General features: G+C 62.7%; 15 protein-coding genes and 1 long non-coding RNA gene across 27 annotated transcripts in view; 8 read left to right on the top strand and 8 right to left on the bottom strand.

The window, feature by feature from the left end:
* CUNH11orf24 (chromosome unknown C11orf24 homolog) overlaps positions 1-3,096 on the top strand; it is a 9,632-nt gene extending 6,536 nt beyond the window's left edge. The window contains exons 3-5 of one of the 2 annotated variants that reach the window (XM_036426277.2): positions 510-675; positions 1,619-2,069; positions 2,250-3,096. In XM_036426277.2, coding sequence (XP_036282170.1) covers positions 600-675; positions 1,619-2,069; positions 2,250-2,910 — 1,188 coding nt within the window. In that variant the 5' untranslated portion in view covers positions 510-599 and the 3' untranslated portion in view covers positions 2,911-3,096. Of the gene's footprint in view, positions 1-509; positions 676-1,618; positions 2,084-2,249 lie in introns of both variants that reach the window. The other variant, XM_036426278.2, reaches the window with a different exon arrangement.
* A 10,945-nt stretch (positions 3,097-14,041) lies between these two features.
* LOC118713032 (tumor necrosis factor receptor superfamily member 10B) lies at positions 14,042-27,300 on the bottom strand. Its single transcript, XM_045577542.1, has 8 exons — positions 26,781-27,300; positions 24,997-25,078; positions 23,500-23,625; positions 19,967-20,081; positions 17,881-17,945; positions 16,628-16,735; positions 14,596-14,636; positions 14,042-14,299 (listed from the first exon to the last, which is right to left on the bottom strand). The coding sequence occupies exons 1-8, from the start codon at positions 27,006-27,008 to the stop codon at positions 14,042-14,044; spliced, it is 1,023 nt and encodes a 340-aa protein (XP_045433498.1). The 5' UTR covers positions 27,009-27,300.
* A 10,499-nt stretch (positions 27,301-37,799) lies between these two features.
* On the top strand, positions 37,800-39,050 carry LOC118713203 (interferon-induced transmembrane protein 1-like). The gene is made up of 2 exons (XM_036427603.2): positions 37,800-38,117; positions 38,722-39,050. The coding sequence occupies exons 1-2, from the start codon at positions 37,815-37,817 to the stop codon at positions 38,911-38,913; spliced, it is 495 nt and encodes a 164-aa protein (XP_036283496.2). The 5' UTR covers positions 37,800-37,814; the 3' UTR covers positions 38,914-39,050.
* Positions 39,051-41,268: 2,218 nt separating this feature from the next.
* LOC118713204 (interferon-induced transmembrane protein 3-like) lies at positions 41,269-42,574 on the bottom strand. The gene is made up of 2 exons (XM_036427604.1): positions 42,284-42,574; positions 41,269-41,433 (listed from the first exon to the last, which is right to left on the bottom strand). Exons 1-2 carry the CDS (start codon positions 42,473-42,475, stop codon positions 41,269-41,271), a joined length of 357 nt encoding a protein of 118 aa, XP_036283497.1. The 5' UTR covers positions 42,476-42,574.
* A 10,171-nt stretch (positions 42,575-52,745) lies between these two features.
* LOC123651893 (interferon-induced transmembrane protein 1-like) lies at positions 52,746-53,881 on the top strand. The gene is made up of 2 exons (XM_045577839.1): positions 52,746-52,946; positions 53,552-53,881. Exons 1-2 carry the CDS (start codon positions 52,746-52,748, stop codon positions 53,738-53,740), a joined length of 390 nt encoding a protein of 129 aa, XP_045433795.1. The 3' UTR covers positions 53,741-53,881.
* A 1,986-nt stretch (positions 53,882-55,867) lies between these two features.
* Positions 55,868-57,211, top strand: IFITM5 (interferon induced transmembrane protein 5). Its single transcript, XM_036427358.2, has 2 exons — positions 55,868-56,133; positions 56,752-57,211. The coding sequence occupies exons 1-2, from the start codon at positions 55,942-55,944 to the stop codon at positions 56,962-56,964; spliced, it is 405 nt and encodes a 134-aa protein (XP_036283251.1). The 5' UTR covers positions 55,868-55,941; the 3' UTR covers positions 56,965-57,211.
* A 126-nt stretch (positions 57,212-57,337) lies between these two features.
* PGGHG (protein-glucosylgalactosylhydroxylysine glucosidase) lies at positions 57,338-65,472 on the bottom strand. 2 transcript variants are annotated; one of them, XM_045577709.1, is made up of 14 exons: positions 65,227-65,468; positions 64,716-64,999; positions 64,180-64,390; positions 63,674-64,109; positions 62,934-63,053; positions 62,412-62,543; positions 61,879-61,990; positions 61,589-61,661; positions 61,359-61,495; positions 61,120-61,253; positions 60,910-61,005; positions 60,620-60,717; positions 60,337-60,548; positions 57,338-60,235 (listed from the first exon to the last, which is right to left on the bottom strand). In XM_045577709.1, the coding sequence occupies exons 2-14, from the start codon at positions 64,972-64,974 to the stop codon at positions 60,129-60,131; spliced, it is 2,127 nt and encodes a 708-aa protein (XP_045433665.1). In that variant the 5' UTR covers positions 64,975-64,999; positions 65,227-65,468; the 3' UTR covers positions 57,338-60,128. The 2 variants fall into 2 exon arrangements, with proteins under 2 accessions (XP_045433665.1, XP_045433664.1); XM_045577708.1 differs by having other exon boundaries at positions 61,359-61,661; positions 65,227-65,472.
* A 2,392-nt stretch (positions 65,473-67,864) lies between these two features.
* Positions 67,865-74,114, bottom strand: NLRP6 (NLR family pyrin domain containing 6). 2 transcript variants are annotated; one of them, XM_036427355.2, is made up of 8 exons: positions 73,978-74,114; positions 73,185-73,465; positions 72,873-72,911; positions 70,872-72,675; positions 69,994-70,086; positions 69,111-69,281; positions 68,871-69,038; positions 67,865-68,583 (listed from the first exon to the last, which is right to left on the bottom strand). In XM_036427355.2, the coding sequence occupies exons 1-8, from the start codon at positions 74,004-74,006 to the stop codon at positions 68,445-68,447; spliced, it is 2,724 nt and encodes a 907-aa protein (XP_036283248.1). In that variant the 5' UTR covers positions 74,007-74,114; the 3' UTR covers positions 67,865-68,444. The 2 variants fall into 2 exon arrangements, with proteins under 2 accessions (XP_036283248.1, XP_045433680.1); XM_045577724.1 differs by lacking the exon at positions 68,871-69,038.
* An 833-nt stretch (positions 74,115-74,947) lies between these two features.
* On the bottom strand, positions 74,948-92,306 carry PSMD13 (proteasome 26S subunit, non-ATPase 13). Of its 2 annotated transcripts, XM_045578080.1 has the most exons (14): positions 92,062-92,306; positions 90,892-90,970; positions 89,608-89,642; positions 89,478-89,533; positions 89,197-89,240; positions 88,951-89,037; positions 87,894-88,065; positions 87,039-87,118; positions 86,840-86,965; positions 86,321-86,383; positions 85,442-85,522; positions 85,190-85,306; positions 84,702-84,806; positions 74,948-74,980 (listed from the first exon to the last, which is right to left on the bottom strand). In XM_045578080.1, exons 1-13 carry the CDS (start codon positions 92,154-92,156, stop codon positions 84,711-84,713), a joined length of 1,131 nt encoding a protein of 376 aa, XP_045434036.1. In that variant the 5' UTR covers positions 92,157-92,306; the 3' UTR covers positions 74,948-74,980; positions 84,702-84,710. The 2 variants fall into 2 exon arrangements, with proteins under 2 accessions (XP_045434036.1, XP_036284380.1); XM_036428487.2 differs by lacking the exon at positions 74,948-74,980 and having other exon boundaries at positions 84,470-84,806; positions 92,062-92,304.
* Positions 82,817-84,206, top strand: LOC123651921. The gene is made up of 2 exons (XR_006740923.1): positions 82,817-83,132; positions 83,991-84,206. It is a non-coding gene; the product is annotated as an uncharacterized LOC123651921 (long non-coding RNA).
* Positions 92,272-100,508, top strand: SIRT3 (sirtuin 3). Of its 4 annotated transcripts, none has more exons than XM_036428493.2 (7): positions 92,272-92,332; positions 95,615-95,806; positions 96,039-96,271; positions 97,092-97,192; positions 97,992-98,153; positions 98,933-99,142; positions 100,021-100,508. In XM_036428493.2, the coding sequence occupies exons 2-7, from the start codon at positions 95,760-95,762 to the stop codon at positions 100,039-100,041; spliced, it is 774 nt and encodes a 257-aa protein (XP_036284386.1). In that variant the 5' UTR covers positions 92,272-92,332; positions 95,615-95,759; the 3' UTR covers positions 100,042-100,508. The 4 variants fall into 4 exon arrangements, with proteins under 4 accessions (XP_036284386.1, XP_045434038.1, XP_036284385.1 ...); XM_045578082.1 differs by lacking the exon at positions 92,272-92,332 and adding an exon at positions 92,667-92,790; XM_036428492.2 differs by lacking the exon at positions 92,272-92,332 and adding an exon at positions 92,675-92,818.
* A 753-nt stretch (positions 100,509-101,261) lies between these two features.
* On the bottom strand, positions 101,262-106,068 carry RIC8A (RIC8 guanine nucleotide exchange factor A). The gene is made up of 10 exons (XM_036428482.2): positions 105,867-106,068; positions 105,604-105,651; positions 104,919-105,503; positions 104,486-104,574; positions 103,929-104,079; positions 103,130-103,225; positions 102,918-103,062; positions 102,691-102,835; positions 102,337-102,456; positions 101,262-101,780 (listed from the first exon to the last, which is right to left on the bottom strand). Exons 1-10 carry the CDS (start codon positions 105,948-105,950, stop codon positions 101,660-101,662), a joined length of 1,584 nt encoding a protein of 527 aa, XP_036284375.1. The 5' UTR covers positions 105,951-106,068; the 3' UTR covers positions 101,262-101,659.
* Positions 106,069-106,682: 614 nt separating this feature from the next.
* BET1L (Bet1 golgi vesicular membrane trafficking protein like) lies at positions 106,683-110,081 on the top strand. 3 transcript variants are annotated; one of them, XM_036428498.2, is made up of 5 exons: positions 106,683-106,770; positions 106,801-106,833; positions 107,763-107,854; positions 108,017-108,073; positions 108,158-110,081. In XM_036428498.2, the coding sequence occupies exons 2-5, from the start codon at positions 106,815-106,817 to the stop codon at positions 108,323-108,325; spliced, it is 336 nt and encodes a 111-aa protein (XP_036284391.1). In that variant the 5' UTR covers positions 106,683-106,770; positions 106,801-106,814; the 3' UTR covers positions 108,326-110,081. The 3 variants fall into 3 exon arrangements, with proteins under 3 accessions (XP_036284391.1, XP_045434040.1, XP_045434039.1); XM_045578084.1 differs by having other exon boundaries at positions 106,687-106,765; positions 106,802-106,833; XM_045578083.1 differs by having other exon boundaries at positions 106,706-106,833.
* A 1,254-nt stretch (positions 110,082-111,335) lies between these two features.
* On the bottom strand, positions 111,336-114,156 carry ODF3 (outer dense fiber of sperm tails 3). Of its 2 annotated transcripts, XM_036428494.2 has the most exons (7): positions 113,891-114,156; positions 113,447-113,566; positions 113,051-113,251; positions 112,607-112,708; positions 112,390-112,511; positions 111,686-111,826; positions 111,336-111,556 (listed from the first exon to the last, which is right to left on the bottom strand). In XM_036428494.2, exons 2-7 carry the CDS (start codon positions 113,556-113,558, stop codon positions 111,467-111,469), a joined length of 768 nt encoding a protein of 255 aa, XP_036284387.1. In that variant the 5' UTR covers positions 113,559-113,566; positions 113,891-114,156; the 3' UTR covers positions 111,336-111,466. The 2 variants fall into 2 exon arrangements, with proteins under 2 accessions (XP_036284387.1, XP_045433838.1); XM_045577882.1 differs by lacking the exon at positions 113,891-114,156 and having other exon boundaries at positions 113,447-113,593.
* An 836-nt stretch (positions 114,157-114,992) lies between these two features.
* SCGB1C1 (secretoglobin family 1C member 1) lies at positions 114,993-116,134 on the bottom strand. The gene is made up of 3 exons (XM_036428500.2): positions 115,848-116,134; positions 115,334-115,533; positions 114,993-115,140 (listed from the first exon to the last, which is right to left on the bottom strand). Exons 1-3 carry the CDS (start codon positions 115,900-115,902, stop codon positions 115,123-115,125), a joined length of 273 nt encoding a protein of 90 aa, XP_036284393.1. The 5' UTR covers positions 115,903-116,134; the 3' UTR covers positions 114,993-115,122.
* Positions 116,135-121,591: 5,457 nt separating this feature from the next.
* Positions 121,592-128,240, top strand: MS4A10 (membrane spanning 4-domains A10). Of its 2 annotated transcripts, XM_045577507.1 has the most exons (7): positions 121,592-121,712; positions 121,934-122,063; positions 122,975-123,094; positions 124,065-124,121; positions 125,080-125,217; positions 125,644-125,751; positions 126,965-128,240. In XM_045577507.1, the coding sequence occupies exons 2-7, from the start codon at positions 121,953-121,955 to the stop codon at positions 127,253-127,255; spliced, it is 825 nt and encodes a 274-aa protein (XP_045433463.1). In that variant the 5' UTR covers positions 121,592-121,712; positions 121,934-121,952; the 3' UTR covers positions 127,256-128,240. The 2 variants fall into 2 exon arrangements, with proteins under 2 accessions (XP_045433463.1, XP_045433464.1); XM_045577508.1 differs by lacking the exon at positions 121,592-121,712 and having other exon boundaries at positions 121,875-122,063.
* Positions 128,241-130,436: the final 2,196 nt, after the last annotated feature.

The raw sequence follows: 130,436 nt of genomic DNA, 5'->3' as shown, positions 1-130,436 counted from the left end.
GGAGCTTAGGTGTCGTCTGGGGAGGGAGGGATTTGAGCCATGGAGGCAGGGTCCACTTTGTGGGTTGCCAGGATCTTTGGGGCAGCTGTGGGCTGGGGGCGGGGAAGTGGACCAGGGCAGCGGGGATTCATTTGTGCCGATGGGGGGGACATCGCCTTGCTGTCACTGAGCGGCCTGGCTGCAGGGCCGTCGGGATGCTCATTCCGTGCCCTCGGCTCCCTCCTGGGACTCGGCTCCATGGAACTCAGGACCCGCACGGTGAGGGCCCCGTGGGGAGACCGAAGGCCTAGGGAACGGGGACAGGAAGTGCTTTAAGCCATCACACAGGGGCCCTGGTGAGATCACTAACCACCGTGGCGGAGACGCGGCGTGCTCTTCCTGGGTGCCAGCCTGGTCCAGGCACGTGGCTTGTTGGCACGCCAGACCGAGGCAGAGCCCTGCACACGGCGCAGCACTGTACCCAGGCCAGGCTGCGCGTTACTGACCGGACGCCTTTCTCTCGATCGCAGATCCCTCGGCCACGTCGCCGGCATCGCTAGCAGCCTGAGAGCAGGCTGGGAGCCTCCGGACGCCAGCCCTGCTCCCGGCTCGCCCACAAGATGTGGACAGCCCTGGTGCTCGCCTGCATTTCCTCCCTGTCCTTCTCCGAGAGCCGGGTGGCACCCCGGGGTCCAGGTGGGTGAGGACGCTGGGAGATTGCTGCCCAGGCCCAGCGCACCCTGAGCCCGAGGGGTGTCTGCGCGCCCCGGCGGAGAGCGGGGAGCCCCAGCTCCACGGGGCCAGGCTGGGCGAGACTGTTGGACGGAGCTTCTCCAGGCCCTGCGAGGGGAGGAGCCCCCGGGGGGCCGGGCCTCGGCGCCCTGAGCCGGTCTCTGGCTTGACCCTGCCAAACCTCCTTACTTCAAGCCTGGCTTTGCTGAGAGTTTGTCCACTCAGACCTCAGACACTTGGTTGCTGCCGCTCTGACAGCCCTCCCCCCGCCCCCCGGCATCCAGCTGCAGAGCCTTCAGGAAGCCAAGAGGTCCCTGGTGGGAATACCCGGGCGGCGGGTTATCTGCTCTGTAAGCCACGTTGTTTGAGAGTTCAATGAGGAGTCACACCAGTGCCGGGAGACGCTCCCTGTCTGCTGTTTTGGGGATTGGATCCAAGAGTGCAGCTCTTAAATCTTCCATGGGCTTGGGGTTCAGAGAGGGCAGAGCAGGTTTTTTTGTTGTTGTTGGGTTTTTAAAAATATTTTATTGATTTTTACAGAGAGGAAGGGAGAGGGATAGAGTTAGAAACATCGATGAGAGAGGAACATCAATCAGCTGTTTCCTGCACACCCCCTACCAGGGATGTGCCCGCAACCAAGGTACATGCGCTTGACCGGAATCGAACCTGGGACCTTTCAGTCCGCAGGCCGATGCTCTATCCACTGAGCCAAACCGGTTAGGACTGCAGAGCAGTTTTAAGACCAACGTGCCAGCTGCCCCTGGGGTGGGCCGCGGGCCAGGTGTGGCAGCGAGGTGCTGGGGGAGCTGTGCACACTCCTCCCCGGTCTCTCTGGGCCCAGGACACAGGCCAGCGAGGCCGCCAGCCGCCCCTGACCGTGCCTTTCTCTCTCCTTTCTGACCTGAAGTGCCCGTGGCCTTCAACCAGACGCAGGCTGACTTGGTCACAAAAAACACATCCAGGGAAACGACTGGCAGCATCTTGAACAAAACCTCCGAGGCCATGACGACGCCCTCTCCTGTCACGGCGGCCAGAGAGACTTCGGGAGCCAACCACAGCTCCCCTGCAGCCACAGCAGGGAGGACCCCCGGGACCAATGTGGGCACCTCAGCAGCTGCCGCGGGTCCCGCCAACCTCACGGACTCCAGGGTGCCCACGCCGACGTCCACACGGCCACCCCCGGCGTCCACGGCCGCTCCCAGCACGCCCCACACCCAGGCACCCAGCAACGGTACATTGCCAACCGCAGCGCCTCGGACCACGCTGGCCACCAGCACGCAGACTGCTGCCGCCTCCACAACAAGTGCAGGCGGCGCCCGGGGCTCACAGAGACCCACTGAGCACACCCCCCGCCACTCCGCAACCGGCCCCACCGCCGGCCCCACGCTCCCCACAGCCAGCTCCGTGCTCCCCACAGCCAGCTCCGTGCTCCCCACAGCCAGTCCCACGCTCCCCACCGCCGGCCCCACACTCCCCACAGCCAGCCCCGTGCTCCCCACAGCCAGCCCCACGCTCCCCACAGCCAGCCCAGAGCTCCGCACAGCCAGCCCCACCAGTCCCCACGCGCTCCCCACCAGTCCCCACTCACTTAACACATCCACACAAGGTCCCACCACCCAGCCGTCGACTGCCCGACCCGTGGCAGACACAGCAAGTAGCCCCACCCCGCCCCTGGAGAACACAACCCCAGAGCCCACCCCTTCCATGGCTTCCATGTCCACCACTGCGGTGACCACCGAGGGGCCAGCTGCCAGCACGGTGCCAGCTCCTGTGCCGCATGCCAGCCCCACACCTGGGGTGGAGGCCACGTCCCCCACAACACTGCCAAGCACTGTTTCATCCACATGGGGGCCCACGGGGGCCACCACGCCCTCCACACCGGAGCAGGTGCGGCCTGAGGCCACAGGGGGCACTGCTTCCACCGGGCCCACCCCCGGGAGCTCAGGGGACCCTAAGGTGCCAACCACGGACTCGTGCCAGCTCAGCACCCAGGGCCAGTACGTGGCGGTCACCACCAGGGTCCTGCCCCTGTCCCCGGTGAACAGAGGGGCGCTGCTGGCCATGCTCCTGCTGGGGGTGGCCCTGCTCTTTGCAGTCATGGTCCAGTTTGCGCTGCAGGCCTACGAGAACTACAAGAAGAAGGACTACACGCAGGTGGACTACCTGATCAACGGGATGTACGCGGACTCGGAAATGTGAGCGGCCGAGGCCGGCCTTCGGCTCCAGCTGGACCCTCGGGGGCTGGGCCCTCCCCTCCTTCCCTGTTCCCTCTGAGACCAAACCAAGTGCTTCCAAACCCTTTGGTGCAATTCAGGAGATCCGCCAGACGTTCAAACACATTCACTTACGGTCACGTCACTAAAAGGCTGCTGCTTTCTTTTCATATTTATTTTTGTAAATGATCGATCCTGTCGATGGAACAGGCAGTGATTGGGGTGGTGACATGAGGCGGGATGGGGCGGGAAGGGAGTGCTGGTAATCAGCTTCTCATTCAGATGGTGTCTCCCCATTGATGTGGCCCGCCCACTCGCCAAGGGGAGCTTCGCAGGTACAGGAGGCCCCGGACTCTGCTGTGCCCAGGCCGCTTCCTTGGGCTTCGCTCTTGTGCCCAGTCCCGCCCACACTCAGCGGAGGGGTCTCTGGTGCCATGTGGAGTCTGCCCTTTTAATCCCTCTCCCCCTGGACCATCAGGCGGTGAGCCGGGTGGAGTTTGATTTGGGCATGAAAGTGCACCACCGTGTGGCCCGCCCCTGAGCCACACGCTGTAGCCAGGTCAGCCGGGACTGCTGAGCCCCCAGGCGCAGTGGCCCTGCACTGTGCCCACTCCCCTCAGGTGGTCATTAGCACCTCGACCCGGGTCACCTGGATCCTGGGAGCCCCGGGCCCCAGAGAGTGCAGGCCTGCTCCCCTCGGCAGGACAATTGCCCGGGTTCCTGGCTCCTCCTTCCCAACCCCAGTGGCCCTCAGAGCCGCACGGTGTCCTTGTGCACTGGCTGCCGTCCTGCTTAACGCAGGGAATGCACTGCACTCCCCGAGCCCGGGAGATCAGCTTCCCTCCCCGTTCTATTTTTTAAAAAATTATTTTTATTGATTTCAGAGAGGAAGAGAGAGAGAGAGAAACCTCAATGGTGAGAGAATCATTGATTGGCTGCTGCTTACACACCCCCTACTGGGGATTGAGCCTGAAACCCGGGCGTATGCCCTTGACTGGAATCGAACCCGTAATCTAGGGGTGTCGAACTCAATCAGAGAAGGGGCCAAAATCTAAAATCCAGCCTAAATCGCGGGCCGAATGGTTTACTGAACAGTCATAAACTGTCATTGTGATGGAAACGCAGCGGAGTGCAGTGATGACAGCGCGGTGCGGGCCACATTGCAAGGCCTGGCGGGACGGATTTGGCCCGCGGGCCTTGTGTTTGACACATGTGCCATAATCCCTCAGTCCACAGGCCAACGCTCTATCCATTGAGCCAAACTGGCTAGGGCTTCCCTCCCATTTTAAAGACATGTCCACTGCGGCACCGAGGGGACAACCCACCCCTGGGGCCGCAGCCGGTAAGCCCGGCTCTCTAACCGGAGTTGACCCTTGGACAACGCCAGGAGGGTGAAGGCACCAGGCCCTCCGCACGCAGGCTCCCAGGGCGAGCGCGCGCTCGGACCGCACGGCTCGGTCGCCGTCACGTGTGAGCGGGCGGGCCTTTCTCTGCCCGAGGCGGCGAGAGCGGACGGGCGGCACCCAAGGCTGGGCACCCAGGCCGGGCCTGCAGCTGCCGCTCCCCGCCCAGAGCAAGCGTGGCGTGTGCTGGAGCTCGGCTGCCTCACTGTGACACGGGGAAACGGAATAGCATCCGTCATGGACCTGGGGGCGGGGGAGGGGCGGCCACGCCTGCTCTACCCAGAAGCCCGAGGGCGAGACGGATTCCGTCTGACCCTGGTCCCCCTCGCAGAGGCCCCCTGAGCCAGGCCTGGTAACAGTTCCTCTCATTTAAGATCTCCCTCCTCCACAAAGGGGTTTCAGGAGGCCCAGGATGGAGACCAGGAGAGGAACTCCCAGATGGATTGAGATGATGTGAGAGCCAGGATGGAGAGGACACAGGTGGGGAGAAGCGGTCAGAACTTCCACGCCATCCTCGCCCGTCCTCGGCCCGTCTGTCCCCACTGGCTGGCCCACGGGCCCGGGGCCCTCCCCCTCTCCGGCCTCCGCTGACGGAGCCGAGCTGTGAGCAGCCCGCGCCCCCTGCTTCTCCCTCCCCCGCGCACCTGAGCCGTCTGCACCGGGGACGGCAGGTGCTGCGTTCGCACTGGCCTGGCCGGGAAGGCGGTGTTCCCGGCCGCCCTGGTCATCCTGTGTCCTGAGCTCCAGGCCCGCTGGCGTTGCTCCCCACAGGCAGCTCTGTGAAGGGCGGGCTCCCCTCGCTGCTGAGTTTCACCTGGAGCTGGAGCCTGACCCCACGTGAGCCCCGACCCCACGTGAACCCTGACCCCACGTGAGCCCCGACCCCACGTGAGCCCCGACCCCACGTGAACCCCGACCCCATGTGAACCCTGACCCCACGCGAGCCCCGACCCCACGTGAGCCCCGACCCCACGTGAACCCCGACCCCATGTGAACCCTGACCCCACGTGAGCCCCGACCCCACGTGAACCCTGACTCCACGTGAGCCCTGACCCCACGTGAGCCCCGACCCCACGTGAACCCTGACCCCACGTGAACCCCGACCCCACGTGAACCCCGACCCCACGTGAGCCCCAACCCCACGTGAACCCCGGCCCCACGTGAACCCTGACCCCACGTGAACCCTGACCCCACGTGAGCCCTGACCCCACGTGAGCTCTGACCCCACGTGAGCCCCGACCCCACATGAGCCCCAACCCCACGTGAACCCTGACCCCACGTGAGCTCTGACCCCACGTGAGCCCCGAACCCACGTGAACCCTGACCCCACGTGAGCCCCGACCCCACATGAGCCCCAACCCCACGTGAACCCTGACCCCACGTGAGCTCTGACCCCACGTGAGCCCCGAACCCACGTGAACCCTGACCCCACGTGAGCCCCGAACCCACGTGAACCCCGACCCCACGTGAGCCCCGACCCCACGTGAGCTCTGACCCCACGTGAGCTCTGACTCCACATGAACCCCGAACCCACGTGAGCCCCGAACCCACGTGAGCCCCGAACCCACGTGAGCTCTGACCCCACGTGAACCCCGACCCCACGTGAACCCCGACCCCACGTGAGCCCCGACCCCACGTGAGCCCCGAACCCACGTGAGCCCCGAACCCACGTGAGCTCTGACCCCACGTGAACCCCGACCCCACGTGAACCCCGACCCCATGTGAACCCTGACCCCACGTGAGCCCCGACCCCACGTGAACCCTGACCCCACGCGAGCCCCGACCCCACGTGAGCCCCGACCCCACGTGAACCCCGACCCCATGTGAACCCTGACCCCACGTGAGCCCCGACCCCACGTGAACCCTGACTCCACGTGAGCCCTGACCCCACGTGAGCCCCGACCCCACGTGAACCCTGACCCCACGTGAACCCCGACCCCACGTGAACCCCGACCCCACGTGAGCCCCCCCCCCACGTGAACCCCGGCCCCACGTGAACCCTGACCCCACGTGAACCCTGACCCCACGTGAGCCCCGACCCCACGTGAGCTCTGACCCCACGTGAACCCCGACCCCACGTGAACCCCGACCCCACGTGAGCCCCGACCCCACGTGAGCCCCGACCCCACGTGAGCCCCGAACCCACGTGAGCCCCGAACCCACGTGAGCCCCGACCCCACGTGAACCCCGACCCCACGTGAGCCCCGACCCCACGTGAGCCCCGACCCCACGTGAACCCCGACCCCACGTGAACCCTGACCCCACGTGAGCCCCGACCCCACGTGAGCCAGGGCGGGGTGCAGAGGGCGTTCTCACAGACCAGGTGCCCTGTTCCTTTCAGGCAGGTAGGACAAGGGGCCCCACCGGACTGGCTCAGCTTGTGGTCAGGGCCTCTGCCTGGTACCCCTACGTCCTAGGAATTGGGGCATGGGATGGCACAAGGCCTGCCTGTCCCTCAGCCCCACAGGCATTCCCCGTGCATCACTGCTCACCTGAGTGCAAACCTGTGTCTGATGGACCATCCTAAACATTCCTACGAGCAAGGCATCCTCCTGCTGGGACCTGCTGCTGCCCGCTGGGGCCAGCCCGACCCAGCGCCCTCCACCGGCAGCCAGGGACCCCTCCACACGCAAACCTGCGATTTTCCTGGCCAGTAGCCCTTCCTGGGATACAAGTCAAGCTGTGCCCACATGCCAGGCCAGGGCAGATTAGCTGACTAATCATTGGTCAGCTGCCTTCCAGGGGGTCCCTGTGAGTGGAGCAGGAGGGCCGGCGCTGGGCTCCAGACAGCCTCAGAGCCCCTCCACCAGGCTGTCCAAACCTGGGGCCACAGGTCCAAGCCCGGGGCTGGCCCCTGCCTTGGAGGCCACCACACTGTGGTGACCAGGCAGCCCTTCCTGGCCTGCGGGAAAGTCCTGTTTAGCATTAGCTCATCGGGCACATAGTGAGCGCCCGCTGTTTGCTAACCCAGTGGGGACTGGGAGAGGAAGCTGCCCACCCTGCCCCGGAGCACACGGAGTAACGGGTGGGGCACCAGGAAGATGGGAAGAAGAGGTGGGCGCACAGAGGAGGCACCAGGCCCTCCTGGGAGCTCAGGCGGGCTGCCGGGCAGAGCGGACTCAGAGCCCTCTTCCCGGCCTGTTGCCATGCCACTTCAGTGTCCAGAGCGAGACTGGCACCCGGGAGGTGGGGGTCTACTGGATGCATCCCAGTCCACACAAAGGCCACAGTGGAAGTGAGAGGCCGGTGTGGCCCCAAGGGGGCGCTCTTCCCTTCACAGTGAGGAAACTGAGGCAGGGGAAGGCCAAGTCGCTGCCCAGGGTCATCCTCTACTTGGCAGGATAGGGCCGTTTCCCCTGGGACAGCCAGCAGCGCCCCTCCGTAGCCCACTCCCTCCAGCAAAGTGCAAGGGCTCCACCTGGTGGCTGAGGCTCCTTCCAGCATCCTCTTACCGTGGGTACTGCCAGAGCCAGAGCCAGTTCTTGGGGGACTCCCTCCAGCCCAGCTCCCCTGGCACCGGAAGGCCTCTCTCCCTCCCTCCCCGTGGTTCCCAAGCTTCCGGAACCTCTCAGGGGTCCCAGGCCAGGGCTCTCCTGAGACAGCGTTCTCCGTTCTCCGGGAACGAGGGATACAGACCCTGTGGGAGCCTGTGCCTGGGGTGAGGCTGGCATGAGATCCGGTACAACCAGTTCTGCCATCCGAGGCTCAGACACAGATGCCGGGGGCTCCGACCAGCGTGCACGCTGCCCGTGGCACTGGGAGTGTGGGAGGGGCCTGTGCCTGGCCCGGGAGCCCTGCATGCCCAGCTCCGCACTCAGGGAACACCTTTACCCCCTTCACCCTCCCGCTTCACCCTCGGGATCCGTCCACATGTCCACCGGGCCTGGTTCTCGGAGGCCTCCATCTCTCCAGCAAGTTCTCGCTGACAACCCCCGCCCCACACTGAGGGGAGGTCCAGTCTCCTGAGGGCCCCACCGAGGCCCGGCCCCCGCAGTGGGGGAGGCCTGGGACCACGGAGTGGATTTCGTGCCTGTGGATGGTGGGGACAAGGAACGAAGATTCCAACTCCTGGGAGCTTATCCTTTGGCGGGGGCTTGTCCACTCTTCTGCTCTGATTAGGGGCAAGTCTGGAATGCCTTCCGTCCCCCCGGGTGAGCCAGCCCCCTCCTCAACCGGAAGGTCTTCTTGTTGAGCCTCTCGGGGGCCCACCCCTGAAACCAGGGCCTCCACCCAGAATGCCACGGCCAGCCGAGGCCAGAACGCTCCAGAGGAAATTGTCTCCGCTTTGGGCTCAGGAAGCACCACCCCGGCAATTTACCAAGGGACAAGCCAGCAGCCCAGGGCATCTGTGAGGCATGACCAGGGGATTCAGGGGGATGAGAGAGAGCAAAAAGCTACCGCCCCAGGGAAGCATGCAGATCGGGCCAAGACCGAGGTCAGCGGAAAACTGGGTGGGGGCTGCCAGGCGGCTGCAGCAGGACAGCAGCAGGGGCACTGACCGGTGGTGGAAGTTTCCATCAGGCTGTTAGAGGCAGGAGCAGGCTGTCCTCCTCCTCCAGGTAGAACTGACAGGGCCCGGAGGGAGGCGTGAGAACCTTCAGGTCCCGCACCTGCGCCTGGATCCCGGAGACTGCACTTTAAACATGGGTCGCTCCTACATCTGGGACCCAGAGGATCACGGAGGGACCACGAAGATTATCCCGGGGCCCGGGCCTCAAACACAGAGTCCAGACTTGTATCCTGGGTGTACTTCTCAGTTTGTAACAAAGACCACCATTTCCACAACCCAGAGGTCCAGGTGAGGTACCAGACCGCGCCCGGGGCCTCAGATAGCCGGAAACACCCTCCGTGGACCCAGACCTCCATCCGGGGCCCAGACCTACCTCCTGGTAAGACCATTATGGTGAGGACCAAAAGGCTTTTTCGGAGAACATATTGGAAGCCAGTGCCTATACCTTAATAGGCATGTCATGACAACCAGGCTAGTCATGACCACCATTTCATCATCCTGAGGGTTGTCCTTGCCCCAGAACTCACACCTGGGCCCATAGCGCCGCCTAGTGACCACACCGTGCCTGAGCACCCAGATCTACATCTGGGTCCCAGACCTTCATGGCAGGGCCAAGTAGGCACACCTGGGGCCCAGGCCACCAACCTGGAACACAGAGTTGTATCAGGGGAAGAGATCTCTATGCTTAACCCCAACAACTATTTTTTAACTTAGATGTTCAGGTGAGGTACTAGGCCGTCCCCGGGGCTCAGACCTCCCTCCAGGCCTGAACTGGCCTCACAGTACACAGACCTCCACCTGGGGTTCAAATCTACATTTGGGACCCAGACTATCATGCGGTGGCCGAGAAGATTATGCCGGGGCCCAGGCCTCACACACAGAATCCAGACTTGTATCCTGGGTGTACTTCTCAATTTGTAACCAAGATCATCATTTCTAAACCCAGAGGTCCAGTGAGGTACCAGACCGCCCCCAGGGGCCCAGACGACCCTCCCTGGCCCCAAAGGCCCTCCGAGGACCCAGACCTCCCTCGGGGGCCCAGACCTACCTCCTGGTCGCAGACCATTATGGCGGGGACCAGAAGGCCATTCCTGGGACCCATACTAGCAGCCAGAGCCTATTCCTTAATTGGAGGAATAGTCCTGACCACCATTTCATCATCCCGAGGGTTGTCCTCGCCACAGACCTCACACCTGCACCCATAGCGCCCTCTAGTGACCACAACATGCCTGAGCACCCAGACCTACATCTGGGTCCCAGACCTTCATGGCAGGGCCAAGTAGGCACACCTGGGGCCCAGGCCACCAACCTGGAACACAGAGTTGTATCAGGGGAAGAGTTCTCTATGCTTAACCCCATGAACAATGTTTTAACTTAGATGTTCAGGTGAGGTACTAGACCATCGCCAGGGCTCAGACCTCCCTCTGGGGCCGAACTGGCCTTATAGGACCCAGACCTCCACCCGGGGCTCACACCTATTATACATCCGGGACCCAGACTATCATGCCACGGCGAAGAAGATTATGCCAGGGCCCAGGCCTCAAACAAGAATCCAAACTGGTGTCCTGGGTGTACTTCTCAGTTTGTATCCCAGACCACCATTTCCATAACCCAGAGGTCCAAGTGAGGTACCAGACCGCCCCCAGGAACCCAAAAGTCCCTCCATGGCCAGAAAGGTTCTCCCCAGACCCAGACCTCCATCGGCGACCCAGACCTACTCCTGGTCGCAGACCAGAAGGCCTTTTCGGGTAACCATACTGGAAACCAGTGCCTATAACTTAATTGGAGGCCAAATAACCAGGCTAGTCCTGACCACCATTTCATCATCCCGAGGCCCTGCCCTTGCCCCAAACCTCCCACCTGGGCCCATAGCGCCCCCTATTGACCGCACCATGCCTGAGCACCCAGACCTCCATCCGGGTCCCAGACCTTCATGGAGGGTCCTAGTTGGCCCAAGGGGGGCCCAGGCCACAATCCTGGAACACAGAGTTGTACCAGGGGACTAGATCTCTATGCTTTACCCAAATAACTTCCATACCCCAGATGGTGAGGTGAGGTATCAGACTTTCCTCCGGGCCTTACCTGCCCTCACAGGACCCAGACCTCCACCCGGGGCTCAGACCTACATCCGGGACCCAGACTGTCATGATGGGGCCGAGAAGATTATCACGGGCCCAGGCCTCGCACACAGAATCCAGACTTGTGTATTTCTCAGTTTATAACCAAGATCACCATTTCCATAACCCAGATATCCAGGTGAGGTGCCAGACGGCCCCAAGGGCCCAGACCCTGTCTCCAAAGGCCCTCCCAGGACCCAGACCTCCATCCAGGGCTCAGACCTAGCTCCTGGTCCCACACCTTTTTTTTTTTTTTAGTTTTGTTTTGATTTTTCACAGAGAGGGAGAGAGTGGGATAGAGAGTTAGAAACATCAATGAGAAACATTAATCAGCTGCCCCTTGCACACCTACCACTGAGAATGTGCCAGCATCCAAAGTGTGCCCCTGACCAGAATCGACCCGGGACCCTTCATTCCGCAGACAGACACTGTATCCACTGAGCCAAACTGGTTGTGTCCAAATCCCAGACCTTTATGGCTTGGACCAGACGGCCATTCAGGGGACCCAGACTAGAACCCATTGCCTATCTGTTTATTGGAGTCTAAATATCCAGGCTAGTCCAGAGCGCCATATCATCATCCCAAGGTCCTGCCCTTGACCCAAACCTCCCAACTGGACCCCTAGTGCCCCCTAGTGACCACACCTCCCTCCAACACCCAGACCTACATTCGGGGCTCATACCTACTTCCGTGCACCATACGTTTATGGGATGACCCAGACTAGAATCTATTCCCATTTTTTTTTTTTTTCTAAAATCTAAATATTCAGGCTTGTCCAGACCACCATTTCTTCATTCTGGGGCTTTGTCCAAACATCCCACCTGGGCCTGTAGCGCCCCCTAGTGACCACACTATGCCTGAGCAACCAGACCTACATCGGGGGCTCAGACCTACATCTGGGTCCCAGACCATCATAATGGGACCAAGAAAATTATTCCAGGGCCAGGCCTCAACACTGAATCCAGTCTTATGTCAGAGGTGTAGTTTGCCTCTGTAACCCAGACCACCATTTCATAACCCAGATATCCAGGGGAGGTACCAGACTGCCCCTAGGGCACAGAACTCCCTCCCTGGCCTGAACTGCCATCTCAGGACCCAGACCTCCTTCTGAATCTCAGACGTACATCCGGGTTCCAGACCTTTATGGGAGGACCAGAAGGCCCTTCCTGGGACCCAGACTACAACCCACTGCCTATCCCTTTATCGGAGTCTAAATATCCAGGCTAGTCCAGACCACCATTTCAGCATCCTGAGGCCCTGCCCTTGACTCAAACCTCCCACCTGGGCCCATAGTGCCCCTATTGACCACACTTCTCTCCCAGCACCCAGACCTACATCCGGGTTCCAGACCATCATGGCGGGGCGGAGAAATTTATCCCTGGGCCCAGGCCTCAGACACAGAATCCTATCTTCTATCAGAGGACAAGATCTCCATCCATAATCCAGACCTCCCTCCCAGCCCAGAGCCATCCACCCACAACCCAGACATCTATCCGGGCCTCAGACCTCCATCCGGGGCCCAGACCTCCCTCCCAGCCCGAAGCCATCACCCAGAACTCAGACATCTATCCGGGCCTCAGACCTCCATCCGGGGCCCAGACCTCCCTCCCAGCCCGGAGCCATCCACCCAGAACCCCGACATCTATCCGGGCCTCAGACCTCCATCCGGGCCCAGACCTCCCTCCCAGCCCGGAGCCATCCACCCAGAACCCAGACATCTATCCGGGCCTCAGACCTCCATCCGGGGCCCAGACCTCCCTCCCAGCCCAGAGCCATCCACCCACAACCCAGACATCTATCCGGGCCTCAGACCTCCATCCGGGGCCCAGACCTCCCTCCCAGCCTGGAGCCATCACCCAGAACTCAGACATCTATCCGGGCCTCAGACCTCCATCCGGGGCCCAGACCTCCCTCCCAGCCCGGAGCCATCACCCAGAACTCAGACATCTATCCGGGCCTCAGACCTCCATCCGGGCCCAGACCTCCCTCCCAGCCCAGAGCCATCCACCCACAACCCAGACATCTATCCTGGCCTCAGACCTCCATCCGGGGCCCAGACCTTCATGGCGGGGCTGTGAGGCCAACCTGGGGCCCAGGCCACAAACACCGTCATTTGAGGATTTTTTTTTTTTCTTAATTTCTTCATTGGTTAAGGTATTACCTATGTGGCCTTGTCCCCCAATGTCCCCCCTACCCCCCCATTCATGCCCTCACCCCCCTGGTGTCTGTGTCCACTGGCTAGGCTTATATGCATGCATACAAGTCCTTTGGTTGATCTTACTGCCACCCTCCCCTACCTTCTCTCTGAGGATTGAAGGTCTGATCAATGCTTCTCTGGATCTGTTTTTGTTCATTAGTTTATGTTTTTCATTATAATCCACAAATGAGATCATGTGATATTTATCTTTGACTGGCTGATTTCGCTTAGCATAATGCTCTCCAGCTTCATCCATGCTGTTGGAAATGATAAGAATTCCTTCTTTTTTTACCACGGCGCAGTATTCCTTGTGTACATGTACCACAGTTTCCTAATTCATTTATCTGCTGATGGGCACTTAGGCTGATCCCAAATCTTAGCTATGGTGAATTGTGCTGCTATGAACATAGGGGTGCATATATCCTTCCTGATTCATGTTTCTAGTTTCTTAGGATAAATTCCTAGAAGTGAGATTACTGGGTCAAATGGCAGTTTCATTCTTAAAATTTTTTAATATATATATATTACTGATTTTTTACAGAGTGGAAGAGAGAGGGACAGAGAGTTAGAAACATCAATGAGAGAGAATCATCGATCAATTGCCTCTTGCACACCCCCTACTGGGGATGTGCCCACAACCAAGGTACCTGCCCTTGGTCGGAATCGAACCTGGGACGTTTCAGTCTGCAGACCGAAGCTCTACCACTGAGCCAAACTGGTTTCGGCCAGGGTGGGAAAGTTTTGATTTCAGACCATCCTGTGGTCCTGTGGTCCTGTGTGGTCACCTGGTCTCTGAGGCGGGACAGTGGGCCTTGAGGGCCTCCTGAGCTCCTCAGCTGCAGCCCAGAGCTCTGCGCCCAAACGATCCACCAGGGCCTTAACCATTACCCTTAGGCCAGGGCTGCAAGGAAGTGAAGAAGTGTCAGGCCGTGGTGACCAGCGTGGGGCCCGGCCTCATCACCGGCCTCCACCTCCGGCCACGGGCTGTCCACCCCCGCCGGCCTCTCCGGGGGCCCGGGGAGGATCAGGGACTCGGACGCCACGTCCAGGCGGCCTTCAGGCAGGAGGCGGGCCCCCATCGCGGGGACCGGAGCGTCTGCATCGCGGGTCTCAGGCGATGACACGAAGGGCCCTGAGCTCTCAGGCACCTGGAAAGGCAAGACGAGGGTCAGGGGTCAGCCTGGGCGCCCCCACAAGAGGATAGGGGCCCACAGCTCAGTGGGGCCCGGCCGCCTCTGGTCTCAGCACTGCCCTCACGGCTGGCTCTGCGGGCCTCGGTGCCTCAGTTTCCCCATGTGGATTGGGCCCTCCAGAGTCTAAGGCACATCCGGCTCAGGCCCTCGGCTCTCGTTCGGCTGATGCTCGGGCAGAGAGGGCCTCAGTGGAGCTGGAGTGGGTCCCGCCACCTCCCCTCCGGGGCCGGCCTGGCCTGGGCGCCACTCACCAGGCTCTCCGTTCTGAAAGGGCATCCGGTGGAGACACATCCTGGGGAGACAGAAGGCGGGTGGTTACAGAGGTGCCGGGAGGTTCCTCTGATCTGAGGTCAACCCAGAAGCGATCACCCCTCCCCCCAGGGAAGCCTCAGGAAGGGCCACTGCGCCTCACCCCTGCTTTCTGCTTGCAGACCTGCCAGGAGCCCAGCGCCGGAGCTGAGCCGCCCCTGGCTCTGCCCCTCAGACCTGCGCACACCCTGATCTCGGCCAGGGCTGCCACCTGGGAGATGGCGCTGGCACCCATCCATGGCATAGGAGGGACCCCCAATCCCAATTACATGCCCTTTTTGAATAATAATTTGATCTTAAATGCCATCTAAAGTTATAGTCTTGCCCCATCCCCAGTGATCCACCTGTTCAAGACATGCTGACACTGAGACATCCTAGCAATGAGGCTTCCTAGCACCTGTGGGACTCAGTTATCCAACCAAGAGGTTGGTCATCAATGCAACCTTTGGACTGACTTCTGACCAAAAGGGGGATGTGTGGACGAAAGGAGCCACATGCTCAGGGGAGGCCTGCGTGGCCGTCTTGCAAACTCAAAGCCCTAAAAATAACCACAAAAGATGGACTGAAAATTAAATATTTAACTGCAAACAGGTTATGGTGGGCAGTCATGTCCTAGGCCGATATTTTCCCTGACAAAGATCGACTTAGATCTTCTTTACTGAGCCCATTTGCCTTCAAGCCTCTAAGATAATGTGTCTGTGAGATGTCTGGGTAACTTGTAACTTCCCTTTTTCTGGAGCCCTTGGGGCACAACCAAATGTGGTGGGCGCCAGGACAAATGCCTCAGATTTCTTCATTATCATGTTAATTGTTCCTGCACCCACCTAAGTATGTGTCCATCATTTCACTTTTTATCCAATCCCAGGGGGTTCCCAGCTTTGCTTTCTCCCGCCTCCTTAATCCATCACCAATGAGTTCATGCAACCCACCTATGTCCCTCCTTTGATTGCCATGTATAAATACAGATGTAACCCACCATTCTCCGGAGCATCATCTCAATTCCTTGAGGTTCTGCTTCCCGGCATATGTTGACAGTTTGGCTCAAATAAGCTCACAGATTCTTCACAGGTTTCAGTGGTTTTTTTACGTTAACATTTCTCATTTGAGTTTCGGGTATCGGGTGTATTAAGTCACACAACCTTCGGCTAAAAGAACGTCTTAGCAAGGCACTTAAAAATGGTTTCTGACCCTGGTTGGTTTGGCTCAGAAGGTAGAGTGTTGGCCTGTGGAATGAAGGGTCTCGGGTTCAATTCCTATCAAGGGCACATGCCCAGGTCGTGGGCTCGATCCCCAATAGGGTGTGCACAGGCCCGGGATGTAGGCTCCATCCCCAGTGGGGCGGGGGGTGGGGGGTGGGGCAGACGGCAGTTGGTCCATGATCCCCTATCATCATGGATGTGTTAGTTGCTTTCCCCTCTCCCTTCCTCTCTGACATCAATCCCACATGATAAAAGGGTAATATGTAAACTGACCCCAAGGGCAGAACGACTGGGAAATACCCACTATGATGTGCACTGACCATGGGGGGTGGGAGGGGGCAGACGCTGAAGGCAGAGGCTGCCCCCTGGTGGTCAGTGTGCTCCCACGGGGGAGGAGGGGGGGGCGGCCCCGCTCAGCCACAAGCTGGGCTGATGGCTGCAAGCGCAGGGGTGGTGGCAGGAGCATCCCCTGCCTGCTCCTCGGCGCTAAGGACGTCTGACTGCGGCCTGGACCCGCTCCCTGGGGGAACGGCCTAAGCTGGCAGGTGGACATCCCCTGAGGGGTCTGGCACAGTAAGAGGGCTCAGGCCGGGCTGAGGGACCTCCCCGTCCCCGCCCCCGCCTCCGAGTGCACGAAAATTCTGGTAAAAATACATTTAAAAAATAAAGAAAGTGAGCACAGCGGTACTCTAAGTGGAAAAGGCCTGTCAGGAACCTCCCAGGGCTCCCAGCCGGGCTGCTGCTCCTTCTTCCTGGAGCGCTCTCCTCTGCTTACCTCCCCTCCACCAATAGGCAATGAGGATGGCGACGGCGATGATGAGGATTAAAGGGATCACCGCAAACATGACCCAGGTTCCAACAGCAAGGGGACCGGCTGCGGGTCCTGGGGGCACAGAGAGTGCTGTGGCGGTAAGGTGTCCCTCTCGGAAGGTCGCCCCCCGCAGGGGCCGCCCTCCCAGAAGAGCAGCGAAGGCCCGGGGTCCAGGTGGGGCTCTGGTGCAGCGTCACGGACTCCTGGGCCGGAGGGCAGCCACCCCGAAGGTGGGGACGAGGAGAGGACCCCATGGTGACCGTGGGAAGGCCGGTCCACAGCGGCCCGAGGGACAGGGCAGGGCCAGCCCAGGAGCCAGCTATTGAGACCGCTCAGGGGCCTGGTCTCCCCCTGGTGACCTTACAGCACCAAGCGGAGCCGGCCACACGGTCATGGGCGCGGGCAGCCCATCGGAGCTGTGGCCGGGGCGCGGGGCCAGCCCAGGAGGTGGAGGGACAGCAGTGACGCTGCACGGGGGCTTTTTTGAAGTGTATTTATTTTTCATTTTTCCCATTGATTTTTTTTTGGAGAGTAGAGGGGAGGAAGGAGAGGGAGAGACTGAGAGAAACGTCGATGTGAAAGTGTGAGGGACACACCAATGGGCTGCCGCAGGCACCCCCCCTCCCTCGACTGGGGCTGGGGGTTGAGCCTGCAACCCGGGTACGTGCCCTCGACTAGGAATCGAACCCACGACACTCCGGTCCACAGGGCGGGGCTCTAACCACCGAGCCAACCCAGCCAGCGCTCTGACCACTTGTGTTTAGTCCCAGATTAGCTCCTAACTGTGTTCTTTTGTGGGGGGTGGGCACTGAAGGTGCTTTAAGCCTGGCGGGCCTGGCTCAGGGGTTGAGCGTTGACTTATAACCCAGGAGGTCAAGGTTCATTCCTGGTGAAGGCACATGCCCGGCTTGTGGGCTCGATGCCCAGCTTGTGGGCTCGATGCCCAGTGGGGGGCGTGCAGGAGGCAGCCGGTCCATGACTCTCTCTCCATGAGTCCATGAAGCATCACTGATGTTTCTCTCTCTCCCTTCCTCTCTGCAATCAATAAAAACATATTAGAAAAAAACAATAATAAGTAAGTAAATAAATAAAGCCCCGCACACCCGCCACTTCCCGCCTGCAGCCTCTTTCCAGGGCCAGAGCTGAGCACTGACCCCGGGCCCAGAGCGGCCGGCCCCGGTGCAGAGGCGGCTGCCCATGGAAGAGGGGTCACTCACCTGGCTGTGCAGCGCACACGGTGTCCCTCGTGGCGGTGCAGGCCTCCAGGGTGGCGCCGGGACAGCTGAGAGGAAGGAGCGAAGGACCCAGCATCACTTCCCGGCCAGGCCGGCCCGCAGGAGGGCCCACCGGCTCGGGGACCCTTGAGAGCACAGCGGGGAGTTCGGGGCCCCCGGGGTGTGGCTCTGAGAGCCGCAGCTCCACCGAGAGGGAGCAGCCCCGAGAGGGAGCAGCCCCGAGAGGGAGGAGCCCCATCGAGAGGGAGCAGCCCCGAGAAGCCCATGGAAACCAGACAGGCAAACGAGTGGAGAAAAGCCAAGCCCTGATCGAACCGAACCTGCAGGCGGCCCCTGCTTTGGACTTGCCAGGTCCCAGGGCCATGGCTCTATGCGGTCTGAGTCGCACTGAATGGCCTACAATGCGCCTCACAAAAGTGGGCTGCTCTGCCCGCCGGTGGGGTTCAGGAGCTGAGCGTCGGCCTAGGACCCAGGAGGTCAGGGTTCTCAGTCAGGGCACAGGCCCGGGTTATGGGCTCCATCCTGGCGGGGGGGAGGGGCGTGCAGGAGGCAGCCGGCCCACGGTTCTCTCATCATTGACGTTTCTCTCTCTCCCTCTCCCTTCCTCTCTGACATGAATTAAAAACCATTTATTTTTATTATTTTTTATTTTTTTAATATATTTTATTGGCTTTTCACAGAGAGGAAGAGAGAGGGATAGAGTCAGAATCATCGATGAGAGAGAATCATCAATCAGCTGCCTCTTGCACAACTCCTACTGGGAATGTGCCCACTACCAAGGTACATGCCCTTGACCAGAATTGAACGTGGGACCCTTCAGTCCGCAGGCCAACGCACTATCCACTGAGCCAAACTGGTCCCAGCAAAATCCATTTATTTTTAAAAGGGAGCCATTCTGCTAGTGGTTTTCCCACTGTCACTTCTCCCCAGAAGGCCCCCCATATAGGCCCACCCGGAAGCTCAGGATGAACCTGCTCTGGAAACCTGTGCGTTCAGTGCGGCCTCCTGGAGAGCCGGCCTCCGTGAGCAGCGCCCTCCTGAGGGGGGTGAGCAGAGGGCAGCGCCCTCCTGAGGGGGGGTGAGCAGAGGGCAGCGCCCTCCTGAGGGGGGGTGAGCAGAGGGCAGCGCCCTCCTGAGGGAGGGTGAGCAGAGGGCAGCGCCCTCCTGAGGGGGGGTGAGCAGAGGGCAGCGCCCTCCTGAGGGGGGGTGAGCAGAGGGCAGCGCCCTCCTGAGGGGGGGTGAGCAGAGGGCAGCGCCCTCCTGAGGGGGGGGTGAGCAGAGGGCAGCGCCCTCCTGAGGGGGGGCGAGCAGAGGGCAGCGCCCTCCTGAGGGGGGGTGAGCAGAGGGCAGCGCCCTCCTGAGGGGGGGTGAGCAGAGGGCAGCGCCCTCCTGAGGGGCCGTGAGCAGAGGGCAGCGCAGCGCAGACGGAGGCAGACAGGAGAGGTCGCAGCAGCAGGTCTAGGAGGAGAGCCAGGGGCCTCTGCCGCCCAGAGCCGAGAGGAGGAAGGGCCCCCAGAGCCTGCGTGGACCCGGCCCGGCCGCACCGGGTGCCGCACTCCGGGCTGCGGGGCTGGGAGAGATTATTTCGAGGTTTGTAACGCCCCAGGCCTGGTGCTTGTGACCGAACCAGGGCCCTGCTGCGGGACGGCCGTTCAGCTGGGACAGGGGCAGTGCACACTGCCCTTCCCCTGCCTGGAGCTGCCCCTCCGAACCGTCCATGGCTCCCACCTCCCTCCCTCCTCGGGCCTCTGCTTCTCCCACAGCCCTGCCCTCTATACCCCTCGGGGCCCCGTCCGGGTCCCTGAGCTTTGGCCTCTGTGCCCGACTCCTCGGGGGCTTTGGAGGGGTGAGCGGGCGGTGGCCCCATGGGTGGACGGAGCCTGGCCCAGGGCGGCCCCGGGGGACACAGCCAGGCCAGGGGTTCGCTTCATCTGCAGGCGCCTCCACAGGGCGGGTGCTGCCAGGCTCCAGGCGGGAGCACCGAGGGGGCCGCTGCACAACCCGAGGCAGACAGGCCCCGGGCGGGCGGGGACCCAGGCGGCAGGGCTGCCCGCGCCCGAGGCGGTACCTGGTGCAGGGGTAGCAGCCCTCCAGGCAGTGCTCCGAGTCGCAGTAGTACTCCCCAGGCTTGCACTGGCACTGCCGGTCCCGTGTCAGGGTGCAGTCACTCACCATCTCCTGATCTGCGGGGGAGGGGAAGGCGGGTCAGGCACAGGAGCTGGGACTGTCCCACCCATACCAGCCTCTTCCGGCCACTGGGTCACAGGCACCGGGTCCACAATCTCCCTCTCTTCTCACATTTACAGGCGACAGGTGACAACTGGACTCTTATTTCCAGCAATCGGGGAGCCTGTAGATGGGCCAGAGGGGTGCCTATGACAGGGCTGGGGGGACCCTGAAACCTGGGGTGTCTGTGGAGGGGCAGCAAGGTGCGCTTGCAATGTGGGCTGGGAGGACAAAGCTGACTCTGTCCTCAGAAATACCCCAAATTATCCCTTTCACCTTGTGTGCCCCCCGGAGGGCAGGTCAACACCCCCAGTGCACTGTGAGTGACACAGCAACAGCGAATGCAGCCACAGAGAGCCCCTGGCGCCCCACCTGCTGGTGGTCAGCCCGCGGTCACCCCCACAGCCCGCCCAATGGCCTCCAAGGCCAGGCCCTGAAGCCTCACGGGGTGCACAGCTTCCTAGAAGGGGCGGCCCTCAAACCCTCCCTGCCCAGCGTCTGAACTACAGGTGAGACGGAAATGGAGTGGGACCACAGACCCAGCCCGAGACCCAGCCCGTCACCCACTCACCTGCGGGCCCGACACCACCCCGAGTCAGCATCCGTGACTTCACCCCCGGCCACGGGTGCAGTGTGGCACCGAGGGAGCCAGGTGCACACGCCTCTGGGGCTGGTCTCCCTGGGGGCACTGTGCGAAGTCACGTGTCGCTTTATCTGCCTTCCCTGCCAGTGGACACGGGGTGCACACGGACGGATCTGACACACGGGAGAGCGGGCCCCGGTGTCCACGGAGTGGGAGGGCGGATGGGGAGTGGTGTGGTCCCGTGGGAACATCACCCAGTACACCCCAACATTTCTCCCGAGTGCCGGCCCTGATCCCACGTCTCCCATTGGGCAGGAGTCCCCGCCACCCTGCCCCCACGTGCGGCTCTGGCAGATGTGAGACGGTCCACCTCTCCACTCCTCAGAGACCCTTTCTTTGTCTCTCTTAATTACATTTTTACTAAGGCCTGGTGCACTAAATTCATGCAGGGGATGGGGGGTGTCCTCAGCCCAGCCTGCACCCTCTCCAATCTTGGACATCCCTCTCACAATCCAGGATGCTGGCTCTCAAACGCTTGCCTCCCTGCCAGACTGATCACCCCCTAACCACTCCCCTGCCAGCCTGATCGACGCCTAACTGCTCCTCTGATGGCCTGATTGCCTGTAACTGCTCTCCCTGCTGGCCTGGTCTCCCCCAACTGCCCTCTCCAGCTGGCCATCTTGTGGCAGCCATCTTGTGGCAGCCATCTTGTGTGTTGGAGTGATGGTCAATTTGCATATTACTTTTTTATTAGATAGGATTGATTTTGCTTATTTATTCATTTAGCCAGAGGATATTTTTCTCCATTGATTTTTTTTAATCTTAAAATTTAGACCTTTAGAAGATGCTTTTTGAAATTAAAAAATATATATATTCTTGCCCTAACCAGTTTAGTTTAGTTCAGTGAATAGAGCATCATCCTATGGGATGAAGGGTTCCAGGCTCGATTCTAGTCAAGGGCATATACCTTGGTTGTGGGCACATCCCCAGTAGAGGGTGTGCAGGAGGCAGCTGATTGATGTTTAACTCTCTATCTTCCTCCCTTTCTCTCTGTAAAAAATCAATAAAATATATATTTTTAATTAAATACATATATCTTACCTAATAAAAGAGTAATATGCAAATTAACCATCACTCCGCTTCGCCCACAAGCCATGCCCACCAGCCAATTAGAGCGAGTATGCAAATAAATCCAACCAAGATGGCTACCGCCACAGAGAGCAGGAGGGAGCCCTGGAATGGAAGAAGCCAAGCTTTCCGCCTGCCCTTCCCGGCCTAAGCCTCCACTCAAGGCTACAAAGTTTCAATTGTAGAAGGTAAGTAAATTCCAGATACCAAGCCTCTGCTTGGGTCGTCAGGGGGTGTGGCCGGCCTACAAACCACCACAAGCCCCTCACTCAGGCCGCTCCACGCTCCAAGGGAACTCCCACCCTGATTTTGGACACTCTTCAGGGCAAACCAGCTGGCCCCCACCCATGCACCAGGCCTCTATCCTATCTAATAGAAGAGTAATATGCAGATTAACCATCACTCCAACACACAAGATGGCTGCCCCCATGTGGTCAAAGATCCTGCCCCTATGTGGACATAAGACGGCCACTATAAGATGGCCAGCAGGAGAGGGCAATTGGGAGGCACCAGGCCTGCAAGGGAGGGCTGTTGAGATGGATCAGGCCTGCAAGGGAGGGCAGTTTTGGGAGATCAGGCAAGCAGGGGAGGGCAGTTGGGAGGCACCAGGCCTGCAAGGGAGGGCAGTTGAGAGGGACCAGGCTTGCAAGGGAGGGCAGTTGGAGGCAATCAACCCTGCAGGGGAGGGCAGTTAGAGGTGATCAGGCTGGCAGAGGAGGGAAGTTGGAGGCAAATAGGCTGGCAGGGGAGCAGTTAGACATTAAACAGGCTGGCATGGGAGTGGTTAGGGGGTGATCAGGCTGGCAGGCAGGAGTGGTTAGGAGCAATCAGGAAGGCAGGCAGGTGAGCAGTTGGGAGCCAGCAGTCCTGGATTGTGAGAGAGATGTCTCAGATTGGAGAGGGTGCAGGCTGGGCTGAAGGACAAGCCCCCACCCCCTGTGCATGAATTTTGTGCACCAGGCCTCTAAAAAACAAACACACACACACACATATATATATCCTTATTGATTTCAGAGAGGAAGAGAGAGGGAGGGAGAGAGAAACATCAATGAGGACAGAGAATCTTTGACCAGCTGCCTCCTGCATGCCCCCTACTGGAGATTTGAAACCTGGGTATCTGCCCTGACCAGGAGGAACCATGACCTCTTGGTTCACTGGTTGATGCTCAACCACTGAGCCACGCCAGCCGGGCACCGCTGTTTTTTTAGAGAGAGTGGAAGGGAGGGGAGAGACAGAGAGAGAAATGGCGACGTGTGATGAGATGCCGCCCACCCACAACCCCACTGCGGCCTGGGATGGAGCCCGCCACCCAGGTGTGTGCAGCCGCACCCTCCGTCCTCGGCTGACCCTCACCCACCGTGCTGATTTTCCGAGAGACGGCAGAGGGAGAGAGAGAGAAACATGGGCCGGCTGCCTCCTGCACGCTCTCCACTGGGGAATGTACCAGCAACCTAGACGTCAGGGCTCCTTGTACGCACGCCCATCACTCAGGCCGCGTCCTCACTCTCCACTGCGGCTTCGCTCCCCTCGCTCGGCCAGCTGCCCTGATGGTACCCAGCGCCCCTGCACCCTCATCTCCGCCTGTGGGCGACGCCCCCACGCCAGGTCCAGGGGGCAGGTGCCCTACCTGACACAGACCCCCACACCGGACAGCGCCCACTTACCTTCCCGGCACCGGGCACACAGCATGCAGGACTCTTCCCTGTTGGGGTGGCTCAGGAAGGACCCAGGGGGGCACGGACAGCACCCTCTGGCCTGGCCCATGTAGCAGTCCTCGGTGAGGTAGTGGCCTGAGGTGGGGGAGCACAGAGGTGAGGTGGGGGGGCACAGAGGTGAGGCTGGGGAGGCACAGAGGTGAGGCAGGGGAGGCACAGCACAGAGGTGAGGCTGGGGAGGCACAGAGGTGAGGCGGGGGAGGCACAGAGGTGAGGCGGAGGGAGGCACAGAGGTGAGGCAGGGGAGGCACAGAGGTGAGGCGGGGGAGGCACAGCACAGAGGTGAGGCGGGGGAGGCACAGAGGTGAGGCAGGGGAGGCACAGAGGTGAGGTGGCCCTGGCACCGGCCCCTCCAGGTCCCTGAGGCCAGGCCCCCCACATAGCACCAATGTTCTGGACTGAGCCTCGGCTACATGTGTCCCAGGAACTGGGGACCTGCCTCACCCCTCGGTCTTTACGATATCCCGCAGCTCAGCTAAGAGGGGTGTGGGTGTGCACACTGGAGCCCGCCGAGACCCCGCATCTACCCCACACCGACACCCGGGGCCACCTCCTAGGGCAGCCGGGGCCACGCCCACAGGAGCCCGCAGCTGGGTACCGCCCGGCCATGCTGTCCTGGAGCCAGAGCCGCACCTCGCACACAGACCCTCCGGCTGGTGTGGGTCCGGCTGTCTCCCTCACGCCTGTGGGTGTGCCCGCTCAGATGTATGTGCGGGCGGTGCAGCGTGTACATGGCGTGTGTGCCTGGGAGTTAGGTGAGTGGTCGGGGGCTGGGTTCAGTCTCTGAGCTGGGGAGCCCCAGGAAGCTCCTGGCTGACAGGAGGCGGGGGTGGGATGGGGGTGGGTTGAGTGGGGGTGGAGGGTGAGGGGAGCAGGGGTGTGGTCGGCCCCTACAAAGAGGAGATCCCTGAAGGCAGGCTCACTGACCAGTGGGGTCCGGGCATGGGGGCCGCAGGGTGTGACCAGGCTCCACGGGGCCCGGGTTCTGGCCTTGACTGGCCAGGAGGGGGCGCGGCTGGAGGGCGGGCAGAGCAGGCCCTGGAGTCTGGGTCTCCCAACTGCTCTGGGGGCTTGTTCAGAGCCTCCTCCTGAGCCTGGGTGGGCCTGGGTGCCCATCACTGCCCTGACTTCACTGCCCCGAAGAGACGGGCTCCTGACAGGGGCTCCTGGGGAGCATGGAGCCTGGGCACACCCCCACTTCCGTCTGAGTAAGCAGAGTCCCTCTGTCAGGGGAGAGTCCCTCTGTCAGGGGAGAGCCCCAGGGGAGGGCGGTGAGCAGCGGGTGCTGCCGGGGTAAGTGCTGGGAGAGGCTCACCCACCAGGCTCCCCCACCCACCCAGGGCCTGGGCGCTGCAGCTCCGGGCCAGGGGCTGAGCCCCCCGCCACCTCTGGGCAGGGCAGCGGAAGGCGAAGGCGAAGGCTCGGTGGACACGGACGCTCACTCACCAGCCTCACAGAGGTCGTCAGAGGGGCTCCTCACTGCACGCTGGTTGGGGTCATCTGGTTCCTCGCCGGCTGCCATGGCCGCCTGAAATCAGCCAACATCGCTCAGTGGCTGAGCATCAGCCTCTGAACCAGGAGGTCAGGGTTCGATTCCCCGTCAGGGCACAGGCCGGTGTTGTGGGCTCCATCCCCAGTGGGGCGTGCAGGAGGCAGCCGACCGATGATCCTCTCTCCTCATGGATGTTTCTCTCTCCCCCTCCCTTCCTCTCTCAGATCAATAAAAACTATTAGAAGAAAAAGGAAGGCCACTGCATGCCAGCGCCTGGCGTGGGCCTTTCATGCCCACCTCTGCACACCAGGAGGCCTGCTATTTTCCACCAGAATCACACGCCCTCCTTCCCGGACAGACACGCCTCCCCTGCCTGAGTCACAGGGAGCTCTGGTCCCGCTCAGAACCACTGCCTTCCTGCTCGGGAGCTGGCTACTGGCTACTGGTCCTGGACAGTCCCACGATGCCACCTCTGCGTGGCCTGAGGCAGAGCAGTGCCTCTCGGATGACTGTGTTTCCTCTCCGGGGTGCGCTGGGAGCGCCCCAGCTTTTAGAAACCATCCAGCACTGCGTCTCCTCTTTTAAAATTGCATTAAAGCCCTGGACAGTGTGGGTCAGTGGATAGAGCACAGGCCTGCGGTTCCATTCTGGTCAAGGGCTCCCAGGGAGGCAACCCATCGATGTGTTTCTCTCATACCCATGTTTCTGTCTTTCCCTCTCTCTTCCACTCTCCCTAAATATCAATGGGAACATATCCCCAGGTGAGGATTAATAATAATAAAATAATGGCATTAGAGGTTCAGATCAGCTCCCTCTGAAACCTTACCGGGACCAGGCGTGATCTACTCTTTACAGGCACATGGAAGCCACGTTTAAACAAACGGCCATCGCGAATTCTCCTGCGAGTGCTTTAAAAAATGACCGTTTCAGCGGGTGGTCATCTCCCTGTAAGTGGTGTGAGGCCAGATGCTGATGTTCAAATGGAATATTTAATCAGCTCCCTCCAAAGCAGACACAGCTAAACGCAACTGTTCTAACCTTAGGACTGAGCCCCTCACTCCACAGCCACAGGCCGGAGCGCCTTCAGACACGGCGCAGAGTTCATGCAGCTGTTCCAAACTCGAGTGCTCAGCAGCGGACACAGACCAACAGGGAGAATCTGGTGGTTTGTATCCATTTTAAAAGACTAGGGACCCTGCTCTCAAGCTTTGGTGAGGAGCCTCTGGGAGCCAGCTCCCTGAGGACCGGCCAGCGGGGGTGGGTAAGGGCGGGGGGCGCACTTTTGGGGGTGAGGGCTGCACCCACTCTCGGGCGGGGATGGTTTCATTCGGAGAACACATGTCAGAACACCGAACTGCACACTTTAAACCTGGGGCGTTAGGTGTATGCCAATTACACGTCCATAAAGGTGTCACAACCTCCGCCTCCAGCTAACAAGAAATTACAACAGCCCCGCGGGATGAGAGGAAGACGGGTCTGGCCGCGCCCTCCCGGCCCCCGGGGTCCCCATCCGGTCACCGCAGAGCCCGGGCCGGCGGCGGCCGGACGTACCACAGCCCAGCGCCCCCGTGGCAGAGGGCACGCCCCCGCGCCCAGCCTGGGGCGGCGTCCCTCCCGAGTGTCCGGGCTGGGGAGCTGGGCGCGACGCCCAAGGCCAGACTCCATCCCGCCCGGCCCGGCCCGGCCCCGGCCCCGGCCCCCCGCCGGCCGCGGGGTCCTCCCTCCCCCGCGCACCCACCTGCGCCCCGAGGAGGAGCAGCAGCGGCCACAGCAGCCAGGCAAACGGAACAGGAGACCGGGGCGACTTGCGCTCCTCCATCGCCCGCTGCGCTCTCCGTCTCTTCGGGCCCCACCGGCCCCGCCCCTCCCGCCTCCTATTGGCTGCTGGCGGGAGTGAGCGGTCCGGATTGGAGCGCTCACCTGGTGGCTCGGTATCGCCGCAGGTAACTCCCAGCCAGCGCCCCATCCGCTCTCCCACTGCAGGGTGCACAGAGCCGTGTCCTGCTCAACCTTCGAAGTCCTTCCGGGATCTCAGGGGCTGTGGCTGCAGGGTCAGAGCTCCTCAGGGGAAGGGACACCATCCAGCCAGAGACCCCCCACCCCCTCTGAGAGCCCCTGGAGTGGCGCCCTCAGGACCACGCTGGTGTCAGGCAGGAGCGCCAGGCTGCAGGCGAGGCCGCTCCCAGAGGGAGGAGACGGCGTGGAATATACAGCCAGAACCAGTTTGGGCACATGCAAGTGGCAGCCCAGCCATGTTCTTTTCTCCCTCTCTCCCTCCCTCCCTCCTTCCCTTCCTCCCTCTCGCTTTCGCCAAAAATCCATCCTCAGGTGAAGATGAACCACAAAAAGGAAAAAGAAAAGGAAAGGCCTGGGCCGGAAACCGATCATGGTCTCACTAATTAGAACGGCGTGGACAAGGAACCTGGAAGGCTGGTCAACCTAGAAGCTCTGCAAGGTCAGAGCGAGGCACTCCTCATCTAAAAAAATGGTAGCTGAGGCAACACGTAAACCCAAACAATCACAAACCCAAACAAACCCAAACAATACTGTTACTGGAATTACTTGCGTAAGGGCAACGGGTGGATCCCAACCCTGACTGAAAGGGGTGGCGAGGCCAAAGCAAGGCCGTAGTCCTCCCCCTAGAGGTGGGCTCCCACCTGGCCCCCAATGTTCCCAAATGAACACTTTTCTAGTCTCTTGCATTTGTGTGCGGCCTTCTCCAGCACCCGAACCCTGAACCACGCGAGATGTGCGGGACATGAAAAGCCTCCTCCCAGCTGGCGAAGTGACAGCTCACTAGTCACCCCGGTGGCATCCCAGTGCCTCAGAGAACCAAGGGCTGGGGACGGAAAGACAACCCTCCAGCCTTCTGAGCCTTCCGGTTGCCGCACCCTCAGCGGGTCCCGCCCACCAGCTCAGGGCCCCTGGGACCCACAGGCAGTGACCTCCTGCCCGCCCGGACCCCGCCCCCGGGGGAGCTTTGCCCAGACTCTCCTCAGAGCAGGAGGCGCTCGGCCCGTCTGGGATTCACGGAGGCGCCAAAGGGATGGAGCCGTGGATGCTGTGGCCCCAGACACACGCCGAGGCCACGGCAGGACCAGACCTTCCCCAGCGTGGCCCCGCATGCCCGCGTAAGAGCGTTCCTCCCACCAATACGTCTGGGATGGCTCCCGCGGTGTGCCGCCCGACAGCCCGAACGCGTGGTCACGGGTCCCGAAGCCATTTCCTTCCAGCCCGTCTGGCATCGTGAGGCTCTGGTCCCGGCCTGGGGCCTCGGGTCCAATTTCACCAGGGAGCCTGTTGGCGGCTGAAAAGGGAAATCGGAAGGAAGACGGGACCCACACTCGGAAGGTGCGTGTGGCCAGGTCGTGGCGCAGCCCTCCACCTGCCTGCCCGCAGCTCGCTGGTCCTGGAGCCCATGAGGCTGGCAGAGGGGACCCAGGATCGGGGAGCCGGCAGCCCTGGGGCGGGGCGGGGGAAAGGGTTTGTCAAGGTTGGCCCTGCGCTTCCGCTCCAGCTCCCCAAGCTCCATCACTAGTGACACCATCCGGCCCTGGGCCACCATTCCTGCTCGGGGCCTCCCCTCGGCCCCCAGGCCAAGTCGTCCCGGCGCCTTCGCCTCCGCCCAGCCCCAGACCTGCCCCCCTGGGCACCCCGGGCCTGTGATGGGCGTGCACACGGGATCTGCCTGAGCTGGTGCAGTCAGACTGGAACGTGGCAGGTACAGGCACGTACCTTCCCCACCCTTTCCTCCTGTTCACACTGGAGAATAATGAACTACAGTGAAGACCTGGGGGTGAGAGGTCGCAGGAGGGGGTGGGGGGAAATGGGACCAGCAGGGCACGTGGCTGAGACGGACATTAACCGAACACGGGCTTCCGAGAGGCACAGGCCGAGCGTTCACTGCAGGGAAAGTACTTACGTTTGGGGAAGCGGCACCCCCACTGGGGAAGTGGCACCCCTGTGGGCACACGGGAGACCTGAGCGTCCTCACGGCCCCGGGCGGCGGCACCCCAGGCTCTCCCTGCCTCCCCCCCATGCACCACCCCCATGCCCACCATCTGCAGCCGCTGTGTGGCCCAGGTCTTAGCCTGCACCTGGTCAGCAGCACCAGCACACACACAGGGGCCCGAGTTAGAAAGTGAGCCCAGCCCGGCCTGCATGGCTCAGTGGCTGAGCCTTGACCTATGAACCAGGAGGTCAGGGTTCACTTCCCAGTCAGGGCACGTGCCTGGTTGCAGGCTCCATCCCCAGTGGGGGGCATGCAGGAGGCAGATGATTCTCTCACCATTGATGTTTCTCTCTCTTCCTTCCTCTCTGAAATAAAGAAAAATGTATTTTTAAAAATCACACCCGTTAAATGGCACATTAGGAACGCCACGTGACTCAGAGGGAATGGAAGGGCTGGGCCGGGCTGGAGACCAGGTGCCCCAGGGCAGCAGGAGGCTGCGGCCGGTGCTGGCCCCGCTCAGGGTGGCACTCCCAGCAGAGCCCGCGGCCTCTGTGTCCGGGCCCGAGACCAGGTGCCCAGGGCAGCAGGAGGCTGCGGCCGGTGCTGGCCCCGCTCAGGGTGGCACTCCCAGCAGAGCCCGCGGCCTCTGTGTCCGGGCCCGAGACCAGGTGCCCAGGGCAGCAGGAGGCTGCGGCCGGTGCTGGCCCCGCTCAGGGTGGCACTCCCAGCAGAGCCCGCGGCCTGTGTCCGGGCCCGGAGACCAGGTGCCCAGGGCAGCAGGAGGCTGCGGCCGGTGCTGGCCCCGCTCAGGGTGGCACTCCCAGCAGAGCCCGCGGCCTCTGTGTCCGGCCCCGAGACCAGGTGCCCAGGGCAGCAGGAGGCTGTGTCGGTGCTGGCCCCGCTCAGGGTGGCACTCCCAGCAGAGCCCGCGGCCTGTGTCCGGGCCCGGAGACCAGGTGCCCAGGGCAGCAGGAGGCTGCAGCCGGTGCTGGCCCCGCTCAGGGTGGCACTCCCAGCAGAGCCCGCGGCCTGTGTCTGGGCCCGGAGACCAGGTGCCCAGGGCAGCAGGAGGCTGTGTCGGTGCTGGCTCCGCTCAGGGTGGCACTCCAGCAGAGCCCGCGGCCTCTGGGTTACAGGTTCGTGCACTCGTTCACTCACCGCGCCGTGGGCACGGCCCCTTCGCCCGCGCTGGGTCAGATGCAGGAGGTGGAGGTCAGCTCAGGGCCAGGGAGGGCATTGCAGGGGAGAGGACGGCTTGGACCCTAGGGGCTGCCTGCCCGTCACCAGTGTGGACGGCGTGAGGCCCGCAGGACAAAGAGAACGTCCTTGGCCTCCTCGTGCCTCAGTTTCCCTCCCAAGGAATCAAAAGACACGTATCCAGCTCTGAGGGTCCAGGATGGCTCATCTTCCCCCCCACACCCCCCCCCAGGAGCCTGCCGTCCCTGCGGGAGGTGCGGGCGCCCCCTGGAGGCTGTAGAGGAAAGGGACGGGGCCTCCAGTCCCCTGAGCAAACGCCTTTCGCAGGGCTGTCTCTTCAGAGATCTCTGGGGTGAGCTCCTGCCACCTCTGCAGGGCAAACCGGGGCCTGGCCCCTGTGACACAGGCACAGGGGCCCCCGGAGCCTCCCCGGCTGGTGAGAACCGGGGCCATGACAGAGACCCGCACGCCCCCCCCCATTCCCAATGGAGGGAGCGCCAGCCTGGCTCTGACTGTGAAATGGGAAGGTGGGCTGGGCTGCACCCCCCCTGCCCCCATGGGCACTGGCTGGGCACAGGGAGGACTCTACCTTCTGCAGGAACTGAAAGTGGCCAGCAGAGGGCGAGAGCGTCTGCCGCCTCCCAAGCCAGGCGGCTGGACTTGGCATCACCCCTGGTCCCCCTTCAGCAGGGGTGAGGGGGAGGCCCAGCCAGGGCTCTGGGGCTGCCGGGGGAGGCCCGCTCCGCCTGCCCTCCAGTGGCCACCGCGCAGGCCGAGCCCTCCGGGAGCTGGACGGCAGCACTGACTCGGTGCTCAGGGAGTTTCCGGGGACCGAGCGCCCACCCGGCGTCCGCACCCCTCTGTCTAAGGGGTCCCTGGAGCTGCAGGGGAGCGCTGAGGTGCTGGGTGCTGCATGGGGGCTCCAGGGGAGGAGAGGTGCTGCCACGGAGGTGGGGTGGCCTCAGGGACGGGGACCAGGCAGCACGGGCAGAGCCAAGTCTCAGAGCAAAGGCCGAAGGCTGTTTTGTCTATTTTGTCCTCGAGGCAAAACAAAACTTGTGGGGGAGGCAGGCGGCGGATGCCAGACCCAGGAAAACCTCGGCCCTGGGTCATCTAAGCCACAGAGGGTGGTGGGAGGGGGGGGTTTCCCCACACAAAGCCCGCCCCGCTAGGCAGGGGAACTCCCAGGCTGGCAGCTGGGGGGAGGGGAAAAGGAAAGAGAGAAGGAGGAGATTTCTGAGAAGTGATCCCTAAATCCACACCAGCTGCCCCTTCCTCATTCCTCTCTCCAGCTGCACAGCCTCCTTTGGGGCGCGTAGGCGGGGCCTCTTCCTGGCCCGGCAGCTGGGAGCAAAGGAAGCCCAGGAGGCAGAGGGTCCAGGAAGTGGGTTCTGGGACCCCCGCCTCCCCCAGCAGGTCTCCTGGCCCGGGCTCCACGCCCTCCCCGTGCTGACCAGGCTGCCTCCCGGCCTCGGCTCCTGCAGCTCCCTCCCCCTGGGAGGCCTTCTTCGCCCTCAGGGCCCAGCTGGGCTCTCACTACAGGGAGAGCCTCCCTGGGTCCCTCGGGGCTCCCACCCCCCCTTCCCCGGACTCAGCCAGGCCCTGGTGCTGCTCTCTCGGCAGGAGCCCTGGAGTCGGAGGCTCGATGCTTGGGGTCCGTCTGGAAGCCTCAGCCATCGTGCCTTCGTGTCTCACTCTGCTCTCCCCTCGCCTCCTGCCGGGCCGCTTGGCACAGTCCCCTTACACAGCGCTGCCGTCCCTCCCCTCCCTCTCTGTGCTCCCCCATGCCCGCCCTGCTCGGTCCGCCCGGTCAGCTCCCCAGCCTGTTGGCACAGGGCCCTGAATCTGGGAGCCTGCGGGCTGTCCCTGCGGGCGGGGAGAGGGCAGGGCTTGGGCCCTGGAGGCTGCACGGTCCTGCCCCCGCCCGGCCTGTGCCCGGAGGGACCCTGTGTCTCCCCAGTCAGCTGTCGGTCAGGCTCCTGGGGGCTGGGAGGCGCAGATGAGGGAGTCCCAGTGGCGCAGGCGGGAAGACCCTGCTCTGCCCATGGGAACGGTCAGCGCCATGTGGGGAGGGCGGCGGAGTCAGAGCCCGTCCTTCACTCAGCCAGACAGCCACGCATGTGTGCGCGCGCGCGCACACACACACACACACACACACACAAACCAGCCTCGGCCCCCACAGACCACACGGGTCACACAGACCAAACGGACCACACGGAGGGGCACGATCCAGGCTCCAGGCTGTTTTCTTTCTTTGTTAATATATTTTTATCGATTTCAGAGAAGGGAGGGAGAGAGAGAGAGATCAATGATGTGCGAATTATTGCTCAGCTGCCTCCTGCACGCCCCCACTGGAGATCAAGCCCGAAACCGGACATGTGCCTTACAAACCCAGGACCCTTCAGTCTATAGGCTGAAGTTCTATCCACTGAGCCACACCAGCTAGGGCTCTGGGCTATTTTCTTGGGGCCAAACGTCTTGTCATCACATAATGTATTGGGGTTGGGAACCCTGGCCCACCCCCGGGGGCCGGGGCAGCCTTCATATAATTTGACCAGCGAGCAAGGGAGCTGGAAATCCCAGCGCCTCCCAGCAGGCTGCCTCACGGGACTGGGAGCAGGAAGGGCCCTCTCCTCCTCTCAGATGGGCTCAGCAACGTCTCTGTCTCTCTGTCTCTGTCTCTGTCTCTGTCTCTCTGTCTCTCTCTGTGTCTCTATCCATCTCCTTTATCTGTCTGTTTCTCTCTGTCTCTCTGTCCCTCTCTCTCTGTGTGTCTCTCTCTGTCTCTCTCTCTGTCTCTATCCATCTCCTTCATCTGTCTGTTTCTCTCTGTCTCTGTCTCTCTCTCTGTTTCTCTCTGTCTCTGTCTCTCTCTGTGTGTCTCTCTCTGTCTCTCTCCATCTATCCATCTCCTTCATCTGTCTGTTTCTCTCTGTCTCTGCCTCTCTATGTGTCTCTCTGTCTCTGTGTGTGTGTGTGTGTTTCTTTCTGTCTCTCTCCATCTATCCATCTCCTTCATCTGTCTGTTTCTCTCTGTCTCTGTTTCTCTCCATCCATCTCTGTCTCTGTGTGAGTCCAGCTTTTCCACTTCTGGAAATACACCCAAAGGGACTGAAAACAGCCCTCGCTGGTATGGCTAAGTGGCTAGAGCACTGGCTGGGGACTAAAGGGTCCTGGGTTCGATTCTGGTCAAGGGCACATGGGGGTGGTGGAGGGAGTGGCGGGGGGGGGGGGGGGGGGGGGGGTTTGCAGGCTTGGTCCCCTAGGCAGCTGATCAAGGATTCTCTCTCATCATTGATATTTCTAGCTCTCTCTCTCTTTTCCTCTCTAAAATCAAGAAAAATATATTTTTTAAAAAGAATCAATAAACATATTATCCGGTGAGTATGCAAATAAATAAATATAAATAAATAAAACCCACCAGTACTGCTTTGAGAGTGCTCATTGCAGTGCAATGGGTGGGGGTGAGGGGGGTGAGAGGTAGGGGTGAGGGGTAGGGGGGTGAGGGGCGCATCAAGACCCAGTGAGCAGAATCACCCATTTCCCAGCAGGTGGGCAGAAAGTGAATACCAGTGTCCCGGGGTGCTGGGCAGCAGAAGGGCTGTGTGCACATGGCTCACGGCCAGGAGGGGGCAGCAGAGGAACCCCGTTTGCAAGACCAAGAACCAGCTGTCAGGCCGAGTGATCAAAGGCTGAGGACCAGCCCTGAATGGTGTGACTCAGTGGATAGAGCGTGGGCCTGCGGACTAAAGGGTCCCAGGTTCGATTTGGGCCATGGGCATGGGTTGCGGGCTCCATCCCCAGCCCTCCCACCCCCCGAGTAGGGGGTGTGCAGGAGGCAGCAGATCCATGATTCTCTCTCATTATTAATCTCTCTCTCTCTCTCTCTCTCTCTCTCTCTCTCTCTCTCTCTCTCTCTCTCTCCTCTCTCCTCTCTCCTCTCTCTCTCTTCCTCTTTGAAACCAATAAAAATATTTACAAAGCCTTAACCTGTTTGGCTCAGTGGATAGAGCGTGGGCCTGCGGACTAAAGGGTCCCAGGTTCGATTCCAATCAAGGGCATGTACCTTGGTTGTGGGCACATCCCCAGTAGGGGGTGTGCAGGAGGCAGCTGGTTGATGTTTCTCTCTGATCGGCGTTTCTGGCTCTCTATCTCTCTCTCTTCCTCATATAAAAAATCAATAAAATATATTAATATATATATATATATATATATATATATATATATATACACACACACACACATATATACATATATATATATTTTTTTTTAACAAAACAAAACAAAGCAAGAGGCGAGGACCTGGCGGCGGGAAGACAGCGCGGGCTGCGCAGGGAACACTCCATAACCATGGAGCAGACAGAGAGCCCAGCCCGCACTTGGACCCCTGACCGCCAGGACACTGACTTGAGGCGAAGGTGCGCCCCACCCTGGGAGAGCAGGGACTTTCCGTCAATGGTTCCTGGGCGTTCCGGGAGGGCATCTACCGCATATACAGCTTTTACAGCTTTTACCACAGGGAAGCAGGAAATGGTGCGGGCGCTGACCCACCCTCCCAGAGGCTCTCCAGCTGTACCAGAGGCTCAGAGGTGCTGGCAAAAAATGTAATAATAAAATTTCAATTTATTGTTAAAAAATAATAAATTCATGCCCTGACCAGTTTGGCTCAGTGGATAGAGTCTCAGCCTGCGGACTGAAGGGTCCCAGGTTTGATCCCAGTCAAGGGCATGTACCTTGGATGCAGGCACATCCCCAGTGGGGGGGTGTGCAGGAGGCAGCTGATCGATGTTCCTAACTTTCTATCCCTCTCCCTTCCTCTCTGTAAAAAAATAATTAAAATCACCAAAACCAGTTTGGCTCAATGGATAGAGCATCAGCTTGGGGACTGAAGGGTCCTGGGTTCGATTCCGGTCAAGAGCATATACCTTGGTTGTGGGCACATCCCTGGTGGGGGATGTGCAGGAGGCAGCTGGTCAATGTATCTCCCTCATCGATGTTTCTATCTCTCTCCCTTCCTCTCTGTACAAAATCATAAAATATATATTTTAAAATAATAATATAAAAAAAACAATTAAAATCTATTTTTAGCCAAAACCGGTTTGGCTAAGTGAATAGAGTGTCGGCTTGCGAACCGAAGGGTCCCAGGTTTGATTCCGGTCAAGGGCATGTACATTGGTTGCAAGCACATCCCTGGTGGGGGATGTGCAGGAGGCAGCTGGTCAACGTCTCTCTCTCATGGATGTTTCTAGCTCTCTATTCTCCCCCTTTCTCTCTGTGAAAAATCAATAAAATATGTTTAAAAAATAATAATAATCAATGCATGATCTTAAAGTAGGAAAGAATTTCTAAGAAAGACACAAAAAGAACTAACAATTCAAGGGAAATACTGACCATTTCAAATATATGACACTGTCTTTGTTGTGTTTGTTTGTTTTTTTTAATTTTATTTAATTTTAAATTTTATTTAAATTTTATTGATTTCAGAGAGGAAGAGAGAAACATCAACAATGAGAGAGAATCATGATCGGCTGCCTCCTGCATGCCCCCCACTGGGGATGGAGCACACATCCCAGGCATGTGCCCTTAACCAGAATGGAACCTTGGACCCTTCAGTCCACAGACTGAGGCTCTATCCACTGAGCCACACTGTCCATGGAGCACAGGCCGTGGCCATGGGAGGAGACCATCCAGATGGTGGCGGGGCCCTGTGGAAGGTAAAGGCACCAAGGAGCACAGCCTCCTCTCCCACGGGGTTCTGATGGGACAAGTGTCTGTGTGAGCTCAGGGGAGGGAAGAACCCCGCGTTGAGTCCAGATGGAGGTCTGGGGGTGGGAGGAGAGGGGACCCTTGGCTGTGGTGGCCCCCGTGTACCTGGAAACTGGGGTGGGGCCGTTTGATGAAAAAGTGCAGCCCTAATCCCCAAAGCCTGCTCCCCACATCCTCAGCAGACTATGTTTCCTTTTAAAAATGAAATGTTGCCCTGGCTCAGTGGATAGAGCATCGGCCTGGGGACTGAAAGGTCCCGGGTTCGATTCCGGTCAAGGGCATGTACCTTGGTTGTGGGCATACCCCCAGTAGGGGGTGTGCAAGAGGCAGCTGATCGATGACTCTCTCTCATCGATGTTTCTGACTCTCTATCTCTCTCCCTTCCTCGCTATACAAAATCAATAAATAATATTAAAAAATAAAATAAAATAAAATAAAAATGAAATGTTGCCCTGGCTCAGTGGATAGAGCATCGGCCTGTGGACCAAAGGGTCCTGGGTTCGATTCCGGTCAAGGGCACTTACCTCGGTTGCTGGCTCCTCCCGGGCCACAGCCCTGGTAGGGGCAAATGCAGGAGGCAACCAATCAATGTGTCTCTCTCACATGGATGTCTCTCTCTGTCTCTCCCCTTCCCTTCCACTGTCTCTAAAAGTCAATGGGAAAATATCATTGGGTGAGGAGAAGGAAGAGGAGGAAAGACAGACAGAAAAAAAGAAATACTTTCGCCCGGCTGGTGTGGCTCAATGGTTGTGTGCTGACCCAAGAGACTGCTGGTTTGACTCCCAGTCAGGGCAGAAGCCCAGGTTGCCGGATCAGTCTCCAGCGGGAGGTGTGCAGGAGGCAGCTGGATGTTTCTCTTTCTTCCTCTCCCTTCCTTCTCTAAGAATCAACAAAACATACTTTTAAAATCACATGAAATCTTTGGAGGGCTCAGGAAAACTTGAAAATGGCCATCACGGACACATAGAGTTGGCGCTCCTGGCTCGCTGAGCCACGTGGCCAGCTGGAGGAGACGCTCCAGGTCAGAGGACACTGCAGACGGGGGGTGGGGCCTGGGACCCTGGGGCTCCCATGTCCTCAGAGCAACAAGGTTTTGTACACACGGGGACAGAACCACGCGTGTCAGACTATGGTTCTAGAACCCTGGGGATGGACAGCTGTCACTGTGCAAGAGAAACATTGACCAGCTGCCTCCTGCACGCCCCCAACCAAGGTACTTGCCCTAGACCAGAATCGAACCTGGGACCCTTGAATCTGCAGGCCGACGCTCTATCCACTGAGCCAAACCGCTTAGGGCTCACTCACACTTTCAGAGAGGAAGGGAGAGGGAGAGAGAGTTAGAAACATCGATGAGAGAGAAACATTCATCAGCTGCCTCCTGCACATCCCCTACCGGGGATGTGCCCGCAACCAAGGTACATGCCCCAGACCAGAATCGAACGTGGGACCCTTCAGTCCGCAGGCCGATGCTCTATCCACTGAGCCAAACTGGTCAGGGCTCACGCACTTTCTTAAATCCGACACTGGGGGGGAGGAGGGGGGAACCCAGGGCACAGATTCTGTGGCTCCCAGGTGGGGCGACACAGCTGCTGAGAGGTGCGCTGGGGACAAGCTTTGTCCGGTAAGAACTTAAATGCAGAGTAAGACAAAGAGTCAATGCCTCCAATATCAGATTACTTATTGTCCCAGGCCTGTTCCCCAGCAAGGCCACACCCCAAGCCTCCGGGAAGGCCGCTAGAAGGACCTAGAGCACAGCAATGCGGTGACTCAGCCCCGAGAACAGCACCCTAAAGGTTTATGAGACACTCCCTCCTTGCTCGGACACGCCTCCTCACCGGCCCATTACCGCCTATAAACATGGGGAAGCAGGCACCTCCTGAGCACCCCAGCAGCGGCACCCACACGGCTCCCGTCTCTGCCCCAGGACACATCCACCTTCTTCACCCGGGACCCCACCCGCTCCCCAAACCCGAGATGTTCAAGGAGCAGCACGAGGTGACCAACCTGGGGGCTCCCCAGCACTCGGGGCCGGTGATGTCCACCGTGGTCCACGTCCCGACCGACACGGTGGTGCCCGACCACGTCGTGTGGTCCCTGTTCAACACCCTCTTCTTCAACTACTGCTGCCTGGGCTTCGTGGCGTTCGCCTACTCCGTGAAGGTGGGTGTGTGTGTCCGGGGGTGGGGGGAGGGTTCCCCGAAAAGCATGTGTGAGCCCCCCACCCAGGTCTGCTGCCCCGACGGCCTTGGGATGGGGAGCCCTCGTGAGCGCTTTCTGTGTGGATGTGCTTGGGGGAGACGGGGGCGGGGGGGCTCAGGCAGCAGCTCATCCAGTGACAGTCCCGGTGTGGGGGGGCCTGCGTGGAGGGTCGCCACCTGTCCCCACCCCTGGAGCTCTCCTTTCAACCCAAGTACAGGGCTCCGCCCTCCACACCTGCCCCTCAGGCCTCGGTCTGGTCCAGAAAAAGGCAAAGTCCTCAAAGATGCGGAGCCCTGGGGGGCAGGGGGCAGGGGCGCGGTGAGCGGCCAGCAAAGCGGCCAGGACTGGGGGAGAGGAGCCCTGAGGTTCTGGGGAGGCTGAGCGGCTGTGAGGAGGCCCCCTTGGCCTGGCCTGCTCGGGATCCAGGGAACAGGGAGGGGTCCCTGACCTGGCTGAGGGCAGGTGGAGGCTGGTCTGGGCTGGAGCAGCCAGGGGTGGGCCTGAGTCACAGCGCCTGGCTGTGCCCAGGGCCCCTCCAGACCCCTCACCATCTCTTCTCCCCCAGTCTAGGGATCGGAAGATGGTGGGAGACGTGATTGGGGCGCAGAGCTTTGCGTCCACCGCCAGGTGCCTCAACATCGCGACCCTGGTCCTGGGCATCCTGATGACCATCGGACTCATCGTTCTCATGTCCCTTGTGCTCCCGCTATACACTCAGGCGCTGGCGCAGGGCATGGGGAACCGCAGGGGCTACTAGTCACTGTCACGCAGGTGCCACTGCGTCCACCCACCCTCACCCCCGCCGGCCTGCCCGGGCACCCGCCCCTTCCTTCATCCTGCACCTGTCACACACCTGTCAGCAGCTGAGCTCAATAAAGTGCACCTGTACGTGACCATGCTGGCATTCCCTGGGCTGGGGCACTGCCCGGTCCCCAGCCCGCCCCAGAGACAGCCCCCCTTGCGGCTCGGAGGGGTCCTGGCACTTTCTCAGATGTCCCTGGTCTCTGGCCTCCAGCTGGGAGCAGCGGCTGGACCAGCAGCCTAGGAGGGATCCCCTCCTCCCCAGTGTCTGACCCTGACCCAAGGGGCACTGGGCCAGCCCAGCCTTGGCCCCAGGACAAGCCTCGCTGACTCCGAGTGGCTGGGAGCAGCGGTGCTGGGTGAGGGCGGCCGGCCGGCTCTCTGGAGGCCGCGGTGTCTGCACGTGGGGGCAGGGGTGCAGCCCAGGCCCCCAGCCCCTCCTGAGCGGCCCTCCAGCTCTGTCCTTGCTCCTCTGCAGGGGGCAGGGTTAGGGGCAGCCAGTGGCCCTGGAGGGACAGGGGACTCAGCCTCGATGGACAGAAACCCTGAGAGGAAGCACCAATCATCCCACCAAACCGCCTGGGCCTGCTGGCTGGAGCTGCCAGTGCCAGGAGGGGGCTTTGACTTGAGCCTTTGCCAGGGCCTGGATGCCCGTGGGCTGGAGCCGACCTCACCTCGACCCCCAGCCGTGCGGACCCCCAGCCGTGCACAGGCGCCTGGAGAGGCTGGAGGCCAGGTGGCCGGAGCTGGTGTCAGGGAGGTGAACCCCTGCAGGAGCCTTGCCCTTGGGCCTGGCCACCTGGGCTCCAGCTGCTCGAAGGTGGGCCTGCGGGCTCTGGTCTGTGGGCAGCAGCTGTTCCCGCTGGTTCTCTGGTCAGACCCGCTGTGACCACCCTGCAGCACCTAATCCTGAGCCAGCGGCTGTGCTTTGTCTGGGGGGGAAGGATGCGTCGCAGGAAGGTGCCCCCCGCCCCGGGGTCCCCCGTCAGAGCAGGAGGGCTGAGGCCCAGGGAGGATGGTCCTGCAGGGGGGAGGCTGGCGGACCCCCCTCCGGGTGGAGGAAGGCTTCGCTTCTCCAGGGACAGGGGATCCCGGCCTCCGCGCCCAGGGCGGGGGGGAGGGGGGGGGAAGAGCCCCGCGGGCAGCGGGCAGAAGGGCATTGCGCGCTGGAGGGAAGCCGCCCGAGGGGTTGGGACCTGGGACTGACGCGCCGCCGGTGGGGGACGCCCCGGTGCGGCCGGCAGAGCCCGTGGCCTGCACCCTGGGAGAACGGGCAGGGCAGCGGCAGGCCCCGGTGCAGCCGGCCGTGGTCGCAGGGACGCGACCGTGAGATGCGGGAGGTCCGACCGCGGAACAGCCGCTCCCGCCCGGAGGGGGCGCCCCACACGCAGTAGGCGTGGCTTTGTACAGTGGGCGTGGCTTGCGTGGTGGGCGCGGAGGGAGCCTGGGCGGGGCCAGGAATTTGCTTGACCCCATTGGCGGGAGTGACTGGGCGGGGCCTAACGGATGGGGCGGGGCCTAGCGAGCAGAGGGACAGGCTGTGCCTCCCTTCTGGGCCTCAGATCCGTTTCCTTGACCGGAGCGGCGGGCCCGCCAGCCTCCCCGCTGCAGGACGGTCCCCCGTGGGCCTGACCCCATCCTGCTCCGAGGGGGACCTCTGGCGTCAGGGCGCTGCTGTTGGGGCAGAGAAGGCGGCGCGGGTGAGGGGTGGGAGGACCCAGCTGTCCGGTGCCCAGGAGCAAGGGGCAGGTGTGTCCGGCCCCACTCCCGCGGCTCCGCCCCGCTGGCTGCAGGAGGGTCTGTCCTGAGGCACCCTGAGCGCCTGCCCCTGGGAAACCTTGACGGGGCTCATCCCGGGTCAGGGCCCGGCTTCCCCTTCCGCCTGAAGAGCAGGGATCACCTGGGCTCTCTCCACCCGGCGGCCTGAGATGATGGGGATCTTGGGGCCAGGGGTGTTCTGGTCCAGGGCTCCTGTTCCCCAAATGAACTTGTCCTGGGTCAGGGCTCATCCCTCTGGGAAGGAAGGACACTCCCCCCACCCCCAAGCCTTTCTCTTTGTTACCCCCAGCTTGGGGCCAGGTGCAGGTAAGGTGCGGCTGCCCTGAGCCCACTTCACCCCAGGGCAGCGGGCGGGGGGGGGGGGGGGGGGGGGGGGGGGGGGGGGATGGGCTCAGGCTCAGGGGCTCTCCCAGGTGAAAACACAGCCTTGTCACACACATGTGCTTTATTGAACTCCATCGCAGACCCAGCCGGGAGCACATGACAGTCTCGGCTCCAGGCAGGTACCAGAGGCCTCTGTAACTTTAAGACATCAGTATTGCCGGGAAATGCTCGAAGTAGATTCAACGATATAGAAAACGAGGAAACTGACCAACGCAAGGAAGGCAAGGATCAGCGTACAGATGTTGAGGCACTTGGCAGTGGAGGCAAACCTCTGGGCCCCAACCATGTCTCCCACCATCTTCCGGTCCCTAGACTGGGGGAGAAGAGATGGTGAGAGGTCTGGAGGGGTGTGGGATCCCTTACCACGACCCGCCTGGTTTAGGGCCCACTCAGAGTCTGGTTTCTGGAGAAGGTCGCACACTAAAATGAAGAGGCTAGAAAATAGTTAATTTGGGAAAATGGGGGCTAGGCGGGAATGCCATTCCCCGAGATTCTGAGACAAAGACATCTCTTAGGTGGGAAATTCCAACAACAGGAAATCCACAAGAATTTACATATGATCAACAAATTCAAGTTGCCTCAACCACCACTATCTCAACTAGAAGGTGAGTTAAATAGCTCCGCCCATTCAGAGCCATCGAGGTTGGCCAGCTCTTTTTACATTTTACTACCAGCGAACAATGTTTGGTTTTGGTTAGCCAGCCCTTTTTACCTTTTACCACTACAGTGACTCAACCTTGACAATGAGTTAATAGCTCAGACAATTCAGAGCCACCATCAAGGTTGGCCAGCTCCCTTTACATATTATTACCAGTGACAATGTTGGGTTTGGTTCAGCAGAGGGGCCCTGAGGACAGCCAGGTGCTGTGACTCAGGCCCGCCCCACCCTTGGCTGCTCCCCACCCAGACCAGCCTCCACCTGCCCTCAGCCAGGTCAGAGACCCCTCCTGTTCCCTGGAGCCTCAGCAGGCCAGGCCAGGCCAGGCCAGGGGGCCCTCCTCACAGCTAACCCTAACCCTAACCCTCACCATCAGCCTCACCGTGACCTGCACACACACATAGGTGCTCATACACCTGTGGTCCCCTGACCCCAAGGTCGTCGGGGCAGCAGACCCAGGGGGACTCGCACACACTCTCCGGGGAGACCCCGTGCACACACCCACCTTCACGGAGTAGGCGAACGCCACGAAGCCCAGGCAGAAGGGGTTGAGGAAGAGGGTGCTGAACAGGGACCAGACGACGTGGTCACGCACCACGGTGTCAGTCGGGACATCGACCACGGTGTACATCACGGGCCCTGAGTGCTGGGGAGCCCCCATGAAGGCCAGCTCGTGTTCCCCCTTGGTCATCTCCATCTTTGGGGAGCGGGTGGGGTCCCGGGTGAAGAAGGTGGACTTGTCCTGAGGCAGAGACGGGAGCCCTGTGGGTGCCGCAGCTGGGGCCGCTCAGGCCCCTCCCTCGAGGGTGAGGGGGGTTGTGATTTCTCAGAAGTGTCCGTTTCCTGCGTTTTCAACATTGGTGATGTGGCTGAAAGACCTAGGAGGGTGAAAGACACCCATGACGTCAGGTGACATTAGAACAAATTCAGCCGAAACCTGTTTGGCTCAGTGGATAGAGCGTCGGCCTGCAGACTGAACGGTCCCAGGTTCGATTCCGGTCAAGGGCATGTACCTTGGTTGCGGGCACATCCCCAGTAAGGGGGTGTGCAGGAGGCAACTGATCAATGATTCTCTCTCATCGATGTTTCTAACTCTCTATCCCTCTCTCTTCCTCTCTGTAAAAAATCAATAAAATATATTAAAAAAAAAAAAAAAAAAGAACAAATTGGGAGGAAATCCTACCATCTTCTTTGAGTCTCCTGTCTGTCACTCATCCCAGGGCCCTGTGGTCCCCTGGTCCCCGCGCTCCAGCCCAGCGTGAGCCCCGCCCCGCAGCCCACCCTCACTTGGCACAGGCCTCTCCTCCGAAGCACAGGCTGTGGGTGGGGTGTGTGCCTCCTGTTTGGGCCTGGGCCCAGCAGCCCCGATTGCCTGTCCCAGGGGCCCCGCAGGCCTGCTCTGGCGGGGGCGGGGGTGGGGAGCGGAGGTGGGGAGCGGAGGGCGGGGCCCGGAACAGGGATGTTGGCGCTGGATACTGGAGGAGGCAGCTGGGTGGGAGAGGGAGGATGCTGGGCATTGGGCAGCAGCCTCCAGGTGCCCCGCCCTCCTCCCTCCCCCCTGCCCGCCATCACTTTGCAGAGGTGTGGAGGGTTACAGGCAGGGTATGAGGTGGAGGTTGACCCCGGTCTTGGGGCCGGCCCCTTCTTGGAGATTGGAGAGCGGTCGGGTGCGGAGGAGCAGGACACCACTCTGACTAAAGGGTCAAGTTGTGCCGGTCGCCATCCACAGGCCTCACCTGAGTGGAGGCGGGTGTGAGTGCCCATGGCACAGGCCTGGCCTGGCCCTCAGGATCCCTGGCCTTCCCCCTGTCAGCCCAGCAGGTCAAGCCTGCAGACCAGCCCTAACCAGGTTGACTCAGTGGATAGAACGTCGGCCTGTGGACTGAAGGATCCCAGGTTGGATTCCGGTCAAGGGCATGTACATTGGTTGCGGGCACATCCCCAGTAGGGGGTGTGCAGGAGGCAGCTGATGGATGTTTCTCCCTCATCGGTGTTTCAAACTCTCTATCCCTTCCTCTCTGTAAAAAAAAAAAAAAGAAAAAGAAATCAATAAAATACATATATATTTTTACAAAAGGCTGCAGACCAGCCTCCCGGGGCCCCTCGTCTCCCCGTGGCCCAGAGGTCTGGCATCCGTGCTGGGCCTCAGCTTCCAAGTTCTGGTCCTGAGAGCGCCTCCCCCAGGCCGCTCCGGTGCCAGCGGTGGCCGTTCCCATGGGAAACGGTCCTATTGAAAGAGCGGATGTGGCCTTGGGCTCCCCTGGACCCGCTGACCCAGCGGAGCCAACGTGCACCGGCCGTCCGGGCGTGGAGGGAGCCCTGCCTGGCGCCTGGTCTGGAGAGAGGGCAGGGGGTTGGGATGCACCTGCTACAGTCCTGATGGCTGCACAGGCCAGTGCAGAAGGGGATGGGGGGCCAGCCTGGCCCCCTGGCCGCGGGGCGCAGCTCAGCCGGTGCCCTGCCCCGGCTGATGAAGGGGGCGGGAGCACAGTGGCGTGTGGCGAGGCAGAGGCCGGGACCTGCTGGGATAGCGATTCCTTTCCATGTGTGGAATGACGCCAGGTTATCATCCTCCACCACGTTTGTGACCCGTCAGCCTTCTTGTTCTTCTTTTTTAAAAGAATATATTTTATTGATTTTTATAGAGAGGAAGGGAGAGGGATAGAGAGTTAGAAACATCATCGATGAGTTAGAAACATCGATCAGCTGCCTCCTGCACACCCCCTAATGGGGATGTGCCCGCAACCAAGGTACATGCCCTTGACCGGAATCGAACCTGGGACCTTTCAGTCCCCAGACCAACACTCTATCCACTGAGCCACACCGATCAGGGTCAGCCTTCTTTCCTCAAACAATATTTCTGTCCCTCAACTCTCGCCCGTCCTCTCCGGGGACATTCATGCTGTGCACAGCCCTGGCCCGAGGCTGAGTTAGCTTCCCTTCGCCTTCTTTTCCTTGTGCCCCACAGGCGCTCTCTCTCTCTCTCTCTCTCTCTCTCTCTCTCTCTCTCTCTCTCACTGCTAAGCCCCCGGAGGGACATGCTCATGGTTTTGGTCCTTTCCCCATGACCCTGTGTTGATGACTCTGTGTTTGTGTTGGCACATCCATTGGGCTCTGTTCCCCCACTCCCCCCACACTTTATCTAGTTTGTTGGACGTGGTCGACTCTGCTTCCTCAGACTATCCGGGAGGAGACTTCGTCTTTTTCTAGTAAACGCGGGTGTAGGCTTCCTCAGACACAACTCCAGCTGACCGTGCTTCCCCCCCACTGCCCCCACCCCCCCCCCCCCCCCCGTGGGTTGCCCACAGCTTCCTGTTTTCTGTCCCGTTTCTCACAGCCCCTGGGGGGAACGGGCTTTGGAAACAATAAAACTCGGCCGTGGGACCGGCCCGCCCCCCAGAGGCACTGCCACCGCCCTGCCTCTTAGGTAACTGACGGCTTTGTCCTGCGTGGCATCAGGTGACCGTGTCGAAATCTGTGGTGAACTAATGTTTGGACACAGGTTACTTAAACGACTGAAACCTTACAGTAAGCCCTAGTCTTTTTTTTTTTTTTTGGGGGGGGGGGGGGTCAGGGGGCATGTCGGGGCGCGCCCGCAGCACAGAGGCGGCTGCTGAGAAGCCGGAGCCTCCTGCCCCCGGAGCGGGGACACGGGACACGGCCCGGCCCCATGTTCCTGAGCCGAGCCCCTCCCAACGCGTGTGGCCGCTCCGGGAGGAATTGCCAGGACGCGCCGTTAGCCGCTCAGAAACGTGCATTTCGTTGGCATTTACTGCTCTCTCCATGTTGTGCAACCACCGCTGTCCTAGAGTCAACTTTCCTTCCCCCAGAAAGCACCCAGAGCCATTAGGCAATCACCCCCACTTCCCTGTCCCCCCCCCCCCCCCCCCCCCCCCGCCCGGGTCACCACCCAGCTGTCTCCATGGAAGTGTCTCTTCTGGGTGGAGCCTGTGAAAGGGGTCATACCTTGGATGACCTTGAGTCTGTCTTCTTTTTCTTTCTTTCTATATATATATATATATATATATATATATATATATATATATATTTTTTTTTTTTTTTTTTTTTTTTTTTTTTTTTTACAGAGAAGAAGGGAGAGCGATAGAGAGCTAGAAACAGCCATGAGAGAGAAACATCGATCAGCTGCCTCCTGCACACCAACAGCTGGGGATGTGCCTGTAACCAAGGTACATGCCCTTGACCGGAATCGGACCCGGGACCTTTCAGTCCACAGGCCAACGCTCTATCCACTGAGCCACACCGGTCAGGGTTCTTCTTTTTCTTTGTAAAACGCTTTTGCGGGCCACCCACGGGCTAGCGCATCAGGACTTTGCCCCTTTAGGGCTGAGTAACACCCTCCGTGTGTGTGCCGGAGGGTGAGGCGTTTGATCTCTCACCCATTGCCAGGCACCGGGCTGTCGCCACGACGGGGCCAGCTGCTGCCATGACCACAGTGCCCGAGTCGGTCCAGACATGCTTTCTCATCCCGTCCCCGCCCCACACACACACACCTGGGTGAGAGTTGCTGGGTCGCGTGGTTGCTTTGTTTGGAGGCGGGCGGCTGCCCCATTTCACATCCCACCAGCCCTGTGGGGAGTTGGTTTCTCTCTCTTTCCGCACAAACACTTGTTATTCCCTGGCACTTTGGTGACGTCCATCCGAATGGCAGTGTCATATTGTCAATTAGAAGGCGCCTTCATTGATAAGCCAAATGCGTTTGGAGTCCTGTCCATTTTGCTAGGGCTAGCGGGCCAGAGGAAATCTTACTTCTCAATTCTGGGGTCCAATATGGTGGAAATCTCCCTTATTTATACATGGAGTGGCCAGATGATGATCTCTGAACGCATAATCATCTGGCCACTCAGTGTATATCCTATATAATAAAAGGCTAATATGCAAATGGTCCCCTCGATCAGGAGTTCGACCAGCAGGCAGGCTGGCCAACCACCTATATCTCATTCCCCCTGGCCAGGCTGGCCAGACCCCACCCATGCACAAATTTGTGCACCGGACCTCTCCTATAAATATAGATAGATAGATAGATAGATAGATAGATATAGATATATACACTGAGTGGCCAGATTATTATGCATTCAGAGATCATCATAATCTGGCCACTCAGTGTATGTTTTTCAGCTCTTTGTTTTCCAAATTTGGAATGAGACTTGCGGACCTTCTGAGAAAAAGTCCCCTGTGCTGGGACAGGCCATGAGACCAGATCTCAAGGCCTGGCCTGGCACCAGCACTGACAACTCTGTCTGGGCACAGTTTATGGCTTCCCTGGAATGGGAGCAGTCTTACTTTCCCCTATTATTTAAGCAAGCAAATGTTTACAGAAGCCAGAATAGCACGGTTAAATTTTAAACAGCAGTTTTTATCCAAGATGGAGGTTACTGTGCTTCAGTAGCTTCTTGTGGTTTGACCTGCATTTCTTAGTGATCATAATGGTGAATATCTTTTCAGATGCTTGTTGGTCATTTGTATGTCTTCCTTCTTAAAAATGTATTTTTTCTCTCTCATTGATTTCAGAGAGAGGAAGGGAGAGGGAGAGAGAGACAGAAACATTGGTGATCAGCAATCTTCTTGGAAAATGTGATTCAGGTCCTTTGCCCTTAAAAATTGTCATCATTTTTGTTGTGTGTGTGTGTGTGTTTTCCTAATTCTTATCTGAGAATATTTCCCCTCATTGGTTTTAGAGAGAGTAGAAAGGAGGGAGGGAGAGAGAAGGAGAGAGAGAGGGAGAGAAACATCGACTGGTTGCCTACGAACCTGCCAGCCAGGTATGAGGGTACGTGCCCTTGACTGGGAACCGAATCAATAACCCTTTGGTGTGTGGACTGATGCTCTACCACTGAGCCACACCGGCCAGGGCTGCTGTAGCTTTTCAAAGCCCCACGTGGACACCTGATCCAGGGTGCATGTGCCCTTGACCAGAATCGAACCCGGGACCTTCAGTCTGCAGGCCGACTCTCTATCCACTGAGCCAAACCAGCTAGCGCTGCACTGCATATTTTAAAAGTTGCTAAAACAGTAGATTTTGTTGTTGTTAAAACTCACCCGAGGATATTTTTTTCCTGTTGATGTGAGAGAGACGCATAGATGGGTTCCCTCCCGCACAAGCCCTGACCCAGGGCCTGGGATGGAGCCTGCAACCGAGGTGTGTGCCCTTGACCTTAACGGAGCCTGCATTGCTTCAATGCCTGGGCTGATGCTCCAACCACTGAGAAAACTGCCCGGGCCGGCAGTAGGTCTTGAAAGCCCTCATCACAGAAAAAAAGAACACCTGTTTGTAGCCATGTGTGGTGATCCGCACACATCTGCCCTGACCCTCTCCCCATTAGCCAGCTGCTATTATTTTTTAAAAGGTATTATTTTATTATTATTTTTTTTAATCCTCACCTGAGGATATTTTTCATTGGTTTTTTTTTAAATATATTTTATTGATTTTGTACAGAGAGGAAGGAGAGAGATAGAGAGTTAGAAACATCGATGAGAGAGAGTCATCGATCAGCTGCCTCTTGCACACCCCCTACTGGGATATGCCCGCAACCAAGGTACATGCCCTTGACCGGAATTGAACCCGGGACCCTTCAGTCCCCAAGCCGACGCTCTATCCACTGAGCCAAACCGGTCTCGGCTTTCATTGGTTTTTAGAGAGAGTGGAAGAGAGAGGGAGAGACAGAGAGAAACATCGATGTGAGAGAAGCACGTTGATTGGTTGCATCCTGCACTCCCCCCCCCCCTCACCTCCACCACCAGGTCCCAGACCAGGGAGGAGCCTGCAGCCCAGGTACATGCCTTCGACCAGAATGGAACCTGGGGACCCCTCGATCTGCAAACTGATGCTCTATCCACTGAGCCACACCGGCTAGGAGGAGCCAGCTGCTATGACTGAATAGAAGGACAAAGATTTCATGGGGAAGGAGGCAAAAGGAACAGGGTATTATGGAGACAGAACTTTCGGACCGGAACCCGGATTCTTTGTCCGCCGGAATGAATAATGAATCCACGGACAGAGAGTGGTATAGCAAAGGTGGAGATTTATTGAAGAACAAAGACTCCCACAGGGGGAGAGGGAAAGATTCCCATAGAACGGACTCCCCCGTGGGGAGGGGGAAGGGGTCCTGTTGAGTTCCCCCTCCCTGTGGCTTATAAAGGCTGCAGATCCTGGTGCCTGACCAACCTCTGATTGGTCACTATTCCCCTAGGCTGGTTACTATAGTAACTCAGGGGCTGAAGGTCTAACCTCACAGGGCACGTGTGAGGTCTCCCCATCCCCCTCCCCTCCTTATTGTTTTCCTGTCCCTTTGGGCTTTCTTCTTCTGAATGGAGGGCTTCCTTCCCTTTATTTTGTAAACATAGACCTTCTGCTGCTCCCAGCTCCCGCATTCTGTGGAAACACACCAGCTGTGGCTCTGCAGCCCTGTGCTCCTCCACCGTCCCCTAATTTCCAAAATTTCCAAAATTCCCTAAACCTGTCCTATCTCACCCCTAACATTGCTGTTTCGTTATGGTTGCAGATTACAGGTGATGGGGGCTGGGGGCGGCACAGGGCAGGAGCCTCTGGGTCTCCAACCAGTGTGTGCGTCTGTCTTCCCAGGATGGCAGGCAGCTCTGGGATACGGAGAACGGACTGCATTTCGAGTTAACTCCTCGGTTCCCGGGACACGACTCCTTTCTTCAGAACAAAACCATCAGGCCGTACAGAGCAGGATGGGTATTTCTCATAACCACAGCGGGTCCCCCTCTACTCTGCCTCCCTCCCGCCCTGGTAAGTCCTTAGGCCGTACGCCTGAGGAGGACACGGTGCCCTATGTCAATTAGCTTGATTTAAAAACAGAAAGAGCCCTGGCTAGTTTGGCTCAGTGGATAGAGCGTTGGCCTGCAGACTGATGGGTCCCGGGTTCGATCGGTTAAGGCCATGTACCTTGGTTGCAGGCACATCCCCAGTGAGGAGTGTGCAGGAGACAGCTGATTGATGTTTCTCTCTCATCGATGCTTCTTTATCCCTCTCCAATTTTTAAAAAAATATATTTTATTGATTTTTTCACAGAGAGGAAGGGAGAGGGATAGAGAGCCAGAAACATGGATGAGAGAGAATCATCGACCAGCTGCCTCCTGCACACCCCCCACCAGGGATGTGCCCACAACTAAGGTACATGCCCTTGACCGAATCGAACCCGGGACCCCTCAGTCCGCAGGCCGACGCTCTATCCACTGAGCCACAACAGTTTCGGCTCCCTCTCCAATTTTTAAAAATTGATTTTAAAAATCAATAAAATATATTTAAAAAAATAAAAACAGAAAGAAATGGAAATAAAGAGAAATTTCCCAGCCCGGTCGGTGTGGCTCAGTGGATGAGAATCGACCCATGAGCCCAGAGGTTCATAGGTTGAAGCTCAACCACTGAGTCACGCTGGCTGAGCTCTAAGGTCCTTTTATTGTCCAGGCAATATTCTCATGGCATACCATTGGGACTGGAGAAACCTGAATGACACGGGGTAGCCTGTAGGTGAAGCACGGGAAGGGCAGGGAAGGTGTGCACACCTGTCACCAATAAAACAGTGGACGAGTCTCTGGTCTGGCCAGAGAGACTAAGAGGGAGCTCCATGGTCAGCAAACTGCGGCTTGCAAGCCACATGCAGCTCTTTGGCCCCTTTGAGTGTGGCTCTTCCACAAAATACCACAGCCTAGGCGAGTCTATTTTGAAGAAGTGGCGTTAGAAAAAGTTTAAGTTTAAAAAATGTGGCTCTCAAAAGGAATTTCAATCGTGCTGTTGATATTTGGCTCTGTTGACTAATGAGTTTGCCGACCACTGCCTTGGCTGGTGTGGCTCAGTGGATAGAGCGCCGGCCTGCAGACTGAAGGGTCCCAGGTTCAATTCTGGCCAACGGCACATGCCCAGGTTGTGGGCTTGATCCCCAGGGGGGATGTGCAGGAGGCAGCGAATCAATAATTCACTCTCATCCTTGATGTTTCTCTCTTTCCTTTTCCCTTCCTCTCTGAAATCAATAAAGAAATATTTAAAAAAAGAAAAGAAAAGAAAGGAAGTGCCATTGATGAAAGTTAAATCAAATGGTCAGATTTTAAACTTACTCAAATTAAACTCATTGCTTGCTAAAGCTGGTTAAAAATTTCAAAAACGTTTATGCTTCCTATAAGATACAAACTTTGAGAAAAGGCTAGAAAAGTTTGAATTTCATAAAATGAAAATGTGCTCCATGAAACATTAACCACAAGTTTGCTTTGCATTTATATTGTGGACGGCAGGGATCACATGCTGACCTGACAGCTCAGGGGAGGCCCGAGTGGCGATCTTGCAAACCCAGACCTAAAGCGACCACACAGGATGGTCTGAAATGAAGCTTGAACTGGAAGCAGTTGTGGTGGGCAGTCACCTCCTAGGCCGGTGTCTTCCCTGACAAGGTCACCCTTCACCTTAACTGACCCCGCCGGCCTTTTTGCATCTAGGATAACACACCCTTGAAATGTCTGGGTGACTTGTAACTCCCCTTTTTCTGGAGCCCCTGGAGCACAACCAAATCTGGGGGGCGCCAGGACTGAGACCACAGATTCCTTCATTATCATGCTAATTGTCCCTGCACCCACCTAAGTATGTGTAACCGTAATAAGGAAAAAAATACAATATTGAATAAGTATGAAAGTGTGGAATTGAAGTGTGATATCTGAAAGTATGCAATGGAATGTAAACAAACCGATAAGCACCCTTGGGTGGCCTGTGTGTAGAAAATAGATAAAGTGACCTGTACCCCGTATGTCAGACCGGATAGCAGGGCTCCTGGGACCCGCCCATAAGACACACTGAGGACACCTCTGAGCACTGAAGACACATACAAAGAGCAAGCTCCACAGGAGATCAGCGACGCTCCCACTGCTCCTCCACAGAGGGTCCCTCTCCACGCCCCCTGCCTGCACCCCAAAGCTCTGCCCGAGCCGCGAGCCCCGAACCCTGAGCTGCACGTCCTCCGTGAGCCGTGTGTGTCTGTCAGTGCGGATCCCCGGGCGGCTGCCTAGGATTCTGGAACCCACAGGACTCTGGTGCATAAACCGTGAGTGATCCGTGCATTGCACGTCTGTCTGCTGTGTGATTTATGCTCGGTGGATTATTGATGAAGTACCTCGGGTCGTATGTGTCAGATTTCTGGCTGAGGCCCCTAGGCCCCCTGTGCACGCGTCCCCTATGGAACTATGGGGACAGTATGTGTCCATCGTTTTAGTTCGCATCCAACCCCAGGGTTTCCCCCGCCTCCCCCTGGCCCCCTTTGCTTTCTCCCTCCTCTCCAGTCTATCGCCAATGAATTTCGTGTTACCCACCGCCCTCCCTCCTTTGACTGCCATGTATGAAGACAGGTGTGACCCGCCATTCTCCGCAGCATCATCTCTATTCGTCCTGGCATGTGCTTGACAGTTTGGCTCAAATAAACTCACACAAATTCTTTGCAGGTTTCAATGTTTTGGTTTTTGTGTTGTGTTGTTGTTTTTTGTTTTTTTTTTAACATTAACTCAGGGGAAGGCCTAACCAATAAAAAAGAAGTGGAATCAGCACAGAGCTTCCTAGGCGGGTGGAGTGTGGGGTCTGTGTGAGGGCGGGGGGGGGGGGGGGGGCTGTCCAGGAGGGGAAGGGAGGGAAGGGGGTGGCTCCAGGCTGGGAAACATCCCCAGCCCAGAGCAGCCTCCAGGAGAGGCCAAGACAAGACCAGGCTTGCGTGCCAGGATGGTACCTCCCAGGGTCCCAGCATAACCTGACCTCCTAGCGAGCAGCCAAATCACCAAATCACCGATTTACAAAATGCCCAGAAATGGATGTTTCTGAGAAATCACAACACCCCCCCCCAGGAGGGAGGGGCCTGAGTGGCGCCAGCAGCGTCACCCACACGGCTCCCGTCTCTGTCTCAGGACGTGTCCACCTGCTTCACCTGGGACCCCATCTGCTCCCCAAACCGGAGATGATCAAGGAGAGGCCCGAGGTCAACGAGGAGGCTCCCCAGGGCGAGAAGCCAGTCGGGAGGACAGAGATCAATATCCACGGCGGCGACACCGCCACCACCGAGACCGTGGTGCCCGACCACATCGTCTGTTCCCTGTTCAACATCCTCTTCTTCAACCCCTGCTGCCTGGGCTTCCTGGCGTTCGCCTACTCCGTGAAGGTGGGTGTGCGCCCGGCGGGGGGTGGGGGGGAAGGGGAGGGAGGCTTCCGGAAAGCTGTGCGAGCCCCACTGGCCTGCTGCCCCGACGGCCTTGGGATGGGGAGCCCTCCTGAGCGCTTTCTGTGCGGATGTGCTGAGGGTCAGCCTGGGGTCAGGCCACGGCTCATCCAGTGAGAGTCCTGGGGGGGGGGGGGGCCCTGAGTGGAGGGTCGCCACCTGTCCCCACCCCTGGAGCTCTCCTTTCAATCCAAGTACAGGGCTCCGCCCTCCACACCTGCCCATGAGGTCTCGGTCTGGTCCAGAAAAAGGCAAAGTCCTCAAAGATGCGGAGCCCTGGGGGGCAGGGGGCGGGGGCGCGGTGAGCGGCCAGCAAAGCGGCCAGGACTGGGGGAGAGGAGCCCTGAGGTTCTGGGGAGGCTGAGCGGCTGTGAGGAGGCCCCCCTGGCCTGGCCTGCTCAGGCTCCAGGGAACAGGGAGGGGTCCCTGACCTGGCTGAGGGCAGGTGGAGGCTGGTCTGGGCTGGAGCAGCCAGGGGTGGGCCTGAGTCACAGCGCCTGGCTGTGCCCAGGGCCCCTCCAGACCCCTCACCATCTCTTCTCCCCCAGTCTAGGGACCAGAGGATGGTGGGAGACGTGACTGGGGCGCAGAGCTATGCGGCCATCGCCAACTGCCTCAACATCTGGGCCACGATCCTGGGCATCCTGATTACTGTCGGGCTCATCGTTCTCCTGACTCGGTACCCAGATCTCTTCAGTGTGAGGAGGTGGGCCCAGCAGAGTGGCGGGGCCGACTAGTCACTGCCGCGGCAGGTGCCACTGCGTCCTCCCCACCCTCACCCCCGCCGGCCCCGCCCAGGCACCCGCCCCTTCCTTCATCCTGCACCTGTTCATACACCTGTCAGCAGCTGAGCTCAATAAAGTGCACCTGTACGTGACCATGCTGGCATTCCCTGGGCCGGGGCACTGCCCGGTCCCCAGCCCGCCCCTGAGACAGCCCCCCTTGCGGCTGGGAGGGGTCCTGGCACTTTCTCAGATGTCCCTGGTCTCTGGCCTCCAGCTGGGAGCAGCGGCTGGACCAGCAGCCTAGGAGGGATCCCCTCCTCCCCAGTGTCTGACCCTGACCCAAGGGGCACTGGGCCAGCCCAGCCTTGGCCCCAGGACAAGCCTCGCTGACTCCGAGTGGCTGGGAGCAGCGGTGCTGGGTGAGGGCGGCCGGCCGGTTCTCTGGAGGCCGCGGTGTCTGCACGTGGGGGCAGGGGTGCAGCCCAGGCCCCCAGCCCCTCCTGAGCGGCCCTCCAGCTCTGTCCTTGCTCCTCTGCAGGGGGCAGGGTTAGGGGCAGCCAGTGGCCCTGGAGGGACAGAAACCCTGAGAGGAAGCACCGATCCTCCCATCAAACCGCCCGGCCTGCTGGCTCTGGTTTGTGGTTCTCCCATCAGTCCGCAGCCAGAGGGCGGGACCCCACACCCGCTGTGACCACCTGCAGCTCCTAATCTTGGCCCAGCGGCTGTGCTTTGTCTGGGGGGTGGGGATGCCTGGCTGGAGGTGCCCCGCCCCTGTTCCCCCCCCCCTCCGTCAGAGCAGGAGGGGCTGAGGTCCAGGGAAGATGGTCCAGCAGGGGGGAGGTGGGTGGGACGGTGTCCCAAGACTGGCCGCTGAAGGAGGCTGAGGGGCAGGGCTTGCACTCAGTTCTGGGAGGAGCGTTGTGGCTTCTGCTCCTCCCCCTTCCCCCCCAACTCCCCCTCCTGAGGGCTGCCCTGGCATTGGCCCCGCCCCACCAGGGCCGCAGGAGCCTTTGATGGCTGGGCTGCATCCAGGGCGCTCCACCCCTGCAGCCACAACACCCCCACCCCGCAGCCACAGCACCCCCACCCGTAGTACTCCCACCCCCATAGCAACCCCACCTCCACAGACCCCCACCCCTGCAGCTACAGCACCCCCACCCCGCAGCCACAGCACCCCCACCCCCATAGCACCCCACCCCCACAGACCCCCACCCTCACAGACCCCCACCCCGCAGCCACAGCACCCCCACCCCCACAGACCCCCACCCTCACAGACCCCCACCCCGCAGCCACAGCACCCCCACCCCTACAGACCCCCACCCCTGCAGAGCCCCACCCCACAGCCACAGACCCTCGCAGCCACAGACCCCCACCCCCACAGACCCCCACCCCCACAGACCCCCACCCCCACAGACCCCCACGCCCACAGCACCCCCACTCCACAGCCACAGACCCCCACCCCCACAGCACCCTCACCCCACAGCCACAGACCCCCACCCCCACAGCATCCCCACTCCACAGCCACAGACCCCCACCCCCACAGCACCCTCACCCCACAGCCACAGACCCCCACCCCCACAGCACCCTCACCCCACAGCCACAGACCCCCACCCCCACAGCCACAGCACCCCCACAGACCCCCACCCTCGCAGCCACAGCACCCCCACCCCCACGGACCCCCATCCCGCAGCCATAGACCCCCACCCCGCAGCCACAGCACCCCCACCCCCACGGACCCCCACCCCACAGCTCCCCCACCCCCACAGCACCCCACCCCGCAGCCACAGCCCCCACCCCGCAGCCACAGCACCCCCACCCCCACAGCTCCTCCACCCCCATCCTCCGCAGCTGGCCCCGCGGGTTATCCGCGCACGGGCCGCAGGGGCCCCTCGGGGTGCGGGGCGCGCTGTGCTCATCCGCGGGGCTGGCGGGCTGCCATTCGCCGGTACATTCGGTGGTGGCTGTGGCGGGGGGTTGAGGGGGTGGGCAGGGGGCGGTCGGGCTGCCATTCGCCGGTGTATTTGGCGGCGGCGGGGGCGGGGGGCGGTCTGGCGGGGGCGGGGTGGGGGGCGGCCGGGCAGGGCGGGCTCCGGAGGGGCGGGCGGCCAGGCTGCCATTCGCTGGTATATTTGGCGGCCGGGCCGGGCCGGGCAGCGGGTATAAGGGCCTGCGCCCCCGGAGCGGCCGCGGAGGAGGCGACGGCGCTGGAGCCCATGGACACCGCGTACCCCCGCGAGGAGCCCCGCGCCCCGACGCCCCGCAAAACCGACGGCGCCCCGCACACAGCGGTGGCGCTGGGGGCGCCAGGGCCCCCGCCGCGGGACCACCTCCTCTGGTCGCTGTTCAGCACCCTCTACCTGAACCTGTGCTGCCTGGGCTTCCTGGCGCTGGCCTACTCCGTCAAGGTGGGCGCGAGGGTGCTCCTAGGGGAGGGGTGCCCCCACTGAGGGTGCTTCTGAGAGGGAAGGGTGTCCTCACCGAGGGTGCTCCTAGAGGAGGGCCCTCCCCAGGGAGGGAGGGGCGCCCCACCGAGGGTGCTTCTGAGAGGGAGGGCGCCCCCGCTGAGCGTGCTTCTGAGAGGGATGGGTGCCCCCGCTGAGGGTGCTCCCGAGAAGGACAGTGTCCTCACCGAGGGTGCTCGGGAGAGGGAGGGGTGTCCTCAGGGGCATCTGGCCCACTGAGAAGAGCCGAGGTGATGGGGCTTTTCAGATGCTGGTGTTCTCATGAGCAGCCCCCCAGCGGACTCCCCACTGAGGGCCCTTGGGGACTTATGCTGGCCTGGGAGGTGGCAGCTGTCCCTTGCAGTCCCACCCCAGCCCCCGCCCCAGCCCCAAGCCCTGAGTCCAGTTTGGGGCCGTTAAGGGAGCTGGTGCAGCCCGTGGCAGGTCCCCTCAGCCACACGCCTCCATCCAGATTCCCGGTCCCCGCGGCCCTCCGAGGCGGGGGCCGGGGCTGCCTGGGGTGGCAGACACAGGCCCCCCAGGCCCAGCGCACGTCGTGACCTGGCCCCGCACTGTCCGCAGGCCCGGGACCAGAAGGTGGCAGGGGACCTGGTGGAGGCCCGGCGTCTGGCCTCCAAGGCCAAGTGCTACAACATCCTGGCCGCCATGTGGGCCCTGGTGCCGCCCCTGCTGCTGCTGGCGCTCGTGGTGACCGGGGCGCTGCACCTGTCCCGGCTGGCCAAGGACTCGGCCGCCTTCTTCAGCACCAAGTTCGACGACTCGGACTACGACTGACAGGCTGGCCCTGTCCCTGTCCCGCAGGGGGCTGGACCCTGACCTCCCGGAACCCCACTGCATAAGACCCACCCCCGGCTCCAGGCTGGGCTCCTAATGCTGACCCTGAAGACCCCCCGTTTGGACCCCAAGGCCTCACCCTAACCTGGACGGTCGCTGCTCCCCTAACCCCTGCCCCAGCCTAACCCTCCCTCCCCGCTCCCCAGGCTCAGCCTGCTCTCACAATTAAAAATGCCTTGTTCCAGAAGGGCCCCCGGCTGGTTCCTGGCTGGGGTGGGGGAGGGTGGGAGACACCCACCACCAGACCGCCTGGGTGGACCCGGCACTGAAGGGGGTCGGCCCGCTTGGAATGTCCTGCTTTGGGCTGTGGTCTCCGGCCGTCCCCTGGGGCTCCGGTGGCTGCGGCTTCGGCTCCTTTTAGAATCCCGTTTGGGAAGAGAGCTTTCATCTGGGCTGCCGGGCCGGGCGCCGTGGTTTCGTGGCCTCTCTTCCGGAGCATGAGTGATGGGTCTCCCCGGCTCCACGTGTGCCCACCCGGTCTGCGTGTGTGGGTGCACGCCTGTGCACGTGTCTGCGTGCACGGTGAGTGGGAGTCCCTGGCCAGGGAGAGCGCTCCTGCGCGCTCCTGTCCGAGGGTTGGGTGTGTGCCCGTCTCCTCCTTTGGCCACTGGGTCGGTCCCTTTAACTCTGAGAAATCTCAGGCCCCGCAGGGCGGAGGTATGTCTGGACCGGGACACAGGCGCACACAGGCATGGCCACACGCCCTCCACGCACACAGTCTCCCTCATGCACACAGGGACCCCCCCACAGCTGTGCAGGGGGGGACTTGGGGGGTGAGGACGCTCTCAGGGTCCTTGATGCCAGGCCCATGCCTTGTATTGCACCCTGAGCCAGCGGACTGGCAGAGGGGGGCGGCTAGACACATGCACACACCCTGTGTGGCTGGGTGAGGTCCCCGGGGCCTTGGTGTGGCTGGGCCAATGACAGGGCAGGCTAATTGCAGGGCCTTAAGCACAGGGTGGCTGGGTTTTGAACCCCACCCAGGGTCCTTTCCGTCCCCAGGGAGCCCCCTTGGCCCCATTCACTATGCCTGGGCTGGCTGGAGGGGCCTGTTTAGCCACTGCCCTTGGAGTTCCCAACGTACTGCCTGCCCACACCCCTCTCCTCCCCCGACACCAACAGCTGGCCCAGCCATCCCCATGTGCCTGCAGAGACGGTCCCTGACCCATGCCCACAGGCCCCAGCCCCGAGCTGGGCAGTGTGTGCTGCCCTGAGCCAGCCCCTGAGGCCGAGGGGCGCTGGCCGGGGCCGGGGGTGGAGACAAAGCCTTGGCCTGTGCTGGGCTGGCCCCAGTTGGACCAAGGACGAGGGCAGTGCCAGCGCTTGGCCCGGGATGGAGGCCCCCTGCCCGCACTGAGCTCCAAGTTTGTCCCAAGAAGGGACCAACCTGGCTGGATAGAGGCTGGGGGCAGGGCTCAGCCTCTGGGGGGCCAGGTACATGGCCCCGGGCGCACGGGATGGCCTGAGGGTTGTGATGGGCGTGAAGGTTGCCCGCCCGCGCCCAGGTGCTGAGGACAGAGGTGCAGTCAAGCCAGGGGGCATGAGGTCGTGGGCACGCAGGCTGCGTCCTAGGCAGGCTGAAGGCCCCTGACCCAGTCAGGCCGCTGCCTACCAGGGGCCTGAGCCCAGCATGCGTGCCCGCCGCCCGAGTCCCTTGGAGGGCCACCTGCTGTGGGCACAGGTGGCAGTGGGCAGGTGGTCACAGGAGCAGCCGCATCAGGCTCCAGCGGAGTGGTGTCCCTGGGTGCCTGTGCCACCCCTGGCTCCAGGGCTGCTGCCCTGGGACAGTCCCTGCGGCTTTACGACCTGCCGGGCCCCTGGGGGGGAAGGAGAGCCACCAAGGACTCACCATAGGGAGTGGCCCTGACACGTGTGCTGGCTACAACTTGGCCTCCTCCCTCAGAGGCCACTACGACCCATGTGCTGCCCCACAGCGTCAGGCCTGAGACCCCCCCAGGCCTCCACCCACCTGGCATCCCCTTCTGTCTGTCCGTCCGTCACAGTCCATCTGCCCGGTGTCTGCTCCTTGGAGAACCTGGTCCACCTCTGTCCAGAACACTCTTGGCCAGAGCTGGGAGGGGGGCTGCCCACTTGCTCAAAGGGAGCAAGTTATTGGCCGGAACTCTATCCACCGGACGCCCTGACTTCAGAGGAGCCTCAGCTCCACAGCTGGGCCTGCCGTAGGTGCCCCCCATCCCTCACCTCAACTCCCGGCACCCACAGGCAGCGCCCTCGCCAAGTTTCCCCGCGGACCCCGCCTCGCCTCATTGGGAAACCCGAGGACCCGGGGTGATGTGCCAGCCGCGAGGCTGTGACCCCCGCAGACGCCGGGCGGGGCCTCCGGCCCAGAGCAGCCTGCCCCGCACAGACAGGCCCAGGGCCTTGGCCTAGAACCCTGGGCCCCAGGCTCGGTCCTTCCTGCTGGTCAGACAGAGGACACGGGATCTCGCTCTGCACTCCACTTGAAGAAAGACACGGGATGGATGGGGCTGTCCAACCTGACTGAAGTGGCCCCGAGGCTGGGGCGCCAGGGACGAAGGACGCTGAGTTCCCGGGACAGCCCGGAGCACCCGGACCCAGCCATGGCGGCCTCGGTATCCTCACATGGAGAGTTCTTGGTGGTGAAGCTCCGGCTGAGGCAGAGTAACTCCAATTCCACAGGCCGAGCCCTCCCCATCCCCCTGCCCTCCACTTGGCCCGCCCACCTCGGCCTCCCAGCAGAGCCACCCGCCCAGCCCACCGCTCCCTGGCAAATGGCTCGGGCACGGCAGGTGCAGGGGTCAGCCTCGGGGGCAGGAGCAGGCATGCTGGTGTGGGAGGCGGTGGGCACGGGCTGAGCAGGGAAGGGGTCGGGCTAGAGGCAGCCTTGAACTTCAGGCCAAAGAAGCCAGACCTTCCCTGGAGCCCATGAGCCTGGCTGGCAGGTGGAGGGTGGGAGGAGGCAGATGGGTGACAGGAGGAGCGGAGCAGCCAGCCGCCCACCCCCACATAGGGAGTGCCAGAGGGAAGGTCCCGAGAGGTCCCTAAAGCCAGGTCAGCACCCGGTGAGGGGCTCCAGGTCGGGCCCACAGGTGTCCAGGGGGGTGCTGAGGGCTCCAATGTCCTCAGCAGTTTCTCCCAGGGCATTCTGGGAGCAGCACTTGCTGCCTCGGCTCCTCCAAGGGTGACCTTTGTATCCGGCCCGCAGAGCTGGCAAAGGAGACCTTGTGTCCTGCAGGGACAGGGGCCACTCTGAGGGGGGGGGCACACGCCCGGCCGGCCGGGGGGGCCACTGGCCTGGGCCCCCGGGTGGGTCTGGGGGTAGCAGCCTACCTGGGTGCAGGGGGAGCCGGGTTTGGGACGGCCACAGCTCGACCTCCAGCGGGGGCGCCCCGGGCCCGGCCGGGGGCCTGACCTCCACCGTCACCGAGCCCTCGGAGAAGGAGAAGTCAAGCTTGTGCCCCAGGTAGCAGATGCCGGAGACACACGCTCCAGAGACCCCCGCCGGGCACATGGGGTCAAAGGTCACGCCGGCCGCGGTGACCCTGCAGAAGGGGAGGCTCTGTGAGGAGGCCGGCAGGGGCGGCGACCTCCGTCTGCCGGTCACCCCACTCACCGGAACCCCGTGAACCCGAAGAGCGCCGCCTGCAGGAAGCCCCCCATGCCCGTCAGGAAGTTCACGGCACCGGACCCATCGGCATTCTCCGTCCACACCTGCAGGGGCGAGGCCGTCAGAGCCGGGAAGCCCGGACACAGCCTCCTCGCCCCCCAGGCTGCTGTCCCTGCTCCTGGGAGGTCGGGTGGCCATCACAGCGCTGTGACCCCAGGAACGGGCTCCCACTCCCACCACCCGGCCCGCCCAGGATCGGGGTGGCCAGGGGATGGGGGAGCGGGGCCCAGGCTGGCCTTGAAGGGCTCGGTGATGTTGGCGAAGCTCCTGCCCAGCAGGTCCGCTGCCCGCCGGGCGTCCTTCAGCTCCATCCAGCCCACGGCAAACATGCTCTGGGGGCAGAGGGCAGAGGGCAGAGGGCACGCTGGCGTGAGGTCCACGGCATGGGGACGGGAGACAGGCCGGGGGGCCAGGGCTGGGGCTGCCGTGGGAACCACCGCTCTTACCCACGTCATGGCCGGGCCCTGGGGGGACGTCACAGCCTCGTAAACTTCCAGGTTTCTCCTGCGAACTTGAGGGCTCAGGGAGAAGGGGACGGGGTACCCCAGGAGCACAACATCTGCCTGCTTCACCTCCTCTCCTGGGGAGGAAGGGGGCAGGGGTTGCTGAGGGGGGGAAGGAGGACAGGGGCCCTCTGTCGGGAAGGGGGCGTTGGGGGGGCAGAAGGGGCCCTGAGTCCACTCACCAGGCTCATACCCATCAAACTCGGGGTGGAAGTTCCGCTTCACGTCAAAGGGCACCTTGATCTTGTCAGCCACGGCCAGCCACCGGCTGGGGACGGGCTGACCCAGGTCCCGGGCCAGGGCAGCGGCAAAGCGCAGGCTAGGGCAGAGGCAGGGGCTGCAACTCTGGCACTCAGTGCCCCCCGTCCCCTCCCCCCCGTACGGCTGGGCTGGGCCGGGCCTCGGGTCTGACCTGTTCTGGACCAGGACGTTGGTGTACACGGAGTTGTTGACCCCGGAGTGGTACTCGTCGGGGGGCATGACTCCTGGGCACAAAGGCATGATGGTGCTTAGTGCAGCGTCTCAGACCTGCCTGCTGCACTGGCCAGTGGGGGCTGGCAACACCAGGTTACCCTGACCTGACCCTGACCTGACCCTGACCTTGAACCAAAAAACATCCACCAGCTCATTACCATCCATCCCCCCATGACCACCCTCCCCTATGACCACCCTCCCCCATGACCACCCTCCCGCCATGACCACCCTTCAGGTGGTACTCCTCCTCTGCAGGGCTCCACTCCACACGGCTGCACCAGAACTCAGCCACGGCACTGACCACGTCCCAGCCGCCATCCTCTTGGAAGAGCTGCAGGTCCTGGGGGAGGAGGGGGTGGAACAGGCCCCGGCACCCTCCATTCCAGTTCTCATGGGCCTGCAGGTCCCGCCACTGCCCACCTTCCCCAGCACCCAGAGTGATTGCCCAGCACCCAGAGCGACTGCCCAGCACCCAGAGCGACTGCCCAGCACCCAGAGCGACTACCCAGCACCCAAAGCGACTGCCCAGCACCCAGAGCGACTGCCCAGCACCCAGAGCGACTACCCAGCACCCAAAGCGACTGCCCAGCACCCAGAACAGATGCCCAGTACCCAGAACGGATGCCCAGCACCCAGGAGTGAATGCGTGACTCCCAGGTGCCTGGACTGGCTCTAGGCAGGAAGTCCTGGCTGAGGCAGAGCCACAGGAGGAATGGCCACACCTGGTGGGCAGACGCCCGCCTCTCCTGGGCGCCCCTCACCTGGGTGCTGTGGTAGTACAGCTGGAAGGCCAGCACCACGGCCCCGTTGACGTGGATTTCCTGGGTCCCGTAGATGTCCTCGGGGCAGACCTCCAGCCCGGAGCCCGCACTCTCCCAGGCAAACTTGGCTCCCTGAGGTGGAGGGGGTGGGGTGAGAGGGGGGTAGGGGAGGTGCAGGCCGGATTCCTTATCAGGGGGCTCGGGAGGAGCTCACATTTCCCATACACTCAGCCTACAGCCACAGAGGGCGAGGGGGGCACCAACTTCCCGGTGCAACTTCCTGGGTGCCACTGTATTGCCCCCCCATCTCCCCCCCACCCCACTCCACCCCCAGTGGGCCAGTTCCTACTGTGGCTGCCCCTGCACAGGGCAGTGAGGGGACTCGCTGGGGCAGCCAGGCTGTTCCCATGGGCAATGATCCCCTGTAAGAACCCCACATGCTCCCCCCTACCCCCAGAGGGGTCTGGCGACTTCAGCCCTCCAGGGGCCCTGCGGGGTGGGCACTGGGCCTCCCTCCCTCACCTGGTAGCCCAGGTTCCGGGCGTTGTCCAGGGCCCCACCTAGCGTCCGGATGCGGTACTGCAGGAGCGCCCTGGCGGCCTGAGGCTGGAGCAGGAGGACGTTCGGGAACATCCAGAGATCCTGGGAGCACAGAGGGCGGGGGCTCGCGCTCGCGCACCCTGTACTCCCCCTTCCCGCCCTGGGGGGCTCAGGGGCAGCACAGCTCCTTGTCGTGGGATCTGTCCCGGGCCCCCCTAGCCTGCCTGCCACACGTCCCCAATTCCAGCTCACACCCTCAGTTCCCCGGCCCAGTGCTTCCCCTCCCTGGGGGGCACCTGGGTCTGGCCTGGGGCTCAGCTAGGATCGGGGGTGGGCAGCTGGAGGGGAGCCAGCTCCGGTGCTCACTGGCTGCCTGACCCAGAGGGTGAAGAGGGCCGCACCCCCGCCCCTCGGGCTCCCATGCCCGCTGGTCCCCAAGTCCCAGCTCTCCTGGCTCCGCTCTTGCCCGGCCTCACCATCCCCCACGCCCCTCCCCGCCCCCCCCCCCCCCCCCCGCCGTTTCCTTAGCAGCTACACAGGTCTCTCCAGAACCCACATTTGTCTCAGTCACACCCCAATGAACAGGTCTTCCCGGCGCCTGCAGCCCCCCTACAACTGCTCTCCCTGCCTCATGAGCCCTCAAGGCCGTGCCCTGGGCCCAGAGACCCTCTGCCCGTGTGCCACCCCGCGTGCAGGTGTGTGCTGGGGCGGAGGGCGCACACCTGGTCCCAGAACACGTGGCCCCAGTAGCATTCCTCGCGGCTGCCGTTGGAGAGGCCCCCGGGGCTGAGTCCGTGGCAGACGTGTCCTGGGGCCCCGGGTTCGGGCAGGGCGCTGAGCAGGTAGTAGAGGGCACCACGCAGGGCCTGGCGCAGCGGCAGGGGCCCCTCCACATCCAGGCCGCAGCCTTCCCAGAGCTGCGCCCAGGCCTGGGCGTGGGTGGGGTACAGCGCCCCCCTGGCCTGCAGCTCTAGGGCCTCGGAAAGGCAGGCCCGGGCCTCCGCCTGGCTGCCGGCCACCACGGCCAGGAACTCCCAGGTCCTGCTCTGCTCGCCCTCCCCCAGGGTCAGGGCGGGGGGCACGGGTGTCCACAGCATGTGCACCTCCTGCGGCGCGCCCCCAGGCTGCTCGGGGGTGAGCGTGTGGCCGAACAGGTACCTGCGAGAGCACGGCTGTCTCAGGGGGGGCCTCCTGGGGGCCTCCCGGCTGCCCCCGCCCCCCTCCTCACCGGGCTCCCTGGAAGTCCGGCCCCAGATGCAGGTCCAGGTCCGGGCTCTCCGGGGAGAAGGCAGAGCGCAGCGGCACGGTGACGGGCCGGCCGCCCGGGGCCCGGCGGGCGATGGCCACGCTGCAGGCCAGCACGTGCGGCAGCCGGCGGTGGGCGTAGAGGCGCTGGGAGGCCCGGAAGCGGGCGCCCTCCAGGGTGTGCAGAAAGGAGCCTGCGAGGCGGGGAGACGGCCATCACACCGCCCCACATGGGGCAGCCGGTGGGTTACAGAGCTGCCGGCCTCTCTGCCCTGGGACTGAGCCCCCCTCCGTGAGGTGAGCCCCCCGGGAGCCCCACTGCCTGTGGAGGAAGCGCCGGCTGCCCTGGGGCACCCCCTGCCAGGGCAGGACCCCCACTCTCCCCCAGCTTGCAAGGCAGCCTCCGGGGCCCCCTTTCTTTGAGCCGGGCACCCTGAGTTGGGAGATGCCAGGATAGGATTGCGAGGACCCCCTCCCCCCACTAACTGGGAACCCGGGGTAGGGGCAGGCAGTGGCTACCTGTGTTGGTGTCCAGGACAAAGGTCGTGGTCAGCTGCTCTTCGGTGCCCATGGGGGCCTCCAGCTGGACACCGAGGGGACTGGGCAGGATGGCTCGGTGCGTGTCCCCCAGCGCCCCGTTGTACACGCCACTCACATGCAGCGTGTCATGATACACACGTGTGCCCAAGTATGCGTTGGTCACGGTGGCCCAGAGCCGGGGGTCGCTGGGCAGGGAGTGGGCGGTGAATATGGTGGGGTCTTCGCCGGCGTCCGCCATGGAAAGCCTTGCTCAACGGAGGGGTCTGGAAAAGGGGGTGGGGTCAGGGGACCCCCAGTTGGTTGGGTCTCCCTCTTTTGATGCTATTGACCCCTAAGCCCCTGCCGTTGGGACGTGGCTGGTGCCCCCCAATGTGGCTCCCTGGGCAGCCCTGGCTCCCAGATCCCCCACTTTGGAGCCCTCAGCCCCTCATATTGATCTCCAGGGACCAAGGGAGTTCCCACGCCCCCCTCTTCAGACCTCCGTCCTGACCTTGGGGCTGTCTGGACGCCGCACCCCAGCACCGGCCCCGTGGGTGGAAGTGAGAACTCTGCCCGGAACGCGTCTCCCCGAGGAAGCCGCCTGGGGGCGGGTGGGCGTAGGGGGCAGTGCCGGGTGCTGGGCGGCTGTGCGGGCGAGAGGCCGGGCGACCTGGGAGGGGGCAGCCGTCTGGGCTCACCGCCGCCCGCCGGGGCCTCCAGCTGCTGCTCGGGCCGAGGGAAAAGGAGCGGGACGCCTAGCAGCCGGAAGGCCCTCGGTCCCCGCCCTCGGGGCGGCGCAGGGCGGGCGGGTTGGGAGGCTGGTCCCGCCCCCAGGGCGGTGCTGGGAGGGCGGGAAGGAGGCTGGGCAGACGGTGCTCGGTGCTGGGGCGAGGCAGGTCAGGCGGTAGAACTACAGCCCCCGTCCCGCCCGGAGCTGAGGGGCAGGGCCCTTGGCGTGCCCCCCCATGTCTGCCCCGGAGGAGAGGTCCTGCAGAGGTGTCCTCTGCCCCGTCCCCTCTGCTCCTCAGCCTCTCCTCTCACCCTCCATCTCCCCCAAATCCCCTGCCCCCAGGCCTGGGCCTGCTCCATCCTTGTCTCTCACGCCCTGGGCAGACTCAAATTCTGACCCCCAGTCAGAGGCCCTCAGATCCACCCCAACCGCACCCCCCACCCCCACAGCTGCTCTCCCTGTCGCTCCCTCATCCAGCGCCCAGGCCGCCTGTGTCCGCACACCCACGCCCACCCTCAGCCCTGCTGGCCGCCTCCAGCCCTGCCTGCTCTTCGCTCTCCGTCCGCCCTGACTCCTGGGCCAGCACACTCCCCGCTTCCTGCTTCTGCTCTGCCCTTCCGCCCTGCGAGGGGCGAGGTCAGCCTGTGCCCTCTGCTCAGAAGCCCGCAGTGGTGCCCACCTGTCTGGAAGGACATGCCCCCAAGGTGCCTGCCCCCCTCCCCGCAGCCAGCCTGGCTCCTGCCGCTGTGACCTTCACTCTGAGCACGCTCCCTGCTGGGCACTGCGTGCGGTGCCCCACATGGTCTCTCCGTTAACATCTAATCCCAGATGTGACAGTATTTGGAGGCGGGGCACTTAGAAGGTCATTAGGTCAAGAGCTATCATGAATGGGACAGCCCGGCCAGTGTGGCTCCGTGGTTAGCATCGACCCATGAACTAGGTCGTCAAGGTTTGATTCCCAGTCAGGGCACATGCCCTGGGCTCGATCCCCAGGGTGGGGAGTGCAGGAGGCAGCTGATCGATGATTCTCTTTTATCATGGATGTTTCCATCTCCCTCTCCCTTCCTCTCTGAAATAAATATGTATATGTATATGTATATGTATATGTATGTGTATGTGTATGTGTATGTGTATGTGTATGTGTATGTGTACAGGTATAGGTATAGGTATATGTATATGTATATGTATATGTATATGTATATGTATATGTATATAGAATGGGACAAGTGCCCGTATGAGAGGCCAGAGGGCAGGCAAGGTCCCTACCAGGCGAGGACAGTGAGGACACAGCTGCCTGCAGCCAGGAACAGGCCCCGCACCAGACACCGAGTTGACGGCACCTTGGCCTTGAGCCGGCCGGCCTCCAGAACCAGGGGGATTAACTCCTGCTGTCCAAACCCACCTGGTGGTGGTATTTGGTCAGGGCACCCCGAGCTGACCTGGCACCTCCCTGCCCGCCACGGGACACATCTCTTCGGGATGTCGGGTGTTGGGGGGCTCAGTCAGGGTCCCAGGCCCCTTACAGGTTACAGGAACCCTCAGTTCCCTATGCCTGTCCCTGCTCTGCATCGCTCTCCTCCACAGCGTTTACCTGCCCGTCTACACGTCTGTCTGTCTGTCTTCCTGCCAGCGTGGCAGCTCCAGGAGGGCAGGGTTTTTTGTCTGCTTTGTGGAATGAGTGACTGGATTGGAGTTGATTCAGGCCCTAGCTGGTTTGGCTCAATGGTTAGAGTGTCGGCCGACAGATTAAAGGGTCCCGGGTTAAATTCTAGTCAGGGGCACATGCCTGGTTGCAGGCTCGACCCTCAGTGAGGGGGTGTGTGTGCAAGTCAGCCGATCAATGATTCTCTCTCATCATTGATGCTTCTCTCTCTCCCCCTCTCCCTTCCTCTCAGAAATCAATAAAAATATATTTTAGTCCTGGCTGGTTTGGCTCAGTGGATAGAGCTTTGGACTGCAGACTGGAGGGTCCCGGGTTCGATTCCAGTCAAGGGCGCATGCTCAGGTTACAGGCTAGATCTCCAGAAGGGGGTGTGCAGGTGGCAGCCGATCAATGATTCTCTCTCATCATTGATGTTTCTATCTCTTTCTCCCTCTTCCTTCCTCTCTGAAATATATATATATATTGTGTGTATATATATATATATATATATTTTTTTTTTTTTTTTAAAGGAAGTTGATTTTGGAGTGGCACTTTCTCTGGAGTCAGCCCTCTACTGGGCAGTCTCAGGAGCTGGCACCTTGGGAGGGAGGACTCGAGGGCTGCCCACCGCTGGCCTGTCCATCCAGGGTCAGGCTACTCCCTGAGCCTCAGTTTTCTCATCCTTGAAATGGGGACGTGGCCTGGACGGGGAGTTAGGCACCAAAGGAACGATGGCCAGGATGCCCTGCCGAGTGAAACAGAAACCAACGGACCAACGCAAAGGAGCATTTATTACCAGCAGGCCGGCTGCCCACCGCCACGCCGTCACCGCCACGGGGGCGGCCACTGCCTCCTCCACGCCGCCCTGGGCTCCGTCCCCAGACCCTAGACGGCGAGTTGATTTTGGAGTGGCACTTCCACAGGCTCAGCCACGGGCCTCAGGGATGGCTTCCCCTGATGCAAGACCTGCGTTCGGGGGACGGGGGAGGGAGGGCGACCCGCCCACCTCAGGTCAAGGGTCAGCCCCTGCCTGCACCTCCTGGCCAGGGCAGCACGCAGATGGAGGTGTCTCTGCACCAGCCACCAGGTGAAGGGCTGCACGTGGCAGGCGCTCAGCTGTGGGGGCTCAGCACCATTGTTGGGGGCGGGGCTGCGAAGGGGTGGCTGCAGGCTGGGAGAGGAAGCGGAGGTTAGGGCCCAGGGTGTGGGGGAGGGGCAGGTGCCGGGCCCTGTGGAGGACCACGAGGGGGGAGTGGGGGGCATGCTGTCGGGGCCTCCCCCTGCCTGCCCGGCCCCCTCGGATGGGAGAGCTGCCCCTTGCTGATGGGGGTCCTCCTGGCTGTGCCGCCCGCGGGGCCTACAAGGACGTGCTGAGTCCCTTGGGAGGTGCAGGTTGGCTGTCCAGCGCTGAGTGCGTGATGACCAGGCCTGGCCTTGCTGTCCTCACAGCCTGAAGCTCCTCCAGCGATTGCTCGCTCAGCTCCACGGAGCTCAGGCTGCACACGTGCACAGGACAAGTGGGGAGGTGGGTGGGAGGGAAGCAGCAATGATGGGGGGCAGTGGGGGGCAGTGACGGGAGTGGGGGTGGGGGTGGGGACTGGCCTGGGCCGTGCTAGCGGTACACAGTGACAGAAGACAGCCCATCAGGGTTGCCAGAGGCTGGGGAAAGGGGGCGGGAGCTGGGGACCAAGCCCTTGGGAAGCCCCAGGTACCCCCTGCCTCCCCCCCACCCCCACCCCCGGCTTCAGAGGCGTGTCCTCAGCACCCTCCGCCCTGCCCCCACCTGAGGGTCTGCAGGCGACATCCGGGCTGCTGCAGGGCCGCACACAGGCCGGTCACCACGAGTGCTGGCAGTTGGCAGCCGCTGAGATCCAGCGTGGTCAGGGCGGGGCTGTGCTGGAGCAGGCCCACCAGGTACTGGAGGCCCTCCTGGAGGCAGGGCTGCTGCAGCCTGCGGGGAGGGGGCCTCAGGAGCAGCTGGGGGGCCGGTCCCCTCCCCTCGTCCGCCCAGACCCAGCCTCACCTGAGTGTCTGCACCCGGCTCCCGGGCCAGACCAGGCCCTCGCTCAGCGCCCGCAGCCCCGCCTGGCTGAGCCCGTTGTGCAGGAGGCACAGCTCCGTCAGGGCGGGGGCCGCCTTCAGGGCCTGGGCCAGGTCGCGGCAGGCGGAGTCGGAGAGCTTGCAGCGGGACAGCCTGTGGTCCGGAGGCACACGTCACTCTCAGGCCCCTCGGCCGCTCGCTGCACCGGCTGTGCAGACTGTCTGCTCCCTGGGGCTGGGGTCAGCCGGAGGGGAGTCGGCTGCACGGGCCCATTCAGGCCTCCACCTGCACACGCAGACCTACTCCTGCACACGCTGATCTCCCCCTGCACACGCTGACCTCCCCCTGCACACGCTGACCTCCCCCTGCACATGCTGACCTCCTGCTGCACATTCAGGCCTCCCCCTGCACATGCTGACCTCCCCCTGCACATGCTGACCTCCTGCTGCACATTCAGGCCTCCCCCTGCACACGCTGACCTCCTACTGCACATTCAGGCCTCCCCCTGCACATGCTGACCTCCCCCTGCACACGCTGACCTCCCCCTGCACATGCTGACCTCCGCAGAAACACTGTGGCTCATATGCTGCACTAAGCTGAGTGGCAGGACTGATGGGCCAGTGGGCTGGTCTCCTCCATGTCCTCCCACCCCATGCCCAGCTCCCACTGAACTGGCCAGCCCCCTTCCCAAGGAGCCCCTAAGCTGGGGTGGGCCCTGTCCTGTGTCAGTCCCAGCATGGGACACCAGAGGCCACCGGCTCGCAGCCTGCCCCCTCAGCCAGCCCAGACAGGGCCCCTCCGCTGCCCTCCCCTGGGCACCCGGCCCCGTGCCCCTCTCAGGCAGGGCTGGGGCCGGGCCACTCACGTCAGGCTGGTCAGACCACACTGCTGGTCGGTCAGGGCCTCGCAGAGAGGGCGCAGTGAGGACGCCTGGGGTTTCCCCGCGGTGGCCTGAGAGCTGCGGGGAGAGAAAGGGAGCCGCCTGGCCGCAGTCCCTCCCTCCTGCCTGTGCCCCTCAGGTGTCACGGCCACCTCTGTCCTCACCCCAAACCCAAGTGTGGCCTCTCGTGGCCCCCCACCGGGGCCCGCCAGCCCTGGGGCCATGTTGCCGCATTCCCTGTGTGCCTGTCCTTGCAGCTGCGAGGTGTCCCCAGCCCTTTCAGCGCCCTAACGTTCGTCCTCTGAACACACACTGAGCGCCTGGGTCAGGTGCGGGGCTGGAGCCAGGGCACAGGCAGGGCTGCAGGTTCCATCCCCAATGTGGGGCGTCCAGGAGGCAGCCGATCCATGATTCTCTCTTATCATTGATGTTTCTCTCAATCTCTCTCTCTCTCTCTTTCTCTCTCTCTCTCTCTCTCTCTCTCTCTCTCTCTCTCTCTCTCTCTCTCTCTCTCTCTCTCTCTCTCTCTCTCTCCCTCACTCTCCCTTTCTCTTCCTCTCTGAAATCAACACAAATATATTTTTGAAAATCCAAAAAGCATGGGCGGTATCCGGTCTAGAGCTACTTGGCCATGCTCTGAGGTTTGCCTTGGCTGTGGATGTGGATTGTGGGGGGAGGATGGGAGGCATGGAGAGGGCAGGGTAGGGGGAGGAGAAAGCGGGCACTGGAGGCTGCCCCACAAGGGGGCGGGCAGAACCAGCCCTGAAGCCCCGCCCCTGGTCTGGGGGCGGATGCCCAGACGCAGCGCTCAGGTCTGAATGGTGCCCACAGAGTGGGCCTGGGGGGCAGGGGCGGACACTCACGGAGTGCCGCTCAGGCTGTTCTGCAGCCGCTTTATCAGGCTCTTCTTCTTCTTCTTCAGCGGGGCGGGCAGCGCGCAGCCCACCAGCCGCAGAGTCTGCCCGGTGGGGCAGCACCGCATACAGTAGCTCAGCACGGCCAAGTCCATGTGGCTGAAGCTCCAGCGCTCCAGCACCAGCTCCGGGAGGGCCCGCAGGGCCTGGCGCACGAAGGCGGCCTCCTGCGACTCGTGCAGGCAGTACAGCAGCTCCAGCTGGAAGTTGGCCTCCTCTTCCTCCTCCTCCTCCTCCTCTTCCACCTCCACCTCTACCTTCACCTCCTCCTCCGCCTCCGCCTCCATGGATCCCTCGGTGTCCTTCAGCTCCTGGGACTCCTCAGCCGCTGGCGGCGCCGCAGGAGCGCGCCCCTGGCCCTGGCACTGGTCCTGCACCCACCGCAGGACATCCTGCTTCACGCGCTCGGACACCACGCAGCCGAAGTGGCACTGGATGTCACGCACGCGCTCGGCGCTCAGCAGCCCGAAGAGGAAGCGGGTGGTGAGCGGCAGGTCCCCGCGCAGGAGCTCCCCGACCCCGCCCGCCGGCGCCGCAGGCCCCGCCTCCTCCAGCAGGTAGGACAGCGCCGCGAAGAACTGCTGGAAGCTCTGGTCGATGAACTGGTAAGCCACCTCGGTCTGTAGCACGCCCGGGAGCTCCTTCTTGACGAGAAACAGAGTCTGGACTTTGGAGCCGCTCAGCTGCAGCCTCTCCAGGTCCCTCTCGGCGAACTGCGCCCTGCGCCCCAGCGCGCCCTCGCGGGCCAGGCGGCACAGCCGGCGCAGCTCGCCCTGCACCTGCGGCCGGTCGGCGGTGGGCCCCGAGCTCAGGAAGCTGACGACGAAGAGCAGGTACACGGACGTGGTGGTCTTGGAGGCGCGGGCCAGGTCCTGGCCCAGCTCCAGCTGCTGGCGCAGCACGGTGCACACGATCCAGCACACGAAGGGCACGAAGCAGAGCTCGAACAGCGTCTCGTTCTCCTTCACGAAGCGGTAGGCGCGCTCGGCCCGCCACTCGTCCTGGAAGAACTTGTAGAAGTACTTCTTCTTGTCCCTGTCCGAGAAGCCGCGCACCTCGGCGCACTGCGGGGAGCGCAGGCGGCCCTGCAGCCGGCCCGGCGCGGCGGGCCGCGAGGTCACCAGCAGGCGGGCCTGGGGCAGCAGCGCCTTGCTCAGGAGGCTGCCCAGCACCCGCGCGGCGCCGGCCGCCTCGAAGGGGTCCGTGATGCCGGCCGCCGCCTCGGCGGGGTCCGACGCCGCCGCAGGCAGCTCGTCCGCGCCATCCAGGATGAAGAGCAGCCGCTCGGAGCTGGCGAGCATCTGCCGCACGGGGGCGCTGCGGTCCGGGCACTGCTCCAGCACCAGGTCGGCCAGGCTGCAGGCGTCCGGCCGCTCCAGCAGCTCCGCGCACGGCAGGAAGAAGGCGAAGTCCACCTGGCCGTGGTACAGCTTGCCCGCCGCCCAGTCGTACAGGATCTTCTTGGCCGCCATGGTCTTGCCGATGCCCGCCGGGCCCTGCAGCACCACGGTCAGCGGCCGCTGGCCCTCCTCGTCGTGGCCGAACAGGCGGTTGAACGTGTGGGTGTCGGAGCGCCGGGCGCGCTCGGGCTCCGGCGCTTCCGCGGGCCCCAGGGCCTCGGGCGCCAGGGCGGCGCTCTCGGGCGCGATGAGCAGCTTGGTGAAGCGCTTGGTGATCTTCACCGAGCGGGCGTTGCGCTCCTTGACCTTGGCGTGCTGGCGCAGCACGTGCTCCCGGTACGTCTTCTTGTACTCTAGGGGTTGGGGGAGACAGGGAGGAGGATGGGGCGGCTGGGACAGCTGACCCTCGGTGCCCACTGCCCTCCCCGCTCGGCTCAGGACTCAGTTTCCCCTGCTGTGCCTGCCCTCCCCCCGCCCTTATCCTCCAGACCCGCGCCTCCCCGGGTGGACGGAGCCAGCTCAGGGCCTGCGCCCCGCACCGGAGACCTACCGGACACGGAGAGCAGCGCCGAGGAGCTGGGGCCGAGCCCTGAAAGGGAGAACTGCCGTGAGGCCCCGCGCACCTGCGTAGGGGTGGGGATGAGGGGGGCGGGAAGAAGGGAAGAAGGAGGGGGGAGAGAGGGCGCAATAGGGGGTTGCGACCGCTCTACAACGCCCCGTTTCCCAGCCCCGGGTCGGTGAGTGGAGCTGGCCGGCAGGGGGCGCGCCAGGCCCTCCTGGGGTGGCGGGAAGGAAGACCGGAGGGGAGGGCGGGCAGGGACCCGGCGCCCCCCGCCCCCACACCTCACCCCGCCGCGCTCACGCTGCAGCCGCTGCTCCTTGAGCTGCGCCGCCACGTCGCGGATGTCCGCCCTCTTGAGCGTCTTGCGCGCCACCTCCAGCGCGGGCTCCGGGCCGTAGAAGTGGGTCAGCTGCTCGGCCAGGTCCACCGCGTCCGCTTGCTCCAGCCGCCCCCACGGGATGCTGCGCCCGTCCTGCGGCGCGCCGCGCAGCTTGTGGCGGAAGCGCTTCAGCTGCTCCTGGCTCAGCTCCTCCAGCGCCGCCAGCAGCAGCTCGCGGGCGGCGGCCGCGCGGGCCTGCTCGCTGCGGGCAGGCAGGGGCGGAGGTCAGGGTGCCCGCGACGAGCGGTGGCTCAGCCGCGCCCCATCCCCTTCAGTGGCTCCAGGCCCAGGCTCTGCCCGCAGGGGAGGCCTCCCCTCGGGGACCGTGGGAGGCTCTGCCCCCAAGCGGCCCCAGGCTGTGCCCCCTGGTGAGGTGGGGCCGTCCAGGGCCGGTGGCAATGGGCGCCTCTGGCCCTGGCCCTCGGGGGTGCCTGCCTGCCCGCCTGCCTGGTGCCGTTTCTTCCGGGAAAGGTGTCCAGGACGCCTGTGTCCCCCTCCCCCTGCCTGGCCTCCCTCCCGGGTCCCGGAGCAGAGCGGGCTTCAGCAGGGGCGGCTGGAGTCACCCCCTGGCCCCAACTGCGCTCCTGGGTCCCCACAGCACCATGTCCTCCCCCCACCTGTTCCCCATCTACTCCTGGAACCCTGAGCCAGGGGCGGTGGGGGAGGATGGGTTAGCAGCGGGCTCCCAGGTGGCAGGGCGAGCCCAGCACTCACCTGGAGCAGGAGGCCTCCGGCTGGGCCATGGCAGGGCGCCCCTGGGTCTAGAACTCGGAGAGTGACCCCTCTGCACGGGGACTGGAGCCAAGGCCTAGGGTGGCTGACCAGCCCCGTCCATGCCCAGACCCAGTGCTTTAGCTCAGCCCGTCCTGAGAGGCCCGGCTGCCAGCCACCAGCTCCCAAACCCAGTGCGTGGCCTCTAAGGGCTCTGCCTGCGACCTTTGGTTCTCTCTCCTTTATGTGGCTAAGGTTCCCTGAGGACCCGTGGGGTGTGGCCGTGGGGCACAGCTGTGAGCAGGTGACTGCAGAGCAGGTGGACTGCATGGAGGAGGTGGCTGAATTCCGAAGGCAGCGGCGAGGGAAGGCTTCCTAGGTGGAGGGAGACAAAGAGCACCATGTCCCAAGCCAGGAGGCCCGGGACCACAGCCTGCTCCGCCGCCCGGCCGCTGGGCCACTTTGGACAAGTTGCTTAACCTCTCTGTGCCTCCAAGCCCTCCTCCGCGCAGGGGTAGGTGACGGCACACCAAGAGCGGAGAGGGACGCTGTCATGCACGGGCCTGCTCTGTGGGCAGCCCCTCACTGTGTCTTCTGGGGTCCCCTAGAGCGTCCCCCCTTCTAAGCCCACTCCAGTCTGCCTGCCCCTCACTCAGCTCTGCCGACCATGACCTTTTCCTTTTGTCAAAGGGACCGAGGGGCGGGGTCAGAGCCAGCCGGGCTGTGGCGTGGCGAGGAGAGGTGTCCCCTCGGCTCTGGTGCACCCTGCCCTGAGCGGCCTGGGGTCCAGGGGCTGGGATGTGGGTGCCAAGTTCGTCTCCAACTCCTGAGGCGGACCCTCCGGGGTGGACTATGTGCCCTCTGGAGCTCAGCAGCTGCTGATAACAGCGCTGGGAACGGCTTTGATAACGGCCAGCATTGCCAGCGACTGGCAGGTGGCGGCTGAGCCATGGGAGGAGGCTGGGGGGCAGGGCTGGGGCTGTGGGACGAGAGGGGGGAGCCGGGGAGCAGAAGAGGAGAGGAGGGATGGTCCCACAGCCCCGTCAGAAATGGGCTCAGAAAGTCCGGCACCCGGCCTCCGTGTCTGCCTTGCAGAGCTGCTCTTTCCTGGAAGAAACGGGGTTCTCCGAGGTTGTGGGGGCGGGGAGGACGGTGGGATGGGGGGACTGAAAGCTCCCCCTCCTCTCCTCCCCTCCCACAGCCCGGTCCGCAGGCCCCGGCCATGCGCTTGCTCCCATCCACTCCCTCCCGCCTCTGCTCCCCAGCATCCCCCCCGCCCCCACACCACTGTCCTGCTAGCTGGCCCGCGCCCACATCCCCATGTCTGTGGCTCTTGGGGAGCAGCACCAAGGCCCTGGCAACAGCCCCTCTGGGCTCCACACGATTGGCCCCGAGCCTCCGGGGCTCCCGGCCGCTGCCCACACCCCCTGCCCCGCTCCGGCAGCGCCTGAGGTCGGCTTGCGGCCTTGGCAGTGACAGGGACAGGAGGGCCGCTGGGTGAGCGTGGGGAAACCAGTGGAAAGGAGAGGGGTTGATCCGGGCTTGAAGGGAGACAGGACGGCCATTCACTGGAAAGCAAGGGCAGGGATGCTGCAGCATGGGCCAGACCAGAGGGAGCCTCCGTGTGACCGCTCCTCCGAGGTCCCCACGGAAGCAGGTGGTGGTGCCAGAGGCGGGAGGGAGGGAGTGTTCAGTGGGGACAGAGCTTGGTTTGGGAGGGTGGGAAGTTCTGGAGAGGCCGCACCTCAGTGTGACTGCTTCCTGCCTGCGCTGAGCGTTGGGAGTCGGTGAAGGCGGTGATTTTTTTTTTTTTAAAGAGGCTTGGAATTTACAACTTTGTCTCTTTCTCTTTTTTAAAAGAATATGTTTTATTGATTCTTCACAGAGAGGAAGGAGGAAAAGGGACAGAGAGTTAGAAACATCGATGAGAAAGAAACAACGACCAGCTGCCTCCTGCACACCTCCTACTGGGGATGTGCCCGCAACCAAGGTACATGCCCTTGGCCAGAATTGAACCCGGGACCTTTCAGTCCAAAGGCCAATGCTCTATCCACTGAGCCACACCGGTTGTGGCAAGGCGGTGAGTGTTGAGATGCGTGTTCAGCTCCATGGGCACATGAGACGGCAGCGTGCCCACCGCCGGTTAATCATTAGTTCGGTGCTCTGGACCCGGCAGCGGGAAGCAGCCGCCGTCCCCGGGACCTTGAGAACTGCAACGCTGTGTCGCACCCAGAGCCAGGCCATAAAGCCTTATCAGCCGCATCCCATCAGCCCTTGCGCCTGGGAGAGCGGCCCACATGTGCACCTCGTTCCTGGAACCTGGGCTGCTCTGACCTCTGAGATCCCTGGAGCTGCAGCTGGCCTTGCTGGCAGCGGGCGGCGGCCCCGTGGTGGGGGCCTCCCGCCTTGCCTGGGCACCGCGGGGAGCAGCACAGGTGGGGTTCTCCTTTGAAAGGTGGCCACCCCCGCTTCAGGGGATGGACCCACCTGTGGCCCCATCGCATGGATAGGGGGCCCCCACCTTTGCAGGAGGCCCAGGCCAAGGGGACAGAGGCCCGGCAGGAGCAGAGCCAGGTGGCACCTGCTCACAGCGGCACGCAGCCTTTCTGTGGGGGGGGGACGGGGGTGTCCCTGCAGTCATGCAGGTCTGTGGGCGCTCCCGGCTCCTGGTCGGGGGCAGTGAAGCACAGAGAAGCACCTGGGGCCTGGCTGCTACACTTGGGGGGGTCCCTCCCAGGGCCTGCTCAGCCTCCTCCCACTTCAGACCAACAAGGGGTCCTTGCCCCAGGCCCCACCCTGCCCAAGGCTGCCCTCGGCCGGCTGCCTGGTATACCCCTCACCTGGCTGCCCCCCTGTGAGCCTCCTCCTCTCTCTCCCGATGCGGCTCTGGCACCTGCACACAGAATGTGACTGCAGGTAGCCCCCCCCACACACACACATCCCGTGGCCTTGCCTGTCGGAGATGCTGGCAGCTGACTCTCTGCTTTCTAGGAGCTTCACCTGGGACTCCCTCCCTCCAGACGCACCTGCCATAGCCTCCTACGCTTCCTTTCATCCCGTCCTCACACACCCAGGAACCCCCAAGTCCCCCAGGACCCCTTCAGCCTGAGGGTCTCATGAAACCTACCTCAGGGCGCCCCCTCTCTGCTCAGTAAAGGGTCCCGGGCTCTTTGGCTTATCTTGGGGCCGAGGCAGAAAACACGCAAGATGGAGGCCTGGCTGGTGTGCTGAGTGACAAGAGCATCGCCAAGCACCTAAGGGTTTGGGGCTCAATTCCAGTCAAGGGCAGGTTCCTGGGCTGCAGGTTTGTTCCCGGCCCCGGTCAGGCACATGTGGGAGGCAACAATTGATGTCGATCTCTCTCTCTCTCTCTCTCTCTCTTTCTCTCTCTCTCTCTCCACCCGCTTCTCCCTCCCTCCCTCCCATTCTCTCTGAAGAGAAATGGGAATGCCGAAACCGGTTTGGCCCAATGGTAGAGCATCGGTCTGCGGACTGAAAGGTCCCAGGTTCAATTCCGGTCAAGGGCATGTACCTTGGTTGCGGGCACATCCCCGGTAGGGGGTGTGCAAGAGGCAGCTGGTCGATGTTTCTCTCTCATCGACGTTTCTAGCTCTCTATCTCTCTCCCTTCCTCTCTGTAAAAAATCAATATAATATATTTGAAAAGAAATGGGAAAAATATTCTCATGTGAGGATTAACAAAACACAAAAAAGATGAGTCTGGAGCATTGTTCAGGCCAGTAAGTAAGGAAGCTCTCAAACAAATAAAAGAGAAAAAACTCCCTAATGGTAAGAGTATACCAGATGGACACAGCAACCCCCCCAAAAAAAGAAAGAAAAAGAATTCCCGCCAAAACTGGTTTGGCTCAGTGGATAGAGTGTCGGCCTGTAAACTGAAAGGTCTCGAGTTCAATTCTGGTCAAGGGCATGTACCTTGGTTGTGGGCAGCTGATCGATGTTTCTCTCTCATCAATGTTTCTAACCCTCTATCCCTCTCTCTTCCTCTTTGTAAAAAATCAATAAAATATATATATTTTTTAAAATCCCAATGCCCAAAATGGAAAATTTGAGCAACAAACTTTTCGTACTGATTAGAATTCAGCATGTAACATATAACCAATGCATACAAATAATCTATCTATATATAAAAAAGCCTAAGCAATCCTTACAATTGAATGACCAGAACAACTGGTGGATCAGTTGCTATGACACACACTGACCACCAGTGGGCAGATGCTCAACGCAGGAGCTGCCCCCTGGTGGTCAGTGTGCTTCCACAGCCAACCTCCCACAGTTGACCAATGTCTCCTGGTCCCTTCCCACAGCCTGCCGGGCCCCCATCTGCCTGATGGGGACAACCTCCCACAGTCCCTCTTCCCATCTGATGGGGGGTGGGCAGGCCAAGGAACCCCACCTGTGCACAAATTCATGCACCGGGCCTTTAGTGAGTAATAATAAATGGACCAACAAAATACAACCTGAAGCAGGGAGGCACGGGACAGACTGACATACCTCAGTGTAAGGTTGAGGGGATGAGGAGAGAAAAACCAAAGAACTTATCCTATATAATAACAGCATAATATGCTAAGTGTCCCACTGCTTGTTCAACCATTTAACCAATCGCTATGATGCACACTGACCCTCAGAGGGCAGACACTCCGATCGGTAGATTAGCTTGCTGCTGGGGTCTGGCTGATTGGGACTGGGTGAGACAGGCTGGACATGCCCTGGAGCCCTCCCGTGGTCCCTCCCTCGGTCCCTCCCGGGATGGATTGCAGGCCAGGCCGAGGGACCACATGGGCACACGAACCCCTGCACCAGGCCTCTAGTGTGTTATATGCACAGCCCACGGACATGGCATTAGGGTAGTGAAGGCCTGGGGTGGGTAGGGGCTGGGAGGAGGGGGATGAAGCAGGGGAAGTGGGAGACATCTGTAACACTATCAACAATTAAATAGATACGGCCCAGCTGGTGTTTCTCAGTGGTTGAGCATTGACCTATGAACCAGGAGGTCACCGGCTGAATCCCGGTCGAGGGCACAAGCCCAGGCTGCAGGCTCGATCTCCCATGGGTGGCGTGCAGGAGGCAGAAAATCAATGGTTCTCTCGCATCATGATGTTTCTCTGTCTCTCTCCCTCTCCCTTCCTCTCTGAAATAAAAAATATAAATATGTACCTTAAAAAATAAATATATATATATATATAATTTTAAAAAATAATAATAAATGGGAGAATATCTCCCATGCAGAAGAATTCAATGTAATTCCTGGGGAGCCTACCCCTGGCCCCGTCACAAGGGGGAGCCCCAGCGCGAGGCCCGGCAGCGCGGGCTGAGCCCAGATGTCCTCCCGGAGAGGACAGGGTGGGGAGAAGAGAGACAGGACAAACGCTGCCTCGGCCAGGTGCTCAGGTCGCCTGGGTGGTGCCTTGGATGGTGTGACAAGAGGGCGCTTGACCCGCCCCCCCATACCCTCCCTGGTCATCCTTCCAATCCAGCCTCAGCCCAACCCCGACAGGAACAGCAGAGGGCGCCCTCAGCCCACGGCCACGGCCCGAGGAGCTGGGCCGCCGGGAGGGCCTGGGGAGGTGCTGGCGATGCCAGGTCCTGGGTGGGTCCTGGGCGAGAGAGGGCCCTCAGGGAGCGGAGGAGGCTCTGCTGAGTTCTCGATGGCGTGTCCGCATTGGTTCCCTAACTGACCAACGCATCCTAGCGCGCGTGTTAGCGTGTGTTCTCCAGGGCAGAACCCGCAGGAGGCAAAGATGATCATCAATGGATATGACAGCAAGCTCGGCTGCTCCTCGGAGCATGCTCCCTCCTCGGCCCCCCGCGGCTCCTGCCAGGGTCACAGGCCACGGGAGGCGGGGGCAGGCCCGGGAACCGCCTTCCTTGGGAACACGTGTTCCCTAACTGACCAACACATCCTAGCGCGTGTTAGCATGTGTTCTCCAGGGCAGAACCCGCAGGACGCATGTGGACATCACGTAGACACACTAGTAGTGCAAGCAGGTTTATCTTCAGGACCTGCTCATGGGACAGGATTCCCCGGGGGAGGGGGGTAATAACAGGTGACGGGACACTCCGAGGTTCCCGGTCAGGCTGGCCAGTTCCCGGTGCCGCGGGCCCGGAGGACACGCTGAGGACACGCTGAGGGCCTGCTGTGGATGGAAGTGATTCCAGCGCGGGGAAGTCTGCGGGAATGTCAGCACGCACGGCCGTGTCGGGGTCCCCTCTCTGCTCCCCCAGCATCGTCAGTGGCAGATTTCAGACACCGGGTGGTGCCAAGGGCCACACGAAGCACTGGCCTTCCGGGGGCTTGCGGCTTCCCCCGTGAGGGAGAGTCCACGGGGGCTGCCCCCGCCCTCTGTGCCCCCTCCACACACACGCCATGGGCAGGAGGGGCAGGTCCAGCAGAGAGACGTCTGTGTGAGGGTGGTAGGTGAAGGTGAGTGGAGGGTTCCGGAGTCTCGACAGCTCTTCCTGCTCCGGCCCAGGGCCCGGCCCCCTCCCCCAGCCTCAGTTTCCCCCGGTATTACAGGCCCCCACCCCCCTGCACCCTCAGAGCCCTTCACTCCCTGGTCCAGTGTGACCCGGTGGCCTCCGTCTCCTCTCGGGGTCACCGCGCTTCCTCCCCGTAGGCAGACCCAGGGGGAGGGGAGCCCGACAGGGCTCTGCTCTGTGGGGACCTAATGTGGCTTCGGGGCGGACGGGAGCCCCTGCGTGGGGCTGGGCAGCACGGCTCTGGGGTTTGGCGTGAACAAGTGGTTCTGGGAGTAAAAGCTCCCGCTGCTGTGGCCCGAAGCTGGTCCACGGGGGGGGCAGGTTTGTGCTGGGAAAGGCCCCCATGCCATGCGGGGGGGGGGGCCAGGTTTGTGCTGGGAAAGGCCCCCATGCCATGCGGGAGGAGGGACAGGTGTGGGGGAGGAGGGAGTGAGGCTGAGACTGGCGGGCCACCCAGGCCTGCGGGAGTGGCTGTCTCCGGGGCAGCCTCACCCCAGGACCTGCCAGCACCCCATCCCACCCGCGGGAAGAGGGGGAGCCTCTCAGCAGCCAGGGCGGGTCAGGTCTCACCTGGGAAAGAGCCACCTGGCTGGGCGACTGGGTGTCTAATCCACAGCCTCCCCCAGCGGTAATTACAGGTCCGGGCGGAAGGATTATTCTGAGGGGGCAGAGCCCGGCCTGAGCTGGCAGGGACCCCGCTCGGTGGAGGTGCTCCTCGGAGCATGCTCCCTCCTCGGCCCCCTGCGGCTCCTGCCCGGGTCACAGGCCACGGGAGGCGGGGGCGGGCCTGGGAACCGCCTTCCTTGGAACATGTGTGGCTTCCAGGGAAGAGCAAAGTTAAACACGTTCTCAGGTGATGCTGGCGTCATCAACTCACCACTTCTCTTTCTCTTTAAAGGCGCTCTTTCTTAAAAATATATAGTTTTATTGATTTCAGAGAGGAAGGGAGAGGGAGAGGGAGAAACATCGATGGGAGAGAATCATGGATCTGCTGCCTCATGCACACCCCCGTCTAGGGACCGAGCACTCAACCCGGGCACGTGCCCTGACCGGGAATCGAACCGTGACCTCCTGGTTCATAGGCTGATGCTCAACCACAGAGCCACGCCACCAGCTGGGGCACCACCGTCCCTAGTGACACGCTATCTGCGGGCCGTGGGTCCATGTGGTTCTCAGCTCCCCGGCTTGTGCCCACGCCGACCCATCGGGCCTCAGGGCTGTGGCCTCCAACACAGTCCACATGAAGGCTCAGGTCCTGGGGGGTGATGTGACCCAATCTGTCTGCCTCAGTCCAACCCGGGCCATCCCCCGGCCCCGCCCTCTCCTACTTCCTTCTGTTCAGCAACAAGGACTGGAATCAGCTGAGCCAAGCAGGCCAAGCCCCAAACTCAGCCACGAGGCAGTGAGTGCGGGTCCTCACAGGCCTCGTGTCCGGCTACAAGCGCACATCCTGAGCGATGCCCCGGGACCTGGCCTAGCCGTGAACACAGGTGAACACACATGGGAGCTGGGGCAGAGTGGTCCATGGGGGCGGGATCCTCAGGCAGGGGGACTGTGGGGCGGGCAGCAACGGGCCTGCTTGCTCTGGGATCGTCCCGGCTGCTGTGTGGGGCTGCGGGGACCTTCCAGGCCGGACAGGGGTGGGGAGCGCAGCCAGTGGGTGTGGTCACGATGCTGGCTGGGTGGGCCTGTGAGCACCAGACGGGTAAGACGCCTGAGGGAGGGGGACAGGCTCAGGGCCTCCGGGACTTAACCCCCTGGGGACAAGTTGGCGCCTGTGCATCCTGATGGTAGACGCTTGGGCTTTTTATAGGGGTGGAGGCTGAGGTCTGCAGAGGGGGGAGGACTGTTAGAGGTCACACAGGGCCTGGACGAGGCAGGACAACCGGGGCTCAGCATCCCGCAATGCCTGCCGACAGCGCGGGGACGTGGCCTTGGCGTCTGGCGGACATGTGGGGACAGACAGGCCCCCTGCCCTCCCCAAGGACTGCTGGGCGGGCGATGGATGCTCAGAGAAGGTGCATGTCCCCTGAGCAGGAAACAAGCTTCCGAATAACTGTTCCCGCCAGAGCACTGCCCTGCTGGGGGCCAAGGCCTGAGTTCGCCCCAGGTGCCCAGCCTGCCCGTGGGTCTGGAGGCAGGGGTTGCCTAGATCAGCAACCGGGCAGCTCCTTGCCCCGCACGGGTGACAGGGGACTCTGGGGACACCTGGCAGCTGCAGTCAAGAGAGAGAAGCCGGGCAGCTCAGCCAGAAATGCCAACACCAAAGCCCCTGGGCATCATGGCCGCCGGCCGGGTCCCTCTGAAACTGCCGCTTGCCCTCCAGTGCTCACAGGCCCGGGTGAGGAGGGCCAGCTGTGCTGGGAGGGCCAGGCCCACTGCAGGGGACATGCCAGCGGCTGCGGCCTGAGGCTGGCGACCTTCCTGCCAAGCCCTGGACCAGGAGGGGCAGCTGCGCTTCCCCTCGAGCTATAAAAAGCCCAAGCCCAGCCCCGCGAGCAGAGGGCAGAGCGAGGGACAGGACGCACGGAGCTTGGAGCTCAGACTGGCAACATGAGGTTGGGCCCCGCCATCAGGCTGCTGCAAGCCCCCCTGAGGGCCTGCGTGGTCCCCAAGGCGCACATCTCCGCCAAGCCGGCCAAATCCCCCACTTCTGCCCCCGTGAGTACTGGGGCCGGCCCAGGGAGGGCTGGCAGTCCCAATTCCCAGGATGAGGCGGCTTTCAGGGGGGTCCCAGGAAGCCTGGCTGGTCCAGGGAGAGGGAACGGTCGCCCTCCCAGCCTGGCGCTGCCAGAAGGGAACTGGGAAAGGGGCCTGTCTAGGGCGGGCGGGGCTTTGTCCCAACTGCAGCTGTGGTCCGGCAGTCAGCTGTCCGTCGGGCCTATTCTCAGGCTCCACTGCCTCTGCCAAGGCAGGTGCCGAGGCTGAACTGGGAGGGGCCGAGGGGTCCCGCAGTCACCGTGGGAGGGGAGGTGGGCTCTCCGAGGGCCGGGGGAGCACAGGGGGAACTGACCTGGGCCAAGCCTAAGTAACCAAGGTTAGGAAGGTCACCAGCCCAAGGTCATGTGCTGGGAAGGGAAGCCGGAGCTCCCCGAGGCCTCTGGGGTTGAAACTAAAAGGAGGGTTAGTGTCCCCCCCTTACCCCCTTCCTCCCCTGCTAATCAGGCACCTGATCTAGGAAACGGGAGGGCCAGGCTGCTCCAGGAGGAACCAGGGGGAAGCAGAGCTGCCTCTTCAGAACCCGCCCTGGCGGGAGAGCACAGGGAGCCAGGCAGGCCCCACGCACGCACTCACAGCCAGGAGCCCAACAACCCCGGGCTCCGGACAGGCCCCCACTCCGAGGCCGCCCTTGTTTCAAGCAACTTAGAACCTGGGCGGTCTGCCGCCCGCAGGCCCTGACCGGCAGCACCTGCGCCCTGGGAAGGAGTCAAGGTCGAGGGAGCCGGGCGGGCTCAGGGGCCGGCCAGACGGACACCTCCCGTGACCCAGGCCTGGTGCCTCCCATGTGTCTCCCCGCAGGAGCAGGCCGTGGCGCTCGTGGTGACCTTCTTCAGCTTCATGCTCCCCTCGGGCTGGGTGCTGTCCCACCTGGAGAGCTACAAGAAGCGCTCCAGCGAGTGAGGATCCACCGAGTGAGGCCCCACCCAGTCCGCCCCGTGACGTCTGCCAGTGAGGCGGGCAGCCGCCGACGCCGTGGGCACGGGAGGGAGCTCTCATTAAACCCTCCCCACCGAACGCTCGCTGTGTTCATGCATGCGCCGCCTCCCCGGACTCAGCACAGGGCACGCGGGTCACAGGAGCCGCTGGCTTCAGGCAGGGGGCAGACCTGTCAGAAGGCGTCCGGCCCTCGCCACCACTCCACCCGTCCCGCAGTGCAGGAGCGCTCTCCTCAGAGGGGAGGCCAAGGCCACTCCCCCAAACCCCCATTCCCTCTGTTGCCTCGAGGCTCTGCAGACACAGGCGTGGCCTGGAGGGTGAGCCACGGAAACCACAGCGAGGACACGGCAGCGGCTTTTATTGCAGGGCCCTTGGGCCACCTGGGAATGCGCTCACACGGGGTGGGGGGGGTGGGGGGGGCAGATCGACCTGGAGCGGTGCCATACGCAGGGCCCACCCTCCAACCAGCGGGCCCCACCCTCACTGCGGTCAGGAGACACCACGGGGCCTTTCCCAGGAAGAACGTCCTGCCCAGCAAAGCCCGCCTCGGCGGGGAGCCTGGGGGGATGGCCGCGGGAGGCACTAGGTGAGGACGTCGTGTGCCTGGTGCTCCACCAGCATCTCCATGCTCTTGACGTCCGTGCACCAGGACTCCAGGCGCTCCTTCATGCCCTGGATCTGAGGGCGGAGGCAGAGTGAGGCACAGTGAGGGCCTAACGAGGGATCCCGAGCTGGGGTCGGGGGGAGGACACGGCACCCCACAACCATCTCCCACAAGCACATTTTCACACGCTGGCAGGAAGCCAGCAGGCAAGAACAGGGGAAATCCACAGGATTAAGTTCCAGCCAATGTGAGGATGGATTTAAGCTCAAATCACATAAGCAGGAAGGTGCCCGATCAGAGACCAATTTTAGGATTAAAGGGCATCACCACCTACCAGCACTGTTACCACAATCGCTTTTAAACACAGGGTTCAGGTCCCAGGCGGCAGCGAACCCTGAAACCCTGCCCCGAGCAGGAGCCGCCCCGGAGCCCCTTCCCTCCCGATGGCCAGCGTCACCTGCTGCAGATCCAGCACACGGGGCTGCACCCAGGTCATGTGGACCCGCGCGTCCACCTCGTCGATGCTGCCTTTCACCAGCCCCACCGACAGCGCCTTCATCACCAGCAGCTCCACCTGCGCAGAGGGCGGGTCAGGGTGCTGCCCAGTGCCGGGAAGGACCGCCCCTCTGTGGTTGAGGTTGGGGAGCAGGGTGCCCCCCCCCCCCCAGGAGCCCAGCCCCTCTGGGACAGCCCAGTCCAAACACTGTACCTCGTTCACGCTGATCTTAGAACTTTTGGCAATTTCTTCAAAAGTGAGTTGTCTGTGATTGGCAGGTCGTGTGAAAGTCATCTGAAAAAAATTTTCCAAGTGAGAACTGTCAGAAAACCGAGTAAGGATCCTTTTGTCAACACTTGCTCTGAAAATGCAGATACTAGTACCTCTACACTCCAGCTTTCTCAGTGCTAGCCCTGGATCCATTACCACCAGCTCTCAGTGCCCAGGGGAGACGGGGAGATCAGCCGCACAGCCGCACGGCGGCAGCTTTCTGCCCGTCACTGTCCACCCTGAGCAAGTGCTCGGAGCTAGGGACACTGCGCTGAGCCGAACACAGAGCCCTTTTCTCAAAGGCTCAGACTCACTGGCCACCGGGGCTCAGTAGCGCCGACCTAGGAACCAGGAGGTCACAGTTCGATTCCCGGTCAGGGCACAGGCCCAGGTTGTGGGCTCGATCCCCAGTGTGGGGCGTGCAGGAGGCAGCGATCCATGATTCTCTCATGGATATCCCTCCCTCCCTTTCTCCCTCCCTCTCTCTCTCTCTTTCCCTCTCCCTCCCTCTCCCTGCCTCTCTGAAAGCAATGAAAAGATCTTTAAAAAGAAAAAGGCATCAAAAGGCTCAGACTCCAGCGGGAGTCAGAGGGGCTGTAGACAAGGAGCGGCGAGTGCCAGGTGGCGGCAGCTAGGTTAGCTCCGATGTCCGGCGGGCTCTCTGAGGAGGTCATGGGCGCTGAGACCCAAATACAAACAGAAGAGCAGTGGGGTTGTTCTACGGTAGCTGCTTCACTAGCTTCAGCTGCACCAGGGCTTGGGGTGAGCAGGACCGCGCCACCTGCCGGCTTCTCAGCACAGAGGGTGCTGGCACTCGCTTACCTCCATGAGGCAGAGCAGCTGGATTTTCCTCAGAAGCTGAGCCTCGTTGGCCGCAAGATCAGGCTGTGAAGGAGAAAGACACGTCACCTGACCAGCAGGTGGGACAGAAATAGCACTTGCCTGAGGCTCCCGAAAGCACTGGGAAATGACTAGAGCAGCGCCCAGCTGGAGGCCGGTTCCCAGACCAGAGCGTGGCCCGGCAGAGCTGTTCCGGTGTCAGACAGCAGGGGGCGGGCCTCAGTCCCAGGGCTTTGTCCCGAGGGGAGAGCACGTTACCAGCTTCCCTGGAGGCAGCCCCAGAGGACAGTTATCTGCTGAGCTCAGAGCCACACTCAAGACGGGTTCATGACCCCAACCCCGCCCCGCTCTGCGCACCTGGAGGTCACATTCTGTCAGAGGCTGCGTCACCCTCCCCCAGCGCTGTCCGCAGGGCGGAGCAGACCACTACACCTGAGCTACCCCAGGGTGCTGCCTGCCTGTCCCCGGCGATAGGGAGAGGCAGGGGCGGCCTGGACTGACCTGCTGGCCCCAGGCGGCCTTCAGCGTCTGGAACTGCTCCACGTTGCCGCTGTTGAAGGCATACAGGGTGTCGATCAGCCACTGCCGGTCAGTGCCCCTCAGCGACTCCAGCACAGGGTGCATGAGCTGCGGGACAGAGACGGTGAGCTGGCAGCGCACACTGCCCGTGGCGACGCGTCTGTGCCCTGGGCCCACTTACCAGTTCTCCGAAGTTAAACACTCCCTCGCCGAGAAGTCCCGCCAGGCCCAGCGTGAAGGCTCTCTCCTGCTGCTCCGGCACTAGGACAACACCCCTCGTCACACACATCAGGAGGACACCCCCCCCCCCACAAAGCCCCGGGGGGGAGGGAGGAAAGGGGCACGGCAGCACCCCAGGGGGTCACAGCAGAGCGCTAACAGGCGCCTGGTGACAGCGCTGGGTTCAGATCCTGCAGGCCCGCCTTCACGGGCTCTGTGGGAAGTGCACCCATCCACTCTCCCCCCCTAAACCATGTGACTACCTCCCTTCCCGCCTGTGCTCCCAGAGCCCTCTAGTGGGAGCGTGCCCCGTTGAGCTTGCTTAGCCTCTTCCCACCCAGAATTAGAGTCCCCGCCACATCGGCTGCCTGTCTGGGCCCTCTTGGAGATGCAGCCATGACACTCACTTCCAGGAGTTGCTGCTCTCCGAGGCTTCAACAGTGAACTGTGAGGAACCTCTAAAACCTGCCCAAGTTTCCTCTGTAAACACATTCACCACCCTCTTCCCGACTCAGGGTCTTTTCTTTCCTCCCTCAGGTCCCCGAGAGGTTTCTGCTGCTCGTCCCTGGGCCGGAGGCGCAGGCTCTCACAAAGCCCCGGGGGTGGAGGGAGTGCTTAGGCTCCTTTCCCCGAACGAGACACCAAAGACTCGTCCAGCGTGGAAGCTACTGCTTCAGCCACCCTTCCCGCTCCAGCACGGCTTCCTTCCCAAGGGGAGAGGCACCGAGGGCTGAGACCTGCTGCCTCCAGCCCCCCTCCCCGCCCCCCAGCATCCGCAGGCGGGCTTCTGAGGGACACCGGCCAGTGCGGGTCTCACCTGGCAGGTCCTTGATGTCGACGCAGCCCAGGAAGCGCAGCGCGTCCTTGTAGTAGGAGGCGTGGTTGCCGATGGTCTGGTAGTACTTGCTGGAGAGGTCGTAGAAGCGGCTGTGCACCGACGTCACGCCTGGCAGGTTGTTGAGCATTTCTTCGACATCTCCGATGGTTTCCTGTTCCCAGGAAGCAAGACGGACCTCTCTGTAGCTTACAGCGTTGTAAAGCAACACGTGACAAGACGGGAAGCGGCAGGAACCTCAGCCCTGCCGAGGGGCTCGGTGGGGTGTCCACCCGTGCACCAAGAAGCCGCCGGTTCGAATTGCGGTCAGGGCCCAGGCCCAGGCCCAGTAGGGAGTGTATAGGAGGTAGCCGATCAACGATTCTTCCTCTCTCTCTAAAATCAATAAAAAACAGACCAAAAGGCTCCAGGACAGGAAACTCTGACATGAAAAGGATGCAGAAGAGGGGGGGCAGCAGCATGGGACCTGAATGGCGGACCCTGGTCCACTAGGGCCCTCAGGCTGTGCCTGGCTGAGGCTGTGGCCCCTGCGGAGCCAATACGCTGGGTCCTGTTTGTGGGAACGGCGACAACCACCAACTTACTCTTAAGTGGTTTCTGAGGAAAAAGCCGGGCACACAGACGATGGGCAGGGGGATGGCAGCAGTGGGAGGAAAGGACACAGGAGTTTGTGCTATTTCACAACTTTCCTGTAACTTATTTTAAAGTAAATAAAGAGGAAAAATAGGATTTCCCCAATAGTTTTTTCTTTTTTGTCATTGTTGCTAGCCCTCAGCTAAGGCTATTTTCTCCATTGATTCTTAGGAAGTGGGAGGGGAGGGAGGGAGGAAAAATCGATGTGAGAGACACAAACGGATTGGCTGTCTCTCCCACACACTGACCGTGGCCGAGCTGGAACCCGCAGCACAGCAGGTGCCCTTGACCAGGATTCAATCCCATGGCCCTTCAGTGCGCAGGCCAGCGCTCTAAGCACTGAGAAAACTGGCCAGGGCTTAAACAGCCTATTAAACCAAAGACAAACCTGTGACGGCGACCTCACCTTTGTGACCTGTAGGTCCCCGATGTTCAACTTCAGGGCTCCGATGGCAGTTTTACACAAGATCACGGCCTCGTCACTGCTCTTCACCTACAGACACCGGAAACAGGAACCTCAGACGGGTGGGCAGTGGCCCACAGAGCAAGGCACCCGCACCCTGTGGGCTGCCATGGGCAGAGCCTGGTCTCCAGGGCTGTGGACAGTGAGGGAGCACAGACACAAACACATGTTTAAGAACTTCACACGTACCTTCTCACGCGTCTTCTCCAGAAAAGTAAGAGCCACGTTAGGATCTAGAAAAGGAAGCAGAACCAGCTCAGAAGAACCACCAAAGGTCTCTTTACAGACTGGTCTCTACCAACCAGCATGCTTTTACGTGGGGTAACCTTGAGATTTGGAACGTAAACAAAGATAAAAATGTTAGAACTGGATATTTTCTATCAAAATGCAATAAAGCTCCATTCCGTACGCTTCGAGGCCACGGAGGCAGCTGGCACCGGGACCAGCCCTGCCAGCAGCAGGCCACTCACCCGTCATCTGTCTGACCACGTGGAGGATGATCTCCACCAGGGACAGGGGGTTCACCCTGAAACACAAGCACAGACGTGAGCGCCACGCCTCGGCGCTTCCTTTCCGAAGTCGACAAGCAGAGGGCCTTACCTGTGCTCGAAGTCACTGATGAAGTTTTCGTAAAGCTGTGGAGCAAAACGTGGAGAGAAGTCAGACACCTGCATCTGCAGAGCCAGCCGGACCTCGCACGGCGGGCACGTTTCCCAGGACCCCCGCGTGTGGTTATTAGGTTCACACAGATGATCACCCACGGATACGACAGCAAGCTGGGCTGTTTCTGGCTTGGGGCATTGTACCGGCCTAGAAGGCTCTCTGAAGACCAAGTCCTATGTTCTCCTCCAAAGCACCGGGTGGAGAATTTAGAGCCCAGGACCAGCAGGTTAGAAGGACTGCAGGCACATTAGTCCCATCTCCGGTCCCCAGCCACTCAGCAAGCACCAGGTGCTGCCCCGGGCTCCACGGGGGTCCGTGCTTCGTGGGGACTCATGAAATAAACAGCATCGCCGAGAACTCAGGAACAAGGGGAATCAAAGCACACAGGTGGAGCAGCCAGAGAGAGAGGTTCCCCCGGCTGGTGTGGCTCAGTGGGTAGAACATCGGATTGCACACTGAAAGGTTCCGGGTTTAAGTCCCGTCAAGGGCACATGCCAGGGTTGTAGGCTCCATCCCCAGCAGGAGCTGTGCAGGAGGCATGATTCCCTCTCATCACTGGTATTTCTATTTCTCTCCCTTCCTCTCTGAAATCAATTTTTAAAAACTATGTGTGTGTGTGTGTGTATTTTTTTTTAAACAAACAAACAAAAACAAAGGGAAAGGTTCCAAAGGTTATTCCAGAAATGGTGACGAGTTCTAGGGAATGCAGAGCAACGAGGTGGCAAGTTTGGTACAGGAGAGGGGCAGCTGGATAATCCAGACGCGCCAGGCAGGAGGGAGCATGTGCAGCACGGGAGAAACCTCCCTGTGGTGCGGGAGGGTTTCTGAAGGACGGACAGCGAGCGGGAAGCGGGTCTCTGTCCCGCTCAGGGCTGAGCCTCTGGTGGCACGTGATCACAAGCCTGTTCTGACAGTAAGATCCAGGAGCATGCCACATGACTGCATCTTAGGAATATAGATGCCAGAACGTGTGTCACTTATGCGCTGCGATCTAAGGCAAGCCACTCAACCTCTGGGCTCTGCTCCTACGGCACAGAGTCGGCCACAGCACGCCTGCCTCCCCGTGTTGCTGCGAAGAGTGAGTGAGTACACGTGTGAACAGTCCCTGGCACACAGTGACTGCTGACTCAGCGCAGCGTCTTGTCATTGCAAACCCCACCCGCCATCTCCTAGTCCTGGAGCACATTTAGGCAACCTGACCCAGCATGACAAGGCAGTTACCTTAATAAGACCATCTCCTTGGGCAAAGCACGGGTCCTGCACAAAGTCCAGCACCTGCAGTGTCAGCTGATGCCACAACCTGAAAAACGTAAGACCTAGAAAGTAACGTCCAGTCACAGGCGCGGCCGGCCCTTGTGCGGGAGCAGAAACCTCTCCGCTGAGTGCAGGGAGGGTGCCACGGAGCCCTGTTCTTTCCTGGCTCCCCTCCTCCGAGGTAGGACCCCCGAGAGCGCCTCTCCTCTCCGAGACCCAGCGATAAACGGAGAACATCCCTCCAGACCACCTCCCAGGGTCCCTGTGAGGTGCGGTGGAGGCAAGAACTTTGGAATCGTACACATTCAAGTCCAAACCCTAGCTCTTCCGCCTGGCAACCGAGCGCCTCAGGGAAGGAGCTTCCACTGAGCTCATTTCCCCTCAGTGACGGGGTGATTGACAGTGAGTGCAGGGAACTCTCTGGAATGACAGCACATTTGAAACCAAAGGCTAGTTTTTAAGGATGCAAGTAAACTGCCCTGAAAAATACCAAGTGCTGCCCTGTGTGGCTCCGTGGTTGAGCGTCCAACTGTGAACCAGGAGATCACGGTTGACTCCTGGTCAGGGCACACGCCCCAATTGCGGACTCCACCGCCAGGGTGGGGTGTGCAGGAGGCAGCCGATGGTTCTCCCCCATCATTGATGTGTTTATACCTCTCCCTTCCTTTCTTCAATAAAGACATTTACTTCTTTAAGTATATTCTGGTTTCAGAGGGGAAGGGAAAGGGAGCCTTTAACCAAATGCAGACTCAACGCGGAAAAGGCAGACCTGCGCCGGGCTCTGGTCCCCCGGCTCCAGAGGGCGAGGGCCTGGGCAGTCAGTAGGACGAGGCCGAGCGCAGGACGCCAGGATCTGCTGTCCAAGCCCGGGCGCTGGCTTGTTGGGGTGGAACGAGGATAACGCTACCGGCCAGCCCAGAACCCTCTTCTGAGATCGGCAAGTTCAGAACCCCGGCACAGTCCCTCGCTCAGGAGGGTGAAGGCTGTGATCCCAGGGCCCCCAAACCCCCATCCGCGTGGCTGCCACCCCGCCCCGCAGGTCGGAGCGCCCCCGGCCCGCCAGGCCCGGCCCCTCCGCGGTGCCCTCCCGCCCCGGCCCACCGCACGCTCCCTCCGCTGCGCCCGCCTCAGCCTCACTTCTTCGTGTAGAGCTCCTCCAGGCGGTGCCACACGGCGGCCTCGCCGGGCCCCGAGCTCTGGCTCTGCTGGAGGAAGCCTGGCACATCCTTCATGACGGCGAAAGAAGCCAAAACGGCGCTGCCACCGAGAAGTCCGCGCCGCGGGGACGGCTGCCGGAAATGCTCACTCACTTCCGGCGCCTCGCCGCGCGGGGCACGCCGGGAGCGCTGTCCTCGGCACTGGGCGTCCCCCGGTTGTCAGGGTAACCGCGCCCCTGGTGCCCTGAAGCGTGAGGAGTGCGCCTGCGGTCAACCGCCTGCCTGTTGGCCTCGGCCCTGGTGGCCCGCAGCTCCTCTTTCCAGGGCAGCGGCGACAGCACGCTCCTAGCAGAGTCTGTGAGGACGGAGCGTGCGGGCGCGGCCTGCTCACAGTGGGCGCTCACCGAGCGTCCCCGCCCCCGGCTGGAAGAGGAAGAGGTGGGCGCGCCGGAGGGAGACTGGACACTCCCGCTGTGGGCGGAACTTTGCGGGCTGGGAACTGCCTTCACCCGAGTCTGCGGCTCCCGGGACGCGCGGGGCGGGACGCGCGGGGGCGGGGCGAGCGGGGGCGGGGCGAGCGGGGGCGGGGCGAGCGCGCGGGGGCGGGGACGTGACCGGGCGCGGGGACGACGACGCGAGCGGGCTCCGGTGACCATGGCGCAGTGGGCTCGACCTGCTCTCCGCGCGCTCGGACTCTGGGGCCCGAGCGGTGAGCTGGCCTGGGCCCGCCGGCTTCGGTTCGTCCGGGTAGCAGCCGCGGGGCGGGCAGAGGGAGACGGGTGCCTCGGGGCTGCCGTGGTGGCCCGTGGCCGGGTGAAGGCCCGCAGGGGGCTCAGTGCCCGGCGCGGCGACCCTCGGGTCCCCTCGCGTGGTGGGCGGGGCGGCAGCAGAACCTGACCTGTCCGGAGTGTTCCCCGATCAGGTCTCGTTCTTCTCGCGGTTCCCCGGGCGGGAACGGTGACACCCACGTGCCTGTTGTTGACATTGCCACCCTTAGTTTGGTCTGTACCTGCCCTTCCGCTTAGCGGTCCGTCTAGGACTTACTGCCCTGTCAGAACCCACGTTCTTGACTGGATAACTCCTAATCCTTAGTTATTACAGAGAACGCTGCGGTGAGTTACCTAGTTGGTAGCTCACCTTTTAAAAAATATATTTTTATTGGTCTCAGAGGGGAAGGGAGAGGGAGAGATGGAAACATCAGTGACAAGAGAATCATCCACCCGCAGCCTCCTGCAGGATTGGCCCGCAGCTCCCCACCTCCCCACTCCACATGTGCCCGACCTGTAATCGACTTTGACCTCCTGGTCAGCGGTCAGTCACTGCCCTCCGCCGCCAGGTGGGAGCTCACCCCTTAGGTGAATTCCGGGTCGTGCCACTCCTGGGTCTAAAGCCGAGCGCACTTTTATCGTCCCCCGAGAGGTCTTGCAGGTAGCACCCCACCTGCGTGTGCAGAGCCCTCCGCCGGTCGCTGCGGACTGGGGAACCGTTGTGTGGGAGCTGGGCCAGCATGCAAAACCCGTAAGGCCCACGGTGGTTAGGAAACTAATTTAACTGCCGATATTGGATTAGTATTATGTAGATGGTGACACATTCGCGTGGTGCCATCTCACACAGCTCCTAACATCGTGGTGAAAGGTGACGGAGTGATTCCGAGGACTCTGTTCACCTGAAACCTGTAAACCCTGGGTCTGTGAGGGCACAGCTGGCATTGGGCCGACCTCGCTCCCTGCAGCCTGCCCCTGTGCCAGGCTCTGCAGGCACCTGGAGGGGGTCGTAGCTGAAGAGTGACCTGAGCTACCAGGGGCCGATAAGGACTGGGACTGCCATTAAAGGCCTCGCTACCCCTGTCCCAGAGCAGGGGGCACAGGGGCTGGGAGCAGCAGTGCGTTAGCACCGGCTTTCTGCTGGCAATTTCTGCCCTTTGAGGTGTGTGTGTGTGTTTAATTATTGTATTCTTAATGATTTCAGAGAGAGAGAGAGAGATAGAAACATCAATGAGGAGAGAACCATTGATTGGTGCCTCCTGCACGCCCCACATTGGGGATGGAGCCCACAACCCGAGCCTGTGCCTGACCAGGAATCCAACTGTGACCGCCTGGCTCACAGGTGGATGCTCAGCCCCCAGGCACACCTGCCGGGGAGGGAGAGCCTGGGCTGGGAGGCGGGCAGCTCTGTTTCTAAGAAAGAATTGCCGCGGCCTTGCTTGGCTTCGGCAGCCGAGGCCCACGCGGTGCCCCCAGCCTTGCGTGTGCAGCCTGTCCCTTTCTCATCCATACCCGTCAGGCCAGGGTCACAGGTGACGCTTTGTGTGGCCAGAGAGGTGGCGACACTGGAAGTGCGTGTGGACTGAGTAGCAGGTCCCTGAACTGCCCGCCACTGAGCCAGAGCGGAGTGAGGCCGCCCGAGGGTCACAGCATGAGGGGCAGGGGCGGCCCTAAGCTCAGAGGAGGACGGAATTCTCCCGGCTCAGCAGGGGCTTCGTGAGGAGCGGCCTGGCTTCTGGGGGCCAGTGGCTGGTGGAGGCTCGGGGAAGCAGGGAGCCCCTGGGACTGAGAGGAGGGTGTGAGGTGTCCCTGGACTGGGTGTGGCTGAGGGGGTCCCGTGGGCGAGGAGCTGTGAGCCCTCAGGCCGTGCAGCAGGCAGCCCGCAAGGCCTGGTCCCGACTGGTGAGGAGCAGACAGAGAGGGAGGGGGTCAGACCTGGAAGATGAGCCCCAACTGTCCTGCCCGGAGTCTGAAGACGTGCTCTAGGGGCTTCTTCCTTTCAGGGTCACAGCGAGTTAAAGTCTCACTTTCCGGTTTTGAGTCATCGTCTGGGGAGGGTTGTCCGATCGATGGTTGCCTCTCTTTTCCCGTCAGGGTGGAGGGGTCACACCTGGAGTGTGGGAAGGGCCGAGCGGCTGGCAGGCCTGCACTCGGGGCGAGTGGCCAGCGCCGTGGTGGGGTGCCAGCGAGGCCCCACCCTCAGGCCTTGTGCTCCTTGGCTGCTTCTGTGTCTCCCAGGGGCTTTCCCGAGGCCTCGCCGAGCCCGCGGCTTGTTGGCTGTGTGTCTGGCCCTGTCGCCGTGGCAGACCCTCCCGCTCCCCAACAGGGAGCGCCCTCCTCGGCATGGCGGGGATGCTGGCAGTGGCAGAGGCGGCATTAGAACCCCTGGCTGTCAGGGTGCAATGCTGCTTTCTGGAAGGGTCTCTACAGCCCCCTTCCCATCCCGACAATAAGAAGTGTAACTTTATTTAAACGGTACTGTGTGTGTGTCACATCCGGGCTGGTATGGACTGCTCTGCAGAGCGGGCCGCAGCCCACAAAGGGGGTGCCCTGGCTCCGGCCTGGCCTGTGACCTTCCTCACGCACACATGGTTCCCAGTTATGGGAATGGCTTCGTCCCAGGACTCGTTCCTGCTGGGAAAGGTGGGCACCGGGGGGCAGGAGGGTCGGAGGCTGGCTCAGCCATGGGGCGGGGGAGGGGCGGGCTGCTCGCTCTGGACCACCTGCCTGGACTTGACGGCGGCTCCCTGGCCACTCCCTTTCCATCAGTTCCACCGTTGGACGGCCGCCCTCCTGTCCTTCTGCTGGTGTCTCCAGTGTCTCAGGAAACGGAGGCGACAGCGCAAAGGAGAAGCTCTCCCTGCAGGACGTGGCGGAGCTGATTCTAACACGGGCCTGCAAGAGGGTGGTGGTCATGGTGGGGGCTGGCATCAGCACGCCCAGCGGCATCCCCGACTTCAGGTGCCGCCCTGCCCGTGCCCCTCCCCACTGCATCCCCTCCCCCCCATTTCCCCCTCACTCCACTCCTCCCCCCACCCAACTGTCCCCCCATAGCCCACTCCCCACCCCAACTCCCCCTGCCGGTGCCCCCCTCCCCCCTCTCCCCCTGCACCCCCTCCCCCTGCACCTCCTCCCCTGGCGCCCCCTCCCCCGGCGCCCCTCTCTCCTTCTGAGGCTCCGGCTGCTCTTGCAGGTCTCCAGGGACCGGCTTCTACAGCAGCTTCCAGCACTGCGATGTCCCGTACCCTGAGGCCATATTTGAACTCACCTTCTTCCTCCACAACCCCACGCCCTTCCTCACGTGGGCCAAGAAGATGTACCCGGGGAACTACAGGCCCAACGTGATCCACTACTTCCTGCGGCTGCTCGAGGACAAAGGGCTGCTCCTGCGGCTCTACACGCAGAACATCGACGGGCTGGAGCGAGGTGAGGCCTCCCGGCAGCTGTCCCACACCCTCCCTCCCTCCCTCCCTCCCTCCTGTGCCTCTGACAGCGCCAGGTCCGGCCGCACAGGCCCGTTCCAGCACCTGCTGCTGGTTTCTGGGGACCTAGGCTGCTCTCTCCCTTCTCGGGGCTGGGATGGGGCCTGTGGAGAGTGTGAGAAGCAAATGCCTCGAGTTACATATGTAATCTACAAATCCCCCGTGGGCGCCCTCACAGATGAGGACTTTCACACCATCATGCAGAGGCTTAGGAGCGGGCGGCAGTGATCCCGGCCGGTGCTGAGCTCTGCGCTGGCCCCCACCCGTGAGGATCACGTGCTGGGCCCTTTCCCTCCCGCAGTGGCGCCTACAGGTGCTGACCGGCGCTGACCGCCACTGCCAGCCACCCACCACGCAGCCGGGCGGCACCTCGACTTGGAGAATTGCTTCCTTGCTGCCAGGTCGTCCAGCAGGGGACTCCCGGGGAACTGTGCTCCCTGGCCGTGGGCTCTGTGGGGTGTGGCGTCAGGACGAACACGGACCGTGGGAGGCCACCCGCAGCTGGACCCTGTCTGTCCCCACGGCACTCAGAAGCCACTGCCGGAATAGCTGTGTCTGTCTGTCTGTCTGTCCGTCCAGTGCTGGAAATGGACTGCGTCTCCTTTCCCCTCTCACCTTCGCTCGGTGTGCGTGGAGCAGAGCAGCAGAGGCTGCTTCCCCAGGCTGGCTACTCCGGGAGCCCCCTCTGAGGGAGGACTCCCCCTGGGCCTCCAAGCTACCCACCGCCCACCCCCAGCAGCACTGAGCTGAGCTTTCCCTTCCAGCGGCCGGCATCCCTGCCTCGAAGCTGGTGGAAGCGCACGGCTCCTTTGCCTCTGCCACCTGCACCGTGTGCCGCAGAGCCACCCAGATGGAGGGCTTCTGGGTGAGTGCCCCCTGGGCTCCGCTGTGCCGGCTGCCCGCAGGCGGGGTTGTCTATGACTGGGTCCTGAGGATGGAGCGGGGGTAGCTGGGACCGTTTTTCTTTATTTAAAAGTAGACCTGTAATACGTGACAATGAAGGCAGCACAGTACATAGGGAAGCTCTGTGTAACGTGTTGATGCTTTTAAGAGATCTGTGCGTATCACACACACACACACACACACACACACCTCCCACACGCGCCCGTGTGTCTGCAGGGGTGGACCATGTGCTTAACATGACACTTGCTCGCTCACGGAGCACAGCGCTGTGGGCAGGTGTCATGGGGCAGCTTGGAGGGGCAGAGCTTATTGTTGGCAGAGCAGTGAGGCCCCCCTCCCAGCCTCTCGGGGCTGGGGGGTGCTCCTTCAGGTAGAGTGGGTGGAGCTGGCATCTTGGCGATGGCCGGGACCCTGCCTTTCACTTGTATGGAGGCAAAGGTCACATGACCTAAGGTGACCCGTGGTACAGGCATTCCACGTTCACCGTGGTGTGCTGCTCCCTTCTAGTGGAAAGCACTTGCTTCACCCCAAAAGGGAGCCGGGTCCACATCACTGAGCCCGTCCTGCCGCCCCCCGCCTGCCACCGTGCCCGGAGTGGGAGTCAGTGTGGAGCCTCCCGCAGCTGGGGGCTCAGACGGAGGGGGTAACGACAACGGCGACGGTGCTCCTGGCACAGGGGCTGCCTCACTGCTCCGCGGGAGGACCTCTCGCTTTGCCTTCGCCTGTCATGGCGCTGCTCCCTCGTCCCTTCTGTCCCCCAGGAGGCGGTGATGGAGGACAAGGTCCCCCGCTGCGCAGTCTGCACCGGCCTCGTGAAGCCCGACATCGTGTTCTTCGGGGAAGCGCTGCCCCAGAGGTTCCTGCTGCACGTGGTGGACTTCCCCACCGCCGACCTGCTGCTCATCCTGGGCACCTCCCTGCAGGTCCGGCCCGGGAGGGGTACGGGAGAGGGCGGGGAGCAGGGAGATTATAGGGGGGACCAGGGAGAGGGGGGGGGGAGAGCATATTCAGCCCCAAGAGCTAAGAGAGGAGGGATGTGGAGCCATGACACTGTTTTGTTAATCCTCACCCGGAGATGTGTTTTCCATTGGTTTTGGGGGGAAGGGAGGGAGGATAAAAAGAAACATCGATGTGAGAGAGACATTGATTGGTTGCCTGCTGCATACGCCCTTGACCGGGGCCAGGGAGGTACATGCCCTTGATGGAATTAAACCCAAGATGATGCTCTACCCACTGAGCGACACGGGCTGGGGCTGTCACACTGACTCTTGCTTGAGTCAGGCCTAACGGGGTCTGCACAGGGAGGGCACAGAGGGGCCGCCCTCCCCCCACTCCCCTCCCTGGCCGTGCGGGACTAGGATGAACTCCACTGGTCACGGGAAAGGCCACATCTCTCACACACACACACTCACATACTCACACACTCACACCCACACACACACACTCTGAGTGTGGGACCAGGTCCTTGCCTTCGGAGTGGAGCTTGGACAGACCAGCCTGCCAGGCTGTGCTGGGGTGGGTGTGGCCTGGTGGGGAGGACAGGTGAGCCTGGCCAGGGAGACCCGCAGAGGCGGGCATTGGGAGACAGGACTGCCTGGGCAGGGAGGTTGCAGCAGGAGGCGGCCGGGCTCCTCTCCGGGGGCGCTCACAGCCTCCAGAGGTCCAGGCTGGCCACGGCTCCTCACATTTGGCCATTTTCCAGGTGGAGCCTTTTGCCAGCCTTTCGGAGGCCGTGCGCAGCTCGGTGCCGCGCGTGTTCATGAACCAGGAGGCGGCGGGGTCCCTGGCCTGGCACTCTCGCAGAAAGGACGTGCTGCAGCTGGGGGAGCTGGTGGACAGTGTGGACAGGCTGGTGGCGCTGCTGGGCTGGACGGAAGAGCTGAAGGACCTGGTCCAGCGGGAGACGGGGCAGGTACAGGCTGGGGGCGCTAACACTGGCTGCCAGTCCTGGTCCAGCAGAGACGGGGCAGGTACAGGCTGAGGCGCTAACACTGGTGGTCAGGCCTGGTCAAACCCACAGACAAGTGGCTACAGAGGATGGGGTTTCCCAGGGACCCGCCTGTCGCCGTGCTGGCTGACTTCCCCAGGAGGGGCCTGGGCCTCTGGGCTAGCTCTGGAGGGCATCCTGCAGGCAGGGAGACCCCCGCCCCCCAGGGGAGTTACCAGGGTGTGCTGATCTGGTTCCTGTGGCCCCAGGCAGACATCCGGGGAATCCCACCCTCCGGCTGCGCTGTCACCCTCTGGCCGCAGCCTCATCTCCTGCCAAGTGGGGCCAGAGAGAGCTGAGGCTCGGGGTGAGACTGCCCTTAGGTCTCCGTCGTCATTCCAGGCCTTTCGTTCGTTCGGTCTCAGGGCTGAGAGGTAGGCTGGTGCCAGGTGTCAGGAGGAGGCGGGGAGTGAAGACCATCCAGGCCTCGACGCCCACGGGCAGAGGGGCAGAGGCACAGCCCAGCATGGTCACCAGCAGTGTCTGGGGCTCCTGCTCGGGCTGACCACGCCCACCACAGCAAGCTGCCAGGAGCCCTGTGGGCTTGGGAGCTGGTCCCTAAGATCTGCCCCGTGGTGCCTCCCGGTCTCACAAGGGGTGTCAGGCGGGTTATGGTTCTAGGGGTTGAGCTGCTGTCCAGGCGGAAGTGCGGGTACACTGTGACTGGCTGCTTCCCCGCCCTGCTGGCACCAGCCAACCTGGCTCCACAGTGGTGTTTGTAGACAGAAAACTTCGCCTTAGGAAGAGTTTGTACCTCTGGCGTTGCCTGTCCAGGTGACCAGCTGCCCTCTCCTCTGTTCCAGCTCAGTGGCCAGGACAGATAGGGCACGGCTGTCCCCCACCAGCACTGGGTGCCTGGAGTCACCACCCGTTTCCGTGCAGACCTCGTGCCTGGACAGCTGAGGCAGGCGTACAAACTGCTGGCCCAGGACATGGGCCGAAGGGCGGAGCGTGGCCCACTGGCGCCATGCCCACCCTGTGCCCGCCGCGCTGCTGTCGGTGGTACGGCCCGTCACCCTGCAGGTCCCTCTCCATGTGCAGAGGCTGTACTGCGAGGCTTCCTTCTGACCCGGGCCGAGGAACGCAGCCCACGCAGGACGCACCCCGTGCCCAGGCCTCTGCCTGCAGGGCAGCTCGGCTTCTGTCTGTCAGAGGCCTGGCCAGGCGGAGGCACAGCCACCTCTCGAGTGGGGCCTGGCTCCCACGCCGTGCCCTGGGCCCTGCTGGCACGCCAGTCTCCTTAGGAGGGTGCTGTCCTTCACTTCCGGCATGAAATAAACTTTACTGTAGACATCAGGCGTCCTTTCCTTCTTGTCCCTCGAAGGGGACAGTGCGTGTGCAAAGGGACGTGGGGGTCCAAGGACAGAACATTGGTCCCCGTGTCACCCCTCACGTCCTGTTCACCCGACGCCTGCCTTTGACATTAGCCTCTCCAGACACGCATCTGGCCCAGACCCTGCGATTCCCCTTGCAGGCACGCCACTAGGATTAGCCTCAGATGCAGACGGCGTCCCCACCCTCCCCGGCCGCCGCCCCACCTGCTCCTTCCTGCGGCGTGCTGCCTGCCAGACCCTGGGCGGGAGCTCAGGAGCAGGTTAAGGATTTGACTCCTGGTGGTCTCATTCCTCAACAAGAAAAGACGAGTGTCACCCGGCAGATTTGGCTCAGTGGATAGAGCGTCGGTCTGTGGACTGAAGGGTCCCAGGTTCGATTCCCTCCCAGTCAGGGCACATGCCCAGGTTGTGGGCTCAGTCCACAGTAAGGAGCATTCAGGAGGCAGCCAATCCACGATTCTCTCTCATCATTGATGTTTCTCACTCTCTCCCTCCCTCTTTGAAAAGACTTGCACATCAGCCTTGGAAAAGGGTTCAATTGTGGAAAGAACAAGACTAGCTTCTTTCTCTTTAACGCGACTTTACTGGGAATTTGACACGTTCACACACACACACACACACACACACACACACTCTTGCCCGAAACTCTGGGACGTTCCTGTGACGCTTGGGGGACACAGTAGGGAACAGGGTACCGGCTCCAGAGCAGGGTCCTCGTGTGTATGAACCAGGCCAGGGGTGGACAGAGTCAGCTGTGAAACCGAGGGGAGCTCGGCGCCGTGGACAGCCAGGCTGCTGAGCCAGGACCCGGAGGTGCTCCGTGGGGACGGGGACACAAAGCCCTTGGAGTGTTTCTGACATCAGCATGTGTTCTAGCAGGTTCTTCCCCCTCTCAAAGGCAGCACCTGCCCGACCGCCCTCGGAGCAGCCGCCGCACACCCACTCCTGGCTCACGAGGCCACGTCACCTATGGGAGCCGGTGACAGCAGGACAAGGCCTCCCGGTCCCAGAGAGGAGAGGCGGGAACAAGACTGAGGGAGTGACGAGAGGGGGGCCCGAGGACACGGCTGGCAGCAGCATTGGCTCTGTCGGGGCGGGGTGGCCGCCCTCAGTCGGGGTCGGAGTCTGCGTCCGAGGAGAGCTGGCCCTCCATGCTCTCGCACACGGCATCCTGCAGGGTGGTGAGCTGGCCCCGGGGACTCACCCCCATGGGCTGGATGACGCGGTGCCTGTAGGGAGAGGGGTGGTGGGCGGGCGTCCCGCTCTGGTGGCGCCTTTGCCCCCCAGGCTGCCCGCTCACAGCCAGCCAGGCCCAAACCCTCACTGCTGCCAGTGGCCTGGACGCCTGAGGCAGGCTTAGTTTTCCTGGGCCTCGGCTCCCGTCATCTGTAAAAAGGACATAATGCACCTGGCCTGTGTGGCTCAGTAGAGCGTTGGTCTATGAACTGAAGGGTCCTGGGTTCGATTCCAGTCAAGGGCACGTGCCCAGGTTGAGGGTTCCATCCCCAGTGTGGGGCCTGCGGGAGGCAGCCGATCGATGATTCTCTTTGATTGTTGATGTTTCTCTCTCTCCCTCTCCCTTTTTCTCTAAAGTCAATAAAAACATATAAAGAAGAAGACAATGTTGACCGCAACTCTAATCACTGATCCAGAACAGGTGATTGCAAACACGAGTAACACAGACTCACCAGGACCCTAGGCCGCCCCTGGCCCCGCCTCTGGCCCCACCTCCTGCCTCGGGACAGGATGTGGCCCTCCTGCAGGACCCCCCCGCTCGGACCGCACCTGGAGAGCCGGTCGAACATGGTCACCAGCTTCATGGCCTCGTGCTCCTTCTGCTCCTCTGTCATGCCCTCCATGGGGTTGGGCGGCTTCTCCTCCACCCTCCCGGTCACCGGGTTGATGCTGCTTCCGGGGAGGGGGCGTGGGGGATGCACTGAGTCCCAGGCCCTGAGGGCTGCGGTCAAGCAGCTCCTCCCTCGAGCTGGTCCCCCAGATGCCCGGCCCCTTTCCTCTGTTCTCAGCGAAACACTGGGAGTCAGGACCCGTGTCACCCAGGGACAGGGCCGGGCTCAGAGTCCACCCCATCCCCGCCCCCAGGGCCCAGATGGTGGGGAGCCCGAGGGTGCGCAGACACACCTGGCCTTGGCCTCCTTGTACTCCTCTGTGTCCGTGTCCTCGTCCTCCGAGTACTGGCCCTCAGGCCGGCCCCCGGCCATGAGGCCCCGGGCGGCCAGGAGGCCGGCGGCGTTCCCGTAGCCTGTGTACTTGATGAAGCGGGGCACTGCGGAGGCCGAGGCGGGCGGGGTCAGCGTGCGCACGGGGCACGGGGCAGGGGGCTGGGGGCAGGGCGCCGCCACACTCACCGCTCTCCGAGCACAGGACGAACAGGAACTCAGCGGCCACCCTCTTCACGTCCGTGTCCAGGTGCGTCATGAGGCGGACCAGCTTGTTCCGCAGCTGCTCCCCCACCTCGGGCCGCGTCTTCACGTCCCTCAGCGGCGGCAGCACCTGGGGGCACAGCCGTCAGCCTGGCCCGCAGGGCGGGGGGACCAGGGCCGCCCGGCCCCCGCCATACCTGGGCCTTCAGGAACTTGCGGGCAGGGCGGTGCAGGCGGGCACACTCGGTCAGCACGCTCAGCACGGGGGCCACGCCCTCCTTCAGCCGGTGCGTCTGCAGAGGAGCGGCGGTGAGGCGGTGCCCGACGCCAGGCCGGGCCACCCGCACCACACGGCCTGGCAGGAGGCGCTCGGGAGGGTGCCCGCTCCGAGGGCCCGGGTGGAACTCCCGGGCCTCACGTGTGCTCTGTGGCTCGGCTCTCTGAGTCCAACCACCTCGCCCACAAGCCAGGTTGTGGGGAAACAACTTTCACGCTGTTAGGACACCACTGGCCCCAAGTCGCCCTCAGAAGATGGTGGCCAGGGAGCAAGAACAAACCCCCTACTCTGCAGGGAGCCCCCGCAGCCCTGCACTGCTGCCTGGGTACCTCCCTGGACCCCAACACCAGCAGCGGCAGCGACAGGGACAGGTGTCACGGCCATGTCCAATGCCAGCTCTCCGTGCACGTGGGTGACGTGGATTCCGAGGGACCCACTGACCCTCTGTCTGGCTCTGCGGCCCCACAGCACCTGGTAGCTCCCAGGGGGCCAGTGAGAGCCCGCCGGCCGGTGTCGGGCAGCTGAGGCCTCAGGAGCCTCTGGCCCGGGGTTCCTGTGGGTCAGGGACAGCTGGTGCTGGTCCGCAAGGGAAGTCTGTGCACAGTGACACTGAGCCCGAGGCCCGGGCCCTCAGACTCTAGAGCACAAGGGCCCTGCACTGACCTCCCCAGCCAGCGGGAAGCAGGCCCCAGGCAGCCCGCAGGCAGGTCCCCGCCCACCTGGAGCAGGCGCTTCTCCAGGAAGCCGAGGAGGGCGCCCATCACGTCCATGTTCACGCCCAGGAACTCCAGGGAGCCTTTGCGCGGCTCCAGGGCCAGCAGGACATCCAGACACTTGACGGGCAGGTTCCCCAGCAGGTTCACTGCGTGGCTGGGGACAGAGGGAGGGGAGTGGGTAAGTCCAGCAGCTCAGCTCTCGGTGCAGCCGCTGTGGCTACATGTGACACGAGCCAGCAACCAGGGGACTAAGGAGTGACACGGGCTGGAGCTGAAGGGGGACTGGTCTCAGGGGAGCGCTCGGGGTGGGAAGGGCGCCCCGCCTGCCACCCAGTTTGGGCTGAGGCACCCTAGGCGATCTCCAGAAAGCCACACCTGCCTGAGCTCTGGTCACGGAGAAAAGGGGCGAGTAAGCACAGCCCTCAGACACCTGCCTTCCGCTGCCCGCCCTGCCCCACCCGCGCCTCCCCCGGCTCCTGGCCCAGCGCTCTGACAACACCTGACGCTGGTCCCACCCAGAGGGATGTGGGTGCTCCCTCCAGCACGAGGGGCCGCCTCACCCGTGGAGCTCCTCCGTGCGGTCCCCCGCAGCCGCCATCACACAGTGCCGCAGCAGAGTCCCCAGGCGCCGGTACAGAGCAGCGTCGTCCTGACAGAGAGAAGGGCTCCTGTGGCAGAGCCAACCTGACCCCTGCCGCCAGCGAGTCCTGCTGCCTGGGCCCCGCCTGCTGACTACCCGTCTCCTCTGATGCCCCCCTCCCCCCAATTAGGAATGGCAACGGGTCCCTTGGATGACACCACACTGTGTAGGGAAGTTGCCCTCAGTCTCTCACCACCCAGCCTCCACCGCCCTCAGGAGCCTCCCTTGCTGCCGCTGCCCAGAACGGACACCCCCTTGAGCGTCCTGTCCCAGCCTGACGCCCGACACATTAGGGCGCCCCTCAGGGAGGCAGGCCCAGGAGGCACCAGCCACGGGTGCGGGGCAGCCCTCACCTCGTCCACTTCCCTCCGGACGGAGTCGAAAGTGATGTTGAAGAGCACCTTGAGGGCCTCCATGGCCCGCTCGGTCTGCTGGGGAGGAAGGCGCTCTGGGGGGCTCTGTCCCGGGGTCACCCCCAGGGTCCGCTGCAGGGCCTCCGTGAGCAGGGGCACGCCTTGCAGCTCCTGAAACAGCTGCCGGCGCACCTCCGGCCGCAGGGCCGTGAGCAAGAACAGGAGGCGCAGGTCAAAGAGCTGGACCTCGTGGGGGAAGCCGCTCTCCCCGTGCAGCCCCACGCGCTGGGCGAGCCTCACCACCAGGCGAGCCTCTGCCGCCAGCGCCTGTGCCTGGGGGCTGCTGAGCACCAGGTTGCACAGGCACTTGAGGGACTCGAGGACAACGTCCATGTCCAGAGGCCCGGGGGCCGCCCCCTCGGAGACGCCGGCATAGCCCGCAAGGGCCTGCAGGCTCTGGCGGCCGGTGAAGGCGTCCAGGCAGCTGCGGTCCCTGGACAGGATGCGGATGCTCTGCAGCCAGGTGGCCCGGCGGGAGGGGGGCAAGCCCTGCTCCATGACCGAAACCAGCAGCTCCGCCAGTCTCTGCGGGGAGAGGACAGCGGCTCCACCAAGCCCTCCCCACCCCCAGGAGCCGCCCGGCCTGTTCCCCCATCCCCACCCCCGCCTCGCGGTCAGCACGCACCTGCCTGTCCGCCTGCTGGGCAGCATCGAACGTGAAGCTCTGGGAGTTCTGCGGAGGGACGGGGCTCAGGGCGCAGGCCGCAGGCACCGCTCGGAGGTGGGGCCCCACCTCACACACCTGCGCCAGGTGCGCAGCGGCCTCGCCCCGAAGCCCCGCCCGTCCGCCGCGCACGCTCCCAGTCCCACTCCCGCATTCCGCCGATCACGCGCGAGCCCCACCCTGTCCTCTCCGCCTCGCACGTCCCACGTCCACGGCCCGCTCACCTCGCGGTTGTACACGCGCAGAGCCTCCATGACCACGTCCTCCTCCCCCGTCTCCAGGGCATCCGCAACCGCTCGGGGCTCCATGACAGCCGGGGCAGCCGGAGCCGGGAAGGCGGGAGGGGCTGCCTCCGCGGTTCCGGGCCCCAGTCCACCCGCCCCGCCCAGGTCCCGCGGGCGCGGCGCGGCGGGGCGGTGCCTGGGCTGCGGGGGCGGGGCGTGCGCGCACCCTAAGGCGGGGAGACTTGGGAGCGAAAAGCTTTGCCGTGGAGTCCGCGGTGACTGTGACTGTGACTGTGACTCGGGGCCGGAGTTGCTCTTGGGCTGGACAGTGTGACTGCTCCGGGGGTTGCGGGCCGGCCCCGCGCGGGCTCTGAGGGTGGGCGGAGGGCGTGGCAGCCTGGCCGAGGGCGGGGGCAGCGCGGAGGCAGACCGCGTTGGGGAGGACACAGTCCACCCTCTGGACGGACAGAGGCGATAGAACGTCCCGTTCCGACGGGTGGGCCGAGGTGTCACGACACAGCCAGTGCCCCACCGCGGTGCGCGGGGACCCACAACAAGCACCAACCCCGCTTCTTGTCATGCGTCGGTCGTGCCGGCCCCAAGGCCCGCACTGAGCACACCGCCCCCCCAAGCTGAGCGCAGGCGCACTGAGCACCCCCCCACCACCACCACCAGCTGAGCGCAGGCGCACTGAGCACACACCCCACCACCACCATCCCCCGCCCCTCCCCCGCTGAGCGCAGGCGCGCACCGCCCTCCCCGTCCGGTCACTTCCTTTCCCGGCGCCGCCCCACCCTTCGAGCGGAAGTTGACGTCGGGGCCGGAAGGGGCGTGCCGGAAGCGCACTCGCGTGACGTTGCCACGTCGCGGGAGGCAGCGGCGGGTCGGGTCGGGGTCGGGGTCGAGACCGGGACCGGGACCGGGACCAGGTGCAGGCCGGGCGGCGCGATGGCGGACTGGACTCGCGGTGAGTGCGGGGAGCGGGGCCGGTGGCGCGGGTCAGCCAGACGGACGCCACTGTCCGGAGCCGCCCTGGGGGGCCTCGCGGGGAGCCTGGGGGGCGGGCGGGGCCGGGCCCTCTGCTCCGGGCCCCGGAGGCGGCGCCGAAGCCGGCCTCATAGCTAATGGGGTCCGGGCACTTCATTTCCTCCGGGAACCCTGTTCGCACCTGCGCAGTGGGATGTCGCTGAGCTGCCTTGACCAGAGTGGGTTCGTGACCGTGAGTGGCAGCAGGACGCGCACACGCCTCCCTGGGGCGTGGACACATGGACGGTTCCCGGCCGCGCCCCCGCAGCTGGGTCACGTTGAGGCGTTTGAGGCGCCGTGCTCATCCTGGGCCCTGGTGGGCTGCGGGGCAAGCATCGAGGCCTTGCCCTCGACAGACTTTGTCCCCCTTTGTTGTTGGGGGGCATCTCTGAGTGATTTCCTCCCTGTTACTCTTAGTTTCTTCAGCATCAATTCACAGGTGGTCCCTGCAAAGGCCCTGCCGCTGGCCCTGTCGCTCCTCTTGCCTTCCTACCCCACACAGGCAGTTACTGTGCACCCAGAACCGGACTCACGCCCACGGAGGGTGGTGCCCGTGGAGCGGACACAGACCTCTGCATCCGACCGTTTGGGCTTGTACACTGGGGGGTGCCTGCCTACCCCGGCCTGGACATGTAGGTGGGACAGGTGCTCCCGTGACAGGTGCTCACGCCACCTTTCCCGGGGTGTGAAGTCCAGGCACCAGGCCCTGGGCTAGGGCTGGACCTGTTCAACCCACAGGAGCGGGCACAGCCCCCCACCCCCATCAGACCTGGACAGATGGGATTGTAGCGAAACTCTGAGGCCACACAGGGCCGCCACGCAGGGGGCCAGGGCCGTGGGCGTGCCCCCTCAGCCTCTCTCTTCCTGCAGCTCAGAGCTCCGGGGCCGTGGAGGAGATTCTAGACCATGAGAACATGCGGATGGCTGACAGCCTGGCCTCCAAGGTCACCCGGCTCAAAGCGGTCAGTGGCAGTCTCCTGGAGTTGGGGCCAGAGCGGGGAGAGGCCTCGAAGGGTTTCATGGGCACCTGGACCTGACCCTGGTGGTAGCCGGGTCTGTCGGTCTTGTGGGAGGTCAGGTCCTGTGCAGTGGGCGTGACCCTGCGCCCTCTGTGTCCTCACCAGCTGGCCCTGGACATCGATAGGGACACGGAGGACCAGAACCGGTACCTGGATGGCATGGTAAGGGTCAGCCCTGCTCTCTGCCGCTGGGCAGCCCTGGGGGCTGGGGGCTCTACCTGTGTGACCGGCGTGTTCCCCCCTCAGGGCTCGGACTTCCTGAGCACAACAGGCCTGCTCACGGGCAGCGTGAAGCGCTTCTCCACGATGGCGCGGTCTGGGCGAGACAACCGGAAGCTGCTGTGTGGCGTGGCCGGGGGCCTGATCGTGGTCTTCTTCATCCTCTCCTACCTCCTGTCCAGAGCAAGGACGTGAGCCAGCACAGCTGGCGGTGCGGGTGCCTGGGGCAACCAGGGTCCCCTGCCTGGTGTCTGGCTGCAGAGGACCTGCTACCAAATACTGCTTTGAAACGGTGACCATGGCTTAGATCTCCTCCCGTGTGGCTGGGAGACGCTGCCTCCGATCTGAGCTGTGTGGCTGGTGCGGGGGCCCTCGGTGCTCGCGGCATTGGCAGCCTCATGGAAGCAGAGCAGCCGGGAGCCCTGGACGTGGCTGCCTATGGCCCGCAGCCCTTCCCCAGCTCTCGGCTCCGACATCTCAAGGCTCCTCTGCCCCCGCCTTGCCTGGGAAAGGCCAAGTCTGCTCTCTAGGGCTGGATCTGACGTGGGAAACGGGTGAGGCTGCAAACCTCAGATCAGCACCATCTTCCCCACATGGGCTCCAGCCAGGGTGGTATTTCCTGCTGCCCAGGCTGCCGAGCACGGTGGGGTGGGGGTGGGGGGGTGGCGGTGCCGAGGGCCCCCGTTCGGCCTGGACCTCGACCTCGGCCTGCCCTCCAGTCCCAAGGCTGGGGGAAGAGCAGTTGGTGTGGATGAAGAAGTGGAATGCAGTCCTCGCTGGGAGCCCTGCACCCCAGGCCCAAGCCTTCTGGATCTCTTAGCCATGTATCCAGTAGAACCCACATTTTCTCAGGATTGAGGACCCACCCAAGATATGTTTCCTGGAGATCAGGGCTCTAGAAGCAGGGCCCTTTGGTAATTCGGAGTCGGGCAGCGTGTGCATGTGCGGACACGAGCGTGTACACATGATCGAGGGCTTCCTAGGACCTGTGTCATTTCTTAAAGGTCCCTGGGTGATTACCTCACCACCAAGCCAGCCCTTCCTCCCCCAGGGCTTTCCCCGTGCTGTGAGGGAGCTCTGAGCCAGCCCTCGTCCCCCTGACGGCTTGTCCTTGGGCCCTGACTGCCCACTTGGCCAGCCCTGTGTCCACACAAACCAAACCCCAGCCTGGCCAGGCCCGCGGCTTCTCACTCCAGGAAGATCCCAGCGCCCTGTCTCACATAGAACCAGTTATTGGCTCTGTCCTTCCCTGCTGTTGTCCCCACCTCTGCCTTCCGGTCACTCCCATTACTGCCGGCAGACTGCTGGCCACTGTCCACCTGCCTGCACGGTCACCCCACGGGGCCTGTTGGCTCCTGCCCTGCTCTGATCTCCAGCCTTTACACCTGCCTTCCGCTGCTCCTCCCCTCCCCCAGCAGGCCTAGCCTGTCCTCCCGGTCACCATAGTGTCCTCTCCTCCAGCGCATCTGGCTGTGCCCCTCAGCCTCCAGGGAGGGGGGTCCCAGGGGCTCTGCTCTGCCTTCTGTACCCTCCAGCGCATGCTCTCGAACCCCCTCTGTCTCGGGCAGCTTCCCCTCGTGATGGCCCAGCCCTGTGGTCCTGCCTGAGACCCCGGGCGCCGCGGCTCTGGCTCAGCCGCTGCTCCTTTCCAGTGATCCCTCGTGGGGTCTTGTGCACGTCACCATGCTGCCTGCCAGGCCTCCTGGCCCTGCAGACACTGAGCCCGTGCTCCTGGGCCCCTCACGGCTTCAGCCACCCTGGAGTTGGGACTTGTTGTTCTTGTGTGAGGGTGGGTTCCATGTAGGTGGCTTGCGGGTGTTCTATGTGCACAGCACCTAACGCTGTGCTTGGGTTGGGGGTGCCAACACAGCTCTGAGAGCAGCCAGTGTCACGTGAGGACGAACTGCCAGGCTCCCCCCACAACTGCAGGACAAGACAATAAAAATGTGGAGTAAACAGCCTTGTTTCCTGGGCTTGAGAGGGCGCTATGGACTGACCTTGTACACTGTGGGCACTTAGGGCTGGACCGCAGCTTCCCCTGGGGTGCTCCCAGGCCCCTGGCCTCCCTCAGACACATGCTCTGCCCAGGGATCTGGGACTCAGCCCGGGGCGAGGCTGTCTCGCCTCTTAGGAGCCAGTGAGCTTGACCCCATCCCTGTCCTGTGCTTCCTGTCTGGAGGGGAGGCAACATGGCACCCTGCCAAATCACTCAGCCAAGGCCCGATTGCTCGGTGGCTTGGAGTGTAACCCTAGACACCAGGAGGTCACGGGTTTGGTTCCCAGTCAGCATGCAAACAGAAGACAGCTGGTGAGGTTTCTCCCTCTGAAGTTAATAACATCCTCCTGTGAGGTCTGAAAAAAACCAGAAATGTAGTCATTCAAATCGCAGTGAGCCCGGCTGTATAGCTCCTGATCAGGCCACGTGCCCGGGTTGTGGGCTGGATCCCCAGTGAGGGCGTGCAGGAGGCAACTGGTCAGTGATTATCATTGCTATCTCTTCCTCTCCCTCTGTGAAGTCAGTAAGAATATAATTTCTGCCGGGACCGGTTTGGCTCAGTGGATAGAGCGTCAGCCTGCGGACTGAAGGGTCCTGGGTTCGATTCCAGTCAAAGGCATGTACCTTGGTTGCGGGCACATCCCCAGTGGGGGTTGTGCAGGAGGCAGCTGATCGATGATTCTCATCGATGTTTCTAACTCTCTATCCCTCTTCCTCTCTGTGAAAAATCAATAAAATATAAGAAGAAAAAGAAAAGAATATAACTTCTAAAAATCAAAGTAACCTATGCCCCACAGCGGCTGGGACAGGACAGGCGTCTGCTCCAGGATGCCAGGGCCTCACCTGGACGCAGGCCGGCTGCGTCACCGGGTGGGGGGTTGGTCCCACAGCTGCAGGGCAGCGCTGGGTGAGCGGAGGGTCTGATGGGCCAGCTGCCCAGCGGCTGTGCCCCGAAACCTGGTGCTGTTGCTGAGGGGAGCAAGGTGGGATGGGGTGTCCAGGCAGGTGTGTGTCCGTGTGCTGTGGCCCGGCACAGAAGTCACCAAGCAGCATTTCGGGGAGGTCGCTGCAGATTTGAGGGACGGAACAGACCCCTTCTCCAGGGTGGGGAGGGTACGTGGGAGAGGCGCAGGTGTGCCCCCAGCCCTCCTGTCTGCCCAGACCGCAGCCTGCCCCTACCCCAAGACAAGTCCATAACAAGTCCATGATTTATTATATATGTGGGCACACAATTAGCAAAGGGGGATGCATAGAAAAATGTCATAATTGTCCAAACAAGCATGCTTCACACCGCGGGCCAGGCGGGGTGCGTGGGTTCTCCCAATCCCTGCCCTCCCGGGCTAGTCCACCTGCAGGATCAGGGGGGTCATGTAGTCAGAATGTTTGATGCCGAAGGTGACGATGGGGGCGCAGGGCTTGGTCACTGTCACCTGGGGGAGGAGGAGCTGTGAGGGGCCAGCATCCCAGCCCCACCCACAGGCCCATCTCCCACCTCAGCCAGTCTGTTCCGGGTCTCCTGCCCCCCACCCCTTTTCCCTGCACCTCTCGGCCGCCCAGACCTTCTCAGGGCTGTGGGCTCCTGGTCCTGGCTTGAGGGTCTTGTCCCCCGGGGGCATCACTCGGGCCGCAATGGTGTACTGCGGAGCCTTGAACTTGGTCACCTGCACATCGGTCTGGTGGTAGGCCGCAGGACCTGGGGTCTGGGAGGCGAGAGGCTCAGACAGGCTTGGCTGCCAAGGCAGGCGCCCCAGAGAGCCAGGGCCAGTGCTGGGGGGCTTCTGGCCTCGAGTCACTGTGCATGTGGGTCAGGGGCCCTCCTGTCTCCACAGCGTTCCCCGTGGCAGTGAAACCCCAGTGCTGTGGGTCCCCCTGCCTCCCCTTTTCCCCCGTCTTCTTCCCCCTTCTCTCCCCCCCCCCATTTCAGTCTCATGGTGGCAGTGACCCCCAGCTTGTGGCAGCCCTGGCTCATCCCCTCTGTGAGCGTGAGGGGCTACTTCCCACTGGGACCTGTCCGGTGGGCGGGCTGGAAGCAGGGCCCCAATGCTCACAGCTCAGTGCCCTCCCCGTCTCCTGCCAGCTGCCTGCCCCTCCACGGCCCCGGAGACCCCCTGGCTGCTCAGCCCTCTTCTGCCCTTGAAGGCAGCCCAGGCTGGTGGCCGTGGCCGATGCCCCGGGGATGCAGAGATGAGGCGCCTCAGGAGGGTGGGGTCAGGGGGGTCCTGGGTCCTGGGGGAGGGTCAGACGGCCCTCGGGCACCCCTTGCCTTATGCAGGTCGTCGCTGAAGCCGCCCAGCTTGCTGCGGCCCTTGATGGAGTAGGAGGGCTGGGAGGCCTTGCCAACCGTTTGGGGCCCCATCATCATGGGCAGCATGTAGGCGGCAGGGCCTGGGGGAGGGGGGCGTGCCGTGCTGAGTCTCTGCTGGCTCCGCCCTGGACTGCCCACCTCCCTCCCCACCGGGCCGCCACCTGCTCAGCCGGACCTGGGGTGCTGTCCACGCGGAAGGTCCTGGTCCGGGCAGAAATGGAGTGGCTGGGCGCCGAGTCGAACACATACTTGGTAGATTTCTCCGGAAAGTAGTCGCCTGTGGGGGGACAGGAGCAGGGGGTGTTGGGAGAGCCAGGATGACCCCCGACCTTGTAGGCGCTGGGCCCTCGGGCCCCCACACGGATGGTGACAGGTGTCCCGAGTGCAAAGGGGGCTTGGCGGTGGGGCAGGGGCCCAGGAGGCCCGGGTCAGCGCTGGGCCAGGCGGTCAGGGCTGCCCGGCGGTCAGCAGCAGCTCCGAGGAGAAGGCACACAGGCTGCCAGGACGGGGTGCTCCCTCCCTCCCCGGCTCCGGCTCCGGCTCCGGCTCCAGCTCCGGCTCCAGCTCCAGGTGCAGTGGCTGCTGCAGGGCTGGACCAGCCTGGGCCCCTGTCACTCACCGGGTCCAGGGGTCATCGTGGTCTTGGTATGGTAGCGCCCCAGGATGGAGAAGGCGGGGCCGAGGTCCTTGCCAGTCCTCAGTACCTTGGGGTTCACGCTGTAGCGAGGCCCCGGGGAGCAGTTCTCGGCCAGGAGCAGGGGGGCCCCGCGGAAGCTGTAGGCGGGTGCACGCAGCTTGGTGGGCGTGTGCTTCACGAAGCCTGTGGGTGGGGACGCTGAGTGCCTGGAGCCCACCCAGCCCCCACCCTACCAACCCAGAGGGGTTGATGCTGGGAGTCAGGGGGAGCCCCAGACCCTCCCTATTTCTCCCCAGGCCCTTCCCCATCCCTTCCATCCCTCCCCAGGCCCACCCCACACTGGCTGGTCCTCCCACCCCTCCCGGGCCCGGCACCTGCCTGTGGTGGGTGGAATCAGGTACTTGGGGCCGGGGCTGCTGTAGAGGGCCATGATGGGCCCCCGGGGACGATGGGGCCGCCAGCTTCCCACCCATACTTCTTCCGTCATCATGGCCGGCTCTGTCCGGAGGAGGGAGAGCACAGCTGGGAGGCCGCGCCCCGTGCCTGCCTGTGCCCCCCAAACCACCCCCCAATCCTCAGCAGGGCGGGGCCGGGGCCCATGCCTGGGACAGTGGACGCTTCTGGGTTTGCTCTGCCTCGGGGCCCAGGGCAGCCAGCAGCTCGGGGACACCTCAGGCCTCCCCGCCACCCTCCCTGCTCCAGGGTCTGGCCAGCCTCCTCCCGCCCACAGCTCACAGGGTGCTGGGCGTGCCGGCCGGCCGGGCAGGGTGAGGGGGCTCCTGGCGGAGGCTGGGCTGGGGAGCCGGCCCGGGAGGCCCTCACCTGGGCCAGGTGCGGCGCTCCGGGAACCTATGGACGGCGCCGCCTCAGAGGCGGTCCCGCTGCATCGCGCTCCGCGTCAGGGAGGTCCCGAAAGAGGGACATGTGGAGGGAGGCTTCCGCCTCTCCCACCCGGGGCTTTGAGAGTCGGGGGGGGCCCCCGAGCTCTAGAATGTGGCTCTGTGGGATGGCGGGTTCTGATGGCGGCTCTGTGATGCAGACAATGGCTTCTGTTACAGGAACCCCGCCCGCCCGCCCAGCCCAGCGGTGCTCCCCGCCAAGGAGCACTCGCTGAGCGGGCGCAGGCAGGGGGGCTGGGGTCCCCCGTGAGGTGGCTGTGCGGCAGGGTGCGGCAGGGTGCTGGAGGGAGCTCTGTGCCGGAGCTCTGCTGGCCAGCGGCCCCTCGGGGTCCTCCCCCCATCCCCGGGGCCTGCCTTCATCCCTCAGGTCCTCCTGGGGCTCCAGTGAGGTGTCTGCCAGACCCTTCCCTTGAGCAACTTTAGGGACTGATTGCTCTCAGCCCCCTGGACCCGGGCCTGTGCTCACCGTGTGCTTATTGGCTCAGAACGAGTGCCCCCCCAGCCAGCCCCCAGCCCGGCCACCTCCCCTCACTGTCCACTGGCCCCACCCAGCCCGGCCACCTCCCCTCGCCACCCCCCAGCTCGGCCCCCTCCCCTTGCCACCCGCCCGTCTCCCAGCCCGGCCCTAGCCCCCCCAGCTGGCCCCCAGCCCGTCACCTCCCCTCCCTGCCTGCTGGCCCCCCAGCCAGCCTCCCAGCCTGGCCACTTCCCCTCGCCAAGCCCGTTCCCGCCCACCGCCGGCTGCACGCCTTCTCCTGCCCATGGCCTCCCTGCCTTCCATCTTGCTTGGTCCTTCGGCCTCCACGGGCCTCCGACTAGATTTCCCTGAGGGTGAGGGGCGTGGGATCTGCTGTCTGTGTGGAGCACTTACAAGTACATGCTTCATGCATGCAACCCATGTATGAGCAGCTGCGTGTGCGTGGGCGTGTGTGTGTGTGTGTGTGAGTGTGTGTGTGAGAGAGAGAGAGAGAGAGAACCTGAGTGTGGGCAGAGACAGGAGCCAGGGCCTGGGCTGCAGGTTTATTGATTGAGGCGGGGGGGGGGGGGGGCAGATAAAATCACTCTGGGAAGTGGCAGTGGGTGGCGTGGCCACAGCTGCTCATGTAGCTGGTCCCGGGGCTGCTCATGGCCATGTCGGGTCCCGAGGCGCCGTCCTCAGCCCAGCACAGCCACCTGCAAGGCAGACACGGGTGGGTAACTGGAGAGCCGCTGGGAAAACGGGCGCAGGCCACCCTGTGGGGCGGAGGGCTCGGGCACCCTGCCGCTGGGGCCCTGCTAGCCGCTGGGGAAGTGGGGGGGGGGGGGTGTGGGCAGTGAGCAGGCTGGGGTGCGGCTGCAGGCTGGGGAGAAGGGCCGGCCGCAGTACCAGCAGCTTGATGAGCTCCGCCTTGTGCGCGGGCTGCAGGTTGTCTATGCAGGACTTGAGCTCGGTCAGCGCCTCCCTGCAGGCCGGGTTCACGTCGTACTTGCTCAGGGGCCCCGAGTAGAGCTCCTCCGGGTCCCCCACCAGCAGCGTTTGCAGGAAGTCCATGAAGAACGCGGTGTCCTCCTCCTCCAAGGCCAGCCCTGCACGTGGGGGCAGCGCCGCCCTCACCTCAGGTCTCCGCCTCCCCTGCCCCGTGTCCCCCACAGTGACCCTGCCTCACCCCCACCCCCGTCTTCCTCCGTGCGAGCTCGGTGGGCCTGGGCTGGGAGGGGAGGGTCAGGCTGGGCTGGGTGGTACGGAGTTAACAGGGCCCGGTGGTTGCCCACGTCTGTTCTGTGATGGAGGAGGGGTTGGGGTCCTGGGAAGGTGGGCGCCGTCCACCCTGGGTTTCTAGCTTCCTAGCCACCCCCCACCTCCACCCCCAATGTGCTGAGGCCCCGGGCAGCGCACTCACCGCAGGTGCAGAGCAGGGCGGCGGCCGCCAGCAGGAGGGTGCTGCTCCCCTTCATGGCGCCCGCACAGGTGCCTCCGGAGTGGCCGGGCCGGCTTTTTGTGTCCGGGCAGGGCACCGCGGGGGCGGGCCGACCTGCCCATCAGGGCCCGGCCAGCGAGAACCCAGGCGGGGGCAGGGGAGTGCCCTCCCCCCTCAGTGGATCCTGAGTGTCGGACTGGGTGCTGTGCCAGGGCTGGGTGGCAAACGGTTTGGGGCGGGTGGATGGGCGAGGGGGCGAGGGGAGCCCGGAGGGTGAGGCGGGCCAGGGGCCAGGGTGCTGGGCCTCTGGCAGGGACGGGCTTGGGTGGGATCCGGGTCTTTCTTTGGGGTGGGAGTCCCCTCCACTCACCCAGCCTGGGCCTCAGGCCGGCAGCCCCCCTGCAGCAGGCGTGGCAACAGGGGGACACACTTCCAGCTCTGGGTGTGGGTCCTGAGCAGGCACCAGCGTCTAGGGGGTGGGAGGGGGCCTGAGGGGACCTGGGTGAGGAGAGGCCACCCTGAGGCCTTCCTGGCAGGAAGGAGGGACCCCAGGAGAGACACATTTTCTTCTGTGCCCCAGCCGGCCTGGGGAGGCCTAGGATATGGGGGAGGCCGCCCCAGCCCGCAGCCCCCAACCCCCAGCCAGATGAGCGGAGCGGCCAGGCCTGGTCTCAGGAGCCCTGCTGCCCCCTGGTGGCTGGTGGTGTCAGCGGGGCCGGCGCTCTCAGGATGAACTTGTGGGAGACCGAGGACCCAGCTTTGCGGTTTGCGTGCACCTGGGTTTGAGCGGGTGGCTAAGAAAAGGCAGCGAGAGAGAACCTGCCGCGCTCCCCGCTTCTTCCCGAGCGATGCCACGGGACCTGGTTTCGGGAAGGGAACGTGCACAGCCGCCTCAGCTTTCCGCACGCAGCCCAAGTGGGGCCTGAGGCGTCCCCACCCCCCTCCTACCCCACACGTGAGGCCTGTGGGGTTGCCTTTCGGAAAATCACTTGCCGAGTGACCTGCCCACCCCCTCCCCCATTTCACCATCGGCGTGGAACTGAGCACCGCGGAGCTGGGGGTAGTGCGTGGGGTCCCACTGGAGTGCGTGTTTGAAATGTCCACAGTGAATGAAGTCTTTCCCAAGGCCCTTCTCTGCTCATGGAAGAACACCCCCAACCCCCTCCCCTCTCCCCCACCCTTCGCCGCCTGCCCGCTCTGTGGACGGGCTGAATAGCCGGCATTCGACTTGCCACAGGCAACCTGCTAGGCCAGTGGTCGGCAAACGACGGCTCGAGAGCACATGCGGCTCTTTGGCCCCTTGAGTGTGGCTCTTCCACAAAATACCACAAAACACCACGGCCTAGTGTTTTGAAGAAGTGGTGTTAGAAGAAGTTTAAGTTTAAAAAATGTGGCTCTCCAAAGAAATGTCAATCCTTGTGCTGTTGACATTTGGCTCTGTGGGCTAATGAGTTTGCCGACCACTGTGCTAGGGTTCTCACCCGCCTGGGCCTGGGGGAGCAGAAACGTGGGCAGCTCACACCGCTGGGTCGAAGCAGGAGGTGCGGCCGGAGGGCAAAGAGCCAAAGTCTAAGGTTATAAGGAGCCGCCGAGCCTCCGCGGCTCCGTGAGCAGGTGGAGCCCGGCGCAGAGGGCCCGGAGCTCGGAGGTGCGCGGTGAGCGGGCGGTGCGCGGTGAGCGGGCGGTGCGCGGTGCGCGGGCGGCGGGCGGTGCGCGGTGAGCGGGCGGTGGGCGGTGAGCGGGCGGTGCGCGGTGCGCGGGCGGCGGGCGGTGCGCGGTGAGCGGGCGGTGGGCGGTGAGCGGGCGGGCGTGCGCGGTGCGCGGGCGGCGGGCGGTGCGCGGTGAGCGGGCGGTGGGCGGTGAGCGGGCGGTGCGCGGTGCGCGGGCGGTGCGCGGTGCGCGGGCGGTGCGCGGTGACCGGGCGGTGGGCGGTGAGCGGGCGGTGGGCGGTGCGCGGGCGGTGCGCGGTGACCAGGAGGTGCGTGGCTAGCCCCGCAGCGGGGAGTAGGGCTCTTGGCCAGCTTTCTAGAAGCAGAGCCTGCGACAAGGACTTTGTCCCTGGGTGAGAGGGAGCGCTCTCGAGAGAAGCAGGACCGGGCGGAGACAGGAGCCAGGCCAGGTGTGGTCCCAGCGCCCCCGCTCCAGGTGGGTCCCTTGAGGTGAGGGCGCACAGACTCGCGCCCACCGTGAAGCCAGGAGGCGGGGTTTCGTGGGCCAAGGTGCAGGGCTTGGGAAAGGAAGGGTATGACCGACACTCCCCACAGGGGCCACAGCGGCCGGAAATGGGTGTCCACCCGGGAAGAGGACCAGGGAAGCCGGGGTGGGGGGCGGGACCGGAGGGGCACGGACTGCGTGTGCACCTGGGTTTGAGCGGGTTCCCACCTAGAGCCCCACCCTGCTGGCAGCGCTCCTTGCAGCCGGTGGGAGTGGGGGTGGGGTGGGTGAGGTGGGGTAGGGCGGGGTGGGGTGGGGAGGGGAGGGGAGAACCTCAGCCATTCCAGTCCAGGCCCACACTCCACACACAGGCAGGTTTGAGGGAGCAGAGCCCCAGAGAGGGCCTGGGTCGTGCCCAGCGTTCAGATCCTCCGGGCTTCTCGCACCCGGAGGGGAGGCCTCCATTTCCCGCAGGGCCCTGCGTCTGCAGGCGAACCCGTCTTTGCACCAGCACCCTACTCCGGGAGGCTGGCTTGGCCGACTCACAGCTAGTTTCTAACGAGCATCTCCTGAACCCCAACCCCCTGAGGGGTCCCTGGTCCCCCACTCTTCCCTCCGTCACACGGTGTGACTTGGTACCTCCCAACTCCTGCCTCTCTCTGCTCGACCTGCATGCACACGCGTGCACACATGGACATCCTCACGCAGGCGTGTGCACCGTTTCCCTGTCCTCCAGGCCTCCGCCGCCTCTGGCTAGGTCACGGCTCCTCTGCCAGGCTTTCTCGGGGTGCAGAACTGGCCTCCACCACTGGCTCTCCACACTCAGCGCCCGCCTCCCTCTGCACCCTCCCCGGCGTCCAGGGCCCGGAGCCCCCAAACCCCTCCCCCGTGGTCACCCCTCCGGAGGATGACAACCCGACAAAGACTGGCCTGGCTGGCAGGACTCCAGGCTGGCAGCAGGCGGTGGCGACGCTGGCTAAGGATTACTGAGCATCGGCACTGTGCCTGGCACTGCCATGGGGCAGACATGTGCCAGTCAGTCCTCACAGCCGCTGCCCCACCCACCCAGCGTGGCACCAGCGCCCCAGGGGGCAGTGAGGAGCCCGCGATGCTGAGATGCCACCGCCCACAGAGCAGAGCCAGGGCCTGGCCGCTTGTGGGCCTGGTGGTGGTCTCGGTGGCGCCCGGGGCTGGGCCTGTGGTCCTGAGCTGGCTGAAGGGACCAGGGAGGGTCAAGGCTAAAGGTTCCCCCATGGAGCCCCGGGCCCCACCGAGGCATAAACCTCCTCGGGACTCGGAGTTCGCAGCTCCTCCACGGCCGGCAGACTTTCCCCTCTGCTTATCTAGGCCCTGCCCTCATCACACACACACACACACACACACACACACACCCCACGTGTAGCAGCTCGCTCTCCCCGGAGGGAATCACAGACTTGGAAGTGACCCTAGAGGTCACAGTCCAGTCCCTGCCCGCTCCGAGACAGGCACGAGAGAAAACGAAAAGGGCTCCAACTCCTGCCCCCCCCCCCCCCAAAAAAAAACAACACAAAAATCCACAACCAGACGTCTGTAAGTTCCGGCCAAACGTGATCCCCACAGATTCCTGAGGAGAGGCTCACAGGGAAAGGGTCCGTGGCTAGGGAAGTCTGGGAAATCCCCTTATTGATTGAGTCTCCGCTGCAGGAACTCTCAGGGCCTTTAATATGCTAACGAGGGGGAAGAGGGTATCCAGGGTTTCCCAAACTTATTTGACCATGGAACCCTTCGGCAGCCGATCTGTCAGGACCAGTGTTCCCTGGAACACACTTTGAGAAAGGGCTTCTTGGCTCTTATTCCCTGGTGGAACATCCTGCTGCCACAACGCCGGGACGCGAATGGCAGGCGGAGGCACACCTCCGTGCCCGGGCACACACTGTGCCACCCGAGACCCCGCTGCCCAGAAGTCTGCCTCCTCTCTACGTCCCGTCGCATCCAGGCCGAGGGCCGGCTCTGTCCCCCGCAGGCCCCTGGTCTGGGCGTAGCCGTGGTAACTGACGCGGGTCTCTGCCACCAGCTCCCTCCCTCGGTCCCAGCCGAGTCCGAGGACCGGAGAGCTGGGGCATGAGAGGGGACGCATTGCCAGGCACCACGGTCAGGCACCGTGCCCAGCGGAGAGCCGGCCCTCAGGCCCGGGCTTTGGCTCTCAGCGGTCCCTTCCCAGGCTGGTCAGGGTTTCGTCCTCCAGGCGGCCTGCCCTTCGGCCTCCGAAGCTCCTACCCGCCCAGCGTCACCTCCACGGCAGGAGCAGGCCCAGCGTGGCTGCTCACACAGGACTGCCGCCCACGCTCACGCCCACGGAGGGGACTGAAACCTCGGGGAATGTGCCCCTCCCTCCTCTTTACAGCAAGAAAGAGCAGCCGCTCCCTGCAGGTCTCCTCCTCAGTCCCGCCCCAGGAGAATCAGCTCCCGCCCAGAGCCCCACAGCCAGGCCCTCTCCTTCCCCCGGCCCTCACCCACTCCCCTGTCCGGAGAGAGAGTTCAGCTTCTTACATTCTGATGCACACCCGTCATCAACATACAACACAGCCCTGGCCAGTGTGGCTCAGTGGATAGAGCATCGGCCTGCGGACCGAAGAGTCCCAGGTTTGATTCAGGTCAAGGGCACATACCTCGGTTGCAGGTTCCTCCCCGGCCAGGGCCCTGTTAGGGGTTCATGCAGGAGGCAACCAATCGATGTTTTTCTCACAGGGATGTTTCTCTGTCTTTCCCTTTCTCTCCCACTCTCTCTAAAAATCAACAGAAAAATATCCTCTGGTGAGGATTAACAAACAAACAAAAAACACTATAAAAACCCAAAACAAACAATAAAACATACAACGTAATGAACAGGCCCCTCAGCAAGTGTGGCTCCAGCCTCCTGCAGAGTTCTCCCTCTTTCTCATGCCCCTGAAATGCCAGAACATCCATGTTCACTCATGGAGGCAACAGTACGTGAAGGATTTAAGCCCACAAGCTCTGGAGCTGGTCTGCCTAGTCATTTACTCGCTGTGTGACCTTGGGCAAGTGGCTTAACCTCTCTGAGCATCGTTTACAAAAGGGGAGCAGGGGTCAGGATAACGTCTGATAATGAATGTAAAATGCTGATCACACTGCCGGCAGCCGAGAAGGCACATTTTTTAAAAAGAATTTTTGTGTTTATTTGAACCAAACTGTCCACATATGATGGGAAGCAGAACCTCAAGGAATTGAGATGATGCTCCGGAGAATGGCGGGCGGGTTACATCTGTATTTATACATGGCAATCAAGGGAGGGACATAGGTGGGTTACATGAAATTCATTGGTGACGGATTAAGGAGGCGGGAGAAAGCAAAGCTGGGAACCCCCTGGGTTGGGTAAAAAGTGAAATGATGGACGTGTACTTCGGAGAGTGCAGGAACAATTAACATGATAATGAAGGAATTTGTGGTATTGGGTGGAGGAAGGAATTGGTTGTGCCCCAAGGGGAGAAGGCACATTTTTAAATACTGGCTTATTGTCTGGGTTAAACACTGACTTCCCAGCTCTGAGTCGGCTCACAGCTGGTCCTCGGCTGGAGCGTCTGTCCTTGCTCTCCCCAAATCCAGGAGGCACAAGGATTTGACCCCCCCGCCCTTCTTTGCCTGATCGGGCCCAGCAGGCAGGGACGATTTACAGTTGCCCGGCTTGGCCAGAGGGTGAGTTCCCCGGCTCAGGCAGAGGGGCGAGGCCTGTCTTTGGGGGAGGGGGGTCTGTCTGCCCCTGAAGTAGCTGTGTCCTTGCAAACCCCGCCCCCAGGGGCCAGATTATTCCAGGTCAAATCAAGCCCAGGGGCTGCTGGGCGGGGCAGCCCCAGTTCTGGCGGGCGGAGGTGACAGGCACGGACTGACCTTTCTCTGCCTGTCTCCCTGGCCGGCAGCGGGACCCTCGCTGGAGTCATGGCAGCAGAAGGCCCCCGAGCTGGCCAGCCCAGCCCAAGCCCAAAGGCCACCGAGCTCTGCCAACTGGCTCCGCACTGGAACCGGAGGGCCATCCTTCTCACACTGGGCGTGAGTGTCCGTTTCCTGGGCCCTGGAGCGTGTGGTGTGTGTGTGTGTGTGTGTGTGTACAGGGGAGGGTGCTGGGAGCCCCGAGGGTGGAGGAAGGCCCTTCCCAGCGTAACATCCTATGATTGGAGACACTGAGAACTGGTGAGAAGCTCGGGGCTGGCACCACGGTCTGGCTCGGGGCTCACTGGAAGCCCCCCCAACAGGAGACATTTCCTCTCTCCCCTTCTCTCCTCCCTCCTTCCCCCCACCAAGCCTGGGCTGGGCGGGCACCAGTGTGGCCGCAGGTGGGAGGACGGTTACCTGAACCCCACCTGTGCCGAGCCGGCACAGCCATGGCACACTCAGCCCCATGCAGGGTGCTGTAGACGCCGCGCAGCTCAGCCAGGTTCGGTGGCCTCAGAGGGCGCGGGGAAGGATGGAGAAGAGGCAGACAGAGAAGAAAGCTGGGTCTGGGGGGGACGCTGTCCGCTCTGACGGAGAGCTAGCGGTAGCGCCATGGCCTGCCAGCGAGTCTTTATTTTATAGCCGATGCCGCCAGGCAAAGGAAGGGCGTGGCCAAGGTGTTCACTGCGTTCTCTCGGGTTTCGGATCTATGCAGTTACGGGCACTGGAACCCTGTCAAGCCCATGAGGGGCTACAGGTTGGGACCACAAGGTCAGGCTGACAGCTGCGGCTGCTGGCTATAATGTGCTCTGAGGCTCTGCCCTCCAGGCTGGCACTTGCACGTGCCCTCTCATCAGTCCGAGGCCCGAGTCTGTCCAAACGCTGTGGCCGCCTCCACAACACCCACCCGCCTCCCCAGGAGTGGGCCTTCCCTGCAGACCCAGGGCCCTCAGGCGGAGGGAGCAGCGGGGCCAGGCACGGACGGCCTCTCCGGGGCAGGCCCCTGACCGAGGCTCCGTCCGGGCCAGGCCTCCCACATTGCCGTCGGGGTGCTGCACGCGGTCCTCGGGGGCTACCTGGCCTTTTCAGGCAAGAACCTCCACCTGGTGACGCTGAAGTCCTGGTACCCATTCTGGGGACCTGCCTCCGTGAGTAGGAGCCACGCTTGGCCGGCTCTGGCATCTGGGACAGGGATGTGGGTGGGGCCGAGAGCTCAGAAAGGAAGCATCTGCTGGGGTCCCTCTCTGCTCTGCCCTCCTCACTCCTGAATAGCCATTCCCAGCAGGCTCTGCTCTCTGCCCTCCGTTAACTCGGCCTCCAGGGGAGAAGAGGGTGAGGGGTGAGCGCCCTCTTCTCCCCTGGAGGCCGAGTTAACGGAGGGCAGAGAGCAGGCGCCCTACCACCTCCCAAAGGCTTCCAGCCACGCTCTCCGGAGCCCAGTCTCTGTCGGGTGGGTCTGCAGGAGCCCGAGGGTGTAGGCGTGGCTCCTGCCTTCCCAAGGCCCCGTGGCTGGACGGAAAGGAGAGCAGAGCTCACTGTCCCTGGCTCCAGGGAGTCCTTGGGTGGAGTCCTGCTCAGTGTCCCAGCCCCCACCCCCTGCCACTTGGGGTCACGGTGCTGCTCTGCTCCAAGCTTCAGAGTTGGGGCTGCCTCCGTGCGCGGGGCCCATTTGCCCCTAGGCCCTGGGTGGGCACGCAGTAGGTGCCTAGCGAACACTGAAAAGTGTAATTGCAAAATACACCAGAGACCGCAAACGAAGAGGGCACCTCAGACCCAGGGAGGGGAGAGGGTCCGAGGGGAGGGGCTGGAGGAGCTGCCCCCACAAGGGACGGCTTGGGGAGTGGAGAGGCGGGAGGCGTCTGGAGAGCAGGGCACAGCTGGACCCCCGTCCCCGTGCAGAGGTCTGTGCGGAGGGCAGAGCCGCTGGCGGGCGGCCTGGGACGGCACGTGGCCGGAGCCGGCAGGGCGAGCTCCCGGAGTCGGAGAGATGGTGCTCTCTGTACCGCTGGCCGCCAGCCACACGTGGGTTTCCTAGAGAATAGTAGTGAGAAGGGAAGGAATTTGTGGGTTTCAAGGAACCCCAGCTTCTCTCTTAGGACTGTTTCTCTCTTATGGCAGTTCCTCCTTTCAGGGATCTTGGCGTTAGCAGTGGCGGAGGTTTCGAAAACCTCTCTGGTAAGTGGGTGCCCTGAGCCCTTCCCCCCACCCCCAGCCCGGGGCCCTGAGAGTGAGGGGCCCGGGGCGGCGGCCAGAACCTGCCAGGAGCAGGCCCAAGCTCCTGCCCCCCTCCCCCCACACTGCCTCTCCTACACCGAGGTGCCTGAGCATCTTTCTAGCCTGGGGGGGCGCGGGGGGGGGGAGTCCAGGCACAGAGCAGACACCAGCTCAGGACTGGCCCCCCCACCCCTACTCCATGGCCACAGTCCACCCCAAGCCCCCAAAGCCCGGCTGGTCCACTGTGAGCCCTCACCCGGGCCTGGGCTGGGACTGCCCCGCCCCCACGGGGTGCGGGGAGCAGAGGGGGGGGTGCAGTTTACCTGACTACGATGGGGGAGGGCAGAGGCGTGAGGGGCCCTCCAAGCCCCGCCCCTTCCTGGGCTGGGAACCTCAGGACCAAAGGCCTGCGCTTCCTATACCCCAGCCAGGGAGCCCGAGCCGGAGACCTCCCTTCTGCAGGAGGTTGGGGTCCCCGTGTTCATGCGCTTCCTCGTGACAGGCCTTTGCTCTGGGAACAGCGCTTCCCAAGACGGTGATGAGCAGCGGACCTCAGGGACCATGTGGGGGCGGGGGGGGGGGGGGGAGATGAGGACCCCTCCAGCCCTTCCCTGTGGGGAGGAGGCTGGCTGTTGAGTCCCTGATCGGTGAGCAGAGCTGAGGCCAGGCTGGGGGCTGGGCTGTGCGAGGGAGACACAGCGGGAACCTCCTTTATGCCTAAGCCTTTGGGCCTGCAGGCAGCCCGGGCCCCAGGCCTGGCCCCGAGAAGGTGGGAGCCGGAGCCTCCCGGGTGCAGGGGGGGGGGGTGGGGGGGCTGAGGAAGCCATGGTGGCTGGCAGTCTTTAGCCCACAGACGGCCACAGCGCCAGCCGCCCAGGCCCGGCCCCTCGTCACGCTGCCACCGTGCTTCCCGCCACAGAAGGCGCTGTGCCTGATCGCCAACCTCCTCAGCTTCCTCTGCGGGCTGGCCGGCCTCTGGGTCCTGGCCAAGGACCTCTTCCTGGAGAAACCAAATCCGGGTGGGCCCCCGATCTGGAGACCATACCCCAACAGCACAGTGAGTGTCCCGTCCGGGGTCCTCAGGCACCCAGGAAGGCGCTGCCTGGGGTGCGGCTGGGAGGGGGGGAAGGGAAAAGAGTGTGGGGGGGGAGACCTCGGCCAACCTGTTCTCCCGCCAGCACCACGCCCACCACCGAGGCCACCCCCATTCAGATGTGGACCCTGTAAGCTTCACCTCCTCTCTCAGCCCTGAGCACCCCTCTAAGTGGGGTGCAATAAGGTCATGCCCAAGGCCCCGAAGTCACACACGTTAGGCACGTTCCACCCAGGACCCCTGAGCACCAGGCACTGGGCGCAGAGCAGAGACTGACCCCCTCCCCAGGCCCACCTTGCTGGCTCCGGCCTGCCCCCTGCTGGCTGGGTGACCCTGCCCTGCCTGTGCTGGATGGGGCACCCAGTGAGGCCTCCCCCGCCCCCCCCTCAGGTGCGCATCCAGAGGCTGCAGCAGGTCCTGTTCAGCCTCACCTGGCTGGAGCTCTTACTGCCCGGGGTCACGGCCGTCTTCTCCGCCGTGGGCAGCGAGTCTGCGGAGGTGAGGGCCTCACGGACAGGGACCCAGGAGGGGGCTCAGGAGGGGCGTCAGGCCGGGAGGTGTGTGAGAGCGTCTCTCACTCTCAGCCAGGCATTCGCTCAGCAGAGGTGGGAGAGCCAGGGGCTCCAGAGCAGCAGGCCGAGGTGCTCCCCACGCGGGAGGCGGGAGACCGCCTGGGGGAGGCCTTGGGGCAGGACTGGGCCATGATGCCAGAGGGACCTGCAGTGTGGAACAGTGTGTGCGAGGGCCTGGCTCTGCAGGGGGCGTCTGGGAGAGCTGGGCGGGTGTGGGGCTTGGCCGTGGCGGGCTCACGGGGTGGAGCACGTAACTTCAGCTGAATTCCGCAGCCTCCCTGCTCCCCCATCCTACAGATGAGGAAGCTGAGGCTTAGAGGGGTCCGGCGGCTCCCCAAGGTCAAGCCGCTGGGGAGGAAGTCCAGGCCTCACCCCGGGCGTGTGCAGCCCACAGCCAAGCCCAGAGCACACGTGTGAAGGGCAGCGCGGCAGGCTGGGAAGTGGGGCCCGCCCGCCCCACGGCCCTGAGCGGAAGGACGTGCTGGGCTCATTCTATTAGAGAAAAAGTGCCCTGTGACCAGCCGAGCTCAGAACACGGTAAACGTGTGTCCTGGATCCCGGCTGTGTCCTGTCCGTGCCTCCGTCCCCCGGGCTTTCTCGTGACGCAGACAGGAGGTGGCGGGCTCTGTGGACGCCCAGCGGACACGTGTCCCTCCCGTCACTGCCCACGCCTGGCGGGGAGCCTGCTCCTCAGGGCACCGGGGCGGGCGCCACAGGGACTAGGGGGACGGGTCCTACGTAAGGCACTCGCCTCGCCAGGGTCCGTGCTGGGCGCTGTGGACCCTCACCAGCTCCGGCGGCTGCCGGCCCGGCCACCAGCCCGCAGTGCCCGGGACAGCTGCTTCCCCGCGCGTCTGGCATCGGCAGTTTGAAGGGGTCTCCCGGGGCTGGAAGCAGGGTGGCCCTCCTTCGGACGCTCTCAGCGTTAGACATGCTCCTAGAATGGCCGCCGGGAGGGACCTTGGGGTCTGCCAGCCCCACTGGGGAAGCAGACAGACAGTGCGTGGCTTGAGTGGAGTCGCCTGCACTGGGGAGCCGGCCAGCGCGCTCCCTTCTCAAGAACGGGGGTCGGGGGAGAGAGAGAGCCACGGGCCACCTCCACGGAAGTCCCTTGTCCCCTTCGTCCCGGGAACCTCCAGCAAGCGGGCCGGCCGGAGGGGCTCCGTGAGGGCCGCTCGCCCGCGGTGTGTGGTGACAGTGGCTTCCTGGTGCAGAGCGATGACTTGCCCCCGGTGCCCGCCGTGGAGTTGGTGATCCAGGAGCCGCCCCCATCCTACGAGGAGGTGACAGGAGGAGGCACACGGGAGGGGCGGAGCAGCCGTGAAGAGGCTGGACCCCGCAGCAGCAGCAGCAGCAGAGTCACCGGGTCCTCCCCCAGGGCACCCCCCGGGGCCAACGTGCTGTTTGGAGAACTGGGTGGCCTGTCCTGATGGCCGAGGTGGTTGGTGGTCCCATCCCCTCGGGCACAGAAGGGCCTCCAGGCCCCACCCCTCCCACACCCCAGCATCTGGTTGGTCAGGGCACAGCTAGGCCCTTCCCAGCCGCCCTGCCAGCTCAGGAGCAGCCCCCGGGGCCCAGCCGCCCTGACGCCTTCCCCATCGCCGGGCTGGCCCACGTGGGCTGCGAGGAGCCAGGAAGGGTGCCTGGCTTTGCTAGACTCAACCTGTGCGAGTGTGGGCCCTCGGTTCCTGGGTGCTGTGGGGGGGGGGGGCGTAGCGGCGCCCGGTCAGGCAGGGATGCTGTGACGTCCTGGCCAGTGGGTCGCTGGGAGACAGCACCCTCCCCCCCATTCCACAGCAGCTGGTGCTGAGCAGCAGGCAGGGGGACGCCTTCCTTCCGTCTCCCCCTCCCTCCGCCTTGTTCTGGGCTCAAACACTGCACAGCTCCTCCACTGCCTGGAGGCAGGGTGACCTGGTCAGAGGGAGGTGGAGTGGGTCACTGAACAATGGGTCGGTCGGAGTTTGGAGGGAGGTAGAGGTTCACGCTCCTGCCAAGCGTGCCCTGGCGTCGCACCTGTGCCCCGACTTCCTTGGAAACGGCTGAAATAGCGTTTGTAGCCTCTGGGTTGTCCTGGTAACTGTCCTGACCCCCTCTTGTGGATTCTGAGTGTAAATCTGCTGTGACACCTGAGGTCGGCACTGCAGCCGGCCTTGACCGTGGTCACTGGTCAGCTTATTAAAGGCTCATGAATTTTCATCTCTGTCTGGTGGTTGTCTCTTGCGGGTCTCCCCATAACAGCCACGCCTGTTTGTGGGCCCGTAACATGCCCTTGGCGTGTCCTTGCATCGAGTTGTTCTCCTGTGATATCACGTGAGGGGCACTTTGTATCGGCCACAAGCAGAGTCCATGTCTCCCCACAGGAAGCTGACCACGGACAGTGTGAACGGGAGGCTGACCACAGACAGTGTGAACGGGAGGCTGACCACAGACAGTGTGAACGGGAGGCTGACCACAGGGCAGTGTGAACGGGAGGCTGACCACGGACAGTGTGAACGGGAGGCTGACCATAGTGTGAACGGGAGGCTGACTACAGGGCAGTGTGAACGGGAGGCTGACCATGGACAGTGTGAACGGGAGGCTCACCACGGACAGTGTGAACGGGAGGCTGACCATAGTGTGAACGGGAGGCTGACCACAGACAGTGTGAAGGGGAGGCTGACCACAGGACAGTGTGAAGGGGAGGCTGACCACAGGACAGTGTGAAGGGGAGGCTGACCACAGACAGTGTGGACGGGAGGCTGACCACAGGACAGTGTGAACGGGAGGCTGACCACAGGGCAGTGTGAAGGGGAGGCTGACCACAGGGCAGTGTGAACGGGAGGCTGACCACAGACAGTGTGGACGGGAGGCTGACCACAGACAGTGTGGACGGGAGGCTGACCACAGACAGTGTGGACAGGAGGCTGACCATAGTGTGAACGAGAGGCTGACCACAGGGCAGTGTGAAGGGGAGGCTGACCACAGACAGTGTGGATGGGAGGTTGACCACAGACAGTGTGGACGGGAGGCTGACCACAGGGCAGTGTGAACGGGAGGCTGACCACAGGGCAGTGTGAAGGGGAGGCTGACCACAGGACAGTGTGAACGGGAGGCTGACCACAGGGCAGTGTGAACGGGAGGCTGACCACAGGGCAGTGTGAACGGGAGGCTGACCACAGGGCAGTGTGAACGGGAGGCTGACCACAGGGCAGTGTGAAGGGGAGGCTGACCACAGACAGTGTGGACGGGAGGCTGACCACAGACAGTGTGGACAGGAGGCTGACCATAGTGTGAACGAGAGGCTGACCACAGGGCAGTGTGAAGGGGAGGCTGACCACAGACAGTGTGGATGGGAGGTTGACCACAGACAGTGTGGACGGGAGGCTGACCACAGGACAGTGTGAACGGGAGGCTGACCATAGTGTGAACGAGAGGCTGACCACAGGGCAGTGTGGACGGGAGGCTGACCACAGACTGTGAAGGGGAGGCTGACCACAGTGTGAACGGGAGGCTGACCACAGACAGTGTGGACGGGAGGCTGACCACAGGACAGTGTGGACGGGAGGCTGACCACAGACAGTGTGGACGGGAGGCTGACCACAGACAGTGTGAACGGGAGGCTGACCACAGTGTGGACGGGAGGCTGACCACAGGACAGTGTGAACAGGAGGCTGACCATAGTGTGAACGAGAGGCTGACCACAGGGCAGTGTGGACGGGAGACTGATCACAGACTGTGAAGGGGAGGCTGACCACAGTGTGGACGGGAGGCTGACCACAGATAGTGTGAACAAGATAGAAATAAAGCAAAGTGGACGCCCGCCTCTGTGACTCGCCCGGTCCTCTGCCTCCTGCCCCGCTGTGCTGAGCCGCTGGCTTCCTCGTGGGGCCACAGGCACCGGACTCCTGCCCCTGAGCCGCCCTCCGGCCCCCCCGCTGGGCCCTCCGGGCATGGGCAGAGCCCCCACGTTTGGGAGGAGGAAACGGAGGCTCAGGATGTCCGCTGACTTGGTCTGATGTGGGCGTTGGGGTCCGCGCAGGGGCTCCCCGCCAGGAGGGGACCCCTTCCTGCCACCGAGTCAGCGGGGCCGGAGGGTAGGAGGGGCCGGCGGTCTGAGCAGGAGGCCCAGCCGGCGGGCTCCGCGTCACCTGGGGTGGCCTGGAGGGTGCGGGGTGCTCTACAGAGACTTGGGGACTCTGTTCCTACCCTAGGCCCTTGGGGGAGAGGTTAGGTCTGCACGTGGGGTGCAGAGCCGTTCTGAGCGGGCGGGGAAGGGGGCCCTTACCCCGGTGCTCACCAGGTGGAGGGGGGCTGCGGTAGGGGGCTCAGCGCGGCTGGGCAGGGCCGTGCCTCGGCAGGGCAGGAGGAAATAAAAACGCCCACCCAGCCGGTTCAGGGGGAGGAAGGAGGAAAGCGTCTCCCCACACGGTGGCACTCGAGTCCAGAAATGCAGCCACTGCCACAGAGCCCCGTCCCTGTCCCGCTCAGAGGCACAGGCTGGTGCCCAGCCAGACCGCCCCTCCCAGCGCCTCAGCCTCCGTGCTCCCTCTCCGAGGCCAGGCCGGCCCCTCCCGTGTGCCCCCGGGACCAGCCTGGCATCACCGGGACCCGATAGAGACGCGGCCAGGCCCA

Source organism: Pipistrellus kuhlii, unplaced genomic scaffold (genome assembly GCF_014108245.1).
Source record: "Pipistrellus kuhlii isolate mPipKuh1 unplaced genomic scaffold, mPipKuh1.p scaffold_m20_p_9, whole genome shotgun sequence".
NCBI lineage: Eukaryota > Metazoa > Chordata > Mammalia > Chiroptera > Vespertilionidae > Pipistrellus > Pipistrellus kuhlii.
This window is presented reverse-complemented; position numbering and strand designations above follow the sequence as displayed.

Coding starts and splice junctions, on each gene's coding strand:
- LOC123651893 (XM_045577839.1), top strand. CDS start 52,746: ATGATCAAGGAGAGGCCCGAGGTCAACGAGGAGGCTCCCCAGGGCGAG. Junction 52,947..53,551: donor CGTTCGCCTACTCCGTGAAG/GTGGGTGTGCGC, acceptor CTTCTCCCCCAG/TCTAGGGACCAGAGGATGGT.
- ODF3 (XM_036428494.2), bottom strand. CDS start 113,558: ATGATGACGGAAGAAGTATGGGTGGGAAGCTGGCGGCCCCATCGTCCC. Junction 112,709..113,050: donor CACGATGACCCCTGGACCCG/GTGAGTGACAGG, acceptor GTCCCCCCACAG/GCGACTACTTTCCGGAGAAA. Junction 112,512..112,606: donor CCGCGTGGACAGCACCCCAG/GTCCGGCTGAGC, acceptor CCCCTCCCCCAG/GCCCTGCCGCCTACATGCTG.
- MS4A10 (XM_045577507.1), top strand. CDS start 121,953: ATGGCAGCAGAAGGCCCCCGAGCTGGCCAGCCCAGCCCAAGCCCAAAG. Junction 122,064..122,974: donor CCATCCTTCTCACACTGGGC/GTGAGTGTCCGT, acceptor CGTCCGGGCCAG/GCCTCCCACATTGCCGTCGG. Junction 124,122..125,079: donor AGGTTTCGAAAACCTCTCTG/GTAAGTGGGTGC, acceptor TTCCCGCCACAG/AAGGCGCTGTGCCTGATCGC.
- LOC118713032 (XM_045577542.1), bottom strand. CDS start 27,008: ATGGGGCGCTGGCTGGGAGTTACCTGCGGCGATACCGAGCCACCAGGT. Junction 17,946..19,966: donor GGCTGCTACCCCTGCACCAG/GTACCGCCTCGG, acceptor CCTTCCTCTCAG/CTGTCCCGGCGCCACCCTGG. Junction 14,637..16,627: donor TGCCTATTGGTGGAGGGGAG/GTAAGCAGAGGA, acceptor CTGTCTCCCCAG/GATGTGTCTCCACCGGATGC.
- BET1L (XM_036428498.2), top strand. Junction 107,855..108,016: donor AGGTCACCCGGCTCAAAGCG/GTCAGTGGCAGT, acceptor TGTCCTCACCAG/CTGGCCCTGGACATCGATAG. Junction 108,074..108,157: donor ACCGGTACCTGGATGGCATG/GTAAGGGTCAGC, acceptor TTCCCCCCTCAG/GGCTCGGACTTCCTGAGCAC.
- SCGB1C1 (XM_036428500.2), bottom strand. CDS start 115,902: ATGAAGGGGAGCAGCACCCTCCTGCTGGCGGCCGCCGCCCTGCTCTGC. Junction 115,534..115,847: donor CGCCCTGCTCTGCACCTGCG/GTGAGTGCGCTG, acceptor CCCCACGTGCAG/GGCTGGCCTTGGAGGAGGAG.
- RIC8A (XM_036428482.2), bottom strand. CDS start 105,950: ATGGAGCCCCGAGCGGTTGCGGATGCCCTGGAGACGGGGGAGGAGGAC. Junction 105,504..105,603: donor CCCAGCAGGCGGACAGGCAG/GTGCGTGCTGAC, acceptor CTCTCCCCGCAG/AGACTGGCGGAGCTGCTGGT. Junction 101,781..102,336: donor ATGTTCGACCGGCTCTCCAG/GTGCGGTCCGAG, acceptor CTCTCCCTACAG/GCACCGCGTCATCCAGCCCA.
- NLRP6 (XM_036427355.2), bottom strand. CDS start 74,006: ATGGCCCAGCCGGAGGCCTCCTGCTCCAG. Junction 72,676..72,872: donor GGCGCTGCTCTCCGTGTCCG/GTAGGTCTCCGG, acceptor CCCAACCCCTAG/AGTACAAGAAGACGTACCGG. Junction 69,039..69,110: donor AGCCGGGTGCAGACACTCAG/GTGAGGCTGGGT, acceptor CCCTCCCCGCAG/GCTGCAGCAGCCCTGCCTCC.
- LOC118713204 (XM_036427604.1), bottom strand. CDS start 42,475: ATGGAGATGACCAAGGGGGAACACGAGCTGGCCTTCATGGGGGCTCCC. Junction 41,434..42,283: donor CGTTCGCCTACTCCGTGAAG/GTGGGTGTGTGC, acceptor CTTCTCCCCCAG/TCTAGGGACCGGAAGATGGT.
- PSMD13 (XM_045578080.1), bottom strand. CDS start 92,156: ATGAAGGATGTGCCAGGCTTCCTCCAGCAGAGCCAGAGCTCGGGGCCC. Junction 90,971..92,061: donor GAGGAGCTCTACACGAAGAA/GTGAGGCTGAGG, acceptor TACGTTTTTCAG/GTTGTGGCATCAGCTGACAC. Junction 85,307..85,441: donor CTAAGATCAGCGTGAACGAG/GTACAGTGTTTG, acceptor CCCTCTGCGCAG/GTGGAGCTGCTGGTGATGAA.
- IFITM5 (XM_036427358.2), top strand. CDS start 55,942: ATGGACACCGCGTACCCCCGCGAGGAGCCCCGCGCCCCGACGCCCCGC. Junction 56,134..56,751: donor CGCTGGCCTACTCCGTCAAG/GTGGGCGCGAGG, acceptor CACTGTCCGCAG/GCCCGGGACCAGAAGGTGGC.
- PGGHG (XM_045577708.1), bottom strand. CDS start 64,974: ATGGCGGACGCCGGCGAAGACCCCACCATATTCACCGCCCACTCCCTG. Junction 60,718..60,909: donor ACATCACCGAGCCCTTCAAG/GCCAGCCTGGGC, acceptor TCGCCCCTGCAG/GTGTGGACGGAGAATGCCGA. Junction 60,236..60,336: donor CCGGCTCCCCCTGCACCCAG/GTAGGCTGCTAC, acceptor CTGTCCCTGCAG/GACACAAGGTCTCCTTTGCC.
- SIRT3 (XM_036428492.2), top strand. CDS start 92,736: ATGGCGCAGTGGGCTCGACCTGCTCTCCGCGCGCTCGGACTCTGGGGC. Junction 96,272..97,091: donor CATCGACGGGCTGGAGCGAG/GTGAGGCCTCCC, acceptor TTTCCCTTCCAG/CGGCCGGCATCCCTGCCTCG. Junction 98,154..98,932: donor TCCTGGGCACCTCCCTGCAG/GTCCGGCCCGGG, acceptor GCCATTTTCCAG/GTGGAGCCTTTTGCCAGCCT.
- LOC118713203 (XM_036427603.2), top strand. CDS start 37,815: ATGGGGAAGCAGGCACCTCCTGAGCACCCCAGCAGCGGCACCCACACG. Junction 38,118..38,721: donor CGTTCGCCTACTCCGTGAAG/GTGGGTGTGTGT, acceptor CTTCTCCCCCAG/TCTAGGGATCGGAAGATGGT.